Source organism: Eucalyptus grandis, chromosome 6 (assembly GCF_016545825.1).
Source record: "Eucalyptus grandis isolate ANBG69807.140 chromosome 6, ASM1654582v1, whole genome shotgun sequence".
Lineage (NCBI taxonomy): Eukaryota > Viridiplantae > Streptophyta > Magnoliopsida > Myrtales > Myrtaceae > Eucalyptus > Eucalyptus grandis.
In genome coordinates, this window is record NC_052617.1 from 6,476,590 (window position 1) to 6,602,697 (window position 126,108).

General features: G+C 39.5%; 4 protein-coding genes and 6 long non-coding RNA genes across 22 annotated transcripts; 3 read left to right on the forward strand and 7 right to left on the reverse strand.

Annotated features, from left to right (window-relative positions):
* Positions 1–28,122: 28,122 nt before the first annotated feature.
* LOC104419635 lies at positions 28,123–29,340 on the forward strand. The gene is made up of 3 exons (XR_005551834.1): positions 28,123–28,255; positions 28,745–28,843; positions 28,920–29,340. It is a non-coding gene; the product is annotated as an uncharacterized LOC104419635 (long non-coding RNA).
* A 12,602-nt stretch (positions 29,341–41,942) lies between these two features.
* Positions 41,943–43,226, forward strand: LOC120294266 (receptor-like protein 33). Its single transcript, XM_039314259.1, has one exon. It carries the CDS (start codon positions 41,943–41,945, stop codon positions 43,224–43,226), a length of 1,284 nt encoding a protein of 427 aa, XP_039170193.1.
* A 63-nt stretch (positions 43,227–43,289) lies between these two features.
* LOC104456662 lies at positions 43,290–50,746 on the forward strand. The gene is made up of 5 exons (XR_005551839.1): positions 43,290–43,941; positions 44,037–44,088; positions 44,649–44,812; positions 46,324–46,437; positions 50,274–50,746. It is a non-coding gene; the product is annotated as an uncharacterized LOC104456662 (long non-coding RNA).
* A 1,006-nt stretch (positions 50,747–51,752) lies between these two features.
* On the reverse strand, positions 51,753–98,679 carry LOC104416376. Of its 4 annotated transcripts, none has more exons than XM_039314863.1 (5): positions 69,495–69,857; positions 55,341–55,392; positions 54,624–54,782; positions 53,003–53,116; positions 51,753–52,931 (listed from the first exon to the last, which is right to left on the reverse strand). In XM_039314863.1, the coding sequence occupies exons 1-5, from the start codon at positions 69,602–69,604 to the stop codon at positions 52,890–52,892; spliced, it is 477 nt and encodes a 158-aa protein (XP_039170797.1). In that variant the 5' UTR covers positions 69,605–69,857; the 3' UTR covers positions 51,753–52,889. The 4 variants fall into 4 exon arrangements, with proteins under 4 accessions (XP_039170797.1, XP_039170796.1, XP_039170795.1 ...); XM_039314862.1 differs by having other exon boundaries at positions 54,624–54,787; XM_039314861.1 differs by having other exon boundaries at positions 54,624–54,787; positions 55,314–55,392.
* Positions 64,086–68,185, reverse strand: LOC120294601 (WAT1-related protein At3g28100-like). Of its 6 annotated transcripts, XR_005551832.1 has the most exons (7): positions 67,830–68,185; positions 67,603–67,668; positions 67,333–67,446; positions 65,094–65,207; positions 64,728–64,790; positions 64,510–64,641; positions 64,086–64,422 (listed from the first exon to the last, which is right to left on the reverse strand). XR_005551832.1 is itself a non-coding variant. In XM_039314870.1 (4 exons), exons 1-4 carry the CDS (start codon positions 67,967–67,969, stop codon positions 65,159–65,161), a joined length of 369 nt encoding a protein of 122 aa, XP_039170804.1. In that variant the 5' UTR covers positions 67,970–68,185; the 3' UTR covers positions 64,809–65,158. The 6 variants fall into 6 exon arrangements, 4 of the variants coding, with proteins under 4 accessions (XP_039170804.1, XP_039170801.1, XP_039170803.1 ...); XR_005551831.1 differs by lacking the exon at positions 64,728–64,790; XM_039314870.1 differs by lacking the exons at positions 64,086–64,422; positions 64,510–64,641; positions 64,728–64,790 and having other exon boundaries at positions 64,809–65,207.
* Positions 75,980–76,610, reverse strand: LOC108956764. Its single transcript, XR_005551843.1, has 3 exons — positions 76,557–76,610; positions 76,165–76,344; positions 75,980–76,059 (listed from the first exon to the last, which is right to left on the reverse strand). It is a non-coding gene; the product is annotated as an uncharacterized LOC108956764 (long non-coding RNA).
* LOC108958453 lies at positions 79,712–80,836 on the reverse strand. Its single transcript, XR_005551842.1, has 3 exons — positions 80,652–80,836; positions 80,147–80,324; positions 79,712–79,748 (listed from the first exon to the last, which is right to left on the reverse strand). It is a non-coding gene; the product is annotated as an uncharacterized LOC108958453 (long non-coding RNA).
* Positions 91,902–93,459, reverse strand: LOC104451276. The gene is made up of 3 exons (XR_005551841.1): positions 93,047–93,459; positions 92,900–92,951; positions 91,902–92,372 (listed from the first exon to the last, which is right to left on the reverse strand). It is a non-coding gene; the product is annotated as an uncharacterized LOC104451276 (long non-coding RNA).
* Positions 94,840–97,752, reverse strand: LOC104448116. Of its 2 annotated transcripts, none has more exons than XR_005551835.1 (3): positions 97,462–97,752; positions 95,918–96,031; positions 94,840–95,461 (listed from the first exon to the last, which is right to left on the reverse strand). It is a non-coding gene; the product is annotated as an uncharacterized LOC104448116 (long non-coding RNA). The 2 variants fall into 2 exon arrangements; XR_005551836.1 differs by lacking the exon at positions 94,840–95,461 and adding an exon at positions 95,471–95,754.
* Positions 98,680–104,812: 6,133 nt separating the features above from the next.
* Positions 104,813–121,108, reverse strand: LOC120294600. 4 transcript variants are annotated; one of them, XR_005551829.1, is made up of 4 exons: positions 120,639–121,108; positions 120,492–120,543; positions 105,553–105,881; positions 104,813–104,873 (listed from the first exon to the last, which is right to left on the reverse strand). XR_005551829.1 is itself a non-coding variant. In XM_039314865.1 (3 exons), exons 1-3 carry the CDS (start codon positions 120,648–120,650, stop codon positions 105,447–105,449), a joined length of 504 nt encoding a protein of 167 aa, XP_039170799.1. In that variant the 5' UTR covers positions 120,651–121,108; the 3' UTR covers positions 105,181–105,446. The 4 variants fall into 4 exon arrangements, 2 of the variants coding, with proteins under 2 accessions (XP_039170799.1, XP_039170800.1); XR_005551830.1 differs by lacking the exon at positions 120,639–121,108 and having other exon boundaries at positions 105,553–105,886; positions 120,492–120,632; XM_039314865.1 differs by lacking the exon at positions 104,813–104,873 and having other exon boundaries at positions 105,181–105,886.
* Positions 121,109–126,108: the final 5,000 nt, after the last annotated feature.

Here is a 126,108-nt window from a genome sequence, read left to right on the forward strand (position 1 = left end):
ATTTTTTCCCTACTATTTTTAATTATATTAATTAGTGCTCTGGCGGCATTTTTATTGTCGCGTGTCTAATATTATTGATGAGGGTTACTGGTAGCCGCCATGCCCCTATCTGTAAGCTTGTAGGCTTTGACTGGTAGGAGGCCCATTATCTCGGCACGAGGCGGCAGGTTGTTATAATCAATCGAGGGGGAGGAAACAAAAGTAAGTCAAACTGCGCCTAAACAGATCACACCTTGTCCCCCATCGCTGATCTGCGGACGGTAACATGTCTCTCTCCATCGATAGATAGAGGTGGGTCACCACTCAATCAAAGCTTTGCACTTTGATTTTTCTTTTTCTTTGAAGTTTCTGAACTCAATTAATCGAAAATAACAAAAATGAGTCGTGAACTCCAATTCCTACAGACGATGGACCCAAGAAAAGTACAGTTGCAGAAAATGTGGGTAATGGTCTGGACAAGTTGGTGAATGCAAATCCAAAACTAGCAACTGGGCTAGAGAGAATAGCTGGGCATACTCAAAAGGAGCTTACTAGAATTCGTATAGTAAGTGATGTAATAAGTTCTCATTAATGAAATGAACAGAGCGGCATCTTAAAGTCATTTTTCAGGTGTGAATTGAGAGATTGCCGCCAGTGCAATCAGATGCAAGAGTAGAAACATAAGGTCTCAGATCATCTTATTCACTCTGCCAATTCCTTTTAGTCGGAGTTTAGATTGCCAAGCATATATCATATTTCCGAGTTCTTTCACCGAAGGCGACATTCAAATGGGATTGGATGCCCATGTAAAATCGTTCTAGCTTTGTGAAGAGTTCAGAAAAATATGCAAATTTATTCAAGTTACAGGAGAAAATGCCAAAGTCCCATGCTCTAGAAATGTATTATCATACCGTCGTAAGCTAGATTTAACTCAGTCTAAGGATTTGCATATTTTTCATTATTGAAAGGATTTTGAAGTCTAAAACACCAGTGGAATCGCCTCTAAATTTATGAGTCATTCTTGCTTTCAAATGAATGACAGGATATGACGAGTTGATTCATTGTGGAGAGGTCAAATTTGGTTAATTTTTGTAAGTTCACAAGCGATGAGGCAATTGATCCCATTGTTATGCAGTTACTGAGATAGTGGGTTTTCAAATTCTCCAATTCATTAGTTGAATAAACTACTTTGCTAGTGATGCTTGTAGATGAGAGGGTTATGGATTTAGGAGAGTTGCTCCAATTAGAATTTAGAAAAGAAACGGTGATATTTTGGCAAGTGGAAATGTTGAGCAGAAGTTCCCCTTGTAAATCGCACATATGTACACTGAAAAACATTTGGGAGGATGATAAATTTGCGAAGGAACTAGGCAAAACAACAGACATATCTATCAGATCAAGTTTAGGTTCCCTCGATTCCGTCAAATTCTGAACAAGCATTTTCAAACCAGTATTTGCAATCTTATGACCATAGGTCACATGCACACTGTAGTTTAAAAAGAGTTCGAGTAAAACAAATTTAGAAAGGTAAGAAATTTCAGTAGGAACTAGCCAAGTCCAAGTTCCTTGATAATTTTCCTTTTCTTTCTAGTTTCAAATCAAAATTTTCCATTTCTAAATCTTTTAGTGAAACAGTCAGTCGAGGGAGAGGCTAAACCCGTTAACTGACGCTATACCGATGTCCCGACATGCGGACCTTGGACTTGGCCCCAAAAATTCTGTCATTGGATGAGTTACCCAAGGCGGCAGCAACGGTGGAGCAGACATTCGTGCTAGTTTATTCATGTTATACATTTCGTTTGAGTTCAAAGACCTGTCTTGCTCACGGATATGTTTATTCTTAAGGCAATGTCACTGAATCCTTCATGACGATTTGCATCAATTCACCAGTAAAAATCCATTCTTCCAAGCAGACCATTTACAAGCGCTCTCTACCCATGTACGAGGCAACTCTTGCAGCCTTCTGGTGGCTCAGTGCCGAGTTGACCGATACCCTGTTTTTCGAAACATTCGAAATGTTTTTCCAAAAGCTGACCATATTTTCTTAGTTGTTCCCCCAAGTTAAGGCCTTTTCTAGTCTTCTATCCCTGACCACACTTGAGAAGCAAGCATGCCGGTTATCGGATTATTCGCATTCCAATATAGGCTAATGGATGCTCCTAGATAAATTTATCACTGAAAATTTGCCCCTGAAGATTCAGATATCACAGCTTCCCTGCATTGTGGAAATAACTTTTAGTTGATTGATCTTCAAAACCCATCTTCTCATTCACTTATTGATCCTTCTCTACTGCATCTTACCATGTTCAAGAAGTAACGATACTACAATTGGCTTAGTTTTTCCAGTCATCTTCATGTTTACTGCTTGAATGTTTATCCAAGCGACGAAGCCTCCTGTTTTTGTCAAAAAGGATGCTGACTGGCGTGGCGACTCCGCATGTCCTCATTACGGTTCCCATTTCCTTCTAATGATTTTGGGGACCAGCCGAGTTACGTCCCTTACTCTGCGACATCTCCTCATTCTTGTCCGGCCGTTCAAATCTAACAGCACTAACCTTTCTGGCATTTCCTGCTAGAACCCATGGCAGAGATAGACATCAGAGAGATATTACTCCATAAGGCAGTAGATTACCAATATAAGCATGACCACTCCCCAAAGATTTGTACCTCAATTCTGTAAACTTGACACAGGCTCCTCCTAATCCTGGTGGTCACGTTTAGCTAGCTTAGATCCATCAACTTCTACCCTAACTTTGATACCTTGACCTGTTATAGGGATATGCTCGAAAGCCTCCCAAGCAAACATAGATACAGTCTCACATCGATGACCCTGTCACATAAGGCAGTTTTTGCGAGCACTAGGAGGAGCATGCTGTATTCGACAGGATAGTTTTACGTCAAGCAGAGAAAAGCGGCAAGGAAACCAAAGCTCAGGAGGCAGATATAAGCAATCAAAAAGCTCAATTACAAATCTTAGGACTGAAGCCACAATATACCTCTGGTATATAGATATTCAGCTCTTCTGAGAGCTCAATTAGCATCAACATCAAATATTCTCTCTGATCGCATTTATTATGTAGCTTGCTTTTTTCTCAACATACTCCCTCATACCAAGATATCACCGAAAATAAAATCTTGTGAAATTGCAAATTCAATGATGTATATGAAGAAATTTTCGAGAATCATGTCACATTTATTGGCTCAGGGAAATAACAATGCCGAGTTCAAATCTCATAATTGATTATTATACTGGCTTTTACATCACCCTTTTTGAGAAAAAAGTGCGGGAAGGAGTTCTATTTTAAATCAGAAAGAATCACAAAGCCTGTGGCAAATTCACCCCCTTCAAAATGTACCATTGCCAGAGAGCCATTTAACAAAATTGATATCTTGTAAATTAATCTATACCAAAACTGAAACGAAGCTAAAATGGCAGCTAACTGCTTTTTAGGATCAGATTTTCAAATTCTCTTAGTCCATGAGGTATTATTAGTTTTGTTCTCCATGAAGCCACATTTTTTATGTCTGCTAGTGAAACACGTTGCAACTAGAGGGAATACTTGAAGTGTCCTCAATTACCATGCCCACCATTAGAAGTTTGATAATCAGCTAAAGATGTAACTCAAAGTTTCAGGACTCGTCTAGTTCAGTACAAGTCCTTCTATTGGCGGTTCCACAGTGACATGCATAGAAGGCATTATTCACCAGAGCTGCCCTGGAACGAGTTCCTTATCAATTCATCTGTAATTTAAGGTCTAGAGAAGTGTCTCCAATCCTCTGTCATATTTCTGATCTCACCCAGATTGAATATAACTTTGCTTTAGCAAGCAACTTCGAGACTTTACTTCTTTTTCTTTTGCAATGTTTTAAAGGCCCTGACATTGCCTGAACTCATGGAGCTCAAGCAAAGCTAAGAAATCGGAACTGAAGTATGAACTTTGACTACTAGGAAAATCTAAACTCAGTAAATGCCAATGATAACATAAAGAGTCATAATGAACTTATTTTAGAATCATTAGCATCAAGGATTTCGCCAACACATTCCTCAATCACATCTTCCAAAGTCACTATCTGTTTCAACCATCCCAACACAACGTGTAAGGCAGAATATAGGAATCCTAATGCGATGTAATCACAGAAATATCAAACTGTATATTTTTGCAAAAAAAGCTATTTGAGACATAAACAAGAATTGAATACTAAGGAAAAAAAATTCCCAGGTATGCCTGTTGCTATGTTAGGCGACTTGTATCCCACTTGACACCAGAACATCGCCTCAGTCAGAAAGCTCTCCCCATGGCGGTGAAATAATTATGTCACCGCCAAATGACAAATTTTTCATGTATGACAATACCAGAAAACTTAGAAAATCATATTGCCCTGTTCATACATTTGTCTTGTCTAGAGTTGGCCATTTCAACTTCTGTCTTGTGCAACTATCCATTACTGGTTCTATAACACTTAAATCAGAAAGCTTATTTACACCAAAGTTGTTCTACGCACGGTCGCTTACAATACTCACATGCCACCGTGCCTCCGACAACGTCAGGTATTCATAATAGAGTGTAGTCACTATAATTAATTTTCACAAAAAGAATTTAACGTGAATTTTAGTTGCTTGCTAGGTTATTGAATTGAATCTGCAAGAATAGTCAAGTCATAGGAATGAAATTAAACTCCTACAAGGTGACAATCTGATTACATCACAAGCATCACAAGGTGATGTCAACTTGCAAATGAAATTTTACAGTCATTAGTCACATGATAGAAGAATGATAAATTGCACCAGAAAGAATATCAAAATTTGTCCGTACGCACGCCAATCCAGCACAAACAGTGCAATCAAACATTAATTTGTTGGAACCAAGACCGAAAAGAAAACCAGAATAGCAAAGACTCGTAAATTTACGAAAAACGACGAAATATTTAAGAATCGGAGGGTCGATCTATCGAAAATTTAAGTTCAAAGAGGTTAAATAGAGAAGCAAGAAAAGTTACTGCTGAAAGGAGCAGCAGCAATATGTCGAGTCTCAAAAGTTTCAACAAAGAAAATCACTGAAATCCACATTGACAGTAAAGCATGGTAGGAGGATCAATGAAACGTATAGACAACGGGCACATTAAGTCTTCTTAACTTAAAAACAGGAAGAAGTACATCTCAATTACCAAGACTTGGCATGAGGGGACATTTTGTGATATCCTGAAATTCCAGTTCTGTTTTCAATTGAATGAGTTGAGCTTTTCATTGATGCGTCTATAGTTCTATTCTCTGAACTGATCACTCATGAGATAACTAGATTATTAGGTGAAGTTGTTAAGGGATTTTAATGTAATAGACTTAAGAATTCGACTAGAAACCGACCGCTCGACCGTGCTAGTCTGTAAGGGTCCTTACGGTACAGTTAAAGATCGATTAGAAATTTGAGATATGTTGATCCGACTAAGATATGTGATTAAGTATGGGTGATTCCACCATATTGCAAAATATTCGTCAATCGGTATTAGACTGATTTTTCTGTAGTTTTGGTACCTGTATCTGCATTTGAAACCTTGGGATTTTCACGACAACCGAGAGTCGCCAATGTGTCGAAAATGTATAATGTGGCTCGAAAATAATCGACCACGGGTCAATTGTACTAATTTTTTTGAAAGTTACCCGGTAGGCTAGGTCATGCTAAAATCGCGTCATATTGAAATTAAGCGTGAATTTGAACCCGATTTCAGAAATTGAAAGTTCTGTCATGTCACGATTTATTTTAGGACTGTCGATTCATCCTCCAAAATTTTTTCTGCACATCGAGATTTTTGGCGAAAATTCAATTTAGGGCTGTTTTCGACCAGAAAATTCAGGGGATCGTTTTTTATCGCGTTTTTGGAATGCAAGTTGATTCTATTGGCAAGGAAAAATGTGAATTGAAGGGTGGGCATCTTAGTTAGATTTATGGGGGCCGAATTGAATTAATACAAGAGGGAATTAAAGTGGATTTGTGGGAAAATGCTTCAAAATTCGTAGTCCCTTGGTCCTCAACCTTTTGGACCATCTCAATGACTTCCTAAGGAAGCTAATGGTCTGCAAATGGTTGAGGATAGAGCTGAAGCCAAGAGGGACCTCTTCAAGGGGGCAAAGGGATAGAATGGAAGAGAAGTGGCCCCCTCCAAGCTTGAGCTGTCCCCTTTCTTCCTCATTCAGTTTGCTTTCTCCATTTTTAGACACTTTGAAGCTCTAAAAGTGTAGAGGAAATCGAGCAGCCCCTTCCCTGCTCGTCGCACGCTCGTTTGACCATCGCTAGACCCGCCGCTCGCCCGTTGTGTGCCGCGCCTGTCCCGCGTTCGTCCATGCGTCGTTCCGCTCCAGCCGTGACCCCAGGCCATCCCCCATGCTCGTCGAACTCAGCCGAAGCCCCATCGCCGCCTACCTTCGCCTAGGTCGCTGCAGCCTTTGTTGGTCCTTTCTTGCCGAACCAACCACTGGTTTCAGCTTGTTCGGCCAAGAACAGAAGCTGAAAGCTAGCAAGGACTTAGAAACTTCGGGGCCCACTTTGGACCGCTTTCAAGCCTCGTTGGGTGCCACCGTTTCGGAGTTTGTTGCCCGTCTCCGCCTTGCTGTCGCTGTGAACTCATCGGATTTTAAAACCGGTGAGTTTACTCACTAATCTCCGCTTAGGGAGTTAATTATTTTAGGCTAAGTAGGGTTTAGGTGGTTAGTTAGAACGGATTAGCAATTTAATTACTCGTTATTGCATGTTAGGTGGTTGGACTGACTTAATTAGCAAGTAGATAGATTGCCTTATTTATCTAGGTAGGTTCGGAAATTTTCTGGGCCTATTTCGGTATTTAATTAGGCTTTTCCAGCCTAAGTTTGCATTTATGGCATTTAAATGTATTTATTTAATTAATTTTGGTAATTATTTTTAGAAATTAGACCGGGATAGTTGGCGACTGGAATTTCATGCTGATTGCAATGGTATGCTTGGTTTATTTAATTGAATGCTAATTTGTGTTGTTTGAGTGAAAATTGTAATTTTGAGAATTTATCCCAAAATTAAGTAATTTAAGTATTTAATCGGGAAACACCGGGCGTCGGTTTATAACGCCAAAAATATCTTTGTGGACTATATTAAATGGTGGGATTTTTAGAAAGGAAAATATTGTACTTTGGCTTAGGCCGATCGTATACCCACACACGACTATTTTTATCGAGTATTATAAAATGGAATATCGCACGGCTTTGGTGACCGTTATAAGTATCGCACAGTTTTGGTGAGCAATATATATATATGGCAGCTTCGGTGAGCATTATTATATATCTATCAGCTTTGGTGAGTTATACCATTTATTATCAGCTTAGGGTGAGCAGTACTTGAATCAATTGAATTTTATGGATGGTATTGATGGTATGGAATTGAATGGATCGATTCGTTAGTGATTTGATTGAATTGAAGTGATTGGTGAGTATTGAACTGTACTGATTTGCTGGAAAGAATCGAGGCAAAGGTAACTCCTCTATCTTGTGTGTGACTAAATGGCCTTTAGGTGTATTTCATTCCTAGTCGGAGTTTAGGGGGTAGACTTGTTGAGACGTTATCTCACTCCATCTCGTGCTAACATTTTTAGGTCCTTAGATGGTTGTACCTCGAGCGTTGGCTAGGTCATTGAACAAATCTCTCAGATTCCCCTCCCTAGGAGCCATGGAGCCTGGGTCTACGAATTCGTGAGATCCATTGTCTGAGTTGATGCGGGTCTATCCCAGAAGGTACCCCATCAATTCATATCGTGGTATCGTTACAGGCGAGATGGATCTAGAGAAGGCCTCCTTCCAGAGTTTGAGATTCCTAGGTCGGTGCTGGAGATCGCTTTTGGCAAGGGTGCGACTGACTCTCCTGGTGGTTCAGTGGTAGACCCGAGTTCTCTAGAGCCAGAGACCCGGAGTATTCGGTTGAGAGTTCGAATGCTTAGAGGACCTGTAGCTCCTCTATCTTTTGTAGACCTCGTGAATAGACTAGTATTGTATATGACTTAGTCTGATGTGTATATAAAGCGTGTTGTGGTTTTCCAAAATTGTGGCCTTGCTTTTTAATTCTATCTTTATGTTGTCTGGAGTTATTTATTCGTTTCCGCATGCACATTAAAATGAATGGGTCGGTGACGCGCTCTGAGACGTTGCATTTTTAGTCAACCACCGAGGGATAGGCACGTGCTCGAGGATCGGGGTGTGACACATTGAAATGTCAAAAGTTAATAAAGTGACACTTATGTGCCATTTTTTTTTAAAAGTGAGATACTTAAGTACCATCTCCAGTAAACTTTGCCGGAAATACTATGTGGCAATTTTTTATTATTTTTCTCGTCAATGTGGCTCATTGGAAAGTTGACTTAGTAAAGAAATGCAAAAACGACGTTGTTTTGACGCGAAATTGAATTTTAATATAAAAATTAATTTAATTTAATTATAATAAATAAATAAATAAAATAAAAAAGAAAAAAGAAAAAGGAGGGAGGTGATGGTGGCGAGGGCTCAGCCCTCATTCGCGTGCCTCTTCCCTCCCCCCTTTTTTTTTTTTCAAATTTTAAATTTTAAATGTTTTAAATAAACTTAGTTTTAAATTAAATTAAATTAAATTAAATTAAATTTATATTAATTATTTACCATGTCAGAAGTAAAATGATGTTGTTTTTGTATTTGTCTAGTCACATCAACACGCAAAATAATGTCGTTTTGCACTTATTTCGCCAGGAAATCGCTACGTTAACATTTTGGTCAACTTTTCTCGCCGTTAACACTTAAATGATTCATTTTGTTTTGATTTTAATACTCAAGTGTCACTTTCCTAACTTTTAGCACTTAAATATCATTCCGTGCTAATTTTTGGCACTCCAAGTATCTGGCGCTCCTTAAAAACATGCCCGTATCGTCTCTTCCGCTAGCTTAGCATAACTGAAATAGAAATTATCTTCACTGAAAAGCTACATCATGACGAAGGCGGGAAAATGCTGCGTCCTCAGAGCAGTCGCAACTTTAGAAAATTACAGTGGAACATGGATAATTATTATTCTTAAGCCACAAAAAGAAGATCAAAACTTTCCCACTATAACTTTATAGTAGATTATTACCATTATCTAGATTTTACTGGTACAACGTTTATTTGTCAGTAACTTATATACTAAAGAAATAATCAACTTACCAGGTTGAAATAACTTACAGATTACGCACACCCGTTTGTTTTTACAAGTGAGCGGGTTTCTCTCTAGCAGACTACGAATTGCCTTCATACTTTATAACGATTAATGATTATCACTTACGAACAAAATAACTACTTCACTGCTGTAAATTCCTAGTAGATTAAGTTTTGATTTTGCTAGTAATGAGCACATTTTTCAGTTTGAAGAGTAGGAATTGCTTACATATTTAACTAGTAACTTAGGAACAAAATAATTATAATACCATTGATATTCCTAGTAGATTATTAATTTCACTATTAGACTATTGGGTTGATTCGGATTACATAGGGCTGTCAAATGGATGGTCGAATAAAAAATGACTCGACCCAAATTGACCAATTTATATACAATGCAAGTTTAGTTACTCATATCCATCCCATAACCATACCAGATTGATACACGACCATTACTGACCCACCCATATTACTTTAACATATCCATACTTAACCCAACCTATGAGAATTCATACCCACTCATTTAAAGCCCATATTTACGATGCATATATGTTTTCGGCTAAATATTTATTTATTTTCTTATATTTGCTTTACTCTTTCTAATTTTCAATGCATTCCGATAATTTTCTTCTTGACATCAGGAAAAAAATAAAGCTTTATAATCAATATTGTTGCTAATGAAGATGATTATTTTGAAAATAAAAATCCCATGAGTACCTCAATTATGCTCATACCATACGTAACACGGGCAATCTCAACCACGGATTCTCTCTTTTGGAACGTATAACTATAATTTCATGAAGCAATATATCATGAACATAGTTCGCAGGCTCAACTCTCACTCTCTCAAATCTTCTAATCCACCATTTCCATGAGAAAGCCCTGACTGGCATTGCTTCAAATAACTCGCTAGCAAACCGAAAGAATTACAAAAATTTCAATCTCGACACCTTCTGAACATTCAAATTCGAGCGCTGAAGAGTAATCAGCAAACAGGAAAGAAAAAAATTGCTTGACCATATACAACCCCTGAAAGCACCGAAAACAACGCAAACACGCTAAGAAATTGCGCAAATTGCAAAGAAACATAAAAAGCATAATATCGAGTAGGATAATAGAAGCAGCCGCAACAAGGACGACAGCATACTCAGCAAAAGAGTGAAATCGAACAAAATAGTGAAAACAAACGCCATCAGAATGAGCGAGACAACCTCGCAGCATCGGAACAACCAACATTTTATCAGCTTCCCATTGGATCTAACATGTTCGGCAAATTTTGGGACTCTGAAGCGAGTGGTTGAAGTAAAGGTTAGCCTCCAACCTAAAAAACGAAACCTTCGCTTGAGCTTCCTCTCTCTCTCTCTCTCTCTCTCTCTCAGCGCTGTAAAATTAGATACATGATTGAGAGAGTAGGTTTTTTGAGAGAATAGACGCAGATTGCAAGGAAGACTAATGAGAATGCGGAGTAAACACGGAGATTGGGTGGACCTCATGGAGTATGAAGAGAGAGTCACAGATCTAGGTTAAATTCAGGTAAATAAGGAATCAGTTTAACATCCGTATTTTTTAGGGCTTTGACATTCTAAATCCATTTATAATTCATTTACTGAATACTATTAACCTATAAAATGAATCAGCCCATCAAATATGGATTAAGAAATTGATTTATTACCTATTTTAACAGACAAAGCTAATCATAAGACCACAAATAAAATGCTCTTGAATAGATTTATTTTTATTTTCTTACTTACCAACAAGGGCAACGGAATGGATTATTAGCGGATCCAAGGATGTCTCATAAATTAGATTACTTGATTGGAATTTTTTTTTTCCTAGTTCGACCAAAAAAAAAAAAAAAATGGAAATCTTTAGGCCAATTTCTCGTGCTACCGAGTTTTGCTTTGTAACTCAATACACAAGAGACACTGGAGTTGTCTTCAAGACATCCATATAAAATGGGCATTGATAGAATGATCTAATAACTTGCATCTTACGAGGGATTTCTTCCATTATATGTTCCCACATAATACACGGTAAAGAAGTCTTCGGTGGCTGTTCTTGAATGTATATTAATCAAGTCTATGATAACACATTTTATACATGCGACTATCTAGTGGCAGAATCTGACCATTAATAAAGACACGCATGGCTATGGCCGTGACCATATGGTCAAATTACTTAGAATTTGGACAGTTAATTATTGGGGAGGGCACTCTCTTTTATTATTTTTAGGAGAGTTGTTATTTGGGATTTGAAGATACTTTCACCGAACATTTTTCTGTTCAACTTTGATCTATGTTCTCTATCAAAGAAAGTCTATAATAGCTTCCAGTCCACGATTTATACTAAACTGTAATTTCAATTTTAGAGTTGATTCTTCAGGACATATTTCCACAATAGATAATTTTATTAATATCTTTGGCTGAACAGGTTAAGGTTAGTCTTCACTTCTAATTCTTCAAGGACATATCAAGGCTACGCACACGGGAAGATGGGAAAGAAATCTGTAGAGGTTAATGGCATGTGCTTCAATTTTTTTTTTTTTTTAGCTTTTTGCTTGAAGCCATGTGCTTGACAAATCTCATTATCCATCATCTCAACCGATATACAATTGCACCAAGAAACAAGAAGAAAAGACATTAGAAACTAGCCTCCATACGGGTAATGACATTTCAAGCTTGTTTGTTGACATCATTATTCATTGAATCTACATTGTGCGATTTAAAGGGACAATTGAGACTCCACAGTTTCATTTTCCATGAAATTTGATGACCTTCTGCCTTTTCTTTTCAATTCATTTGGCTACTCTTCTCTCCAACATTCTCACACCTTGCACAAGCCATTTGGGCCTTATTATATCAAATGCAATGTAGGCTATGGAAACCCCAATTACGATTCCAAATGCATAACCAATCCACACTTTTTTCTGTTTGAACCAACTCACATGCCTTTCATGTCAAAACGTTGACGAATATATTGGTGAAGGAGGTGGAGTATTGCTGGGGCATGCTTTTGAAAGTGGAGTTCCACATAAATCTGGATTCCTACCAAATGAGTCATTTGAAAATGTGCTCAATTGCTTGTCTTGAGGAATTGGACCAGTTAGTTGGTTGTTCGAGAAGTTCAAGTATCCAAGGAATGCCAAATCTCCCGATACTCTAGGAATCCCCCCAGCAAGTTTATTCAAAGAAAGATCAAGCCATTCGAGATTAGTCAAGTTCTCTAAAGTTAAAGGGATGGAACCTATAAAGTGGTTGTGCGAAAGGTTGAGCCCTATGAGGGAGTGAAGATTTCCAAAGACTTCGGGAATTTCTCCTTGGAAAGAATTGTGTGACAAGTCAATGGTTGTAAAGATGGTCAAAATCTTCTCTAGCTTAGTCTGTAGCCCTTTTGTTGTCACAGTCATGGAATTTTCATATGACATTGATCCAACAGACTGTGTCATATATAATGATTTGTCTTGCCCATCTTCTCTATTTATCATGCCTTCAAGGTTCTTTATCCAGTTGGTTGGCAAAGGATCGCCAAAATTGTTTCTAGAGAGGTCCAAAATGCGTAACTTGGGAAATAGGAGAGCTCCCTTCAAAATATTGAAAAGACCCTTAAAATTGTTGGACCTCAAAATGAGAACTTTCAACTTTGGGAGTGTTCCCAACCATCTTGGGATTGTATATTCTATGTGATTGTCACTGAGATCCAGAACTTGCATATATTTACATTTGACAAGGGACTAAGGCAATGTGCCTTCAGATTGATTTCGAATCAAGTCAAGAGTTGTCAAGTTATTTTTTTAAGAAAATGATTGAGGAATTGTGCCCTCAATGTGATTCACTCGCAAGTTCAAAATTGACAGATCGGTGCTAAAATTTGTTAAGCACCGAGGCAAGCTACATGTTATGTAGTTGTTAGACAAGTCGATAAACTGGAGCTTGGTGGCATTGCACATCAAAGAAGGGATCTTTCCGGTTATATAATTACCTGCAATGTGATAATAATATGTGATAGGAGATGGGAATGGAATTGGCCCTCCAAACTTGTTGTTGGACAAATCTAACATAGTTAATGAGGTGTTTGAGAAAACCTGTGTGGGTCACTGTCCGGCGAAATTATTGTTGGAAATAAGTAAAGTATCAAGACTAGAGAAGGAGAATCCAAAAACAGTGAAGTTGATCCTCCCATGAAATTTATTGGATCACAAATAAAGGTTTTTCAGATTTAGTGCTTCTAGTCAATATGGGAAGATATTGTTGAACTCATTGTGATTGAGAATTGGTGAATATAATTTCGTGCATTTGATGAGAGAGCACGGTAAAGACCCTCGTAATTTGTTGTTGGCCAATTGTAGAAACTTGAGATTGGTCAAATTACCTAAGCATGGTGGTAAACTCCTGAAGAGACTATTGTTAGAGAAAACTAAAATTGAGAGTCAACTCAACTGGCAAATTGAAGAAGGGATCTCACCAATGAAACGATTGTTCTCAAGATGAAGGTATGACAATCTCTTCCATTGCAATTGATGTATACCTCCCTCGATAAGGTTATAAGAAAGATCTAATATTTCCAACGTATCATGGCTTATTGCCCAAAACCACTTTGGGATCTCCCCACTAATCCTATTGAAAGAGAGGTCTAAGTATGTTAAACTTTTTAATGAATTCAAGAAATAGGGGGACTTGGTCAAATTGCAATAGGACAACTGCAACTTTTCAAGTTTCGGAAGGAGGGAGCTATTGGAATGGAGATCGTAATGAAGCAATTGGCAAGTAAAATTGAGATTGACGACGTTACCAGTGACTTCATCACAAATGACACCGGCCCACATGCAACAATTGTCAGAGTCCCATGAGTATGTCTTTGGATGCTGGGTGATCCCATAATAAAAATCACAAGAGGATGACGCGTTGCTATCAAGCATGAAGAAATTCTTAAACTGGAGCAAGGCATTGTGTTTGTTGGCCACGAGGGCAAGGGCGCAAGGGGGGGGAAGTATTACAAAGTGTTGACACCTAATTTTTGCCCAAATTATTGCATATAGATTATCTAGGTATTTAAAATGGACGATGTTTTCCCTAAAAAAAAAAAAAAAAAAAATTAAAAAAAAAAAATTAAAATTAAAAAAAAGATAAAAGATAAAAAAAATTAAAAAAGATTAAAAATAAAAGAAAAGAAAAAAAGTTGGGGCCAATGATCTAAATATGACTAGCCAAGCCCAAGAGGTCAAATTGGAATTAAAATGGCAAATTGGGGCCAAAATGCAATTTCGAAAAGTTGAGGGACCAATTCGCAAATTTTGCAAAATTTCACTCGAGCCCTTAAATCATCATCTGGGCTCCCAATTGAGTTAAAATTGAAATTGGGTCAAGTCTAATTAATCGAATCGGGCAAAAAAGGACCTAATTGCATTGTATTTGGGATTCTCGGGCAAGAAAATGGCCAACTTTGAGGGACTTTCTTGCAAAATTGGGTGGAGACAATTGCGAAAAATGGTCAAGATATTAAACTAATATACATGAGATTTCTAATTGATCGAAAAACGCAGCCAAATTAGTGGATTAAAGCACTCAAATCAGCAGCCAAAACTCAGTCCACGAGTTGGTCTTAATCCGGAGTTGCTGAGTAAGCAATTTGGTGGCCCCACCATATCCTCCCTAGCCGTCCAACCGGCCTGATCTTTGCACGTGATGGAAGAAAGTAATGAGTAGTGCAAGTGGACGAAAATTCGCCAGGGATAAGCTGCTGACAACACCGGAAAATCGCAGCAAAACCTGCACACTCAACAGCTGCAGAATTGAAAAAAATTGGCTAGGTCAGAGAGTGGGTGAAGTAGCCCTGTTGACAGGCCTGGTAGGTGGACAAAAGGCTGACCAAAAATCCTCTAATTCGGGGGATAAGGTCACGGAAGCAAGGTATTTCGAGAGAGGAGAGATAGGAGACGAGAGAGAGAGAGGAGAGAGCTCGGAATCGTCCCCCAAAGAGGCCCTCAGAAGCAACTCCAGAAAAGCAAACCCAGAAATTCCAGATCAACCTTTTGAGAGAAAAGTGAGATTTTCACAACCATTCGGCAAAAATTAGCCAAAACCTTCAACTATAGAGTGAAACTCCACTCAAATATCTTTCTATCCATAAGTCGCACGTCTTAAATGGAGATCGGGAAGGCCTCCTAAAGCCCCCCGAAAGTACACCCTCCTGGCGGGCCAAGAAACACTGGAAATTTTTCTAAGTGTTGAGCCCGATTGGTCACGAGTGAGGGAAATCCAGTGTTTTTTGAGAAATTTGAAAGACAAATGAGGAAAATATTTACTTTTACCCCAAACTATAATAAATATAGTTTGGCTTGGTGTCAATTTTCCAACAAAAGACGTCTTGAAGTCTAATTTTAGAGGTCAACGAAAACCTTCGTTGTCAGTTCTTTTTTTCTGCAGATCTCATTTCCAGTTGAAGAAGCCAACTTCCACGTGCTTCCAGAGGACAATTTCTCGGTTTCCTTGGCCAAGAACCACTTGAAAAAGATACTATGAAGCAAGGTAAGTATCCTAGATGTATTTTTGTTCGAGTTTGAACATGTTTTAATAGTGAAAAATTAAGAGGAAAACTAGTCCAAGAAACTGATTTTGAGGCTGGAATTTTTCTAAGTGTTGAAATCTCTTCAAGAGTTTTGCATGTGTGCTTTTTGAAGAGGTTGTTTTGATGTGTCCGGTTGGTCATTTTCTATGATGTTTGTTGCATTTGAAAGCTCATGTTACCTACTTTCATTCGAATCAAGTAATATTTCCCTTAGATCTCGTATGTGATGGGTGTCGGGGCTTGAATATGGGCATGTAACCTGTTTGCTTGACTTTGGTTCAAATCCAGATTTGCAAAATCAGCTCAAACCCGTGCATTTGAGGACGATTTTAGCTTGGTTCTAGTGTGTTTTTAGCTATGATTTCTATCTAATCTTGTTCTTTGCATGTGGTAGTATAATCTTGATACTTTAGTTCCACATGAGATTGCTTATGAGTGGAGATTGAAGGCTGCAAACATGTCTCGAGGAGGCTATTGGGGCTAGTTTAATGCACACCAAGTGTTCGACAAAATGCCCAAACTAAGCTTCGATCTTGAAACGGTCGATTTGAGCTTGATTATTGTGATATTCATGTGCTGTGTTACTCCATGTTAGCATAGATCGGCTTAAAGAATTTATTATTTTTTTAAAAAATAATTAAAAAAAAAAAGAAAAATATGAAATTTTCAAAAATATCAAAAAATGTTAGATAGCATCAAATTAGGATAGAAATGACATATATGAAATTTTCCTAATTTTAAAAGGTTATTTTCCTAATTTAATGCTATTTTTGGTATTTTATAACCATTTTTGTAAATAATCCATTTTTGTGTAGATTAAAACTATTTAAAGTAATTTCATGCACATAGAGCAATTTTATGCATATTTGAATTCTCATTTTGCTCATGGGGGTCCTGTCCCGGGGCGTGATAACAAGGCCATGTAATATTATTTGCCCGACTTGTATCGGGTTTATATTTTCCGCGTTTATTTTCAAGTCATTTCAATTTCTTGGATGTTTACTTACGCGCTGCTTTTCATTAATTTGAGTGTAAATTTCTCTTCTAAATTATGTTAGGATTAGTCTAGACATTAAAAGAAAAAAAAAAAACTACAAAAACATTTGCATGGACACTTAGTGGTTTCATAAAGATTATAATTGGTAATCAAGATTGTGTGGCCATTTAGATAAACAACTTTCCAAGTTAGTGGTACCGCAAGGGCGTTAATAGAAACATTGGCGTAAACAAGTCCCCGTTCCTAGAAATCTCTGGTTGCGTAGGAATCAAGACAACACTCCCGTGTCTTGATTGGTTTCTAGCCGACCCCAATAGGCTAGTGGCGACTCCTAGAATTACATAGGTTGTTAAGAATTAAAATTCAAAACCAATGTTGCGCGAGGTATGGGCTTGGGAGAGCCCGCGCCTAATCTAGGGCCATCGGTCCGCCTCTTTAGGCAAATACCCCTAAACCCTCTTCCTTTTTTCCCGGACGGAAAAAAAGGAGGTCGTGACAGCTTGGCGACTCCGCTGGGGACTTGGTTGCAAACCTTAGAGGACTTAGGCCGTAATAACTTGGTTGGTTGTTCACTAACATGGTCTTCATTTGTTAGCGCGTGTCAAAGTCGCGTGGAAAACAAGGTTAGCCCGCTAACAATGTGTTAAATGTTTTTGTAGGTTTGGAGTAATAAGGGGTGGAGTGTTTGTTGACCCGTCTCTTTTGTAGGGAGGCGTAGGAATGTATGTCTATATGGATGAAATTGAAGTGTTGTTTGGATATCAATCGATGTGTGTGCATTTATACTTATCTTAGCACTACACATTTACACACACCACCCGCGATCTAAAACCCCGATCGCATTAGGAAGCCCATAGAAGGTGCCAAAAGATGGAACCCGTGCGGGGAATGACCCATGGTTATCCACTTTTGGTCCCGCTCATTTTGATTAATGATAAAGAGAACTGTCCGAGGTAAGCGCGGAGTGGGGAAAACTCTTTTGATCTAATCAAAATGGGGACCTTAAGCCTTTAGAATTCCACCTTTATGTGTCAAACCTCACAAGTTTACATCCGCATGTCTATGTGATTTAAAAAAAAAAAAGGGTCCCTTCACCCACTGTAAGTATGATTTCTCCACCTACTTGCTCACTTTGGATTGAAATTTTTATTTATTGGAGATTCGTGGAAATCAATGGAATGCCCTTGAAAATGTAGGCTCGCATTCACTCTTGATAAACAAACATTTCAAATGCATCTGATCTGGCCTAGATTAGAACATATGTTTTTGTTTAAATTTTCAATTACAAAATCAAAGTCACATTTTGTATAGAAATTCTTCCAAGTCAAGATTACATTTTGGGGCATAGAATTAAAATCAAAATTTCAATAAAATTCTTCCTTGGTCTCATTTCGAAAATAAAAATTCAAATCACATTTTGTGTATTGATTTCTCAAAATAAAAATCACCTCACCTTTGCATGAGTGAAATTACAAATTAATCTTTCAAAATCAATGCCCCATTTGTGTATGAAACTTTTCGAACAGAGTGGGCATTCAATTGATAGCCGCGGATCGATCTTTTAATGAAATCTCCTCTTACTAATAAAATCTTGATGAAATACCAAATTCTCGTAAGTGGATACTACGGAGAAGGTATCATCACCTCGATTTCATTGTAAGAGGCGGCTTTATTGAAAGATCAATTTTTCATTCATATACTAACATTATCTTCCTTTTGCAGGTCAGGCGTGACAACCATTCATTGAACTCCTCTTGCTTGACCATGCCAAAAGTGGACTTTAAAGCTAGGACGAGAATTGTGTTTATTATGCTCCTCTATGAAAGAGCTTCTTGTACTTTATCATTGTCATTATTCATATTAGGAACTGTGTTTTGCATTTTGGGTTTTGATTGTGGACCCAATCAAATGCTTTTGTAAATCATACAACTCACATTTTTGAATAATGAAGTTAGAGTTCATAAAAATCATATCCTTTAAACACTTCAAACGGACCATTTGGGCTTTTTATGCCTTAGCTTCAAATTGTTTGAAAATGAGTTTCAAGAAGAACTTGCAAAATATTTTATCTCTTCACTTAATCGCTTTCGCAGGTTGATCTGTAGAATGATGCTTTGAGGGGGTAAGCTTGTAATCGTTCCAATAGGAATTTCTTATTCAAAAACTAACTCGACCATCCATTTTTGTCAAATAGGTAAAATGACGGTTTTGTTCAAGACTGACAAAAGCGCGGGCCTTTCCGTAATAGACATATGAATTCAAATATTGTGATTATGTGTGAAAAGAACCATCAAAGTCTCGAAGATCACAAATCTACTGGTCTAATGAAGTTCCACATTCTGGACGACCTCATATTAATTTGACATTCTTCGTGGAAGAAGAATTTTGTAGACATTCTTTGGCATCAAACTACTTTGTTGGTTGCAAATAAGAAGCAATTGCAATCTCTACACTTCCAATGGTTTCTTGGCATCCAATCCTATATGAAGATAATTATTGGTGGTCTGCAAGACAACACTTCAAGATGTAGATGTACACAAACAAGAATCGGTCATCAAATGTTGCCTTCAAATAAAAGGTGGTAATCATTTCAAGTTAAATTCGATTTATTTTAGGAATGATTTGTCCTTGCACTTTGTGCAGATTTTAGTGAGGCAAATTACTGGCAAGCAACAAGATTACACAGGGAGGACAACCTGGTCCAGAATCACACGATCTCTAAAAGAAAAGGGTGTGTTCGTTCCACATCCTGGACGACCTCATATTAATTTGACATTCTTCGTGGAAGAAGAATTTTGTAGACATTCTTTGGCATCAAACTACTTTGTTGGTTGCAAATAAGAAGCAATTGCAATCTCTACACTTCCAATGGTTTCTTGGCATCCAATCCTATATGAAGATAATTATTGGTGGTCTGCAAGACAACACTTCAAGATGTAGATGTACACAAACAAGAATCGGTCATCAAATGTTGCCTTCAAATAAAAGGTGGTAATCGTTTCAAGTTAAATTCGATTTATTTTAGGAATGATTTGTCCTTGCACTTTGTGCAGATTTTAGTGAGGCAAATTACTGGCAAGCAACAAGATTACACAAAGGGAGGACAACCCGGTCCCGAATCACACGATCTCTAAAAGAAAAGGGTGTGTTCGTTCCAAAAATCAAAACAACTCATTGATAAACTGACATAGCCACCCATGCTTACAGATTGTGAAGTGGGTAATGCATTGACGCGGCAAAAATGGCGAAAAATCACCTAGCCTAAAAGGGGTATGCGGGAAATTGAGTAAAGCATGAAAGGTTCAAATGAAATAGAGATTCATCCATCCAACATGATGGAGCTGCATATGGACAAGTTATCTAACCCAGTGTGGCATGCATTTGACCATAAGGACAATGCCTTGCCTTCTTCCACAAAGCTACAATGAGATGCTGAATTGCTCGACTTTGAAAAAGGGTGTACTTCGTTCCTAAACCTAATGTACCTAAGAATAGAAATAATACATTGTTTCCATATGTGTAGGAAATTTTAATTGGGGTAGATGGCCACAAAATGGATCGGGGGCACGCAATGCCTGAGTCACCCGACTTCTAAAAGGGGAAAATTTCAAATGAAATAGACATTTGCCAAGTGAATTACTGTCAATCATGAAAGCAAATCCCTCTCCATAGCAAAGGAAACGAGATGGAACACAATCATCATATATGCCGTAAAAGGGAGTATCGTTTCTAAATTAGTCCAATTCAATTTTGGAATATAATTAACATGCCCTATCTCTTGTAGGAAAAGGTGCACTTTGACCGATGGAGCAACACCTTATACCAAGAAGGCATGCTAAGGCCCAACTATCCATTTTGGTGGAATAAATGGAGCAAAACATCCAAGGAGCAATGCCCTCATGTGTCGAAACAAGGAGTACCCCTTTCCTTTCATCTTTGACGCCCACCCAGAATGAGTGAATTCAATAACATCTAGATGGCTCATTTGAAAGCAAGATCTTCAAAAAAATGTTAACACCTGAGGAGCAAAAACACATGAAGAGGAAACACAAGACATTTAAAGTCAGTTGCAGGAGAAGGGTAATTCGGTATCGTTTCCAAAATGCCCCTCTCTAACTTCATTATTTGACGTAGTTCCCTTGTTTGACAGGAAGCGTCGGTATTCGAGGAACAAACTCGAGAAATTGATTTAAGCATAATCTATATCGACAAAGTAAGCATGTGGAGTTAACACATGACAAAGTCACCTAAGTTGGCTTAAAATATGTGTCGTTCTAGAGCCGGTTCAATTAAATAAAAAAAGAAGCGCCCCATAGACACTACCAGCACTTCGGCATGGTGGTATGGGAATGAATGAATGGGTCCGAGAGGTACGGGGTTCGATCCTCAGAAACGGCAACGAGGTTGCCATGTAAAAAAAAACTTTTGCATCTCTTATTTTTGCAAAAAGAAGAAAATGCTGAGATTCTCTTCAAGCCTTAAAACAGTACGTTCATTCCGTTGTTTGCCGCCAAATGGTGAAATTGACCAAGGGTAATGTTGTATCGTTTCTAGTTTTACGATCCTTGAGGATTCATGTACTAACACATTCCCTTTTGTTCTTCGTAGGGTCGCCTGACTACTAAAGCACAGGTAAGTACCCTTCTTCTTCTTCTCAAAATCAAATGGAAAAAAAATGGAGAATTTTCATTGCCAAAAAAGAAAAAAAAAAGAAAAAAGAACATTTAGTGTTTTTCTAGAAATAAGCAAAAAAAAAAAAAAAAATGGAAATTGACAAAACAAATTTTCCACAAAGTTTGCAAAAGTCTTCTTTACTTTCAAATTGTCCATCCACTCGGCGGATCGCTCATTTCAAATCAAAATTCTCTATGGAGGTTAATCCACCCACATGATCTCAACAAAAATTGAAAGGCGATGTTGCTTATGCCAAGCGAGAAACACTTAGGATGAGGAAAGGTAACCCATTTCCAAACATGTCCTTTAAGCACTCTGGGATTTGAGTGAAAAAGAAAACCCATGTCGTTTTAGGTCAATGAATTCATTTGCAAGCGGTACATAGATCAAGATGATAAGAGGCATTTCTTTCCTCTATCATACACACTACAGGTGACAATAGTTAGCCCATTTGAGCCTTTTAATGTGAAGAATCTTCTACAAAATACCCCTGTCAAGAACCACCCCATGATGGGGCAATTATGGAGGTTTGGGTTGACATTATTTGGAGAGGAAAGATGAGAAATGTTTCTTTACTCTCACTTGCATAAATCTTTTTTGTGGTAACTTCAGGTGAATTCTTATGGAAGCTCGAAGCATCCCAAGGTGAAGAAGAGCATTCTTTTCTCTACCCAAACACCGATACCCTTTGCTTAAACCATATTGAGCCTAACTATTCATTTCTAAAACCCGAGTGGTGATTATCCCCCCACATTAGGGCAGGGCACATGATTTACCCATTTCACTTGATTTACCAATGCAATTGGTGTTTATATGAGAATATGAAAAGCATCTTGAAAGTCCCAAGAGCTCAAAAATTTTGAAAGAACAAAAGTCAAGTGAAAATTAAGGGGCATGAAAAAGCAGTGTGTCTGGTAAAAGCAAGGCTAATGCCCATCACAAAAAAAAAAAAAAAAATTGCATCAAGAAGAATGTCTCCGTGAAAGCAAAAATGACAAAAAAAAAAAAAAAAAAAACAAAATGCTTATATCAAAAGGAGATCACTGCAAATGCAAAAGTCATGAGAGGAAAGAGCAAAGCTCTTATTTTGCAATGATTAGTCAAGGGACTTTCGAGACAAATTCGAGTGCTTTCAAAAAATGGATGATAGGGTAATGATGCCATGATAATCACCAACTCTCAAATCCCCCATTTGACAAAAAATTCTAAGCCTTTTGAACCTTTCCCCGAAACAACATTACAACCCATTTCCAAAGTCTCTTCAAATTGGGATGATTCAAAGTGGAAATAAGGACTTCCTAAAGAAGATGCCGCTCGAAGAAGTGAGAGTAAGGTTGTCTTATCTCATCTTAAGGTTTCTTGACTTGTAAACCTGGCGGAGATGTCGATCAGTGATTAATTTATTTCATAGCCAATGATGCTTATCCATTGCTAAAACCATGACCAAACCCGCACTACGGTCCTTCTAAAAGACCTCTTTGATTGGTCAATGTGTACTTATTGCGAATGATTCAAAGCCTTGCGCACTGAAAGAGTGAGGTTGAATGATCAGTTTATTTCCCACATGAACAGATGGGATCAAACAGCCATTTTCTTGAGGATATGCGAGAAGCCCTTTTTGACTAGGGATCCTTGCTTGGCATACTTAACAAACCTTTCTCATAAGTCAGGGTCATTTCGACAAGGACTTTTCTCCCAAGAGAATTTGACGATTAATGATATCATTCGAGCGCGATGACAGCTTTTGCGAGTTTGTCAAGTTGTCGGAATTAGTTTGATTTGTTTATGCAATCATTGCTTTCTCATTACCGATACACTTTTGATATTGTTTCTAATGACATATGTTGAAATTGACCTCATCTAGTATGCTTTCGCTACTAGAATACTTGTTATAATGAATACTATTTGATGTGTAGTATCCATTTCAGAATATTCTCGAATGACAGGTTCCTCCAGTGAAACCACATAATTCTAAAGGTTCATGGGTTAGCCTTAAACCATGCATTTTCAAAAGGTTCTTGGTTATCCTTAAACCTTACAATTTCAAAGGGTTTATGAGTTATCCTTAAACCATGCATTTTCAAAAGGTTCTTGGTTATCCTTAAACCATGCAATTCTAAAGGGTTCTTGGATTAGCCTTAAACCATGCATTTTCAAAAGGTTCTTGGTTATCCTTAAACCTGGCAATTTCAAAGGGTTTATGAGTTATCCTTAAACCATGCATTTTCAAGAGGTTCTTGGTTATCCTTAAACCATGCAATTCTAAAGGGGTCATGGGTTAGCTTTAAACCATGCTTTTTCAAAAGATTCTTGGTTACCTTTAAACCATGCAATTTTCAAGGGTTCATGGGTTAGCCTTAAACCATACATTTTCAAGAAGTTCTTGGTTACCCTTAAACCATGCAATTTCAAAGGGTTCATGGGCTAGCTTTAAACCATGCTTTTTCAAGAGTTCTTGGTTACCCTTAAACCAGGCAATTTCAAAGGGTTCATGGGTTAGCCTTAAACCATACATTTTCAAGAGGTTCTTGGTCATCCTAAAACCATACAATTTACGCGGTTAGTGGGACTACCTTAAACCACAAGGTTAGTGGGTCTGCCTTAAACCACAAGATTAGTGGGACTGCCTTAAACCACACGGTTAGTGGGTCTGCCTTAAACCACAAGGTTAGTGGATTGCCTTAAACCACAAGGTTAGTGGGACTTCCTTAAACCACAAGGTTAGTGGACTGCCTTAAACCACACGGTTAGTGGGACTGCCTTAAACCACACGGTTAGTGGGTTTGCCTTAAACCACACGGTTAGTGGGACTGCCTTAAACCACACGGTTAGTGGGACTGCCTTAAACCACACGGTTAGTGGATTTGCTTTAAACCACACGGTTAGTGGGATTGCCTTAAACCACAAGGTTAGTGGGTCTGCCTTAAACCACACGGTTAGTGGGACTACCTTAAACCACATGGTTAGTGGGACTGCCTTAAACCACAAGGTTAGTGGGTTTACCTTAAACCACACGGTTGGTGGGACTACCTTAAACCACACGGTTAGTGGAACTGCCTTAAACCACAAGGTTAGTGGGTTTACCTTAAATCACACGGTTGGTGGGACTATCTTAAATCACACGGTTAGTGGACTGCCTTAAACCACAAGGTTAGTGGGATTGCCTTAAACCACAAGGTTAGTGTGACTTCCTTAAACCACAAGGTTAGTGGACTGCCTTAAACCACACGGTTAGTGGGACTGCCTTAAACCACACGGTTAGTGGGTTTGCCTTAAACCACACGGTTAGTGGGACTGCCTTAAACCACAAAGGTTAGTGGGACTACCTTAAACTACACGGTTAGTGGGTTTGCCTTAAACCACACGGTTAGTGGGACTGTCTTAAACCACACGGTTAGTGGGACTGCCTTAAACCACAAGATTCGTGGGACTGCCTTAAACCACACGGTTAGTGGAACTGCCTTAAACCACAAGGTTCGTGGGTATATCCTTAAACCACACCTTTCAAATTGTTCACAAGTACATCCCTAGATCACGCTCTTTACATTAAGCTCACTTGCATTTTCATTTCGCTATTTTCAAAAAAAAAAAAAAAAAAAAAAAAAAAAAAACATTAGGTGTCACCTTATCTTTGAAAGAAATCTCTTTGAGTTTCCTTCCAAAGAGGGGCAGCTGTTGACACCTAATTTTTGCCCAAATTATTGCATATAGATTATCTAGGTATTTAAAATGGATGATGTTTTCCCTAAAAAAAAAAAAAAAAATTAAAAAAAAAAATTAAAATTAAAAAAAGAAAGATAAAAGATAAAAAAAATTAAAAAAAGATTAAAAATAAAAGAAAAGAAAAAAAGTTGGGGCCAATGATCTAAATATGACTAGCCAAGCCCAAGAGGTCAAATTGGAATTAAAATGGCAAATTGGGGCCAAAATGCAATTTCGAAAAGTTGAGGGACCAATTCGCAAATTTTGCAAAATTTCACTCGAGCCCTTAAATCATCATATGGGCTCCCAATTGAGTTAAAATTGAAATTGGGTCAAGTCTAATTAATCGAATCGGGCAAAAAGGACCTAATTGCATTGTATTTGGGATTCTCGGGCAAGAAAATGGCCAACTTTGAGGGACTTTCTTGCAAAATTGGGTGGAGACAATTGCGAAAAATGGTCAAGATATTAAACTAATATACATGATATTTCTAATTGATCGAAAAACGCAGCCAAATTAGTGGATTAAAGCACTCAAATCAGCAGCCAAAACTCAGTCCACGAGTTGGTCTTAATCCGGAGTTGCTTGAGTAAGCAATTTGGTGGCCCCACCATATCCTCCCTAGCCGTCCAACCGGCCTGATCTTTGCACGTGATGGAAGAAAGTAATGAGTAGTGCAAGTGGACGAAAATTCGCCAGGGATAAGCTGCTGACAACGAGAAAATATTGGGTACATCTTATGTAGACAGCGTGGCAAACAAGAAGGCGGTCGCAGCGCGACACGTGTCTCGTGGGACCCACGATTTCAGGAGCTCGCGTCTCTCCATCTTCTGCGCTTCTGTCTCTCTCCTCTCTCCGAAATAACTCTGGGCTGGTGGCTCGGCTCGGCTCGGCTGGCAGAAGAAAGGACGACTCCCGCTTAAAATTTCTCTCCTCACTTGAATATTTTGGGTTTCGTCTCTCTCTCTCCTCGTGAAGAGCGAGAGAACGAGCTGCACCTCCTCTCTGTTTCCTTTTCTCAGCGCATCCCACCCCCACCCCACGAGCGGCCCCGCCTCCGGAGGAGCAGCGCTCTGAGCCGTGCGGCCGGCGGAGGAGGCGGCGGCGTTGTGAGCGAGGACGGGAAGGCGGAGGAGGCCAAAGCGCGCGGCGGCCGTGGAATCTGAGGCCGAGGAGGGCGGTGAACCCTCCGCCGCCGTCGTTGAGGAACGGCGAGGCGTTTCACGACACCGCGGGCGGCACGCTCAGCGGGGACAAGGAGAATTACGCCGCGCAGCAGCAGCAGCGGTGCAGCCGCAGCCGAAATCCGTGTGGTTACGAGACTTCGTGGGGGAGGGCGAGAGGAAGGAGAAGAAGAGGCTTCTCTGCGCCCTCCCTCTTTCCGACCGGCAACCGACGAACCACCGCACCGGACCGGCGAGAGGACCGCGAGACCTAGCTCCCTCCCTCTTTCCGACCGGCGAACCACCGCACGGGACCGGCGAGAGGACCGCGACCTCCTTCCCTCTCTCTCTCTGCCCTCCCTCTGTCCGACCGACGAACCACCGCACGGGACCGGCGAGAGGACCGCGAGCAATCGACGAACCACTACACGGGACTGGCGAGAGGACCGCGACCTCCCTCTCTCTCTGCCCTCCCTCTTTCCGACCGGCGAACCACCGCGAGCAAATCAGATGTTTTTGTAGAGATCTCCCATCGTCGCCTTCATCTTCTTTTCCCCCTTTTTTTTTGTTTTGTTGGTTTTTTCCCTAGTGTTCGATGATGGATCTGGAGTTGCATATGCTCGACGGCTTCTTCGGCGACCTCCCTGAGGCCGGCGACGTCATCGGCGCTTGCTCCTCGACGAACGCGTTGTCATCGTCTCCAGACTCGGGGCTCTCGTGGTTCATCGAGAACATCCTGATGAAGGACAACGAGGACGGCGGAGTTGCCGGTGGCGGGATTAGGGCTGATTCGAGCCAGGAGTTCTGCGATAGGTTCCTCGCCGACGTGCTCGTTGACTCCCCGGAGATGGGTCCGCGGAGATAGCCGACGGGTCCGGCGACAAGGAGGAGCCTGGATCGTCATCCGACGGCTGGGTCGAGGCTGCGAAGGTTGATGGGGCTAACGTTGGTGGTGAAGCCTATGATCCTCGCTTCTAAGAAGCTCGGAGGTACGTTGATTAGGTTCTCTTGCACTTCTCGTGTGATTATTAAGCTTATTATATGATGCATTCTGATTGCTCGGTGGGTTCACTAAAACCTAAGAAGGCAATTTCTGATGCCATTTTACGACAAGCAAAAAGGCCTTGCAATTATTACTGTTGTGAAAGTTGGTATGATGGTACCGGCCTTGTGGTTGCTCGTAGGGAAGACGGCTCATGGTCTCCACCTTCTACAATTTCTTCATGTGGAATAGGGTGGGGAGCAAAGGTAGGCTCGTTTTATCGTATCCCTGGATTTTGATTTCATCAACCTTAAGGGCCAAGCGTCGAAACCAACAAGTGTTTTTGGCTTTCATGCAATCTGCAGATTAACCACGTGTATCAACGTGCTCAAAATGATTGTTTAGATAATAAACATCAATTTGATTTTTACTCCATCCGGAATGCTTGACGTATTGTCTGCTTCATTTCCATGGTCTCTGTGAGAATTTTCCTTTGTAAATGTCTGGTCTGTCATCCTTCTATTTCATGGAATGTGCCATTTGTTTCTCCTTTCGGAACTCTATCTAAGAACAGTATTTCTCAGGATGAGATTTGGACTTTTTGTTTGATTACCTTGTTGCCATTGAGTTTTCAAGTTCCTTTCTGCATCTCTGTTCCCTTTCTCTGAATTTGTGTTTTGCTTTATTGTGGAAGTGGGAGAAGTCCCTGGGCCAGAGATGTGTACCCCTTTCATATATGTGTTTAATGTCTCATGATGCATTGATTTTCTAGAGTTGTGGAATGATAATCAATGTTCCTTCCTAGAATATTGGAGAAATACAGTTACATTTTAAGTCCATTTGCATGTAGGTGAATGAGCTTAAGAAAGCTATGGGACCACTCTCTGGGGCGAAGTTTGAAGTATTGTGATGATGCATGCTTGAGGAGATACTTGGAAGCTTGAAACTGGAACATAGATAAAGCAAAGAGATGAGACACTGAAATGGAGATCAACTCTTAAGCCTGAGGAAATCAGCTGGGTAAGATGGCTAAGTGTCCTGGTGAATGAATACCTGCGCGAGTATTGTGATAGATAATTTATGCCGATGGCTGTTGCCTGTTAAACTTCAATAGACATCCGATCCTTGTTACCCTAACTATTGTGTTGACCTGATAATTAATTTTATTTTGTAGACTAAGTTCCTGGTATGGAAAAGAACTGATTTTCTGAATGAATGCGAATGCAGGATTGGTGTTAGTCAACAATAATTGAGTGGCTCTCAACTTTTGTGTCTTCTATGAGACTGCCATGATGCAGTGATATGAAGCATTAGGTGTTGGAGAGTTTATTGTTCAAGGGACACTAAGTGTCCCAATATATTTTTTCACTCATGCTGTTTCCAAAATCATCATTTAGACCGTTTTAGTTGACAATATGGCTAATGAGCAGGTTGTGTTAGACATGCAATAGTACTTATTGGGACGCTGAATAATGCTTCCATTTGACAATGTGATGCTTACTAAAACAGGAAGAAGTTGCTATTGAAGGTGAAACTGGAAAAGTATACAGAGCAAGTTTTCATGATCGTTATGGAAGGAGTGTTCTTATATTGAGACCTGGAATGCAGGTATTTATCCATCCTGTTGCTAATTTCTGTAGCTTTTATTTGCTCTTACCTATTAACTTGGCAATAAATCTTGCAGAATACTCATGTACTGTTTGATGAGGACTACAGCATGTACTGGTGGAGGTCGGAACTCATGGAATACGAAGATGGCGAACTCTCATGGTTCAATACCGGAGTGAGAGTTGGAGTTGGAATTGGAGACTCAATTATGGCGGTCTTAAGTGACCATTGCGACGGAGACGACCACCACCTTGGGGGTTGTTGTGGTGTTGGTGTTGCCCGCCATCGAGGAGGATGTCGCTGTTGTCCTAGAGCTTTTTAGAAGTAGGATCATTTGGTCCACATTTTCTTTCAAATTTGTGCAAGCCGAGAAGCTCAGAATCTTTAATTTTCCCTTGTTTTCGCTTTGTGCGTGGCCGGCCTTTGGGCCGTTGGTTGCGAAGCTCAATCCATATGATCTTAAGAGTGCTTACATGTGCCGTGTTGGAGAGGTTTCACTTTTGCTGGCTCCTTAGTTGATCAGGCTAAACTTGTCATTCCATGATCTCCAAGTACATGGCAATGTTTTTAGTTTCGAGCTGTGACTAGTGAGAGCATCAAACCAGCAGACACTTCCTGATATGGTTCGCCAGGTTGTTTATCACGACTTTGTTGCTGCTATGACAAACTGCTCTTGACCTACAAGTGCAGATTCCACACGAGGTGCTAGTTAATATGTTCCAGTCCTACGTTAGTCAGGCAGAAACATGTAGATGAAAAAGGCTTCTGGCCATTAACCATCTGAATAATCGGGCTCTCAATTCTAGATGGAAAATTTGCCGGAGCAAACCGTGTTCCCTCTCTCATTGCCATTGTCTTCAATGAGATGAATTTAACAAGCAACAAACCACAGGTTCTCCGCAACCTCATGCCTCCATTCTCGCTTTGGTTTCTCAGGTCAATCTTCGGTTATACGTTAGGTCAGGACATAAATTTTTGTAGGGTTCATTTCTTGGACGCCTAGTCTTGGTCTATTTATTGAGCCACTTCCTAATCCTTCTTCACATTACCACCTTCCTAATCACACTCGGTTCCCCCACCATTTGACGACTAACGAGAAATTGCATGGGAACATAGATCTAGCACAAGATAATTAACAAGAAATCGCAATGATCTGTATGCACTACTTCGAAATAGGGGGGAGGTGGACTTCCATTACACTGCATTGACTCGAGTCTAATGCGCGGTGCAGTACCGAACAAGATCCATAGAAGAGCTGTATATCAGGTCGTGACCACGCAACCTGTTTTTCTGGGTTCATCATGAACAATCACATAAAATTTCCTCCATCATCTAGGACATGCCCAAGCAATCTTCAAAGTAATTTGAAAAGAAGGGTGGTTTTTGCTTGTCTTCCCCAATACCCTGAGTAAACACCAAATATGAAATGTATAGCCATATGTACATTCCAAAGATTGATCCCAGCAATTATAACTATTTACATATTCCTATCCCGAAACCCCCCGGCGAAGAGAGGGAAGCAATGAGTTTGAACATGCTATACACTTGATAAGAATAGACAACTTTACAGTGGCAAGAATTGCAGTTAAGAACTTCCATAGGCAGTATCGGAGACAATTGGCCAAGCTGTACGGCACTAATATGGTGATGACCACTCCAGCTTCTGATACATGTCTGCGAGTGCGTTAAAAAGGATGGCAGCAGCTGGTGGCCTCGGCAATGAACCAAGTAGTATGTACAATGCATTTATAGACGGGCTGCCATAAAATTGGCAATTTTCTCTTGTCCGCGTTGTCACCACACTGCCTTGAAGGGAGCATCCAACAAAAGCACCTGCCAATTATTTTATGAAAAAGTTGAGAACAATTAAAGAACTTCAGAAAGCGGAACGAGCCCCCACAGACTGCTGGCAATGAAATGATAGGAAAATGAGAAATACAAATTCTAAACCTCTCCAACTTTTTACTATGAGCATCTCAATTTAAGTAGGATCTATGACGAATCAAGCTCGGTGTTCTCTCAAATGATTGCTTATTCAAAATATCCCTGCAGAAGCTTTCTCAACTAATGTCTCTCCTTTTCCCCTTTCTTTGGCACTAAGAAATGGGCAACAAGCAAGCTTCTCAAGAAATGCTCTTTGTAGAAACTTTTTCAAACAATGATCTAATGAAAACAGCTTCACATAGCTTGAAAAGGTAAAGAGTATCATCATTTTATTGAATATATAACTAGAAGAGTATTTTAAGTAATCGGAGAATAGTCTTTTACATGACTGCCTAAGGACAGATACCCATGCCATACAAGCTAGACTACATAGCTCACCTCAGCAACAGAGACAAATGAGGAAGAAAGAAAGAGAGTGAACAAGATCCTTTGCAAAATGAGCAGTTTTTCTATGTCCCGAGACTATTATTGCATCCACTTAGGACTTAATAAAAATAGAGAAATTACTATCACATTAAAACGGTTAATATCATAGGATACTATCAATGTTTTTTTGCATAGCAATGTATACATACCCCAAAAATCAGTCCAGAGGACAACTCCACAGTTTAAAAGGAAAAATAGCTATATAGATGAGTACCTTTACTGTAGCTGTACGTATAACAAGCAGCACAGCCACCATCCCCTGCTCATACATCAGCTTCAGCAGCCCTTCCAATGGGACCAACTGCTGCACTCAAACTAGCCCCAACTGAAAAATGAGCAGTACCACCAAATGTCTTCACAGCCTCAGTTGTTCTCAACACCATAACGAAGTCTGTCAATTCTCCTCCAGCCTGCAATCACCCTTGACTGGTTACTATTGACTGGAATAAGGATATCTCTACATAAAAATATAACACAAAATCAAACATTTCTTGCAAGGATAATCTTTTCATTTATGTATTTGATTTTTACTATTATTGTTGTTATCATTTCGGGAGGAAGGGGAATCGACTAAAGATTTCTTTAGTTGATTTTTATGTTTTATGCAAGACTTCTTTGCTTGAGCTTAAGCCACACAAGCAGAAGCTATTAATGTGATAGACATGTTAACAGAAAGGGAACGATTATAAGCAACACAAGGGCAATCTCTGGCTCAGGGACTTCTCCCACTTCCACAATAAAGCAAAACACAAATTCAGAGAAAGGGAACAGAGATGCAGAAAGGAACTTGAAAACTCAATGGCAACATGGTAATCAAACAAAAAGTCCAAATCTCATCCTGAGAAATACTGTTCTTAGATAGAGTTCCAGAAAGGAGAAACAAATGGCACATTCCATGAAATAGAAGGATGACAGACCAGACATTTACAAAGGAAAATTCTCACAGAGACCATGGAAATGAAGCAGACAATACGTCAAGCATTCCGGATGGAGTAAAAAATCAAATTGATGTTTATTATCTAAACAATCATTTTGAGCACGTTGATACACGTGGTTAATATGCAGATTGCATGAAAGCCAAAAACACTTGTTGGTTTTGACGCTTGGCCCTTAAGGTTGATGAAATCAAAATCCAGGGATACGATAAAACGAGCCTACCTTTGCTCCCCACCCTATTCCACATGAAGAAATTGTAGAAGGTGGAGACCATGAGCCGTCTTCCCTACGAGCAACCACAAGGCCGGTACCATCATACCAACTTTCACAACAGTAATAATTGCAAGGCCTTTTTGCTTGTCGTAAAATGGCATCAGAAATTGCCTTCTTAGGTTTTAGTGAACCCACCTGAGCAATCAGAATGCATCATATAATAAGCTTAATAATCACACGAGAAGTGCAAGAGAACCTAATCAACGTACCTCCTGAGCTTCTTAGAAGCAGGATCATAGGCTTCACCACCAACGTTAGCCCCATCAACCTTCGCAGCCTCGACCCAGCCGTCGGATGACGATCCAGCTCCTCCTTGTCGCCGACCCGTCGCCTATCTCCGCGGACCCATCTCCGGGGAGTCAACGAGCACGTCGGCCGAGGAACCTATCGCAGAACTCCCGGCTCGAATCAGCCCTAATCCCGCCACCGGCAACTCCGCCGTCCTCGTTGTCCTTCATCGGATGTTCTCGATGAACCACGAGAGCCCCGAGTCTGGAGACGATGACAACGCGTTCGTCGAGGAGCAAGCGCCGATGACGTCGCTGGCCTCGGGAGGTCGCCGAAGAAGCCGTTGAGCATATGCAACTCCCGCATCCACCATCGAACACTAGGGAAAAAACCAACAAAACAAAAAAAGGGGGGAAAAGAAGATGAAGGCGACGATGGGAGATCTCTACAAAAACATCTGATTTGCTCGCGGTGGTTCGCCGGTCGGAAAGAGGGAGGGCAGAGAGAGAGGGAGGTCGCGGTCCTCTCGCCAGTCCCGTGTAGTGGTTCGTCGATTGCTCGCGGTCCTCTCGCCGGTCCCGTGCGGTGGTTCGTCGGTCGGACAGAGGGAGGGCGAGAGAGAGAGAGGGAAGGAGGTCGCGGTCCTCTTGCCGGTCCCGTGCGGTGGTTCGCCGGTCGGAAAGAGGGAGGGAGCTAGGTCTCGCGGTCCTCTCGCCGGTCCGGTGCGGTGGTTCGTCGGTTGCCGGTCGGAAAGAGGGAGGGCGCAGAGAAGCCTCTTCTTCTCCTTCCTCTCGCCCTCCCCCACGAAGTCTCGTAACCACACGGATTTCGGCTGCGGCTGCAACTGCTGCTGCTGCGCGGCGTAATTCTCCTTGTCCCCGCTGAGCGTGCCGCCCGCGGTGTCGTGAAACGCCTCGCCGTTCCTCAACGACGGCGGAGGGTTCACCGCCCTCCTCGGCCTCGATTCCACGGCCGCCGCGCCGCTTTGGCCTCCTCCGCCTTCCCATCCTCGCTCACAACGCCGCCGCCTCCTCCGCCGGCCGCACGGCTCGAGCACTGCCTCCTCCGGAGGCGGGGGCCGCTCGTGGGGTGGGGGTGGGATGCGCTGAGAAAAGGAAACAGAGAGGAGGTGCAGCTCGTTCTCTGCTCTTCACGAGGAGAGAGAGAGACGAAACCCAAAATATTCAAGTGAGGAGAGAAATTTTAAGCGGGAGTCGTCCTTTCTTTTGCCAGCCGAGCCGAGCCGAGCCACCAGCCCAGAGTTATTTCGGAGAGAGGAGAGAGACAGAAGCGCAAAAGATGGAGAGACGCGAGCTCCTGAAATCGTGGGTCCCACGAGACACGTGTCGCGCTGCGACTGCCTTCTTGTTTGCCACGCTGTCTACATAAGACGTACCCAATATTTTCTCTGCTGACAACACCGGAAAATCGCAGCAAAACCTGCACACTCAACAGCTGTAGAATTGAAAAAAATTGGCTAGGTCAGAGAGTGGGTGAAGTAGCCCTGTTGACAGGCCTGGTAGGTGGACAAAAGGCTGACCAAAAATCCTCTAATTCGGGGGATAAGGTCACGGAAGCAAGGTATTTCGAGAGAGGAGAGATAGGAGACGAGAGAGAGAGGAGAGAGCTCGGAATCGTCCCCCAAAGAGGCCCTCAGAAGCAACTCCAGAAAAGCAAACCCAGAAATTCCAGATCAACCTTTTGAGAGAAAAGTGAGATTTTCACAACCCTTCGACAAAAATTAGCCAAAACCTTCAACTATAGAGTGAAACTCCACTCAAATATCTTTCCATCCATAGGTCGCACGTCTTAAATGGAGATCGGGAAGGCCTCCTAAAGCCCCCCGAAAGTACACCCTCCTGGCGGGCCAAGAAACACTGGAAATTTTTCTAAGTGTTGAGCCCGATTGGTCACAAGTGAGGGAAATCCAGTGTTTTTTGAGAAATTTGAGAGACAAATGAGGAAAATATTTACTTTTACCCCAAACTATAATAAATATAGTTTGGCTTGGTTTCAATTTTTCCAACAAAAGACGTCTTGAAGTCTAATTTTAGAGGTCAACGAAAACCTTCATTGTCAGTTCTTCTTTTCTGCAGATCTCATTTCCAGTTGAAGAAGCCAACTTCCACGTGCTTCCAGAGGACAATTTCTCGGTTTCCTTGGCCAAGAACCACTTGCAAAAGATACTATGAAGCAAGGTAAGTATCCTAGATGTATTTTTGTTCGAATTTGAACATGTTTTAATAGTGAAAAATTAAGAGGAAAACTAGTCCAAGAAACTGGTTTTGAGGCTGGAATTTTTCTAAGTGTTGAAATCTCTTCAAGAGTTTTGCATGTGTGCTTTTGAAGAGGTTGTTTTGATGTGTCCGGTTGGTCATTTTCTATGATGTTTGTTGCATTTGAAAGCTCATGTTACCTACTTTCATTCGGATCAAGTAATATTTCCCTTAGATCTCGTATGTGATGGGTGTCGGGGCTTGAATATGGGCATGTAACCTGTTTGCTTGACTTGGGTTCAAATCCAGATTTGCAAAATCAGCTCAAACCCGTGCATTTGAGGACGATTTTAGCTTGGTTCTAGTGTGTTTTTAGCTATGATTTCTATCTAATCTTGTTCTTTGCATGTGGTGGTATAATCTTGATACTTTAGTTCCACATGAGATTGCTTATGAGTGGAGATTGAAGGCTGCAAACATGTCTCGAGGAGGCTATTGGGGCTAGTTTAATGCACACCAAGTGTTCGACAAAATGCCCAAACTAAGCTTCGATCTTGAAACGGTCGATTTGAGCTTGATTATTGTGATATTCATGTGCTGTGTTACTCCATGTTAGCATAGATCGGCTTAAAGAATTTATTATTTTTTTTTTAAAAAAATAATTAAAAAAAAGAGAAAAATATGAAATTTTCAAAAATATCAAAAAATGTTAGATAGCATCAAATTAGGATAGAAATGACATATATGAAATTTTCCTAATTTTAAAAGGTCATTTTCCTAATTTAATGCTATTTTTGGTATTTTATAACCATTTTTGTAAATAATCCATTTTTCATAGATTAAAACTATTTAAAGTAATTTCATGCACATAGAGCAATTTTATGCATATTTGAATTCTCATTTTGCGCATGGGGGTCCTATCCCGGGCGTGATAACAAGGCCATGTAATATTATTTGCTTGACTTGTATCGGGTTTATATTTTCCGTTTTATTTTCAAGTCATTTCAATTTCTTGGATGTTTACTTACGCGCTGCTTTTCATTAATTTGAGTGTAAATTTCTCTTCTAAATTATGTTAGGATTAGTTTAGACATTAAAAGAAAAAAAAAACTACAAAAACATTTGCATGGACACTTAGTGGTTTCATAAAGATTATAATTGGTAATCAAGATTGTGTGGCCATTTAGATAAACAACTTTCCAAGTTAGTAGTACCGCAAGGGCGTTAATAGAAACATTGGCGTAAACAAGTCCCCGTTCCTAGAAATCTCTGGTTGCGTAGGAATCAAGACAACACTCCCGTGTCTTGATTGGTTTCTAGCCGACCCCAATAGGCTAGTGGCGACTCCTAGAATTACATAGGTTGTTAAGAATTAAAATTCAAAATCCAATGTTGCGCGAGGTATGGGCTTGGGAGAGCCCGCGCCTAATCTAGGGCCATCGGTTCGCCTAAACACTCTTCCTTTTCCCCCGGACGGAAAAAAAGGAGGTCGTGACACAAAGGGCGAAGCAAAGGGAAGGGGAGAAGTAGGAAAAGAGGAGACTGAAGATTTGATGCCACCCCATTTGGCAATTTAGCATGCAAGTGAGTTTATTGATGATGGAGAGTGCTTCAACTTATATAGCCCTTCTCAAGTGTGAAGTAATGGACACAAGTTTTCTCTAGAATTGTCGGTGGGCTCACATGTGTTACCCAATCTACAAGCTTAGATCGGATTATTGACTATTCCATTACCATGAATATGTTTTATATGGCCCTTCCAAAATGCGAAGGTACAAACACAAGTCTTCTCTTAAGGCTATGTTGGTAGCCAAATATATATTATGTTTCCGAGTGCTTTCATCGAAAGGCCACATCAAACGGGATTGGCTTCCCATGTAAAAGCGTTTCCGCTTTGTCAAAAGTAAATAAAGTTTACAGGAGCGAAGATAAAGCAGCAGGTAGTGGCTTCCAAATAACCAGAAAAGGACGTTAAGAAAGAATTGACCATCACATTTTCTTCTGTCTTTCGAGTGATTTTTACCCGCTAAAATTAGAATGAAAAACTTCTACAGAAAACCTTGCCATGAAATGGTCTTAATTAGATTTGACCATGTTTTTGGCTACTTCTTTTTTTCTTCATCAATGCTAAAGTCACGTTCACGGATGAGCCAAAAACAAATTAAATGAAATCATCCTTCAATTTCAGTTCAACAACTAATGTCTTTTTTGTCCATAATCGAAATGGAAAAGGCGTTTCTGTTCGAATCACCCAAATATATATTCCCTCTTTGACAAGAATTTATCTTAATTAAACCTGTCTTTTTGGTTGAAAATTCGAGACATAAATGTAGAAAATCGACACAATCTCTTGTTGGCATATGATTCCGGCAAATTCCAAACGAATTTCGATTGCACACGACTCCAACAATTTTTCATTAGAGTTCCCCACTTTTTTCTCATCCTATTTTGCTTTTATGAGGTTCATCTCCAAATTGATACACGTCACTAACAAAAAAAGTAATAAATTTTATGGAACTCCTGTACGCCTCTTGCTTATGATTTTGACTATGCATTTTGGGTTGATCAAGGCGCTTTCATGTGAAAACTCTATCTCTTTCATGTGAAAAATTTATCGGCAGTCTGAAAAGATTGGTTTACATTAGTGCGTCTAAAAGATATTCAATTGCCGCTGGTGCAGCAATCTGACGGGAGATGCACTTAAAAGGGGTGGCATCACTGCTTTTGTAATATCCCATCGAAGTGGGCGATGGAACAATTTTCAAACCAATCTTCAAGCCTTCATCTGGGTAGAACGAGATGGTACGGGAGCGATTTAAAATGTCACCCGTTTTAACATCCGATTCTTGTAGCTATCATGATAAAATCAGTGCAATTTCCATCTTTTAGGGTTGGCCATTTCGATCCGGTCGCAATATATTCACTCCTAAAGCACAACCGTCCCAGGTCTTGGTAGGTATCAGATATGCAATTTGAAATGTCTAATGTTCTTGTTCCGTGCGTACTCTTTTCTGAGTGTCAGGAAGAGAGTTTAACCTCCATTTTTTAATTTCTATCAGATGATTTGCAGTAATTAGCTCTGTTTACAACTCTACGATTTTGATAAAAATTAACAGGCATTGGAAAGGCAAGGGTGACTAAATAACGCTTGACCGAGTTGAGCACATGCTCAGAAAGAACTACTTGCGCCCGTGGACGAAATATTATTTAATACAAAGCCTGGACATGGGAGGAGATCGGCATTCGGCATAGCTATTCTCGTTTTACGCTAACACGTTGGTTAGTAGACACTGAGCGCAGGTTGACCCACGAAGAACCCTTTTGAGTTCCACTCCATCGCACCCTTTTGAGTTCCACTCCATCGCCCAAGACGTGGGAGGTTTTAATGCCTGTCTACTCGATGGTAGCCTATTGCAAAGAATAGAAGGGGGAGTCTACCTTCCCTCCGTCCCCCCTAATTCCTAGATATATATTTTTTCTTCCCTACCTAGGAGGAAATACCTCCGAAGTTTAACATCTCAGAGTCCAAATGAAGTAGTTTTAGGACATATTTAGGTCAATTCTTCCTCTTTTCATTGATGTTAAAGTTACGTTAAGGGATGAGCCGAAAATAATAGAAATGAAATCATCCTTCAATTTCAATTCAATAAGTGATGCCTTTTGTTATAATATAATGCAGAAACTAATATCGGATTTTGCAATATGAGTCGATGTGAAATCATTGAAGAAATAAATGAGAAATTTTAAATGACCTAAAAAATTTACGTGATTCAGCTCGAGTATCATTACCCACATTCATAGGGAAAATTGATAGTAGATAATCCATTTTAATCAATAAAGTAGAATTATAATTACACACATGCTTGAATATTTTTCAAATTTAAATTAATTCCAAGCCTACGGTATATATAAGTAAAAAAAATTCATTTAATGTAAATTCACGGCACAAAATCCATCGTGGTCAACACTCTTATGATTGAGAAATAGGGTGTCACCCAGTGCGACCCCTTTCTTACTTCGCTGTTCGTATTGTCGTGGAGTTCGCAACACGGCTTGAAATAATCTTCCGTGCGGCCAAGAAAAGGTACTCCACCCGACGTGATTAAAGTGTTCCCCTTTTTCTTGTTCTTTTATAGAAGTCAACAAATCCGTGTGGCCTTTTGACGTCCCCTCAAATAAGTAGCCCGAGTCGAAAATGATATGACCTATATCGATCCATTTTATGAAATACAATTTTGTTAATTTATACCCAACTTGACTCTGACTTAATTCATACCAAACTTAGCCCATATTTCCAAAATACATTCATACTTAATCCTAATTATGAAAAGAAATATTAACTCATTCAATCCACTTTAAGCTTTTCATGTTAATGTGTTGTTAGGATAAAATTTTATATCAAATTAAAAAAGTAAAATAACAAAATATGAAGATGCAAGTAAATAAAACAGAAAATGTAAAAAAATAATAATAAAATCAAAGAGACCCAAGGTGACTATGGTCATTTATTTTATTTTATTTTATTTTAAGAAACGACTTCTTGATTATTTTTTTTCTTTTTTTCCTTTTTCCTTCTTCTTCGCTTGTTACCAGCTATGTTGACAGGCCACAAATATATGTTTTCGTTGTGGTTTGTACATTTTCCCCCTTTACCATAAGTAATGTAGCTTGTGCTCATCGGATTGATTTGAAGAAATACAGAAAATTTTCCCAAGTAGTTTATGATGAAAGCTATTTTTATTCACCAATGATCAACATTGTAATGTGAATCTGTCCAATTCGATGTCATTGGTCATCCACGCGATGTCCAGTGCAAGCAAAGGACAGAGTTTCTTTCAAACATTTATACGAAGTCTCCGACGCCATTTCTTTTCCACGTTCCCATTGATCTAACATGGCTTTTCCCACAATCGGCGCATTGAATGATTGTGTTGCGAAAGTTCGTGGAAATAAAATAGCTCCATCAGATGTAAACTCGCGGCGCAAGAGCCACCCTGGTCAACATTGCTCCGTGCCATCGATAAAAAGAGTGTCACCCAGGGCGAACCCCTTTCTTACTTCGCTGTTCGTCATTTTTTTTGGGAAGTTCACGACACGGCTTGAAGGAATTCTTCTGCACGGCCAACGAAAGGCACTCCCAATCCAACAGGATTTTTGTGTCAACAAATCCACTTTGACCGGAACCCACCGGATATTTAAGTTCCTTCTTCTTGCGTGGCTTTTAAACTTAGACCGCGCGCCTCCTCGAAGATATTAGATAAGAGTTTTGCTAATATAACTATTTTTGCATAACTGCGAGAGTAACGGATGAGGAATGGATGTCTTAATAATTTCGAATTAATTGTTATTTTTTTTATGATCCATGACAGATTGTTTTCATCACAGTAAATTAAGAATAGTCATTTAATCAATTTTCATAAGATAAAGCTAATCAATTGAGAGACAAATCCGCAGTCAGAGCGAATATACTCTGTTCCCGCCTGACGAATACGAGCTTGAATCGGATTAATGGGCTCACCAGATTTGAACAAATCGAGATCATCCAAATAGTTTGGATTTCGTACGCGTGCTAAAACTGAAGATATAATATTACACTTTTTATTTACTATCACGAAATATATTTTGTTATTTCGAATGCAGCAATCTGCGTTGACATGCGCCCAAAAGAGATGGCATCAAGTTCTCTGTATTATCCCACCGAAGTGGGTAATCAAACAATAGTCAAGCCAATCTTCAATCTCTCATCAAATTTTACTTAGAATAACATTATGAGCTGTCGCAAAGACAACTCATCGTATCGGAAGACTTGGTGTTCGTCACTTCACACTTTATAAGTCGAAGCTCTTGTTTGCCTACTAAACTGCAAAATGGGGTGGCATCAGATCATCGACCTCCTTTGTTTTCTCTTTTTCTCTTATTTGCCCCATCTACATTCCTCCATATCCTCTCCCCACCCCATTGTGAGTCCCCCCTTTATGGTCCGTCCCATTACCCCGATCCTTTGCCCCCTTGACGAGAGCGATGCCTTGCTCCATTTTAAGAACTCTTTCACGCTTGATAGCATGGCATCGAACTCTTGTTATGACTCTTCTCCACGGACAAACTCATGGAACAAGGATATAGATTGTTGCTCGTGGGTTGGTGTCACTTGTGACTATGTTAATGGTAACGTCATTACTATTAATCTTGCTTGTAGTTGGCTTCGCGGTGCTCTCCACTCTAATAGCTCCCTCCTCCTCCTTCGCCATCTTCAATTGCTCGACCTTTCTGGTAATGACCTTGCTCAGTCCCACATTTTGCGTAATCTGAGTGCAATTCCAAAAATGACTTATTGGAATCTCTCTCATTCATCATTTTCTCTTCAATCGTTGCAGTTGACTTCTTGCAACTTGATTGAGTTCCCTTATTTCTTATATTCGTTAAAAACATTAACACACTTAGACCTATCTTGCAATAGGATTAGTGGGGAGATCCCAAAGTGGTTTTGGGAAATAAGTCATGATACACTGGACACATTAGTTCTTTCTCATAACTTTCTAGAGGGAGGTACACAACAAATGCATTGGAAGAGTTTGTCTTTTATTGACCTTCATAACAACTCATTCCAAGGACCACTCTTGATCCCTCCACCTTCTATACTTGGCTTTGATGCCTCAAACAATGGTTTCACTGGTGAGATCCCTCGTTCAATTTGCCAATTGAGTTCACTCCAGTCTTTAAATTTGTCTAATAATAATCTCTTTGGGAATATACCGGTATGTTTTGGTAATATAACTCATCTAAAAAGGCTAGATTTGGCAAGCAATAAATTACAAGGGCCACTACCGTGCTCCCTAGTCAAATGTGTGAACTTAGAAACACTACTTCTCAGTCACAATCAGTTTAGTGAGATCCCCTCACGATGGCTGGAAGCACCGCATCTGGAGTACCTTGATTTGCAATCCAACAAATTTCATGGTAAGATTAGCCTCACTACTTTTAGATTGTCCTTGCTTGCTCTTGAATCTTTACTTATCTCCAATAAAATTTTTACAGGACGGTGGCCCATAGAGGTTTTCTCAAACACCACATTGACTATGATAGATTTGTCCAACAACATGTTTGGAGGCCAAATCCCACTTCCATCACCTATCACATTCTATTATTCCATTGCAAGTAACAATATAACGGGAAAGATTCCTTCTTTGATGTGCAATGCCACCTGGCTCGGGTTCATCGACTTGTCCAACAACGGCTTAACAGGTAGCTTGCCTCAATGCATAACAAATTTTAGCACGTACCTGTCAATTTTGGACTTGCAAATGAATCACCTAGAAGGCACAATTCCTCAATCATTTTCTTCCAAAAATTGCTTGACGACTCTTGACTTGAGCCAAAATTGGTTTGAAGGCGTGTTGCCCCGATCCCTTGTCAATTGTACAAATTTGGAAATTTTGGATCTTAGTAGCAATCGGATAGAGGATACATTCCCAAGATGGTTGGGAAAACTTCCAGAACTAAAAGTTGTCATTTTGCGGTCCAACAATTTTAACGGTCTTTTGAACATTTCGAAGGGAGATCTCATCTTTTTGAAGTTACGCATTTTGGATCTGTCCGACAACAACTTTGGCGGTCCATTACCAGCCAACTTGATAATGAACCTTAGAGGCATGAAGAATACAACAATTGGGCAACATGAACCATTGTATATGACATGGTTTTCCATAGGGGCGTTTTATGAAAATACTGTCACCGTGATGATGAAAGGGCAAGAGACAAAGCTAGTGAAGATCTTAACCATCTTCACGACCATTGACTTGTCATACAACTCTTTCCAAGGAGACATTCCTGAAACTTTTGGCCATCTTCACTCTCTTGTAGGGCTCAACCTTTCGTACAACCACCTTACTGGTTCCATCCCTTTGACTTTAGGAAACTTGACTAATCTTGGATGGCTTGATTTATCTTCGAACATGCTTAGTGGGGGAATTCCTACAACATTGGGAGATTTGGCATCCCTTGGGTACTTAAACCTCTCGAATAACCGACTTATTGGTCAAATTCCTCAAGACAAGCAATTAAGCACATTTTCAAGCAACTCATTCGGTGGAAACCCAGGCTTATGTGGTACTCCATTGTCAAAGGCATGCCTTGGCGATGCTCAACCTCCTCCACCATCGTCCTCGTCAACTCTTGACCATGAAGGACATGGGAGTAGGTTCAAATGGAAAGTAGTGTGGATAGGTTATTCCTCTGGAATTATCATCGGGATTTCCATAGCATATATTGCGCTTGAAATGCGAAAGCCCAAATGGCTCATGCAAGGAGTGAGAATGCTGGAGGGAAGTGCAGCCGAGTGGATGGAGAAGCCAAAGCGGTAGGCCATCAAGTTTTATGGACAGCGAAATTGTTGAGGAGTTGTCTCTTTAAACCATGTAATGTAGGTTCAATGAATAAACATGTCACCTGATCATCTTCAAATGTCATTTCCCTTATGAAGGCTTGTTTCTAACTTCTTCTTCTTTTGTATCGTGGTGTAATCGTATATGAGTTGAATTGAAAATATGAGTAATGAAATTTGTCAAGCAATCAACTTAAAAAAAGGGAGCCAAGATACGGGAAAATGAAGCGAGAGCCGTTATCCACTACAGATATCTCTTCCGCCCTTTGGAAAGACCTCGCGTCCTCACCGTTGTCTGTTCCAGACGGTGTGGCCCCTTCGGCACACCGCGACGTCCATCACCGGCCGCGCGGGCTCAGATTCCCCAACCGCCCGCCATCGTACGATCCCCCGAGAAGATGACGGCAGCGACGCCTACTCCGACGTCCAGAAGAGCCTCAACCGGAGGAAGTGCGAGGCTCGGCCGCGACGTCCCCTGGGGCATGGAACTCGCTTCCTTTTCCCATCCCAGATCCAAGCGCTGGGGACAAAGAAATGCGTCTTGGAGGCGGCGCGATTCTGAGCTTTCACGGGCTTCGTGGATATAATGATGTTCGATAAAGTAGCACTGTAGAATTATCCTTTCTTTTAAAAGGGGAATTGGGGAGTGGCTTCTCTGGAGTCAAGCGGCGTTGGACGCTCAGATGCTTGCGAAGGTGATATTCCTGCAATGCGTGGCCTTTTCTCTTGAGGCTTTTGGTCTGAGTTGTCACTTGTTCATGCCGTTGCGATGTTTGTTGATTTGTCGCAGATACTGGGACCGGATGTTTGAGAAGGAAAGCGAAGGCAGTTCAATTTCATTGGTACTGTCAAGTTTTATTCATGTTTTTGTGAGTGTGGATGTGTGTGTTTGTGGGAGTCTTTTCACCTTTCTTGCCGGTTCACCTGGTATCTTCCTTGCTATGTTCGCTATTGCACGATGAGTTCTTGCCCAAAAGAATAATTCTTAAGATAAGAAGCTCTTTTTTAACTGCCCCCTTCCCCCTGTAGATTGTGTTCGAGTATGTCAGCTTGCACTATTGAAATGCTTGGATGGTAATTGCAGTATAGTTCCTTGAGCATACCTTGATGAATGATAAGTAAGTGCTCATGACGTGCTGGGGAGAGGCGTACATGAATGCTCAAGCCGTGCGAAAATTTTGAAATTTTGCTTGCTGAACGCCTTTTTTTCATTTCCAGACGGAACGCAAGTGTCTTTGGCTTTTTTTCTCTTCAGTTTTATTTATTTATTTTTGCTAAGACATTTTCTTTTTAGTTTTATTCTACAAAATATGCACAAGAGGTGTTGATTCAATGATTCATTCATGCCTCACGAATCCATAATATGCAGTGTAAACTTCACTTAATGAATTATGTTTGTTAGGGAAGTTGCTGTGAGAAGTTGAACCCGAGTTAATGGATGCTTAAATTGAGGCTACAAAAGATGGTGACCACAGTAGGCTGCGAGCTTTATCTGTATCCGAGGTGTGGTTTGGCAAAGATGATGATGAAGGAGAAGAAGATTTCTAGCAAGAACAAGAGGAGGAGGTACCTGGTTTTAACTTTGTCGCTAAAAAAAAAATCTGCATCGCCCACCGCTGCCACATAAAGTTTCATTTGCATCCTCTTAGAGGAAAACAGGTTCAACATGTATGGGATGTGTGAGGAGTCGACTTCCCAATCACCTAGAGAAGAAAGTTTTCCCTGTACTTACTTGATTCTTACTTGATTCGATACTTAGTGCCCTAACTTTTATCAAAAAATCTAAGCATAGACTAGAATCCCTGGCTTCGTATTTACTGAGAGGTGCTGATTCTACGGGTGTCTTAACCCATGGAAACATTATAGTGGGATTAGATACATTAGCCCATACAACATAATATGTGCGTGTGCGACAATTTTTCTATATCCTAGCAATAAAAGTGATGATTGCCGCATATAATTAATAGGTTAATGACATAACATTTAAATGATTTGAGTCTGCAGAAAAGCAGATACGCTACGCAGGGAATGTACATGGAGCGAGAAAGGAAATATTTTTTCTTCTGGAAAATACTATCATCACTTAGGATTACGCATTCATAGACATGCTTGAAATGAATAATTACTTTACTGTTTCAATATCATAGAGGATATGATAAATTTGAAACATTTAATGTGCCAAATGATCTGGTCTAGTTCATATAATACAAAAACTTACATAAAATTGTCTTAAAAAAAGTGTTTATCAGAAGACGCAATCTTTGTGGGAGCTCACCTTTGCCTTTCAATTCTTGTGTTCCTTTCTTTGAAACGGCATCACTTTCTTTGTCTTTTTCTGCATTTTCTTCTTGTTCTCCATTTTTCTTTAAAATGACACTGGATGTGAAAGCAGTATCAATCCATTTCCTCCTCCACCTTGCACGATGTTTGTCCTCCCTAATTGCCCCGTGCAACTTTGGTGAGCAGACTTCACATGAATCTTTCTGCAACAGAATCCATTTGCTCTGCCCTTTACTGGCCAAAAGGGTCTTGGATGAAACCCAAAATTCGAAATCAAAGTCTTACATGTATTGTGTAAATTAGTTACTTAGTAACCAAACTTGCTACTTTTAGTGGAAAAGAGAGACTTATGTTTAACTTTGCATAGAAAGTAGTGCGGAGTGGGAGCAGTTTTTCCTAAAAAAACTTTAACCTGTTAAGAACATTTAACCTGTTTTCTATAATAGAGCCATTAATATCTCATTTCCAATTTTGTCAAGGGCTATTCCTACCTTTTTAGAAGTGCACAGCAAGGTTGAATGTTGGCTGTATAGGTTACTGTCGATACCGCAGATTTAGATGATGATCAACTTTTTAAAATAATCCAAAGATATAATACATGATAAACTTTTTGTTAGGCAGAGATGGCATGAGATCTTTATCACCCATAAAATATGCCAAATCTTACATATATTGAGAAATTGATTCATTAGTGATGTGATCCATTGGTCATGCACGAAACTTTAGTTCTACACAATGTCCATCTTCCTTCTCTAGCATCTGTTCAGGTTTCTCAATTTTCGATTTTCAATTCCCAGGAGTGTCGTGGGTATTCAAGCATAGCAAGCAGGTGGTTTGATGGTTTAATCGGTAAAGACATTCAATTGGCCAATGAAGTTTTCTCCATTCATACCATTGATTTTGACTGGCAAGTAAGGGCGTGTTTGGTAACGATTCTGTTCCTAGGAGTAGATTTTGATCAGAACTGATTCTTTTTTATTCTCGTTCCCGAACTGATTTTAAGCATTTTAAGGGCGCGTTTGGTAACGATTACATTCCCGGAGCCGATTCCGATCGAAACCGATTCTTTTTGATTCTTCTCGGAACCGATTCCCGAGTAAAAAGCGCGTTTGGTAACCGTTCAAAATTTTTTATTCTCGAATAGAATTGCATTTAGTACCGTATTAATTGATTCTGTTCCAAATTAATTTCTTTTGATTTTTAAATAAATTTTAAATAATTTATTTTGATTTTTAAATAAATTTTAAATAATTTCTTTACTTTTTTACTTTTTTCTTTTATTTTTTTCCTTTTTTTTTTTTTTTTTTTTTTTTTCCCTTTTTCCTATTCTTCTTCTTCTTCATTTGGCCGGTCACTGACCGGCGACGCCAGACGAGGGTCGCGACGCTCACCGGAGCGCCGCCGCCCTCGCCGAGGTCGGCCTTCGCCGGCCGAGCCTCGGCAGCCGGGCGAGGCTCGCCCGGCCCGCCGAGGCTCGGCCTCGCCGTGGCCAGCCGGCTCGCCCGGCCTCGGCGAGGCCAGCCTGGCCACCGGCGGGCCGGGCGAGCTCGCCGATGGCCGGGCGAGCCTCGGCAGCGGGGCGAGGCTCGGCCTCGCCCGGATCTGTCCGAGGCCGAGCCTCGCCCGCCCACCGGCGAGGCTCGACCTCGCCGATCCGGGCGAGGCCGAGCCTCGCCTGGCCGGCGAGCTGCTGGCCACCGGCGAGGCCGGGCCTCGCCAGATCCGGGACGAGGCCGAGCCTCGCCGGTGGCTAGGCTTGCCTCCGGCGAGCTCGCCGACCCGCCCCGGCCTCGGCGAGCCTCCGCGACCTCGCCGACCGGGCGACCGGCGGCGTACCGCGACCGGCGGCGTACCGCGGCGGGCGGCGGGCGATGGCGAATGGCAACCGAGATGTTGAAAGAGAAGAACAAGGTTTTACCGTGTTGATTCTTTTTCGATTCTCGACGTAGAATCAATTTTTTTAGATTCTCAAATCTTGTCCAAAATTGTTCCCGGGACAAATTTGTTCCCTGGGAACAAAAATTTACCAAACGCGATTCTCGTCCCAAACGATTCTCGGGAACAAAAAATCAGAATTTGGCACTTGGGCAAGTTGCCAAACAGGCCCTAAGCCGTTTGGTAATGTCCAAAATTTCCGATTCGGAATAGAATCGCGTTTGGTACCGTGTTCATTAAGGGTGCGCATGATAAAATTTATGTTTTTCGATTTCTCTGTTTCTCTGTTCCCGGAATAGATTTGGAACAGAAATCCGTTTGGTAACGTAATTTGATTTCTCTATTTTTGAAACAGATTTCTATTTCAAAAATAGAAAAATTGAAGAAATCAGAAGCTGAAATTTTTAACTTCTCGCTTTACGAAATAGAAATCAGAAACTAAAATCAAACCATATAAAAGAACTTTGTGCTTTCTTGCTAACTTAATTCACTCATAACCACAACTTCACAAATTATTGCTAATTTTCTTTTTCTTATTTTGCTCGTGTTTTTTTTTTTTTTTTTTTTGCATTTTTTTTTATAACTTCCTCTTTAGGATGAAAGGCAATCGAATGGGTCCCCAATTTTAAAAAATGACCAAAATTCTTAAATGCTTACTTAAAAACAATGGGGCTCTTTCCTCCTAGAAAAGGCACGCGCATAGCTAGTTGAAGAAAAGTTCTTACATAATAGATGAATAAAAAAAGTGTCTAGAAATTTAACCTTATTTTTTACGGATTCAAAATTCTTGCAAAATCAAAATAATTAGATTGTTACACAACCTTGAATTTTAATTCGAAGGCAAGAGATTCAAGAGAATCTCTCTTTTGCTATGCAAGGGCCTTAAAGATTCATTGAGCAACAATAAAGAAATTAGGGATGAGCAACTGGACTGATTCAATTCGAGAATCAAAATAAATTGACCTTCCCCCAATTGGTTCCTAACCATAAATGTTACTTTAAGATAGAATTCTTATATATTCATTTACATCTTTAATTTTATTTTGTTGATAATCTTGTATAATACTAGTTTTTTATAAAATGACAAGGCTATATAGGCGCCATGGATGGCACCTATATTCATGCTTCCGCAATACTTGTTTGAACTTATGCATGATGAGCTTGCAAACAATACATTGACCGATGAGGGAAACCAAATAAATATGCTTAGGAAAATAACCGCTAATAAAATGGCAAGGGATAACAATATGCCGGAAATTCCATGATTTTTTTTTTTTTCAACTTTTGTAATGTATTAGTATTATTTCGACTATTATTTTGTATTTGAGGATTTCCTATGTTGTTTTAGTATTATTTCAACTATTATTTTGTATTTGAGGATTTCGTATATTATTATCTAATCAATTTCTATTCCTAGAAATAGAAATTTTGTTCTGTTATCAAACGGATTTCTGTTTTAAAAATAGAAATTTTGAGTCGTTATCAAACGGGTTTCTTTGCTCGAAACTTGTCCGGGAATAGAAATTAAGAAATTGATTTCGGCCGAAATCAATTTCCGTTTCAGAAATTTTGTCATGCGCAGCCTAATTTTGTTCCAAATCAATTTCTTTTAATTTTTAAATAATTTTTTAATTTTTCCTTTTTTCATTTTCCTTTTTTTTTTTTTCCTTTTTTCTTTTCTTTTCATAATCTTCTTCTTCTTCTTCTTCTTCGGCCGGCGACCTCACCGGAGCGTCGCCGGCCTTGGCGAGGCCAGCCTCGCCGGCCGAGCCTCGCCCGCCAACTCGGGCGAGGCTCGCTGGATCCGGTGAGGCCGAGCCCCGCCGGTGGCTAGGCCGGCCTCGTCGGGGTTGGGCGAGGCTCCGCTGTGCCATCGGCGGGCCGGGCGAGCCTCACTGCCACCGGTGGGCCGGGCATCGCGAGGCTTGCCCAGCCCCCGCCCAGCCCCGACGAGGCCTCGCCCGGCCCCGACGAGGCCTCGCCACGCCATCGGCGAGGCTCGGCCGCCAGATCCGGGGAGGCCGAGCCTCGCCGGTGGTCGGACTTGCCTCCGGCGAGCTTGCCAGACCGGCGGCGGACGGTGGCCGGCGGCGGTGGACGGCGGCGGCAGACGGCGGACGGTGGCGGGCGGTGGTGGACGGCGGTCGTGAGATTGGCCGAAGGGAAGAAGAAAATTTCTTAATTTTGATTCTCAAATTCGTTCCGGGAACAAGATTCAACTTTTTTGGTTCTTGATTCTATTCCCAATTTGTTTCCGGGAACAAAAATTTTACCAAATGCGATTCTAGACCGAAACTGATTCCGGGAACAAAGAATCATAATTTGGCCCTGTTTGGATGGTTACCAAACAGGGCCTAAGTTGACAGATATCTCTTACTGTTTGAGCATTTAGTTTTATATATTGGAGCATTCAAATCTCTTGCAGTCCATTTATAGCATCTTGAACAACTCCATGTCGGCCGTATAAAAAATATCCATGGGTTGCTGCTGAATCAACTACTTGTTTAACATTCAGCTCTTGACGCCATAGACCATTTGATGGTTTTCCACAGGCGGTAACGCATGGCATGTAGTTAACATTTGCACAACTCTATAGTTGGTCGGGCTAATTCATCGCTCCAACTGGTACGACAAACTTCACCATGTTTAGTTCGTTGTTCTGTGCACATGCAAACATTGCCCGTTGCTGAAGCTTGCAGATGCCAATTGCCAAGAGTTTGCATGGTTGACATCTCCTATTGTCACATTGTCAAAATAAAATTTTGGGTTCCATGTTTATGCTGAATATTTTTCTACCTCGTACTTCCTATAGGAGTTGTGAAAGCTTGTATGGAGAGTACAGTCGACTCAAGAAAAGCCAGTCAAAAATGAGAGAGAAGCTAGCATAGCGCTCCTAAGGGCGCAGAAGTCCTCTGCTTGTTTCCTCCGAAGCCATGCGAGGCAATTATGTTGTAGCAATACATGATTACCCAGCTGATACTCACCTCTTGTACTAATCTATTTTGCAACATTTACATTTTCTTTTTCCAGGGTCCGGTTGAATCGTTCTACGGTTCAGGATTGTATGAACCGCGTGCCAGGTGGATAATGGGGTGCTAATTTTAATTTGGTGCCGGGTTCAATCCTGCGCAATGGCTCAAAAGAGAATAGTTATGCCGCTAAACGTTATTTACTTGCCTTTACCTTTCCATTGCCTGCTAATTTCATCAATTCCGGAGAGTTATAAAAGGAGCAAAATAATGCAAATTGTCTGATAGAAAAAAGAAAAAAAGGGAGGTTAAGCTCTGTTCTTATAAATATTTACTTTGACGCTCGGTTTGTGCTTTTGCATTCGAATTTACCTGGATAATATTTATGCTGATGCCAGCCAGTACAGATGTAGTTGAATCCTATACAAGTACATATGCACTGAAGTTAACCCTTTTTCGCCTGGGAAGGTCGCGAGCGAATGCATTCTACCACATTAATACCAATCGGCACACGAGGTTATCAACAATGCCCTTGTTCTATCCCGTTTGCATCCCGTAAGCACAGAACAAGTGCACTAGACATTATATGTAAATAGACGCGTACACAAACACAAACACACAAAGATCTTGGACTGTTGTGTTTTGGACTGTTGTGTTAGGGGTGAATATATTAGGTTAGGGTCGACACCAGAATATTTATACAAAGGGAGTGATGAGGAAAATTATATAAAAAAAAAATCTTAAACCTATTGCATTCATGCAAATCTGATTTTAAGCCTTTCAATTTGGTTAATTTAGTCTTAAATCTTTTGACAATTTGCTGATGGAGTCTATTTGGTTGGAAATCATTAACGTATGTTAGTTGTTTTACAAGGCATGGTCGATTGTTGTTGTTAATGTGAACAATTTTCGCATATCTTTAAAAAAAAAAAAATTATTCTTTATTCTTTTTCCAATTGCCACTGGCGACTCTTGTCGGCTGTGAATGCCCTTGCTAGATTTGGGCGAGGCCCTCGCTTGCAACGAAGGCCTCCTGTGCCTAGCAAGGCCGCAAAGGCATTGGCGAGGCTGCGGGCGAGGGCCTCCTCGGCCCCACTGGTTGTGAGAGAGGCGGCTCTTGCCTAGTCTAGGAGAGGCTTTCACGGCTGGTGAGGATCACCATGACCCTCACCAGTCATAATGAGAAAAGAGAAAAAAAGTAAAATAAAAAAACAAAGAAAGAAATAAAGGAAAAAAAATAAAAAATAAAAAATTCAGAAAAAATTGTTAATGCTAGCATTGGTCTATCACTTAGAATGCCAGGCATCACGTTAGTGATTTTCTATCAAATTTGGCTGAAATGACATAATTAGCAAATTATCAAATGTTTAAAATTGAATTGGCTCAAGTGTAATAGATTTTAAACTTATTTGGTAATTTCCCAGGAGTGATGCCATCTCTTTTGGTGCATCTCTTCGTAGATTGTAGAACTACTTTCGTATGCATTAATGTGAAATAATTCTTAATGACTATACATTTCACATTGAAATGTATAGTCAAAAGCATTACGAAGAGACGTACGGGAATTCCATTTATCATGACCCTCAAAATTTTGGCCTCATCCGCATGTCCTTATTAGCAATGAGATCGAAGAAATTCACTTATCGTGGTTAAAGACATGTATCAATATGAACATGAACCTTATCAAAAGCAAAAAAGAAAAAGAAAGTGGGGAATTTGTATGAAAATCGTCAGAATCATAAGTAATCAAAACTCAAATACTAATAAGAGATTGTGTCGATTTTCTACATTTTTGTACCGTATTTTCAATCAAAATGAGAAGTTTGATTAAGATCTATTCTAGCCGAAAGAGAGTATTTTTTTTTATTTATTTGGGTGATTCAAATCGATAAGCATTTTCCTTCCGATTACGGACAAAAGACATTACCCATGGAACCGATATTAAATGATGATATCATTTCATTTCTTTTCGGCTCAGCCATGAACGTGACTCTAGCGTCAATGAAAAGAAAAAAGAAAAGTGCCCTGAAATATGGTCAAGTCTAATTAAGACAATTTCATGGCAAGTTATCTATTGAAGTTTCTTTGTCTAATTTTAGCGAGGGCAAAAATACTCATATGACAAAGAAAACGTGATATTCAATATAGTCTTTGGAAGGTCACTTCCTGCTACTTTATTTTTCGCTTTTCTAAACTTCGTTTACTTTGGACAAAGCTGGAACGCTTTTACATGGGAATCCAATCCCATTTGGTATAGCTTTCGGCGAAAGCACTAGGACGAAAATATATATTTGGTACCAGCCTTCCAACAGACCTTTGAGAGCAGACGTGTGGAGAGAACTTGGCTTATTAGAAGGGCTATATAAGTTGAATCCCTATCCCAACCACCAATAAACTCATTCGGATGCTAGTGTCACTTGTTGGTCGATTACGAACGAACAAACACCCATCGATATTTTTTATATGGCCGACATGGAGTTGTTCAAGATGCTATAAATGGACTGCAAGAGATTTGAATGCTCAGATATATAAAACTAAATGCTCAGACTGTAAGAGATATCTGTCAACTTACTTGCCGGTCAAAATCAATGGCGTGAATGGAGAAAACTTCAGTAGCCATTTGAATGTCTTTACTGATTAAACCGTCAAACCACCTGCTTGCTATGCTTGAATGCTCACGATACTCCTGGGAATTGAAAATTGAAAAGCAAGTCAACATTGAGAAACCTAAACAGATGCTAGAGAAGGAAGATGGACATTGTGTAGAACTAAAGTTTCATGCATGACCAATGGATGACATCACTAATGAACCACTTTCTCAATATATGTAAGATTTGGCATATTTTATGGGTGATAAAGATCTCACACCATCTCTGTCTACAATTTGTTTATCACGTATTATATCTTTGGATAATTAAAAAAAGTTGTTCATCGTCTAAATCTGCAGTATCGACAGTTACCCCTACAGCCAAGATTCAACCTTGCTGTGCACTTCTAAAAAGGTAGGAGTAACCCTTGACAAAATTGGAAATGGGATATTAATGGCTCTATTATAGATTACAGGATAAATATTTTTGCTGATGTTTTTCGTAGGAAAAACTGCTCCCGCTCTGCACTACTTTATATGCAAAGTTAAACATAAGTCTCTCCTCACTAAAAAGTAGCAAGTTTGGTTACTAAGTAACTAATTTACCCAATACATGTAAGAATTTGATTTCAAATTTTGGGTTTCATCCAAGACCCTTTTGGCCAATAAAGGGCAGAGCAAATGGATTCTGTTGCAGAAAGATTCATGTGAAGTCTACTGACCGAAGTTGCACGGGGCAATTAGGGAAGACAAACATCGTGCAAGGTGGAGGAGGAAATGGATTGATGCTGCTTTCACATCCAGCGTCATTTTAAAGAAAAACGGAGAACAAGAAGAAAATGCAGAAAAAGACAAAGAAAGTGATGCGGTTTCAAAGAAAGGGACATAAGAATTTAAAGGCAAAGGTGAGCTCCCACAAAGATTGCGTCTTCTGATAAACACTTTTTTTTTAGACAATTTCATGTAAGTTTTTGTATTATATGAACTAGACCAGATAATTTGGCACATTGAATGTTTCAAATTTATCATATCCTCTATGATATTGAGGAGGTAAAGTAATTATTCATTTCAAGCATGTCTATGAATGTGTAATCCTAAGTGATGATAGTATTTTACAGAAGAAAATATATTTCCTTTCTCCCTCCACGTACGTTCCCTGCGTAGCGTATCTGCTTTTTCTGCAGACTCAAATCATTTAAATGTTATTTTATTAACCTATTAATTATATGTGGCAATCATCACTTTTATTGCTAGGATATAGAAAAATTGTCATGCACACGTGTATGATGTTGTATGGGCTAATGTATCTAATCCTACGTATAAGGTTTCCATGGCTTAGGACACCAGTAGAAATCAGCACCTCTCAGTAAATACGAAGCCAGGGATTCTAGTCTATGCTTAGATTTTTTAATAAAAACTAGGGCACTAAGTATCAAATCAAGTAAGTAGAGGTAAAACTTTCTTCTCTAGGTGATTGGGAAGTCGACTCCTCACACATCCCAGACATGTTGAACTTGTTTTCCTCTAAGAGGATGCAAATGAAACTTTCTGTGGCAGAGGTAGGCAATGCAGATTTTTTTTCAGTGACAAAGTTAAAATCAGGTACCTCCTCCTCTTGTTCTTGCTCGAAATCTTCTTCTTCTTCATCGTCATCTTTGCCAAACCACACCTTGGATACAGATAAAGCTCGCAGCCTACTGTGGTTACCATCTTTTGTAGCCTCAATTAAAGCATCCATTAACTCGGGTTCAACTTCTCGCAGCAACTTCCCTAACAAATATGATTCATTAAGGAAATTTACATTGCATATTATGGATTCATGAGGCATGAATGAATCATTGAATCAACACCTCTTGTGCATATTTTGTAGAATAAACTAAATAAAAATGCCTTAGCAAAAATAAACAGATAAAACTGAAGAGAAAAAAGGCCAAAGACACCTGTGTTCCATCTGGAAATGAAAAAAAAAAACGTTCAGCAAGCAAAATTTCTGATTTTTCGCACAGCTTGAGCATTCATGTACGGCTCTCCCAACCACATCATTAGCAGTTACTTATCGTTCATCAACGTATGCTCAAGGAACTATACAGCAATTACCATCCAAGCATTTCAAAATTACAAGTTGACACACTCAAACATAATCTAAAGACGGGGAAGGGGGGCAGTTAAAAAAGAGCTTCTTATCTTAAGAACTATTGTTTCGGGCAACAACTCATCGTGCAATGGCCAAGCATAGCAAAGAAGATGCCAGGTGAAGCGGCAAGAAAGGGGAAAAGATTCTCACATAGGCACTCACAAAAACATGAATGAAAAGTGATAGTACCAATGAAATTGAAATGCCTTCGCTTTCGTTCTCGGACATCCGGTCCTGGTCTTTGCGGCAAATCAACAAAAATCTCAACGGCATGAACAAGTGACAGCTCAGACCACGCATTGTAGAAGCATCACCTTCGCGAGCATCTGAGCGTCCAACGCCGCTTGACTCCAGAGAAGCCGCTCTGCAATTCCCCTTTAATGAATCTACAGTGCTACGTTATTGAACATCATTATATCCACAAAGGCCGCGGAAGCTCAAAATCGCGCCGCCTCCAAGACACATTTTTTTCCCAGTAGTATCTGAGGAAGTGCTTGATTTGGGGATGGGAAAAAGAAGCGAGCTCCACGCCTTCCTCTGGTTGAGGCTCTTCTGGGCGTTGGAGTCGGAGTCGCTGCCGTCATCTTCTCGGGGGATCGTACGGTGGTGCCGTTGCGACCGGTGATGGACGTCGCGGTGTGCCGAAGGGACCACACCGTCAGGAGCAGACAATGGTGAGGCGACGTTGTTCCAAAGGGCGAAAGAGATATCTGGATAATGGCTCTTGCTTCATTTTCCTTTCTTTTTTTTGGCGCTTTTTTTTTTCCTAAGCTATGTGCTTGACAAATTTCATTATTCATCTTTTTAATTCAACTCATATGCCATTACACCAAGATACAAAAGGAGAAGACATGAGAAACAAGCATTCATAAGGGAAATGCATTTGATGCCCATTAGATGGCATCTTTATTTACTAAGACTACATTACATGATTTAAAGAGACAACTCCTCAATAATTTCACTGTCCATGAAACTTGATGGCCCTCCGCTTTGGCTTCTCCATCCACTGGACTGCACTTCTCTCTAGCATTCTCACGCTTTGCACGAGCCATTTGGGCCATCCCGTTTCAATTGCAATGTATGCTATGGAAATTCCAATGACAATTCCAGATGCATAACCCATCCACACTACTTTTTCTTTGAACCAACTCTCATGTCCTTCGCAGTCCAAAGTTGATGAGGACAATGGTGGAGGAGGTTGAGCATCGCCAAGGCATGCTTTTGACAATGGAGTTCCACATAAGCCTGGATTCCTACTAAACGAGTCATTTGAAAATGTGCTCAATTATCTGTCTTGAGGAATTCGACCAGTGAGTTGGTTCTTTGAGAGGTTTAAGTACCCAAGAGATGTCAAATCTTCCAATGCTCTAGGAATTCTCCCACTAAGCATGTTCGAAGATAGATCAAGCCATCCAAGATTAGTCAAGTTTCCTAAAGTCAAAGGGATGGAACTCATAAGGTGGTTGTGAGAAAGGTTGAGCCCTATGAGATAGCAAAGATGACCAAAATAATTTTTGAAATTAAAATTTTTAAAATTTTCTTATTTTTAAAATTTTTAAAATTTTTAAAATTAAAATTTTTAAATTTTTTTTTAATTTTTAATTTTTTAAAATTAAAATTTTTAAAATTTTCTTATTTTTTAATTTTTTAAAAATTTTTAAAATTAAATTTTTTAAAATTTTCTTTTTTTATTAAATTTTTAAAATTTTTTAAAATTAATATTTTTAATATTTTCTTATTTTTAAATTTTTTTAATTTTTAAAATTAAAATTTTTAAAATTTTCTTTTTTTAGAAAAATTTTTAAAATTTTTAAAATTAAATTTTTTTATTTTTTAAAATTAAAATTTTTAAAATTTTTTAATTTTTTTTTTTTTTTAATTTTTATCTTGATTTGGAGCTCAGAGTGAGTCACGTAGGCAAAAAATAATAATAAAATATTGCCACGTAGGATTTCAGGCAGGGTCGCCGGAGGTGGCACTTAAGTGTCTCTTCGAAAAAAAAGTAGCGGCTTCTTAAGTGTCTTTTTTGAAGTTATGGCGACTTAAGTGTCGGCGTCTTACAGAGATATGGCAGCTTGTGGTGGGCTCTCAAGATGGCCAAAAACTTCGAGAATGTCTCCTTGGAAACAGTTGTATGATAAGTCAATGGTTGTGAAGATGGTCAAGATCTTCACTAGCTTTTTCTCTTTCCCTTTCATTATCACAGTCACAGTATTTTCATATGACAGCCCAAAGGAAAGGGAAACTCGTGTCATGTACCATGGTTCGTGTCGCCCATCTTCTGTATTCTTCATGCCTTCAAGGTTCATTATCAAGTTGGTTGGTAAAGGACCGCAAAAGTTGTTGATCGAGAGATCCAAAATGTGCAACTCTGTAAAGCTGAGGTCTCCCTTCAGAATGTTCAAAGGACCCTTCAAATTGTTGGATCGCAAAATGAGAACTTTTAGCTTTGGAAGTTTTCCCAACCATGTCGGGAATGTATCCTCCATTTGATTGACACCGAGATCTAAAATTTCCAGATCTATACAATTGACAAGGGATTAGGGGGCAACATCCCTTCAAACCGATTTCAGCTCAAGTCAAGAGTCGTCAATCTATGCATCAAAGAAATTGTTTGTGGAATTGTGCCCTCAAAGTGATTCATTCCCAAGTTCAAAATAGAGAGAACAATGCTAAAATTTGTTAAGCACCAAGGCAAGCTACCAATTAAGTTGTTGTTAGACAAGTCAATCATCTCAAGGTTGGCAGCGTTGCATATCAAAGAAAGGATTTTTCCTGTTATAACATTACTTGCAATGGAATAATACATTGTCATGGGAGACGGAAGTGGAATTGGCCCTCCAAATTTGTTGTTAGATAAATCTATTACCTCTAATGAAGTGTTGGAGAAAACCTTTGTGGGCCACTGTCCAGTAAAATTATTGTTGGAAATAGATAAATATCTAAGAGTAGGGAAGGAGAGTTCAAAAGTAGTGAAGTTGATCCTACCATGAAACTTGTTGGATTGCAAATCAAGGTGATACAATTGCGAATAGGTTATATTACCAAACCATGAGGGCACAGCCCTCGAGAGACTATTGTTAGATAAATCTAATATCAAGAGTTCAGTTAAATTACCAAAACATTGGGGTATAGTCCCAGAGAGATTATTGTTAGATAAATCTAATTTCAAGAGTGAACTCGCTTGACAGATTGAAGAGGAGATCTCACCGGTAAAACCATTGCCATTGGCATAAAAGAAACAAGTAGAAGGTGAAAGGATTGGGAGTGGTCCTTGGAGTGAGTTTTGTTGAAGGCCAACATACAGCAATCGCTTCCAATGCAGTTGTTGTATACCTCCCTCCAGAAGGTTAGTAGAAAGATCTAAATGTTCCAATGTATGATGTCTTATTCCCCAAAACCACCTCGGGATCTCCCCACTAATCTTATTGGAAGAGAGGTATAAGTGTGTTAATGTTTTTAACGAATTCAAGAAATAGGGGAATTTGATCAATTCACAATAAGACATCTCCAACACTTGAAGCTTCGGTAGAAGGAGGGAACCATTGGAATAGAGAGTTTCATGAAACCGACTATAAGTAAGATCGAGATAGATGATGTCACCGGTGACACTGTCGCAAGTGACTCTTTTCCATGAGCGGCAATCTACGCTCTTGTTCCATGAGCTTTCGTTCCCAATGGCAATTGGAGTGGACCGGAGACCAACACTAAAAAACAATGGCATTTTCAGAATGAAGGAATATTTAAAATGGAGCAAGGCATCACACTAGTCAGGAGGGAAAAGGGGGGAGACAAAGGGAAGGGAGGAATGTAAGAAAAAGAGGAAATGGAGGAGGCCAAGGATCCAATGCCACCCCATTTTGCAATTCAGCATGCGAGTGAGTTTATTGGTGGTGGAGAGTGCTTCAACTTATATACCCCTTCTCAAGTGTGAAGTTAACAAAAGGTCCGTTGGTGGGCTCACAGCATGTGTAACCCGTTCTAAAAGCTCTGTTGATTAGCACACGAGTAATTTCTTATAAGACTTGGATAAAATGATTTCTCATTTTCTCATGGTTAAGGAAGATCAGATTTATTGTCAAAGTTAGTTTGGTCATAGGCCTCGCCACGTCCGCGAGGCCCAAGCCTCGCCAATCGGGCGAGACTTGAACTTGCTGGCGTCGGGCGAGGCTCCGCCTTGCCAGATCCGGTGAGAGGCGAGCTCGAGCTCATCGGCGTCGGCGAGCCGGGCGAGCTAGCTTGCCTATGGTTGGTTGTCGATTGTCGTCGTGGTCGCGTTCGGCCAAAGAAGAGGAAGAAAAAAAAGAAAAAAGAAAAGAGAAAAATAAAAATAAAATTATATTCTTAAAAAATAAAAATAAAAATAAAAGTAAAAAATAATTACAAATTTAATTTTAAAAATAATAAAAATAATTAAAATGATTTTTTTAAAAATAATTATTTGAAAAATTATAAAAATTATCCATTAAATTTGTATTGTATAAAACCATGTTAGTAATACCATTTTTAAAATATATATATAAGCTTTTTAGGTTTCGTTAAATGGATCGGATATGGGTTGCGTATGGGTCAAAAAATTTGCACTACAATAAATGAGTCATAAACGGGTTAAATGGGTTGATTTGGATTGGACCATTTATGAGCCGACTCAAACCCGACCCGACCTGACCCACTCATTTAACGGGTCTAGGTGTGGATGATTTAGTTTCAAGAGTAGTTTCGTCTCCCACGCCTTGTAAGGAGGTAGGACAAAAGTCAAACATAATAGCAAGTAAAAACTTGAAAAAGTTATTTGACATTTTGCTCCAAAGACAATTCATATGGATATATGATCACATCTAAACATGTATAATACAAAATTACTTATAGATTAATATTTCTCATCAAAATTTCTAAAAAAATAAATTATTATGGAATTTAAGATAAGCGATAATATATCTTTTTAAGTTTAGTGAAGTGTGTGTCTAATAGGTTACACTACAATTGTGCAAAAAGAAAAAGAATGGTGGAATATTATGATTTTTTGTCGAACACAATGGCTGTGGGACAGCGATGCACTTAATTATAAATGCTAAGAAGTCAAAGTCTTCTTGAAATGACATTATTGTGATCACAAATTTGGTTTTCTTGATTGTCTTGTGGGGTTCCTCAGGTGCGGAAAATTCTTAGTTACTTGGCTCATATATATGATGTGAAAATCTTCTCCCCTTTTCTTGAAAAACATATTACTCAAGGTTATGGTGGCATTTTTCAATCATGAATATGCGTTACTCTATTTTCACCATTCAATAGATAAATTTGGATACTCTATAGGGGAAAGGGCGGTCTTTCATGATTTTTTTCAGTAGTACAACTTTAAATTTACAAATACTTTTGGATCTCTAATATCTTTAAATTTGATGAAGTGCTTATCAAATATTTTATGGTTACAATAACTTACAACAACTTTTAGAAAAACTGTCGCTCACAACTTTAAGATGTTGTAATTTTAACATATGTATTACTCTAACGCCTAGCTCTCAGGGTAAGATATAACAGATTTTTGTGATGATTTCATAAATCATGACGTATATTTGATAAAAGTCAGACCAAAAACCAAGCTGCCCCGAGGGGCGGCGGTCTCTATCCCGGTCAACCCAAGCATACAATAGGATTAGCAGTTATGGAATTGCCTCACATTACTACCTGGGAACTTGTATCGTCATTTCCGGGAGCTTTCTTTTGTTTTCCACCGCAGATTCTAATCTGGCTTAAATTTTAAAGCAAAAACCAAAATGTCTCGAACTGGCCACACAACTTATTTAAACCTGGATAAAGTCCATTTTGCACTTTAGGCGAGAAAGTTATTGGTGGTTGGGATTGGGATTCAACTTATGTAAACGTTGGGAGAACAAGTTAGAAGCTTTTCTACACAAGGTATATAAATGATTTCATTACGTGGGCGCTGATATGGACGCTGTCAGAGAGGCTGACTTTATTTGTGATGCTTCCAGAAAGCATATGAAAACACTGCACTGCTTTCTATTCCAAAACAAGTCAGATCCACAGTTACGTACAATTAGTTTGAGCATAAAGTCCTCGTGTAAAGGCCTGCGAAATTGCTTGAGAGGATGAGAATTTGATGCCACCCCATTTTGCACTTCCGTACGTGAGTGAGTTTATTGGTGATGGGGATAAGAGATTCATCATCGACCTTAGACAGATTTTGAACACAGGTCTTCTGTGAAAGGTCTGCTGGTGGGTTTGCATGGACTCCCAACTTCTTCCCCCATCGTCTCCCGTAAAGACGATTTCAACTTGCCTTCCGGGTTGGGAGTTAAAATATCTTTAAGTTTGATTAAGTGCTTGTCAAATATATTACACGTTCGGAGACGAAGTTGGAAGTTTTGTGGACAAGGTATATAAATGAGATATCCACTATTACCAACTTTGCTCCTTCGCATTGGCAAAACTTAAGGAGATTTTGCAAGAATTGTGGGGGTGAATTATTTGGAGATTGGTTGCGAGCCAAAACATCTGATTTTGGCAGAATTGGAAGGAATCTGTGGCAATTGAATTGGTATCCTAATTTAGTTATTTTGATTAATGATTATCATGTGAACTCAATTGTGATGGTCTTGGTGGAATGTGAAAAGGAAGAATTGGATCATCATCACATTTCCAATATGAACCCACTCTTGACGACCCTCGCTCTCACATTCCAAGTCGGAGAGTATTTTTACACGACAAAAGTATCGTCCCACACACTTCATTCTATCGAGCGACAATCTAATCCAGCGGGAAAGAAAGTGACTTTAGAAAGAGTGTGAGGGCCCTAAATATAGTCATTGTGGTGGTTGTTGTTCTGCTTTTTGTTTCAGCCATCCAAGCGCAAGTCAAGTCTCCCTGCATACTTTGAGCCAAAAAAAAAGTCTCCATGCATACGTCGTTCTTCATGGTTGTTCGGCGTTGCACGGTGGATAAGTTCCATTGCGATCAACAGAGAAGCATTCTTATTTATTTAGACTTCATTTATTTTACGAAAAATAAATGATTTCAAAAATATTTTCTTAAAAATGATAGATTATATCGCTTAATATAACTAGCCAAGAAAAAATATTTTCATTATGAATAATAAGTTATGTCCCAATATTTTTGTGAGTGATATAATTGATAAATTTTAGAAAAATATTTTCCAAATTATTTATTTTTCCAGAAATAAATGGAGTCTTGGTGTTGTTTTTCCTTTGGATGCTAATTGGACTTACAAAATCCTTCAAGCACTCAATTAATTATAATTTGCATTAAGCACGATAATCCTCTCATTCCATACAGATGTTTCTACATGCATCAAATTATTATTGCTTTTCTATATAGATTAGTATGCTCATAACAATTACCTCACTTAATTAAATAACTCTTTCTCAAGTTAGGTTCTCTCTTTCTTATCCTCCAATTTTCTGACCGGTCATTTTTCATTTCATTATATCAGGGCAAACATGAGCAGCATGTGAAAGTTAATCGTATGTAAGTGATGGTTTATACATTAAGATAATCAATATCATTTGTGGATTAGCATGTCTACAATCCTCACATCATTGATTATTTTTGTTTCGTGTAGTCCAGATAAACATTTTTGTCTTTCGCTTTGGCTTGAAGTTTTGAAAATCTTTCCATGCATGTTATTCCGAATAAAAATGTTTGGCAAGGTTACTTTATAAAGTCTTTAATCGTCTTGGGATGTATTGCATTTGTGTTTGTGCGAGTGAGAGCTTCACTCTGTTCACTCATTGTGATGGGAGAGTGGCTTTTTATTTTTATTTTTTCTATATGGGTATATGTTAGTCCCTTGATGATATAAAAACATGTTTCGAATTATCCACTAAATAATAAGGATCATAATTTTTTGGTTGAAAAATTGGTCATGCTTTTTCATTTGTAACTTTGAATGTAGTTCAAAATCATAATTTCGTCTCTTCGTCATGATTTTGTGTATACTCATTAAAAATTATTTCACCAGAAGTAGTGCTGTAATCTGCAAAGGGATGCGCCCAAAAGAGATGGCATCACTCCGGCAAAATTACCAAATAAGTCTAAAACTTATTGCACTTTGTGCTAATTTAATCTTAAACTTTTTGACAATTTGTCAATTATGAACAATTTTTTTTCTGAATTTTTATTTTTATTTTCATTTTTTCCTTTATTCCTTTCTTAGTTTTTTTTTTTTTTTCTCATTATGACCGGTGAGGGTCATGGTGATCCTCGCCTGTGGCCTCGCCAATTCCTTCGTGGCCTCGCCAATGCCTTCGTGGCCTTACTAGGCATAGACGAGGCCTTCATTGCAAGCAAGGGCCGCGCCCAAATTTGGTGAAGGCCTTCGTCGTTTGCGAGGGTCGTTGGTGACCCTCGTTGGACACAAAATAAGAACAAATTTTTTAAAGAATTGCAACAATTGTTCTCAGTAGCAATAGTAGCCGATCATGTCATGTAGAACGACTAACATCTACATCAATGATGTCCAGCCAAAAGGATTCCGTTGGCAAATTATTAAAAGATTTAAAACTAAATTGATCAAATTGAAATGCTTAAAATCAAATTTGCACAAATGCAATAAGTTTATGATTTTTTTTTTCGATAATTTTTCCCGTCACTCCCTTTGTACAAATATTTTGGGGTCGCCATCTCGACCATACCCTTCTATATTCACAATTAGCACACGACAGTCCTAGATCTTTGTGTCTCTGTTTGTGTACGCATCTATTTACATATAATGTCTGGTGTAATTGTTCCGTGTTTACGGGATCCAATTGGGATAGACCCAGGGCATATCTACGATAGTTGATTACCGCGTGTGCCGATTGGTATTAATTTTGTAGGCTGCATTTGCTCGCGAGCTTCCCAGGTGAAACAGGGTTATCTTTAGTGCATATGTGCTTGTATATGATTCAACCACATCCGTACTGGCTGGCACCAGCATGTACATTACCCAGATAGAACCGAATACAAAAGCATAATCCGAGTGTCAAATAAACACTTATAAGAACAGAGCCTAACCGCCCTTTCTTTCTTTTTTCTATCAGAATTATCTCGCCTCTTTTATAACTGCGGAATTGACGAAACTAGCAGGCAATGGAAAGGTAAAGACAAGTAAATAACGTTTAGCGGCATAACTATTCTCTTTTGAGCCATTGCACAGGACTGAACCCGGCACCGAATTAAAATTAGCACCCCATCATCCACCTGGTACTCGGTTCAAAAATCACCCTGCATTGTAGAACGATTCAACCGGATCCTGGAAAAAGAAAATGTAAATGTTGCAAAATAGGTTAGTACAAGAGGTGAGTATCAACTGTGTAATCATGTATTGCTACAACATAACTGCCTTGCAGGGTTTTGGCGGAAATGAGTAGAGGACTTCTCCGCCCTTAGGAGCGCCATGCTAGCTTCTCTCTTGTTTTTGGTTCGCTGTTCTTGAGTCGACTGTACACTCCATACAAGCTTTCGCAGCTCCCTTAGGAAGTACGAGGTAGAAAACTATTCAGCATAAACATGGAACCCAAAAATTATTTTGACAATGTGACAATAGGAGATGCCAACCGTGCAAACTCTTGGCAATTGGCAAATGCAAGTTTCAGCAACGGGCAATGTTCTGCATGTGCACTGAAGAACGATCTAAACATGGTGAAGTTTGTCATACCAGTTGGAGCAATGAATTAGCATGACCAACTATAGAGTTGTGCAAATGTTAACTACATGCCATGCATTACTGCGTGTGCTCGTGGAAAAACCATCAAATGGTCTATAATGTCAAGAGCTGATGTTAAACGAGTAGTTGATTCAGCAGCAACCCATGGATATTTTTTATATGGCCGACATGGAGTTGTTCAAGATGCTATAAATGGACTGCATGCTCCGATATATAAAACTAAATGCTCAGACTGTAAGAGATATCTGTCAACTTACTTGCCGGTCAAAATCAATGGTGTGAATGGAGAAAACTTCATTGGCCATTTGAATGTCTTTACTGATTAAACCGTCAAACCACCAGCTTGGTATGCTTGAATGCTCACGATACTCCTGGGAATTGAAAATTGAAAAGCAAGTCAACATTGAGAAACCTGAACAGATGCTAGAGAAGGAAGATGGACATTGAGTAGAACTAAAGTTTCATGCATGACCAAAGGATCACATCACTAATGAACCACTTTCTCAATATATGTAAGATTTGGCATATTTTATGGGTGATAAAGATCTCATACCATCTCTGTCTACACAAAAAGTTGTTTATCACGTATTATATCTTTGGATAATTAAAAAAAGTTGTTCATCATCTAAATCTGCAGTATCGATGGTAACCCATACAGCCGAGATTCAACCGTGCTGTGCACTTCTAAAAAGAGTAACGCTTGACAAAATTGGAAATGAGATATTAATGGCTCTATGATAGAATACAGGTTAAAATCTTCTTGCTGAAGTTTTTCGTAGGAAAGCTGCTCCCGCTCCACACTACTTTCTATGCAAAATTAAACATAAGTCTCTCTTTTCCACTAAAAAGTAGCAAGTTTGGTTACTAAGTAACTACTTTACCCAATATATGTAAGACCTTGATTTCAAATTTTGGGTTTCATCCAAGACCCTTTTGGCCAGTAAAAGGGCAGAGCAAATGGATTTTTGTTGCAGAAAGATTCAAGTGAAATCTGCTGACCAAAGTTGCACGGGGCAATTAGGGAAGACAAACATCGTGCAAGGTGGAGGAGGAAATGGATTGATGCTGCTTTCACATCCAGCGTCATTCTAAAGAAATACGGAGAACAAGATGAAAATGCAGAAAAAGACAAAGAAAGTGATGCGGATTCAAAGAAAGGGACGTATGAATTTAAAGGCAAAGGTGAGTTCCCACAAAGATTGCGCTTTCTGATAAACACTTTTTTTTAGACAATTTTACGTAAGTTTTCGTATTATATGAACTAGACCAGAATATTTGGCACATTAAATGTTTCAAATTTATTGTATCCTCTACAATATTGAAAAGGTAAAGTAATTATTCATTTCAAGCATGTCTATGAATGCGTAATCCTAAGTGATGATAGTATTTTACAGAAGAAAATATATTTCCTTTCTCCCTCCACGTACGTTCCCTACGTAGCATATCTGCTTTTCCGCAAACTCAAATCATTTAAATGTTTTGTCCTTAACCTATTAAGTATATGTGGCAATCATCACTTTTATTGCTAGGATATAGAAAAATTGCTGTGCACGTACGTATCATGTTGTATGGGCTAATGTAGGGGTGTGCATGGTCCGGGCGGGCGGTTCCCAACCTAGAACCGGGAACCGCCCGCTAAGGACCGGTTCCGAAAAATCGGAACCGGGATCCACTCGTTTATTGCATGGATCCACCCGGGAACCGGACCGCCGGTCCGGTCCGGTTCCAGGTGGATCCATGGAACCATTTTGATGCCAAAAATTCTGGTTTCGCGAGGAGAAACCCACCGAGAACCCAATTCAATTGTCGTGAGAGAAGAGAGACAAGGTGACGGGGATAGACAAAGAAGGCAGCGAAGGCGAGCGGAGAACTGTTGGACCCTTGTACACAGTGATTACTAATGCACCAAGAATTGATGCAACGGTTCCCACAAGCTTAGCTTGGCTACTCGAGCTTTTCCAATTCACCTTCTCCATCCTAGATTTTGAATCCATGAACAAATTCAACAGTAAGATAAGTTTATCTTGTTTCATTGTCTGACAGACATGTTGTGCATTACTGTGTTTTGCAGTTTCATTTGAATGCGCAGCCTCCACTTGCCGAAGCACTGGACTTTCTTGATTTTTTGTCCCATTTCAGGGATTTATTCATTGGCAGAGCAACACCTATCTCAGAAATTTTAGGGACCCAGCATCATCAGAAATAAAAGTTATAGAACTGTTCATAATCTCTGAGATTAGAAGGACGGATACACTGAAAATGAGAAGTGAATTAAGTCGTAGCGAAGTGAATTATTCCGGTCCTGCTTGAAACAGGAAGTATGGATTTGCTTTGGTCAGACTCGATTAAAAGCATTCTCAACTTTAAGCAGAACCTATGTGAAATCAAACCTCCATCATCATCCAATTAACACATCATCATCTGCTTCTCTCATTTTTCTTCAAATGGAGGTTATTTAAGTGCACTGCAAATAACGAGAAGAAAGAGAGAACGAACCTTGAAATGACGGCGAGAATGAAAGTGAAAGCTGGGATGAGGTTCATCATGGCCGTGCCCAGCACAGGGGAGCTGTAATCGATCCCGGCATACCCGCATATCTGCGATGCGGATCTGCATCAACCAAATCACTAAAAAAAATTCACCACGTTTTCCCGTACCAAACTCTCAGCAGTAGATCAAGACGTTTCGCTTCGAAAGAATTCCAAGAAAAGCAAAATCCACCAAGTCCACAAATTAATGCGAAACGAGGACACTTCACTCACTCACCCGACCAGAGCGAGCAAGAAGATTTTGCGAAGCACGCAGAAAGTCAGAGGAGGGCGCGACCCTGACCTGCCAAATAGAGCAAACAAACAAGTCAAGAACTTAAAACCCTTCTCCCCCCTTTCGCCTGCCATCAATGGAGCTAGCGAGTGACAGGCATGAGCAGAGCACGAACTTGCGAGAGATGATGAAGGGGCAAGGAAGGAGGACGAGAGAGGAGAGGGCATTACAGTAGAAGGCCAAGGTGTACTTGTTGAGCCCGTCGGACATTGGCCATTTTTGCCACCACCATGCTGCTCGCTTGAACCAGAACCACCATTATCATCCCCACGAACGGCAGCGAACCCCCGGCCCTCCCCTCCATCTCCATCTCTCTCTCTAGCTCTCTAGCTCTCTTCTCAGTTCGTGGGTGAAATAATTGGAGGACCCCGAGAAGCTTTCCTCCGTTTTACGGGACCGCCATCGATTGGATGATTTTGTTTGCCTTTAAAACTGACGGAAGACAAAGATCTCTCCCTCCAACGGAAGACAGTGGCGGAGGAGGAGCAGCGGCGGCGTGGATACTCGGGGATGAATCGAAGACGAAGAGAAGAAACAGAGAATCGAAGGCTAAGGAAGAAACAGAGAGAAGAGACGCGAATTAGGGTTTCGCGAATTAGGGCTCCGCGAGTCGCGACTTTTGTTTTGTTTAGTATTTTTTTTTAATTATAAATAGGTACCGGTCCGGTCCGAGTGGGCGGGCAGGCGGATCCGCCCACGGAACCGGGAACCGGACCGGTTCTCTCAAGAACCGCCGGTTCCGGGCGGTTCCGGTCCAGTTCCGGGCGGTCCGGGCGGTTCCCGGGTATTTTGCACACCCCTAGGCTAATGTATCTAATCCCACGTATAAGGTTTCCGTGGCTTAGGACACCCGTAGAAATCAGCACCTCTCAGTAAATACGAAGCCAGGGATTCTAGTCTATGCTTAGATTTGTTAATAAAAACTAGGGCACTAAGTATCAAATCAAGTAAGTACAGGCAAATCTTTCTTCTCTAGGTGATTGGGAAGTCGACTCCTCACACATCCCAGACATGTTGAACTTGTTTTCCTCTAAGAGGATGCAAATGAAACTTTATGTGGCAGCGGTAGGCAATGCAGATTTTTTTCAGTGACAAAGTTAAAACCAGGTACCTCCTCCTCTTGTTCTTGCTCGAAATCTTCTTCTCCTTCATCATCATCTTCGCCAAGCCACACCTCGGATACAGACAAAGCTCGCAGCCTACTGTGGTCACCATCTTTTGTAGCCTCAATTAAAGCATCCATTAACTCAGGTTCAACTTCTCGCAGCAACTTCCCTAACAAATATGATTCATTAAGGAAGTTTACATTGTATATTATGGATTCATGAGGCATCAATGAATCTTTGAATCAACACCTCTTGTGCATATTTTTTTCACAGCTTGAGCATTCATGTACGGCTCTCCCAACCACATCATTAGCAGTTACTTATCGTTCATCAACGTACGCTCAAGGAACTATACTGCAATTACCATCCAAGCATTTCAAAATTACAAGTTGACACACTCAAACACAATCTAAAGGGGGAAGGGGGCAGTTAAAAAGAGCTTCTTATCTTAAGAACTATTTTTGGGCAAGAACTCATCGTGCAATGGCCAAGCATAGCAAAGAAGATGCCAGGTGAAGCGGCAAGAGAGGGGAAAAGATTCTCACATAGACACTCACAAAAACATGAACGAAACGTGATAGTACCAATGAAATTGAAATGCCTTCGCTTTCGTTCTCCGACATGCGGTCCTGGTCTCTGCGGTATCAACAAAAATCTCAACGGCATGAACAACTGACAGCTCAGACCAAAAGCCTCAAGAGAAACAGCCACGCATTGCAGAAGCATCACCTTCGCGAGCATCTGAGCGTCCAACGCCGCTTGACTCCAGAGAAGCCACTCTGCAATTCCCCTTTTAAAAGAAAGGATAATGAATCTACAGTGCAACGATTGAACATCATTATATCCACAAAGGCCGTGAAAGCTCAAAATCGCGCTGCCTCCAAGACACATCTTTTTTTCCAAGTAGTATCTGAGGATGCCCTTGATTTGGGGATGGGAAAAAGAAGCGAGCTCCACGCCTTCCTCTGGTTGAGGCTCTTCTGGGCGTCGGAGTCGGAGTCGCTGCCGTCATCTTCTCGGGGGATCGTGCGGTGGCGGGAGGTTGGGGAATCAGAGCCCTCGCGGCTGGTGATGGACGTCGCGGTGCGCCGAAGGGACCACACCGTCAGGAACAGAACGGTGAGGCGACGTTGTTCCAAAGGGCGAAAGAGATATCTGTAGTGGATGATGGCTCTGGCTTCATTTTCCTTTTTTTTTTTTTGGCTCTTTTTTTTTTCTAAGCTATGTGCTTGACAAATTTCATTATTCATCTTTTCAATTCAACTCATACACCATTACACCAAGATACAAAAGGAGAAGACATTAGAAACAAGCCTTGATAAGGGAAATGACATTTGATGCTGATTAGATGACATCTTTATTTACTAAGACTACACTACATGATTTAAAGAGACAACTCCTCAATAATTTCACTGTCCATAAAACTTGATGGCCCTCCGCTTGGTTTCTCCATCCACTGGACTACACTTCTCTCCAGGATTCTCACGCGTCGTGCGAGCCATTTGGGCCATCTTGTTTCAATTGCAATGTTTGCTATGGAAATCCCAATGACAATTCCAGATGCATAACCCATCCACACTACTTTATGTTTGAACCAACTCTCATGCCCTTCACGGTCCAGAGTCGATGAGGTCGATGGTGGAGGAGGTTGAGCATTGCCAAGGCATGCTTTTGACAATGGAGTTCCACATAAGCCTAGATTCCCACTAAACGTGTCATTTAAAAATGTGCTTAATTGTTTGTCTTGAGGAATTCGACCAGTGAGTTGGTTCTTCGAGAGGTTTAAGTACCCAAGATATGTTAAATCTCCCAATGCTCTAGGAATTCTCCCACTAAGCATGTTTGAAGATAGATCAAGCCATTCAAGATTAGTCAAGTTTCCTAAAGTCAAAGGGATGGAACTCGTAAGGTGGTTGTGAGAAAGGTTGAGCCCTATGAGATAGCGAAGATGGCCAAAAGCTTCGGGAATGTCTCCTTGGAAAAAGTTGTGTGATAAGTCAATGGTTGTGAAGATGGTCAAGATCTTCACTAGCTTTGTCTCTCTCCCTTTCATCATCACAGTCACGGTATTTTCATATGACGGCCCAAAGGAAAGGGAATTATGTGTCATGTACAATGGTCCGTATTGCCCATCTTCTGTATTCTTCATGCCTTCAAGGTTCATTATCAAGTTGGCTAGTAAAGGACCGCAAAATTTGTTATTCGAGAGATCCAAAATGCGCAATTTCTGTAAAGATGAGATCTCCCTTCGGAATGTTCAAAGGACCCTTCAAATTGTTGGACCTCAAAATGAGAACTTTCAGTTCTGGAAGTTTTCCCAACCATGTCGGGAATGTATCCTTCATCCGATTGATACCGAGATCCAAAATTTCCAGATTTGTGCAATTGACAAGGGACCGGGGCAACGTCCCTTCAAATCGATTTCGGCTCAAGTCAAGAGTCGTCAATCTACGTATCAAAGAAATTGTTTGTGGAATTGTGCCCTCCAAGTGATTCATTCTCAAGTTCAAAACCGAGAGAACAGTGCTAAAATTTGTTAAGCACCAAGGCAAGTTACCAATTAAGTTGTTGTTAGACAAGTCAATCATCTCGAGATTGGTGGCGTTGCATATCAAAGAAGGGATCCTTCCTGTTATAACATTATTTGCAATGGAGTAATACATTGTGATGGGAGACGGAAGTGGAATTGGCCCTCCAAATTTGTTGTTGGACAAATCTATTACTCGTAATGAGGTGTTGGAGAAAACCTTCATGGGGCACCATCCAACAAAATTGTTGTTGGAAATAACTAAATATCTAAGAGCAGGAAAGGAGAGTTCAAAGGCAGTGAGGTTGATCCTACCATGAAATTTGTTGGATTGCAAATCAAGGTCGTGCAATTGCGGTGCTTTCAGCCAATGTGGGGATATATCATTAAACCCGTTGTGACTGAGATCTAGTGTTGATAAGTTCGCCCATTTGACTAGGGAGCGTGGTAATGACCCTTGTAATTTATTGTTGCTCAAGTATAGAACCTCAAGATTGGTTATATTGCCAAAACATGGGGGTATAGTTCCTAAGAGACTATTGTTAGACAAACCTAAATTCAAGAGTGAACTCAACTGACAAATCGAAGAGGGGATCTCACCGGTGAAACCATTGCTCGTGGCATAAAAGTAACGAGTAGAAGGTGAAGGGATTGGGAGTGGTCCTTGTAATTTATTTCTACTCAAGAGTAGATCGTCAAGATTGGTTATATTACCAAAACATGGGGGCACAGTCCCTGAGAGATTATTGTTAGACAAATGTAAACTCAAGAGTGAACTCAAGATTCAAATCGAAGAGGGGATCTCACCGGTGAAATTATTGCTTGTGGCATAAAAGTAACGAGTAGAAGGTGAAGGGATCGGGAGTAGTCCTTGTAATTTATTTCTACGCAAGTCTAGAAGGTCAAGATTGGTTATATTACCAAAACATGGGGGCACAGTCCCCGAGAGATTATTGTAACATAATCCTAGTTCTAGTAGTGAACTTAACTGACAAATCGAAGAGGGGATCTCACCGGTGAAACCATTGTACATGGCATAAAAGTAAAGAGTAGAAGGTGAAGGGATCGGAAGGGGTCCTTCGAGTGAGTTTTCTTGAAGGTTAATATACAACAACCGCTTCCAATGTAGTTGGTGTATACCTCCCTCCAGAAGGTTATTAGAAATATCTAAATGTGTCAATGTATGTTGGCTTATTCCCCAAAACCATCTCGGAATCTCTTCACTAATCTTATTGTAAGAGAGGTTTAAGTATGTTAAACTTTCTAATGAATTCAAGAAATAGGGCAACTTGGTCAAATTGCACCTTGACATGTCCAACACTTGAAGCTTCGGGAGATGGAGGGAATTATTGGAATAAAGAGTGCCACGAATCTGATAGGAAGAAAGATGGAGACCAATGACGTTACCGGTGACATTGTCGCAAGTGACCTCATCCCATGAGCAGCAATCTACACTCTTGTTCCATGTTATGCCCCTTTTGAATGAGCAAGGGACCTGTGAATAAATGGTACAGGCCGAATCAAAATGGTCTGACGCATTTTTATCAAGGAGGAAGGAATTCTTAAAATTGAGCAAGGCATCACGCTGGTCAGGAGGGCAAAGGGGGGAGGTGAAGGGAAGATGGGAATGTAAGAAAAAGAGGAAACAAAGGAGGCCAAAGAACCGATGCCACCCCATTTTGCAATTTAGCACCCGAGCAGTGAGTTTACTGGAGGTGGAGAGCGCTTCCACTTATATAGCCTCTATCAAGTGTGAAGTCATTGAAGCAGGTCTTCTCCAAGGTTCCATTGGTGGGCTCACAACATGTGTCACCCGTTTTGAAAGCTCTATTACTCGGCATACCAGTAAATTTCATGTATGGTACACAGGTGTGTAAAATAAATATCCAGGTTAAAAGAATTTTTCTTTCTAGATACATACACTTTAGATTGTCCATTATTTTATATCAATCATGACAACGATGGATAGAAAGAAACATTTATTTGAATTAGGCCTTGGGGCCTTGACCCTTGGGGTCTACACTACATCCTGAAGATAAACACAACAATGACTTAACAATGAACATAATAAGGCATAGAAAGAAGAGTACTTATTTATTAATTTTTTAGGAGGCGAAATGATTGTTTTATTAGTTATAGTTGAGTAATTTTACCAAAGTGACATTAACTTTTCCGGTAATCTAATAAGTAGCGGTCATAGACCATAGTCGGGTAACTGGGTTATAAATTCTCCATATTTGAGCTTTAAATTGTAGAAACGTCCCTCCTATTTACGACATTCCTTAATCAGTCCCACTTCGGGGCCTCAAAAACAGGTACCGCACTTGTTTGTGGATGTTAACTTGGAAGGGTTTTCTTCCCAGCATCAATCGGCGCTGCATTTTCTCGATCTCAATATTCCATGAAATGAATAAAATTGCTTTAAATTATTGAAACGTCTATAGGAGACCTAACAATCCTTTATAACTAAATTGCTGTAATTATCACTACTAGAAAAACTACCTAAGGCGACAAAAAGTTTTACGACAAAAATAATTTGGTCGCCTTAGGGGCACCAAAGGAGACGAAATTCGATTTGTTGCCGTAGGTATGCCAAAGGCGACAAAAACTGGTTTCTATCAACTTAGGTTAAGTTAGGTGACGGTAGACTAAAACGAAAAAGAACCTTTATCGCCTTATTTTCAAGTTGCTAACTCAACCTTTCAGATTTTTTAAATATAATTTTCAAATCAGAATTACAAGATTTAACGAGTCACAAAAAGAAATAGAATTTAAATTGAGTTGCTCTACTTAAGAAGAAAGGCTTATTAATTGACAACAGGAAAGCCTCCAGTAATACCGTCAGACATAAGAACAAATAAAAGTCTAGAAAATTATTTGATGCTTCTTTCCAAAGACAATTCCTATGTATATTCGGATTGCGTCTAAACATGTATGATACAAGAGTACTTTTTTTTAGAGATTAAAATTTCTCATCAATATTTCTAAAAGTTAAATTATTGTGGAATTTAATATAAAGTGATAAAATATCTTTAACTTTACTAATGTGCCTTTCAAATAGTTTACAGCTACAATTGCATAGAAAGAAAAAGAAACATAGAGTCCGGTAGAATATTGTATTTTTGGTCAAGTACAATGTCTGTGGGACAACGATTCGCTTAATTATAAATGCTAAGAAGTTAAAGTCTTCTTGAAATGATATTATTGTGATCATAAATTTGTATTTCTGGAATGTTATTGTTTGAATATTTAAATAATAAATCACTTTTTTCATTTAACAACTTAAGCTTTTAGATCAGTCAGTAGTTGGCCCATAAAATCTCATATGGTATTAAGGCTGGAGATCTTGAGTTCAAATTTTTCTAGGCCTCATAAATATTTTACGCTTAGTACTAGGCAACAAAAAAACAGACTAAGCTTGAGGAAGAGTATTCTAATATTTAAACCGCGCATTCATCGAACAATCTTGGTGGGGTTCCTTGGGTGTAGAAAATTCTTAGTTACTTGGCTTTACATATACATGATGTGGAAATTTTATCCACTTATCTTGAAAGACATATTACTTGAGTCTATGGCGGCATTTTTGAATTCATTGATATGCATTGCTCTATCATCACCGTTCAATAGATAAATGTGGATAATCTATTAGGAAGAGGGCATTCATTTATGAATTCTTTCTAGTAATACACTTTAAATTTACAAATACTTTGAATCGTTGAATTTCAATATCTTTAAGTTTGATAAAGTGCTCATCAAATATTTTACGGCTACTATAGCTTATGACAACTTTTAAAAGAACTGCGTCAGGCAACTTTTAAGATGTTATAACTTTAAAATATGTATTACTCTAGTACCTAGCTCTAAGGGTAAGATATAATAATTTTATATGAATTTCATAAATCATGACATATATTTTATAATAATAAGCACAAAAATCTGTATCCTCATTTCTGGGAGCTTTTTCCTTTTTTTTTCCCCCGCCACAAAGTCTGATTCGGCTTCAATTATAAGGCAAATTCAAAACGTCTCGAATTGGCCTGCGTAATTGCTTGGGAGGCTGAAGAACTGATGCCGCCCAATACTGCAATTTAGCAAATGAGTAAGCTATTGGTGGTTGGGATGGGGATTCAAATTATATAAAAATTTGAAGAAGTTGGAAGTTTTTTTGGCGCATGGTATATGAATGAGACGTTCACTAGTACACCATCCCCTTTGCAGTGGCACACGTAAAGGAGACTTTGCAAGAATCGCATGTTTGTATCATCTGCATATTGCTTGCAAGCTGCCATGATCCCCCGAGACTGAGGACAACAAACATGTTGTCATGTGAACTCAATTGTGCTGGACTTGGTAGAATATGAAAATCAAGAATCATATCATAATCATATTCTCAACTTGAAAAACGGGTGAGGTTTTGGTTTGAGACCAAGCCACTAATGCTCTCGAATCATGCTCAGGAAAAGAAAAATCGTGATATTTCTATGGTTCGATATTGTAAGAATCATCTCTCGATTATGTTAGAGTTTTCTCTCGCGTGATGCTCGAGTTTCTCACCATGTCTTCATCTTCCTCAGCTCTTTGTCGAATCTCCGCCTTTCACTTGAACCACCGATGTTCCTCGCAAAATCCTCCCTAACTGCTTCTCTTTCTATCCCGTCCTCTCGCATGCTCAATTTCTTCCATCCCCTTTCATTATCTCCTTCCCGGTTCCACTGTTTTCTTCTATCTCTCTCAATTACCAGCATTCCTAGTTTGCATGTTCCCGATCTGTAACATGCAACCCTTACAAATCTCAGTTTCAGCCATCTGTTCTTCAAATTATTCATCCTAGAGTACTTCAGTAACCTTAACAATGGATGAAAGTGAAAATACCTCCAGAATTGCTTCCTTGTGCCATCGGCTGGGGCGATTATGCTCAGAACAAGAGTTGGAGGTTTGGGATGACATCCCTGCGTCGGCTAAACTGAAGGATTGTCGCCTTATTCTGGTGGGTAATATCTTTACCAATCCTACTGTGAATTTATCCGCCTTTCAAGTTGCGATGAAGAAAGCCTGGAGAGTTAATCATTTAGAGATTACTTCGGCAGATACAGGGCTGTATATAATCAAATTTAGAACTGAAATGGAAAAACGTCGCGTTCTGGATGGTAGCCCTTGGTTATTTTCAGGTCAATTGGTTAACCTACGACCCTGGCAACCTAATACTCCCCTACAACACTATGATTTCGGAAAATGTCTCTTTTGGGTTCATGCTATAGGCTTACCTTTGGAATGGACTTCTCCTCCCATCCTGCGTAGAGCTGTATCCCAGATAGGAAAAGTTCGGAAGTCAAAACGGACATCTCTGCAAGAATAAGAATTGAATTAGATTTGAAAGAACCTTTGAAAACTGGCAAACTTATCAGTATCGAAGGCAAAACCCTCTGGCTTGATTTTCGGTATGAGAGACTTTCCCCATTACTGCTACTCCTGTGGAAGGCTTGGACATTATGCAGCTTCATGTCCAGAGTACCCTTATGATGAATCACAATTTGAGGGCCGGGACACGATGATCTTTGGACCTTGGCTCGAAAGAGAGAGATTAAAAGTTCGTCCTTATTGGGAAGCATTTTATAACCCTAAAGTACCGCTTGAGTCAATGGAAGAGACGGTACACGAAACTCCACCTCACATACAGCTCGCCCTTCCACTCTTCCACCCGTGCACCGAAACAGAGGCTGCTCCTTCGTCCTGTCATACCTTCGGGGTCATCCAAGTATCTCGAAACTCCGCAACTTTAACTTGCTATCACTATGGATTTAGTTCCTGCAGGTAAAAAGATGAAAAACACTCAGCCATACCAAAGGACAAGCAACAGCAGAAGAGACCTAAGATTCCTCGCCCAATGCCACTTGGGGGTTCCAATAAAAAAACAAAACACTATTCACCCTATGATGTTAAACCTCCATCATCTGCAGCTTTGGATGAGTCCCTCCTTCTGGATACTCCGGTTATGGAGGCACCTACTCCCGATCTTTGGGCTTTGGCAGCTGGCCCTAAACAGCCACCGGGTCCCCAATGAAGATCCTTAGTTGGAATTGTCAGGGGTTGGGCAATCCCTTGACAATTCAAGCATTAAAGGCGATGTTAGCCTGTGATAAGCCCGATTTTGTGTTTTTAATGGAAACCAAGCATGATCAACATTTTCTGAATAGGTTGCAACGTAAGTTTAAATATACTCACTCCTTTGTGAAGGACCCAGTTGGCGTCAAGGGTGGTCTTGCTCTGTTTTGGAATGACACCTTTCAAGTCACTGTTGTAAATACGGATGCTCAGATTATTGATTTCCTTGCTCTTGATCCTAAGACAACAGCCTCCATGCATATCACCCGTTTGCATGCACCTCCAACATATCAGCTCCGTCAGGATTTCTAGGATACCATCAGAACCATACATGCTGCAAATCATTTACCTTGGCTATGTATTGGTGATTTCAATGATTTCCTCTCTCCCTGGGAGAAAATGGGCTCGCGACCTGCAATCACTTCGCGAATGACATCCTTTCGCAATGTTATTAATGATTGTGCCTTACTTGAATTACAAACTAAAGGTTGCGAATTCACCTGGTCAAATAACCGAGAAGGGGATGCTCTGGTCAAGGAGAAGCTTGATCGTGTGTTTTGTTCACTTGATTGGCTGATGTCTTATCCTTCTGCAGAAGTTTTAGCCCTACCACCTGTTGGCTCGGATCATTGTCCTATATTGATGCAAGCTCATCCACCATCTCCAAGCATGCAAAGATTTTTCATTATGAAGCTTTCTGGAATCAAGATGAAGAGTGTCACAATATGGTTCAACAGGCATGGGAAAACAGTAGTACCTCGTTGATCTCCAAATTACAGGCAGTTGCTAATCGACTAACTCGGTGGAGCAGAGCACGTTTTGGCAACTGTCATCACTGCATATCTTACCTGCAATCTCAACTACAGACAATTATAAATCGAACAACCTATCAGGAAGGGGATAAAGAGCAAGCCCATGCTATCAGATGTGAAATCCAGCAACTATGGACTCAAGATGAACAATTCTGGGCTATACGCTCGCGCATTCAATGGTTGAAATGGGGAGATCACAATTTAAAGTATTTTCATGCCTACACTATGCAAAGAAGACAACGTAATAGGATAACAATGCTCCTGGAGATCTCACACAAGGATTTTTCTCTCAGCTGTATCGATCTGTTGGTAACCGGGATTTTCGTCCCTTCCTCGAGCAATGTCCATCAGTGGTTACACCTGAAATGAATGACCATTTAATGAGTAAGGTGACAGAGGAGGAAATTTATCAAGCTACTTTCCAGTTGGGAGCTTCGAAGGCTCCTGGCCCTGATGGTCTTCTTGGCCTCTTCTATCGACATCACTGGAAGGTCATCAAAGCCACAGTTATTCAAACAGTTCAAGAGTTCTTCACCACAGGATGTATGCCTACTCAACTAAATAGAACGATCATTGCCTTAGTACCTAAAGTGCAGCATCCAGAAAGCATTGAACAGTATCGACCGATAAGTCTTTGCAATTATGCTTACAAGATTATTTCCAAAATTATGGCCAGTACTAAAACCTTGGCTATCTACTTTGATTTCCAACGAGCAAGCAGCTTTTATTAGTGACCGAAGCCCGATACAGACAACATTATGGTGGTTCAAGAAGTCATGCATCAATTTAAAGTGCGAGCATGTAAGAAACGATTCAACCTTATTCTCAAACAGACATGCAAAAGCCTATGATAGGGTTGAATGGGACTTCCCGGAAGCTTATTTGAAGCATTTGGGTTTTCATGACGGTTGGGTTACTCGGGTTATGGCCTTGTTACTACGGTCTCTTTCAGCATTCGTTTTAATGGCGACCAACTCCCTTACTTTAAGCCTACTAGAGGCCTGCGCCAAGGTGATCCCCTATCTCCATATCTCTTTATTTTACTCGCCAACGCTCTCTCCACTACAATCACTCAAGCTGTGGAAATGGGTCATATAAAGGGGATCCAATTCAATCGAGACTGTCCTAAGTTATCTCACCTCTTCTTTGCTGATGATTCAGTCTTTTTCCTTAAAGCAACACTGTCTGAATGTCAAAACCTTGCCAATCTACTCAACCAGTATTGTTTTGCTACAGGCCAGCTCATTAATAGAAACAAATCAGATGTGTTCTTTAGCAAATACTGTCCTATTTCTTTACAACAGAATCTAGCACAAGAACTCGTAGTACCTATTCTCGGTAAGTATGGAAAGTACAGGTATCCCTCGGATTGGGGCCGATCCAAAAGGGAGATGTTCTCCGGATCCTGGCAAGAGTTAATGCTAAGTTAGCAGGTTGGCAAGAACAGTTTTTATCGAAAAGTGGAAAGGAAATTTTATCAAATCGCTTATTCGTGCCTTACCACAAGTATGCCATGTCTATCTTCAAGCTTCCGTTGTCTCTCTCGCAGATTGATAAAAAGAAGATCTCGGCATTCGGTGGAGTAAACATAACAGCCAATTTGGAATTCATTGGAAAAATTGGGCAGAATTAAAGCTTTCAAAGGTTTCGGGGGATGGGCTTTAGAGATTTAATTAATTTTAACAAAGCCATGCTTGGAAAGCAAGCGTGGCGTCTTTTATAGCAACCTCAAGCTATCTGGAGCCAGCTTTTTAAAGGCTTATATTTTAGAAACTCATCCTTTCAAACTGCTCCCTCAGGACATCGTCCTTCTTGGGGATGGCGAGTTTATTAAAAGGTCGTGCAGCAATTTCTCCTAAACTACGCTGGTTAGTAAGCGATGGATCACGAGACACATCGAGAAGCTAATTGGTTAGCAACAGGTCCGATAGGAGGCGTACCAGTGGAAGGGGAACCTGAACTAGTTGCTGATCTCATTGATTCCACGCACTCTGAATGGAAGTCATCCCTTGTTACTGCATTCTTCGATGTCTAGGTCAGTACAACAATCCTCAATACTCCCATCAATGCGTCCCTCCTTCATGATCAACTTATTTGGACAGAGACACCTTCGGGTACCTACACAGTTAAAAGTTGTTATCATTTTCTGTCAACAAACTCTCGAACCAATAAATAAACCCTCCTCCTCTTACACTAACCCGCCCCGGTTGTGGAGGAAAATTTGGCACATGCGTACGGCTCCGAAGCTTAAGGTTTTCTCTGGTTAGCATGCAAAAATGCACTTGCTACAAAATCAAACCTCTATCAACGCCATATCATTTCGAATCCCTACTGTTCTCTCTGCAATAATTCTGTTCCAGAATCCATAGAGCACCTATTTTTCTTCTGCCCTTGGACCAATGATATTTGGAATCATGAAGAAATTCGAATCAGGATATCACCTACCTCAATTAGCAGATTTGATGCCTAGGTTGTTGACAGAGCTTCCCTCCCACAAGCGGCTCCAGATTTTGAAGTGATCGCTCACGTTCTGTGGGAAATCTGGCGCCATCGAAATAATGCTGTCTTCCGTCAGATTCCACTGGATCCGCTTCAAGTCGTCAATGATGCTCTTACCTAAAGCACCATCTTCAAGAATTTACAGCCCTCGCCACGAACACCCAAAACACTGGGTCGGTCTCGATAATGTATGGAAACCACCTGCTGAAGGCTATATAAAGTGCAATATTGATGGGGCTTTTCGACAAGAATCAGAGCAAGGATCCATCGCTTGTATTTACCGGGATAGTCAAGGCATATTACAGGATGTGCTTACCAGATCCGTGCCTGCCCAGTCCGCATTCCAAGCCGAGATCTATGCCCTCATATTTGCTCTTCAACGGATGATCCGAAGGGACTCCGGCTTCATCGTTTGGTGATCGAATCTGATTGCCTTAAGTTGGTGGAGATCATTCGTACGAAACAGCAGCCGCCATGGAAGGACCAACACCTCTTCGCGATCCTCAGTGATCTTCTGCTACAATGCCCTAATCTCTCGATACAGCATATCCGGCGTCAGGCTAACCTAGCAGCCGACTGGGCTGCTAAAGCCCACAGAGATCAAGGCCCACCCATCAACTGGCTTCTTTTCCCTCCTGCTATTTTCCTATCTATTCTATCTTCTGATGCTTCGGATCTAGCTTGTAATGTTCCTTAATATAATATAAGTTCTCTTTCGACCAAAAAAAAAACTTGAAAAACGGGTACCGCACTTGTTTGTGGATGTTAACTTGGAAGGGTTTTCTTCCCAGCATCAATCGGCGCTGCATTTTCTCGATCTCAATATTTCATGAAATAAATAAAAATTGCTTTAAATTATTGAAACGTCTATAGGCGACCTAACAATCCTCTATAACTAAATTGCTGTAATCATCACTACTAGAAAAACTACCTAAGGCGACAAAAAGTTTTAGGACAAAAATAATTTGGTCACCTTAGGGGCACCAAAGGAGACGAAATTCAATTTTGTTGCCGTAGGTATGCCAAAGGCGACAAAAACTGGTTTCTATCGATTTAGGTTGAGTTAGGCGACGGTTGACTGCGATGAAAAAGAACCTTTGTTGCCTTATTTCCGAGTTGCTAACTCAACCTTTCAGATTTTTTAAATATAATTTTCAAATCAGAATTACAAGATTTAACGAGTCACAAAAAGAAACAGAATTTAAACCGAGTTGTTCTACTTAAGAAGAAAGGCTTATTAATTGACAACCCATAACAACGGGAAAGCCTCCAGTACTACCGTCAGACATAAGAACAAATAAAAGTCTAAAAAATTATTCGATGCTTCTTTCCAAAGACAATTCCTATGTATATTCGGATCGCGTTAAATAAGTCCTAATTAATTGATGTTACCAAGAGACTTTGAAATATAGTGGCGTAGTCCACTTCACATCGGTGGGCTGATATTGGTAGAATTCAATGTTTTTCGGTCGAGGACAATGGCTCTAGGACAGCGGTGCACTTAAATTCTAATGTAAAGAAGTCAAAGTCTCCTTGAGATGACATTACTAGGGTCACAAATTTGATTCTCTTGATGAATTTACTTGGGTGTGGAAAATTCTTACTTGCTTGGCTCTGTATATACAAGATGTGAAAGTCTTCTCTGCATTTCTTGAAAAGTTTATTAGTCAATTGTGTGATGGCATTTTTTATTTCAAAAGATATGTATGACACTTGTCATCACTATCTAGTAAATAAATTTAGAAAATTCATTATAAAGAGGGTAGTCATTTATGAATTTTTTCCTTTAAGATAACTTTGAATTTTTAGATATTTTGAATCTCCATTATCCTTTCTTGTTTCATATTGTGCTTGTTAAACAATTAAGGGCTACAATAATAACTTTCAACTTTTAGAGAATTGCCTCACAACTTTAAGATGCCGTGACCTTAAAATATACATTACCAAATACACAAATCACAACACTTTATATCATTACTGCAACTATATCAAATATATTTTGCTTTTTATTAGTTTGATTCAAAGTTAAAGTGATCATTGCGTACTGCTAAATATAGACAACATAAATTCACTTGATTAAAAAAAGAAAATTCACTTGATTACTAAGTTACCACTCTGCAAGACTATCTAGTCAAATCTTCTTATATATCCATTTTGTCATTGGCAAATGAATGTTAAAAATCAAATCCGTAATGATGAAAGAAGAAGAATGTAGAAACATAGCTCAGGAGAGGCAACATAAAGTAAGCTCCAGTAACTAGTTATGAGGGTGAGATATTAAAATGTCCTACGATGATTTCATAAAACGATACGTATTTGATAAAATTCGGACAAAAAAGCAAGCAGCTCTAAAGGGCAGTAGTCCCTGTCCTCCTACCATAGAGTCATGGAATCGCCCCAAGTTATAACGTGGGAATCTTTACCGTCATTTCTGGGAACTTTCTTCCTCCTACCATAGAGTCTAGTCTTAGCTTCAATTTCGGGGCGGAATCAAAAGACCTGCATAAAGTCCTTGTGGAAAGGTCTGCATAATTGCTCGGTTGGATAAGGATTTGACGCCACCCCACCTTCCACGGCAGAAGGATGCATGATCGAAGGGGATTTTGCAAGAATTGCAGGTTTGGGATATCTCTGCATCTGGCAAGCCGCCCATCAGCCGCAGAGACTAGAAGACGACCAACGTCTAGTTAAATGAAAATAGGGAAGCCCCAAATATCTGATTTTGGCATAATTGAAGGCATGTTTGGCAATTTAATTGGCATCCTACTTTTCTTTTTTAATTAATGTTTGCCGTGCGAAATCAATTTTGTTGGACTCGGTGGAACGTGAAAAACAAGAATCAAATCATCATCGATTTTCTCATGCGAATTGACTCTTGATGACCCACGCTTTCATATTCTAAGTTAGAAAGTCTGTCTTTATAAGGTAAAAGTATCGTAAATCACACTTCATTCTATGGAACAATGTCCGAATTACGGGGAATAGAAAGTGGCTTCACAAAAGATGAGAATGCGCTCAGGTCGTCCACGTACTGCTTTTTATTTAATCCATCTAAGTTGCAAAGTCAAGTCTCCTCCGTTTTTCATAAGCCAAAAGTCGGGGCAAGCCTCCATGCATTGTTCTTCACGGTTGTCGTATGTCTTTCGTTGTGTAACTTCCATTGTCATCTGCAGAGAAACATTGTCATTTATTTAGTGTTGTCTTTTCTCCCAACAATTTTCGGACCGACGGCATCCTTTAATCACTCAATTAATTATAATTCACGATAATACCCACATCCTAATAGTTGCTTTTCTACATTGATCAATATGCTTATCATCAACGTCAATGTTACCGTCGACGATATAATCGAGCATAGAATATATATGGCCTTGTTATAGAGCATTCGGATAGGAACCCTCATGAGCTATGCACTAAACATGAACATGCATTTATTCTAGAGCTCAACGCAAAATCCTTGTCTGGACACTAATTATACATAACAAAAATAAATAACTATATTATGTCAAATATTGTTTCTTTAGTGCGATTGGTCCCTAAAGAAATATACCATTTTTTTTTTTTTGTGTTTATCATTTTTTACTTTTTTTCTTAAAAAAAAAATGCACAAGAGTACCTTTTTTTAGAGACTAAAACTTCTCATCAAAATTTCTAAAAGTTAAATTATTGTGGAATTTTATATAAAGTGATAAAATATCTTTAACTTTACTAAGGTGCCTTTCAAATAGTTTACAGCTACAATTGCGTAGAAAGAAAAAGAAACATAGAATCTGGTAGAATATTGTATTTTTGGTCGAGCACAATGTATGTGGGACAACGATTTGCTTAATTATAAATGCTAAGAAGTTAAAGTCTTCTTGAAATGATATTATTGTGATCACAAATTTATATTTCTTGAATGTTTTTGTTCGAATATTTGAATAATAAACCACTTTTTCATTTAACGACTTAAGCTTTTAGATCAGTCGGTAGTTGGCCCATAAAATCTCACATGGTATTGGGGCTGGAGATCTTGAGTTTGAATTTTTCTAGGCCTCACAAATATTTTATGCTTAGTACTAGGCAACAAAAAACACAGACTAAGCTTGAGGAAGAGTGTTATAATATTTAAATTAATAAACCACGCATTCATCTAACAATCTTGGTGGGGTTCCTTGGGTGTGGAAAATTCTTAGTTACTTGGCTTTACATATATATGATGTGGAAATTTTATCCACTTAACTTGAAAGACATATTACTTGAGTCTATGGTGGCATTTTTCAATTCATTGATATGCATTACTCTATCATCACCGTCTAGTAGATAATCTATTAGGAAGAGGGCATTCATTTATGAATTCTTTCTAGTAATACACTTGGATTTTACAGATACTTTGAATCTTTGAATCTCTAATATCTTTAAGTCTGATAAAATGCTCATCAAATATTTTATGGCTACTATAGCTTATGACAACTTTTAAAAGAACTGCCTTAGGCAACTTTAAGATGTTATAACTTTAAAATATGTATTACTCTAGTACCTAGCTCTAAGGGTAAGATATAATAATTTTATATGATAATTTCATAAATCATGACATATATTTTATAATAATAAGCACAAAAATATGTATCCTCGTTTCTGGGAGCTTTTTCCTTTTTTTTCCCCGGCCACAAAGTCTGATTCGGCTTCAATTATAAAGCAAATTCAAAACGTCTCGAATTGGCCACGCAACTTATCAAAACTTGCACAAAGACCCTGTGGAAAGGCCTGCGTAATTGCTTGGGAGGCTGAAGAACTGATGCCGCCCAATACTGCAATTTAACAAATGAGTAAGCTTTTGGTGGTTGGGATGGGGATTCAAATTATGTAAACGTTGGGAGAAGAAGTTGGAAGTTTTTTTGGCGCACGGTATATGAATGAGGCATCAACTAGTACATCATCCCCTTTGCAGTGGCACACGTAAAGGAGATTTTGCAAGAATCGCATGTTTGGATCATCTGCATATTGCTTGCAAGCTGCCATGATCCCCAGAGACTAAGGACAACAAACATGTTGTCATGTGAACTCAATTGTGCTGGACTTGGTAGAATATGAAAATCAAGAATCATATCATAATCACATTCTCAACATGAACCAACTCTTGATGGCCCACTTTCATAGTCCAAGTCAGGAAGTCTGTTTTCCAAGGAAAAAGTATTCTCCGACACACTTTATTCTATCGTACGAAAATCAAATATGGGGAAAAGGAAGTGGCTTTAGTAAGGATGAGTTGCATTATTCTAGGGACTCTTGTGGTCGTTGTTCTGCTTTTTATTTCAAGTCAAGTCTCATCCATTATTGCTTAAGATCATAATCACATTCTCAACATGAATCGACTCTTGATGACCCTGCTCTTGTATTCCAAGTCGGGAAGTTTTTTCCACGGGAAAAGTATTCTCCGACACACTTTATTCTATCATACAAAAATCAAATATGTGGAAAAGGAAGTGGCTTTAGTAAGGATGAGTTGCATTATTCTAGGCACTCTCGTGGTCATTATTTTGCTTTTTATTTCAAGTCAAGTCTCCTCCATTATTGCTTTAGATCATAGCCACATTCTCAACATGAATCGACTCTGGATGACCCTACTCTCATATTCCAAGTCGGGAAGTTTTTTCCACGGCAAAAGTATTCTTTGGCACACATTATTCTATCGTATGAAAACCAAATATGGGGAAAATGAAGTGGCTTTAGTAAGGATGAGTTGCATTATTCTAGGCACTCTCGTGGTTGTTGTTTTGCTTTTTATTTCAAGTCAAGTCTCCTCTCTTATTGCTTACCAATAATGAATCGCTTTTCTTATGCTCATAGCATTTATCCACTTAGGGTCCGTTCGTTTCGTGGAAAATATCATGTTTCTGGAAAACATTTTCCTAAAAGTCATTTTCCAAGAAAATAACTCCATTTTCCAAAGATTCACGTAACCTAAAATTTAAGTGGGAAATATTTTTTACCATTCGTTAGCTCATTTAATTGCTTGGGAAAAATTATCAAAAATTGAATTTTAATATTTTTAAAAATTAATTTTTTTATATATTTTTTAAAATGAATTTTTAATATTTATATTTTTAAAAATTGAATTTTTTATTATTTTTTATTATTTTCTTTCTTTTTCTTTTTCTTTTTCTTTTCCTTCCTCCTTCCTCCTCCTTCTTCCTCCTCCTTCCTCCGCCGCCGCCTCCTTCCTCCTCCTTCCGTTCTTTGCCGCCTCCTTCTTGCCTAATGGTGGCGGTTGCCCTACGGCCGACCAAGACCCGGTGGCTAGATCGGCAAGCTCGAGGCTCGGCCAATCTCGCTTTGAGCTCGCCACGAGCTTCGCGGGCTCTAGCGAGCTGCGAGCTCGCCGGATCTAGGCGGAGCTCGGGCTCGCCTAGATCGGAGCCCGAGCCCCGCCGCCGGATCCGGCAAGCTCGTACCTCGCCGAGCCCGGCGAAGCTCGCGATGAGCTCGGGTGAGGCCCGAGCCCCTCCCGGCTTGCCGGATCTGGCAAGCCACGAGCTCCGCCCTAGGCCGGCGAGCTCCGCCTCGCCCGATCAAGGCCCGATCTCGCCCCGAGATCGGGCTAGGCGGAGCCTCGCCGCCCGGGGCGAGGCCGGTGAGGTTGCCGGCGGCGGTCGCCGGACGCCGTGGCTGGTCGCCGACCACCGCCAAAGAAGAAGATGAAAAGGAAAAAAAAAAAAAAGAAAAGAAAAGAAATTAAAAACTCGATTTAAAAATAAAGAAAAAGAAAAAGAAAGCATAAAAATAAAACAAAATGTATTGATAAAAAGAAGTAAGAGGAAAGAAGTCATGGAAAAAGTGGAAAACGTTTTCCTCACTTTAAAAGTTGTTTTTTCCAATGATGGAAAACATTTTCCTTGACTAGTTCATTTTCCGTGAAACGAACATCGGAAAATCCTAAAAACATTTTCTTAAAAGTCATTTTCCACAAAACGAACGGACCCTTAATTAATTTGGTTAAGTTTTTAACAAATTACTGACATATTTTACTTTCATCATTAATCATTGATCGTCATAGTGAGTAGAGGAGTGCATAAATCCCATTGATCTCTCTTTGTCTCAGTTATAATTCTTTTCATTTATCAAGGTAAATATAAGCAGCATATGAAAGTTAATCTTATATGCACGAACGATTATAAGATCATGAAAATCAATTGAGGATTAGCATATGTATAGAATCCACATGTGATCAATTATTTCGGTTTTGTTTAGTCCAGATAAACATTTTTGTTTTTGGCTTTGATGTGACATTTTTAAATCTTCTTGTATATGTTATTTTGGGGACAAAGACACTAGAAGTGCCAAAAATTGTGTATGACGCTCACTTTAGTGCCAAAAAAAAATTTCTGAATAATTTAAGTACCACTTTTTTTTTAAATGGTAATTTAAGTGTCAATTCGATCTGAATCATCGGAAATCCAACATGACAATTTTATTAATTTCTCAATCTTATGTAGCTCGTCGACATGCCCAGTCAGCATGTAATCTCTAAACGACGTTGTGTAGCTAGTTAAAAAGTGTTAATTTCAAGGTTAGTTGTGGTAAAAAAAAAAAATGATTACTTCAATGCCAATCATTGTTAAAAAGTGTTCATTTCATGCCAATCTTAATGAAAAAGTAATTACTTCATTGCCAAAAAATGCCACATCAAATAAAATTTGTAATTATAAAAGTCATGTAATTTCTTTAGCTGAAATTTCGTTAAGAAGAAATAGTTTTAGGACATACTTAGGTCCATTCTTCCTCTTTTCATCGACGTTAGAGTTATGTTGGGGATGAGCCGAAAAGAATAGAAATGAAATCATCTTTATAGTTTCAATTCAATAAATAATGCATTTTGTTGTAATATAATGCATAAATTAATATTGAATCTTGCAATTTGAGTCAATGATTTACGTGATTCAATTCGAGTGTCGATATCTATATTCATGGGAAAATTAATAGCAGATAATCCATTTTAATTGAAAAATCAGAATTATAATCATTCACACACCAAAATATTTTTCACACTTAAATTACATTCAAAGCTATGGAATTTATAAATAAAATAACTCGATTTGATGTAAATTTACGCCACAAAATCCACTGGGGTCAACGCTCCCCCGTACGATCGAGAAAAAGTGTCACCCCATGCGACCCCCTACTTCACGGTCTGTGTGGCCATGAAAAGGTGCTCCATTTCTTTGTTCAAAAAAAAAAAAAAAAAAGTGTTCCCCTTTTTCTTTTTCTTTGATAGAAATCAACTAATCCACTTTTGACTGAGACCCGTCGACTTTGCAGCCCCTTATTTTAGCTGTCCACTGTGTACCTGTAAGGCATGTGAAGTAAGTATGTCGGGTCAAAAATAATCTTATACATATTAATTCAATTTCATGAAATATAATTTCGATAATCTATATCCAACCCAATCTCGATTCCACTCATACCTAATGTGACCCATATTACTAAAGCATATTAATACTTAACCCTAACTATGAAAATAAATACCAACTTAGTTAATCCATTTTAAGCTCTTTATGTTAATGTGTTTTTTGAATAAAATTTTATATCAAATAAAAAAAGTAGAATAACAAAATATGAAGACGTAAGTAAATAAAACAAAGAATGTAAAAAAAAAAAAAAAAACAATGAAATCAAAGAAACCCAAGGTGAGTACAGTCTTTTATTTTATTTTATTTAAAAAATATTTCTTAGTTTTCTTTTTTTACTTTTCTTTTCCCTTATTTTGCCGGCTACGGCGATTGACCACATGTGAGCTCAAGCTCAAGCCTTACTATAGTATTATATATGTTTTTGTTGCGCTTTGTACTTTTCCCCCTTTCTCATAAGTAATGTACCTTGTACTCGTCAGCTTGATTTGAAGAAATTCATGAAATTTTCACAAGCAATTTATGATAAAAGCTATTTTTATTCATCAACGATTAACATTGTGATGTGAATCTGTCCAATTCGATGTAATTGGTCATCCACGTGATTTCCAGTGCAAGCAAAGGACAGAGTTTCTTTCAAACATTTATACAAAGTCTCCAACGCAATTTCTTTTCCACGTTCCTATTGATCTCACGTAGCTTTTCCCACAATCAATACATTGGACGATTGTGTCGCGAAAGTTCGTGGAAATAAAATAGCCCCATCAGATGTAGACTCGCAGCGCAAGATCCACCGTGGTCAACACTGCTCCGTGCGATCGAGAAAAAGACTGTCACCCAGGGCGACCCCCTTTATAGAAGTCAAGCTCCTTTTTCTTGCGTGGTTTTTAGACGTCCGCCGCATGCCTTCTCGAAGATATTAGATGAGAGTTTTGCTAATATAACTGTTTTTTAATAACTGTTAAAGTACCGGATGAGGAGCGGATCTCTTAATAATTTCGAATTATTTATTATCTATTATTTTATGATTCAGAGCATATTGTTTTTATCTTGGTGAATTAACGACAATTACTTAATCATTTTTCGTAAGATAAAGCCAATCAATTGAGAGACAAACCCACATTTAGAGCAAATATAGTATGCTCCCACCTAATAAAATTCAAACTTGAATCGGATTAATGGGCTCACCGGATCTGAACAAATCGAGATCCTCCAAACAATTTGGATTTCGTACATGTGCTAAAACATGAGACATAATATTACACTTTTTGTTTGCTATCAAAAAAGATATTAGTTGCAAGTGTAGCAATCTATGTTGACGTGCGCCCAAAAGAGATGGCATCACTCCCTTCTATATTATGCCACCGAAGAGGGTAGTCAAACAATATTCAAGCAAATCTCCAATCCATCATCAAATTTTACTTAGAGTAGCATTATGAGCTACCGCTGAGACAACTCAAGGTTAGATAATGAAAGAGAAAGGGCAGATGAGAAATGTCACATATTTTTTAAAACTTGATTATCGTATCTTTTTATCATGATAAAATCAATGCCAATTGCAAAATTAAACTCCACATTTTGGAGTTGGCCATCTCGATCTCATCCTAATATATTCATCACCAACAGACAATGGTCATAGATCTTTGTCTGTGTGTAGAACGTTTAGTGTAGTTGTTCTATGCTAAGGTGATGTAATCAGAATGGATGCAATGCTGATGGTACGAGAGAGAATACAGTATGGACATATTTCATGTAGTTGATTACGGTGTATGTAGATTGGCATTCATTTTAAACGCCCTATTACTTCACGACCTTCCCAAGGGGAAAAAATGTGTTGGTTTAATTTCATCACAGGTGTATTTGCATCAAAGTCAAGTACAACTGTTCTAGCAAGAGCATGAATATAAATCAGGTGGATTCAAACGCGAAAGATATATCGAGTTTTGCATATACCTACAAATGAGTGTCAAAATAAACACTCATGAGAAGAGAGGTTAACCTCCCATTTTTTAATCAAATGATTTGCAGTATTTCACTCTTCATCAACCCCCTAGATTTGATAAAATTAGCAGGCATTGGAAAGGCAAAGGCATGTCTAGTTTCGCTCATATTATAACCATTCTCCTTTCAGCTACGAGGGACTTCCTAAATCTAGCATCCCATCATCTACAGGGTATTCGGTTCATATATTGCCCACAATTACGAAATGATTTAACCGGAACCCAAAAAAGAAAACGTAATGTTACAATGTAAATTACCAAGACAGGCAAGTATCAATTGGGTGATCATATATTGCTGCTAGGTAATTGCCTCGCAAGGTTACCCAGGAAAATGTTGCGCACATTATAGAGGAATGAATTAGCCCGACCAGCTATAGGCTTGTGCAAATGTTACCTTCATGCCCATGAGAAACCATCAATTTGGTTTACGTTGTCGATAGCAAAATGTCAAATGAGAAATTACTTTTTATATTCAGTACATAAAACTGTCGACACTTGATATTGAGTACCTAAATTCTTAGTGCTTATTTTTTTAGTCTTACCAAACGGGCTTTTAGGCTTTGAATATGTGGGCCTAGTTAAGCGCCCAAGATCACCCATAAAAGAGAGCATGTGATGCAGGTGCGGGGTGGGTGAGTGTTGTTTTGAGTGAAATAACGGATGGAATCATAGTGGGGAGAATGAATGTCGATGGGCAAATGCAAAAATCTCATAGCGTGCTGTGAGGTCTAATGTATCTAATTCGATGAATCAGGATTCCATGGTTCAGATCACTTGTAGAAATCAGCAGCTCTCAGTAAATATGAAGCCAGGATTTTAGTGTATGCTTAAAAGATTTGTAACCAGCAAAGAGTGTTTTCAATGATTTTCTTACAGCAACCAAGTATCGAATCAATGACGTGCTGGTGAAACTTTCTTCTCTAGGTAATTGGGAAGTGGACTCCTCACACAGCCCGTACATGCTGAACTCGTTTTCCTCTAAGAGGATGCAAATGAAACTTTGAGTAGCAGCGGGAGGCAATGCAGATTGTTTTTCCAGCAACAAAGTTAAAAACCAGGTATCTCCTCCTCTGATTGTTTTTTCAGCACCAAGGTTTATAACCAGGTATTCCCTCCTCTTTCCCGTGTTCATGTTCGAAATCTTCTTTCTCCTTCCTCATTATCTTTGCCAACCCAGGCCTCCGATACCAATAAAGCTCACAGCCTGCTCTGGTCACCATCTTCTGTGTCCTCAATTGAAGCATCCATTAACTCAGGTTCCACTTCTCACAGCAACTTCCCTAACAAATGTGATTCATTAAGGAAGTTACATTGCACAACAAATCAATGATACCTTTTGTGCGTATTTTGTAGAATACAACTAAATAAAACTGCTTTAGCAAAAAGAAAAAGAAAAAAAAAAAAAGACAAACTTATTTTTCGACTGGAAATGAAAATAAAAAAATTCTTCAGCAAGCAAAACTTCACATTTTTCACACGGCTTGAGCATTCATCTACGACTTTCCCGAGCAAATCATTAGCAGTTACTGATTACTCATCAATATATGCTCGAGGAACTATACTGCAAGTGCCATCCAAACATTTTAAAAGTACAAGCCGACACGTTCAAACTCAACCCAAGTGGGAAAAAAGCGGCAGTTGGGAAAGAGCTGCTTACTCCAAGAACTATTTTGCCCAAAAAGAACTCATCGTGCAATAGCCAAGCGTAGCAAAGCAGATACCAGGTGAAGCGGCAACAAAGGCGAAAAGATTCTCACAAACACACACGTACACACTAGCAAAAATATGAATAAAAATGTGATAGTACCAATGTAATTGAACTGCCATCGCTTTCCTTCTTGAACATACGGTTTCAGTCTCTGCAACAAATCCACAAACATGTCAACGGCATTAACAAGCAAGAACTCAGACCAAAAGCCTCACGAGAAACAGCCACACGTTGCATAAGCATCACCTTCGCAAGAATCCAAGCGTCCAAGGCCGCTTGCTCCAGAGAAGCCACTCTGCAATTCCCCTTTGAAAAAGAAAGCGATAATGAATCCACAGTGCTGCATTATTGGACATCATTATATCCACGAAGCCCGTGAAAGCTCAAAATGGCGCCGCCTCCAAAACACATCTTTTTTTCCCAGTAGTATCTGAGGAAGCGCTTGGATCTGGAGATGGGAAAAGGAAGCGAGTTCCATGCCCCAGGGGACGTCGCGGCCGAGCCTCGCGCTTCTTCCGGTTGAGGCTCTTCTGGGCGTCGGAGTCGGAGTCGCTGCCGTCATCTTCTCGGGGGATCGTACGGCGGCGGGCAGTCGGGGAATCTGAGCCCGCGCGGCCGTTGATGCGGCCGGTGATGGACGTTGTTCCAAAGAGCGAAAGAGATATCCGGATAATGGCTCTCGATTCATTTTCCTGTTTTTTGGCTCTCTTCTTTTAAGCTTGAGTGCTTGACAAATTTCATTGTTCATCTTTTCAATTCAACTCATATACAATTACACCAAGATACAAAAGGAGAAGACATTAAAACAAGCCTTCATAAGGGAAATGTCATTTGAAGCCGGTTAGGTGACATCTTTATTCACTGAACATACATTACATGGTTTAAAGAGACGACTCCTCAACAATTTTACTGGCCATGAAATTTGATGGCCTTCCACTTTGGCTTCTCCATCTACTAGGCCGCAATTCTCTCCAGCATTCTCACACCTTGTGAGAGCCATTTGGGTCTTCCCATTTCAAATGTAATGTATGCTACGAAAATCCCAATGACAATTCTAAAAGCATAATCTATCCACATTACTTTATGTTTGAACCAACTCTTGTGTCCTTCGCAGTCCTGAGTTGACGAGGACGATGGTGGAGGAAGTTGAGCATCGCTGAGGCATGCTTTCAGCAATGGAGTTCCACGTAAGCTTGGATTCTCATTGAACAAGCCGATTGAACAAGCCGCTTGAAAAGGCATTCACAATTTTTTTCTAAATTTTTTATTTTTTATTTTCATTTTTTTCTTTTACTTCTTTCTTTGCTTTTTTTTCTTTTCTCATTATGATCAGCAAGGGTCATGGCGAACCTTGCTAGCCATGAAAGCCTCTCCTAGACTAGGCGAGAGCCGGCTCTCTCACAACTAGTGGGGCCAAGGAGCACCTCGCCCGCAGCCTCGCCAATGTCTTTGTGACCTCGCTAGGCACAGGAGGCTTTCGTTGCAAGCGAGGGCCTTGCCCAAATCTAGCAAAGGCATTCGCAGCCGGTGAGAGTTGCCGGTGGCCCTTGTTGACCACAATGGAAAAAAAGAAAGAAAAGAAACATAAGAATATAATTTTTATAGAATTGCGAAAATTGTTCACATTAGCAACAACAATTGGCCATGTCATGTAGAACAACGAGCACCTACGTCAACAATTTCTAGCCAAATAGACTTCATCGACAAATTGTCAAAAGATTTAAGACTAAATTGATCTAATTCAAAGGCTTAAAATCAATTTTGCACGAGTACAATAGATTTACGATTTTATTTTATTTTAAATTTTTCTCGTCACTCCCTTTGTACAAATATTCTGGTGTCGACCCTACCCTAATATATTCACCCCTAACACAACCGTCCTAGATCTGTGTGTGTTTGTGTTCGTGTACGCGTCTATTTACATATAATATCTAGTGCACTTGTTCCGATGCAATCGGGATAGACCAAGGGCATTGTTGATTACCTCTTGTGCCGATTGGTATTAATGTGGTAGGCTGCATTCGCTCGCGACCTTCCCAGGCGAAAAAGGGTTTACTTCAGTGCATATGTACTTGTATAGGATTCAACTACATCTGTACTGGCTGGCACCAGCATGAATATTATCCAGGTAGATTCGAATGCAAAAGCACAAACCGAGCGTCAAAATAAATATTTACAAGAACAGAGCTTAACCTCCCTTTCTTTCTTTTTTTTCTATCAGACAATTTGCATTATTTTGCTCCTCTTATAACTCTTTGGAATTGATGAAATTAGCAGGCAATGGAAAGGTAAAGGCAAGTAAATAACGTTTAGCGGCATAACTATTCTCTTTTGAGCCATTGCGCAGGACTGAACCCGGCACTGAATTAAAATTAGCACCCCATCATCCACCTGGTACTCGGTTCATACATAATCCTGAACCGTAGAACGATTCAACCGGACCCTGGAAAAAGAAAATGTAAATGTTGCAAAATAGATTAGTACAAGAGGTGAGTATCAGCTGCGTAATCATGCATTGCTACAACATAATTGCCTCGTAAGGTTTCAGAGGAAACAAGTAGAGGACTTCTGCGCCCATAGGAGCGCTATGCTAGCTTCTCTCTCGTTTTTGGTTGGCTGTTCTTGAGTCGACTGTACTCTCCACACAAGCTTTTGCAACTCCTATAGGAAGTACGAGGTAGAAAAATATTCAGCATAAACATGGAACCCAAAATTTATTTTGACAATGTGAAAATAGGAGATGTCAACCATGCAAACTCTTGGCAATTGACAAATGCGAGTTTCAGCAACAAGCAATGTTTGCATGTGCACTGAAGAACGATTTAAACATGAAGTTTGTTGTACCAGTTGGAGCGATGAATCAGCCCAACCAACTATAGAGTTGTGCAAATGTTACCTACATGCCATGCATTACTATGTGTGGAAAACCATCAAATGGTCTATGGCGTCAAGAGCTGAATGTTAAACAAGTAGTTGATTCAGCAGCAACCCATGGATATTTTTTATACAGCTGACATGGAGTTGTTCAAGATGCTATAAATGGACTGCAGAGATTTGAATGCTCCAATATATAAAACTACATGCTCAAACGGTAAGAGATATCATCTGTCAACTTACTTGCCGGTCAAAATCAATGGTGTGAATGGAGAAAACTTCATTGGCCATTTGAATGTCCTTACTGATTAAACCGTCAAACCACCTGCTTGCTATGCTTGAATACTCACGACACTCCTGGGAATTGAAAATTGAAAAGCAAGTCAACATTGAGAAACCTGAACAGATGCTAGAGAAGGAAGATGGACATTGTGTAGAACTAAAGTTCCATGCATGACCAATGGATCACATCACTAATGAACCACTTTCTCAATATACGTAAGATTTGGCATATTTTATGGGTGATAAAGATCTCATACCATCTCTGCCTAACAAAAAGTTGTTTATCACATATTATATCTTTGGGTAATTAAAAAAAGTTGTTCATTGTCTAAATCTGTGGTATCGACAGTAACCTATACAGCCAAGATTCAACCTTGCTGTGCACATCTAAAATGGTAGGAGTAACCCTTGACAAAATTGGAAATGAGATATTAATGGCTCTATTATAGAATACAGGCTAAATGTTCTTGCTGAAGTTTTTTGTAGGAAAAACTGCTCCGCACTACTTTCTATGCAAAGTTAAACCAAAGTCTCTTTTCCACTAAAAAGTAGCAAGTTTGGTTACTAAGTAACTAATTTACACGATACATGTAAGACTTTCATTTCGAATTTTGGGCTTCCTCCAAGACCCTTTTGGCCAGTATAGGGCAGAGCAAATGGATTCTGTTGCAGAAAGATTCATGTGAAGTCTGCTGACCAAAGTTGCACGGGGCAATTAGGGAAGACAAACATCGTGCAAGGTGGAGGAGGAAATGGATTGATACTGCTTTCACATCCAGTGTCATTTAAAAGAAAAACGGAGAACAAGATGAAAATGCAGAAAAAGACAAAGAAAGTGATGCCATTTCAAAGAAAGGGACACATGAATTTAAAGGCAAAGGTGAGCTCCCACAAAGATTGCGTCTTCTGATAAACACTTTTTTTTCAGACAATTTTATGTAAGTTTTTGTATATATGAACTAGACCAGATTATTTGGCACGTTAAACGTTTCAAATTTATAGTATCCTCTACAATATTGAAGAAAAGATATTTCCTTTCTCCCTCCATGTACGTTCCCCGCGTAGCATATCTGCTTTTCTGCAGACTCAAATCATTTAAATGTTATGTCATTAACCTATTAATTATATGTGGCAATCATCACTTTTATTGCTAGGATATAGAAAAATTGTACTGCACGCACGTATTATGTTGTATGGGCTAATGTATCTAATCCCTGTATAAGGTTTCCGCGGCTTAGGACGCCTGTAGAAATCAGCACCCCTCAGTAAATACGAAGCCAGGGATTCTAGTCTATGCTTAGATTTGTTAATAAAAACTAGGGCACTTAGTATCAAATCAAGTAAGTACAGGTAAAACTTTCTTCTCTAGGTGATTGGGAAGTCGACTCCTCACACATCCCAGACATGTTGAACTTGTTTTCCTCTAAGAGGATGCAAATGAAACTTTATGTGGCAGCGGTAGGCAATGCAGATTTTTTTTCAGTGACAAAGTTAAAACCAGGTACCTCCTCCTCTTGTTCTTGCTCGAAATGTTCTTCTCCTTCATCATCATCTTTGCCAAACCACACCTCAGATACAGATAAAGCTCGCAGCCTACTGTACTGTGGTCACCATCTTTTGTAGCCTCAATTCAAGCATCCATTCATTTGGGTTCAACTTCTCGCAGCAACTTCCCTAACAAATATGATTCATTAAGGAAGTTTACATTGCATATTATGGATTCATGAGGCATCAATGAATCATTGAATCAACACCTCTTGTGCATATTTTATAGAATAAAACTATATAAAAATGCCTTAGCAAAAATAAATAAATAAATAAAACTGAAGAGAAAAAAAAAAAAAAAAAAAAAGCCAAAGACACTTGTGTTCCATCTGGAAATGAAAAAAAGAAGTTCAGCAAGCAAAATTTCAAAATTTTCGCACAGCTTGAGCATTCATGTACGCCTCTCCCGAGCACATCATAAGCAGTTACTTATCATTCATCAAGGCATGCTCAAGGAACTATACTGCAATTAGTACAAGCTGACATACTCAAACACAATCTAAAGGTGGGGGAGGAAGGGGGCAGTTAAAAAAGAGCTTCTTATCTTAAGAACTATTCTTTTAGGCCAGAACTCATCGTGCAATAGCCAAGCATAGCAAAGAAGATACCAGGTGGACCGGATGTTCGCTTTCCCTCTCGAACATCCGGTCCCAGTCTCTGCAACAAATCGACAAACATCTCAACGGCATTAACAAGTAACAACTCAGACCAAAGCCTTACGAGAACCAGCCACGCATTGCAGAAGCATCGCCTTCGCTAGCATCTGAGCGCCCAAGGCCGCTTGACTCCAGAGAAGCCACTCTGCAATTCCCCTTTTAAAGGAAAGGATAATGAATCTACAGTGCTGCATTATTGGACATCATTATATCCACGAAGTCCGTGAAAACTCAAAATCACGCCGCCTCCAAGACACATCTTTTTTTGCCCAGAAGTATCTGAGGATGCCCTTGATTTGGGAATGGGAAAAGGAAGCAAGCTCCATGGCCCAGGGGACGTCGCGGCCGAGCCTCGCGCTACCTCTGGTTGAGGCTCTTCTCGGCGTCGGAGTCGGAGTCGGAGTCGCTGCCGTCATCTTCTCGGGGGATCGTACGGCGGCGGGCGATCGGGGAATCTGAGCCCGTGCGTCCCGTGATGGACGTCGCGGAGTGCCTAAGGGACCACACCGTCTGGAACAGACAACGGCGAGCACGCGACGTTTTCCCAAAGGGCGAAAGAGATATCTATAGTGGATAATGGCTCTCGCTTCATTTTCGTGTTTTTTGGCTCCCTTTTTTTTATAGCTGTGTGCTTGACAAATTTCATTATTCATCTTTTCAATTCAACTCATACACCGTTACACCAAGATACAAAAGGAGAAGGCATTAGAAACAAGCCTTAATAAGGAAAATGACATTGGATGCCGATTAGATAACATCTTTATTCACTAAGCCTACATTACACTGTTTTTAAGAGGCAACTCCTCAACAATTTCACTATCCATAAAACTTGATGACCCTCCGCTTTGGCTTCTCCATCCATTGGACTGCACTTCTCTCCATCATTCTCACGCCTCGCGCAAGCCATTTGGGCCATCCTGTTTCAATTGCAATGTATGCTACGCAAATCCCAATGACAATTCCAAATGCATAACCTATCCACATTATTTTTTGTTTGAACCAACTCTCATGCCCTTCGCGGTCTAGAGCCGATGAAGACGATGGTGGAGGAGGTTGAGCATTGCTAAGGCATGCTTTTGACAATGGAGTTCCACATAAGCCTAGATTCTCACTAAACGAGTCGTTTGAAAATGTGCTCAATTGTTTGTCTTGAATAATTCGATCAGTGAGTTGATTCTTCGAGAGGTTTAAGTACCCAAGAGATGTCAAATCTCCCAATGCTCTAGGAATTCTCCCACTAAGCATGTTCGAAGATAGATCAAGCCATCCAAGATTAGTCAACTTTCCTAAAGTCAAAGGGATAGAACTCGTAAGGTGGTTGTGAGAAAGGTTGAGCCTTATGAAATAGCGAAGATGGCCAAAAACTTCAGGAATGTCTCCTTGGAAAAAGTTGTGTGATAAGTCAATGGTTGTGAAGATGGTCAAGATCTTCACTAGCTTTGTCTCTTTCCTTTTCATTATCACGGTCACGGTATTTTCATATGACGGCCTAAAGGAAGGGGAATACTGTGTCATGTACGATGGTCCATATCACCATCTTCTATATTCTTCATGCCTTCAAGGTTCATTATCAAGTTGGCTGATAAAGGACCGCAAAAGTTGTTGTTCAAGAGATCCAAAATATGCAATTTTGTAAAGATGAGATTTCCCTTCGAAATGTTCAAAGGACCTTTCAAATTGTTGGACCTCAAAATGAGAACTTTTAGTTCTTGAAGTTTTCCCAACCATGTCGGCAATGTAGCCTCCATCTAATTGATACTGAGATCTAAAGTTTCCAGATTTGTACAATTGACAAGGGCTCGGGGCAATGTCCCTTCAAAACCAATTTCGGCTCAAGTCAAGAGTCGTCAATCTATGTATCAAAGAAATTGTTTGTGGAATTGTGCCCTCAAGGCGATTCATTCCCAAGTTCAAAATCAAGAGAACAGTGCTAAAATTTGTTAAGCACCAAGGGAAGCTACCAATTAAGCTGTTGTTAGACAAGTCGATCATCTCAAAATTGGTGGCGTTGCATATCAAAGAAGAGATATTTCCTGTTATAACATTATTTGCAATGGAGTAATACACTGTGAAGGGAGACAGAGGGACTTGGCCCTCCAAATTTGTTGTTGGACAAATCTATTACGTGTAATGAGGTGTTGGAGAAAACCTTTGTGGGGCACCGTCCATTAAAATTGTTGTTGGAAATAAATAAATATCTAAGAGCGGGGAAAAAGAATTCGAAGGCAGTGAGGTTGATCCTACCATGAAATTTGTTGGATCACAAATCAAGGCGATACAGTTGCGGTGCTTTTAGCCAATGTGGGAATATATCATTAAACTCGTTGTGACTGAGAACTAGTGTTAATAAGTTCACCCATTTGACTAGGAAGCGCAGTAATGGCCCTTGTAATTTATTGCTGGTCAAGTCCAAACTCTCGAGATTGGTTATATTACCAAAACTAAGGGGGTATATTTCATGGGTTGAATCCAAAATGCTAAGAAGCCGAAGTCTTCTTGAAATGACATTATCATGATCACAAATTTGGTTTTCTTGATTTTTTTGGTGGGACTCCTTTGGTTGCGGAAAATTCTTAGTTACTTCACTCTACACACATACGACATGGAAGTCCTCTCTGCTTTTCTTGAAAGGCGTATTACTCAACTTTATAGTGGCATTTTTAATTTCATAGATATGCATTGCTCTGTCATCATCATCCGATAGATGAATTTAGATAATCTATCAAGAAGTGTACAATCATTTATGAATTTTTTCCAATAATACAACTTTGAATTTATAGACCGACCAAAAAAAAAAAAAAAAAACTTTGAATTCACAGATACTTTGAATCTCTAAAATCTATTAGTTTGATAAAGTGCTTATCAAAAAGGGAGAGTGGACTAGGGTTGGGAATGTGCTTGGGAAGTTGTTTGCACGCCAAAAAAGGAGGGTGGACTCGGATTGCTCGATCTAAAATTATGGAACAAAGTTTTTTTAGGCAATAGGCTTTGGATCTTCATATAACCGCCTTGCAGACCATTTAACGAGAAGAGATTCGACTTAACAAGAAGAGATTCTTAGCCATTATTTAGAGGCTTATTATAATTTGATCCATCCACTAGAAAAAGCAATTAGATCCAACCCATTTTTGGCTTCAACATGCAAGTAAAAGTTCTTCCAGTTATACAGCCTTTAAAAAAGTGTAAATTGATCCACGCAAGTCTTCTCTAGAAGGTCTGTTGGTGAGCTCCCCAAATGAGTTAGCCATTCTAAAAGCTCTATCGGTGGGATTGTTGACTATGCGTTTACTGTAATGATGTTTCAATAGTTGGGCTAGGATGGAATATTATTGGTGTTGACATAACCGTCTTCTAAGGGTCCCAAAAAGCTGTCAAATTGGGGAGAAGTTATTTCATGGGTTGAATCCAAATTTCTATCCTTTAGATACTCTCAATGGCGACTTGTCTTGGGACCAACATAATATATTCATGATGAATTGAGGTTGCCATTAGTAAGCTGATTTGAAGAATTCTGATTCCAAGGTCGACCAGGTTTCATGTCCTTTTGTTTTGGGCAAGAAACTTGTTCCTTATTCATGGGTTGAACCCAAATTTCTATCTTTAAGATACTCTCAATGGCGACTCATCGTGGGACCAACATAACATATTCATAATGAATTGAGGTTGTCGTTAGTCAGCCGATTTGAAGAATTTCTGATTCCAAGGTTGACCAGGTTTCATGTCCTTTTCGTTTTGGGCAAGAAACTTGTTCCTCGTTTGTCAAACTGAAGATGGACTTCTTCAACGTGCGTAATGGGGTAGATTAGCCTCTCATCGCCAAATAATTCTCAATGTGTCAAAATAAAAATAATCAAAGATTTAATCCATCCAGATACATAGAGATTAGTAATTACATCGTGGTGGAAAGGGAGATGAACAAACAATGGCCGCAGTCGACTGGCGGTAGAGAAAATTTGATCAACCCCATCACGCACGTTAATGAAGTCCATCTTCAATTTGACAAATAAGGAACAAGTTTCTTGGCCAAAACAAAAGGACATGAAACCCCTTCAACCTAGGAATCAGAATTCTTCATATTGGCTGCCTAATGACAACCTCAATTCATCGTGAATATGTTAGGTTGGTCCCATGATGAGTCGTCATTAAGAGTATCTAAAGGATGGAAATTTGGGTTCAACCCATGAAGATGGGCTGGATGGACAACGTGACGGACAGTGAAATCGAGTATTATAATCAAGCCTTTCATAAGTCTTTCATCTTTTAATTAAATAATTTAATCAGGCCTTTCATAAGTCTTTCTTTTAAAATATGAAAGACTTGTGGAATACTAAGATGCAATATTATTGATAGTGACATAGCGACTCAGCCTATGCAACCCTTCTGACAAGCCAAGCGATCAACTCCAAAGTCTTCTCTCTAAAGGTCTGTCGGGTGTGCTCATGCCAAACAACATATTATTATATTCCCCAGTGCTTTCACCGAAAGGCCACATCAAATGGAATTGGATTTCCATGTAAAAAGCGTTCTAGCTTTGTCAAAAGTAAACAAAGTTTAGAAAAGGAGGCTGGGACAGAATTTATTATCATATTCCCTGTCTTTGGAATAATTTTTTACCTCCTAAAATAAGAAAGACAAACTTCAATAGAAAACCTTGTCATGAATTACCCTTAATCAGACCGGACCGTGTTTCTTGGTATTTTTCTCTTCCTCTTTGCATCGATCGTAAAGTTACGTTCAGAGATGACCCGAAAAGTATAGAAATGAAATCATCCATCAGTTTAACTAGTAATCCCTTTTGATATAATATAACGCGGAAATTAATATTGGATCGTACAATTTAAATCAATGCGAAATCACTAAAGAAATAAACGAGAGACAATAAAGGATGTCAAAAATTTTCATGCTCAATCTAAGTATTGGTACTCACATCTATGGGGAAAGCAATAACAAATAATCCACTATAATCAGATAATCAAAATTACAATCACCCACGTACTCGAGTATTTTTTACACCTAAAGTATGCTTAAGCAGGTAGTGTTTATTAATAAAATAACTCAATTGGACAGAAATTCACAGCACAAAATTCACCGTGGTCAACACTCCTCCGTGCGATCGAAAAAAAGAGTGTCACCGTGCGGCGACCCCTTTCTTACTTCGCCGTTCGTCTTTTTCTCTGGAGTTCACTAAACGGCTTGAAGGAATTCTGCGCGGCCAAAGACAGGTACTCCACAATACAGGATTTATGCATGCCCCTTTTTATTTTTCCTTTTCTCGTGCCGTTTTTAGACGTCCACCGTACGGCTTGTCAAGGAATTAATTACAGCCAATCAACAAAGAAAACAAACCTGCGATCAAAGCAAATATATTCAATCCTCAATTATCTATATCTAACAAAACCACCCGCCCAACAAAATCCAAACTTGAATCGGATTAATGGGCCCACCGAATTTGAACAAATTAAGATCCTCCAAACAGCTCGGATTTCATACATGGGCTAAACTGCGAGATATAATGTAATACCTTTTGTTTGCAATCAAAAAATATATTTTGTTGTTGCCAGTGCAACAATATGCGGTGGCATGCGCCCAAAGGAAATATGGCATCACTCCCTTTGTATTATCCCAACAAAGTGGGTGGTCAAACAATATTCAAGCAAATCTTCAAGCCATCAACAAATTTACTTAGAATGATATGATGAGCTGATGCAGAGGTGGATAATAGAAGAAAAAGAACAGATGACATGGTCACATAATTTTTAACATCTGATTATCTTATCTTTCTATCATGATAAAATTAGTCCTAACTCCATATTTTGGAGTAGGCCATCTTGACCTCGTTGTAATATATTCACCACCAACACACTACAGTTCTAAATCTTTGTCTATGTGTAGAACGTCTAGCATACTTGTTTCGTGCTTAGGTGATGTAATCACAATAGACGCGACATTGAGAATATGAGAGACGATACAGTAAGGGCATATTTCAATGTAGTTGATTACTGTATGCATATTGGTATTTATGTTGTACGCCATATTATTTCACGACCTTCCCAGGGGAAAAAAATGTGTTGGTTTAATTTCAGTGCAGGTGTATTTGCACCAGATTCAAGCACATATGTTCTGGCAAGAGCATGAATATTACTCAGGTGGATTCGAATGCAAAGGATAAACTGAGTTTTGCATATAACTACAAATGAGCGTCAAAATAAACACTCATAAGAAGAGAGCTTAATCTCCCAATCTTTTTTCATCAGATAATTTGCAGTATATCACTCTTCTTATAACTCCCCAGAATTCATAAAATTAGCAGGCATTGGAGAGGCAAAGGCATTGTTAATTTCTCTCTTCTTATAACCATTCGCCCTTTAGCTATTGCCTAGGATTGAAAATGGGACTTCCTGAATTTAGCACCCCCGTCATCCACAGGTATTCCTTTTTTATACTACCCAGAATCATGAAACGATTTAACCGGAACCCAGGAAAGAAAATGTAATGTTACAAAGTAGATTACCACAAGAGGTGTGTGTCGATTGTGTGATCATATATTGCTATTAGGTAATTGACTCGCAAGTTTATGCAGGAAATGGGTAAGAGACAAACCATGCTAACCTCTCTCGTTTTCATTAGCAACGACTGGGTGTTCTTGAATAGACTGCACTCCTCATAAGCTTTCGCAGCTCCTATTGGAAGTACAATGTCACCATTACCATGTGAACCTGAAGATAATGTTGACAATGCGACATAGGAGATGTCAACCGCACTAACTACCGGCAATTGGCAAATGACATTGCACACTGAAGAACGATCTAAACATGGTGATGTTTGTGCATGGCAAGGGCAGGTACATGCAAAATGTTGACATGGCAAGGGCAGGCACATGCAAAATGTTGTGCAAGTAATAGAGGAATGAATTAGCCCGACTAACTGAAGGCTTGTGCAAATGTTACCCACATGCCGATGAAAAACCATCAATTTGGTTTACTTTGTCACTAGCAGAATGTGGAATGAGAAATTACTTTCTATCTTTAGCACATAAAACTGTCCACACTTGATATTACGTACTTAAATTCTCAGTACTTATTTTTCTAGACAGATCAAACGAGCTTTTAGGCTTCGAATATGCTGGCCTAGTTAAGTACCCAAGATCACCCATAAAAGAGAGCATGTGATGCGGGTGCGGGGTGGGCGAGTGTTGTTTTGAGTGATAATAAATGGAATCAGAGTATGTGGGAATGGATGTCAATGGGTAAATGCAACACGCCCATATCGTGCTGTGAGGTCTACTTTATCTAATTCGATGAATAAGGATTACATGATTTAGAACACTTGTAGAAATCAGCAGCTCTCGGTAAGTATGAAGCTAGGATTTTAAGTGTATGCTTGAAAGATTTGTACCCAGCAAAGTCTGTTTCCAATGATAGGGAAGTGGACTCCTCACGCAGCCCGTACAAGCTGAACTCCTTTTCCTCTAAGAGGATGCAAATGAAACTTTGAGTAGCAGCGGTAGGCAATGCAGATTTTTCTCTTCTTTTTTTCAGCAACAAATAAAAACCAGGCACCCCCTCCTCTTCCCCGTGATCATGTTCGAAATCTTCTCCTCCTTTGTCATTATCTTCGCCAAACCAGGCCTCTAATACAGATAAAGCTCGCAGCCTGCTCTCGTCACCATCTTTTGTGGCCTCAATCGAAGCATCCATTAACTCAGGTTCAACTTCTCGCAGCGACTTCCCTATCAAATGTGATTCATTAAGGAAGTTACACTGCACAACGAATCATTGATACCTCTCGCACATATTACGTAGAATACAACTAAATTAAACTGCTTTAGCAAAAAGAGAAAAAAAAGACACTTATGTTCCATCTGGAAAAAAAAAAAAAGTGTTCAGCAAGCAAAAATTTCAAATATTTCGCACGGCTTGAGCCCTATGAGATAGCGAAGATGGCCAAAAACTTCGGGAATGTCTCCTTGGAAAAAGTTGTGTGATAAGTCAATAGTTGTGAAGATGGTCAAGATCTTCACTAGCTTTGTCTCTCTCCCTTTCATCATCACGGTTACAGTATTTTCATAAGACGACTGAAAGGAAAGGTAATATCGTGTCATGTACAATGGTCCATATCGCCCATCTTCTGTATTCTTCATGCCTTCAAGGTTCATTATCAAGTTGGCTGGTAAAGGACCATAAAAGTTGTTGTTCGAGAGATCCAAAATGTGCAATTTTGTAAAGATGAGATCTCCCTTCGGAATGTTCAAAGGACCCTTCAAATTGTTGGACCTCAAAATTAGAATTTTCAGCTCTGGAAGTTTTCCCAACCGTGTCGGGAATGTATCCTCCATCTAATTGACATTGAGATCTAAAATTTCTAGATTTGTACAATTGACAAGGGATCGGCGCAATGTCCCTTCAAACTGATTTCAGCTCAAGTCAAGAGTCATCAATCTATGTATCAAAGAAATTGTTTGTGGAATTGTGCCCTCAAAGTGATTCATTCCCAAGTTCAAAACCGAGAGAACAGTGCTAAAATTTGTTAAGCATCAAGGCAAGCTACCAATTAAGTTGTTGTTAGACAAGTCGATCATCTCAAGATTGGTGGCATTGCATATCAAAGAAGGGATCCCTCCTATTATAACATTATTTGCAATGGAGTAATACATTGTGACAGGAGACGGAAGTGGAATTGGCCCTCCAAATTTGTTATTGGACAAGTCTATTACTTGTAATGAGGTGTTGGAGAAAACCTTCATGGATCCAATAAAATTGTTGTTGGAAATAATTAAATATGCAAGAGCAGGGAACGAGAGTACAAAGGTAGTGAGGTTGATCCTACCATGAAATTTGTTGGATTGCAAATCAAGGTTATGCAGTTGTGGTGCTTTCAGCCAATGGGGAATATATCATTAAACCCGTTGTGACCGAGAAATAGTGTTGATAAGTTTGCCCATTTGACTAGGGAACGCGGTAATGGCCCTTGGAATTTATTGCTAGTCAAGTACAGACGCTCAATATTGGTTATATTACCAAAACATGGGGGCACAATCCTCGAGAGATTATTGTCTTATAATATTAGTTCTAGGAGTGAACTCAACTGACAAATCGAATAGGGGATCTCACCGATGAAACCATTGATCCAGGCATAAAAGTAACGAGTAGAAGGTGAAGGGATCGGGAGTGATCCTTGTAATTTATTGCCACTCAAGTCCAGAAGCTCAAGATTGGTTATATTACCAAAACATGGGGGCACAATCCCCGAGAGATTATTTTAAGATAATCTTAGACGTAGGAGTGAACTCAACTGACAAATCGAAGAGGGGATCTCACCGATGAAATTATTGCTCGTGGCATAAAAAGTAACGAGTAGAAGGTGAAGGGATCGAGAGTGGCCCTTGTAATTTATTAAAGATCAAGGACAGATAGTCAAGATTGGTTATATTACCAAAACATGGGGGCACAGTCCCCGAGAGATTATTGTCAAATAATGCTAGTACTTGGAGTGAACTCAACCGACAAATCGAATAGGGATCTCACCCGTGAAACCATTGTTCATGGCAAGAAAGTAACAAATAAAAGGTGAAGGGATCGGGAGTGGTCATTGTAATTTATTTCTACACAATACTAGATGGAAAATATTGCTTATATTACCAAAAATGGGGGCACAATCCCCGAGAGATTATTGTTAGATAATGCTAGTAACTTGGAGTGAACTCAACTGACAAATTGAATAGAGGATCTCACTGATGAAACTATTGTTCGAGGCATCAAAGTAACAAGTAGAAGGTGAAGGGATCGAGAGTGGTCCTTGTAATTTATTGCTACTCAAGTCTAGATAGTCAAGATTGGTTATATTACCAAAACATGGGGGCACAGTCCCCAAGAAATTATTGTCAGATAATCCTAGATCTAGGAGTGAACTCAACTGACAAATCGAATGGGGGATCTCACCGATGAAACCATTGTTCATGGCATGAAAGTAATGAGTAGAAGGTGAAGGGATCGGGAGTGGTCCTTGTAATTTATTGCCACTCAAGTCTAGATAGTCAAGATTGGTCATATTTCCAAAACATGGGGGCACAGTCCCCAAGAGATTATTCCAAGATAATTGTAGTTCTAGGAGTGAACTCAACTGACAAATCGAAGAGGGGATCTCACCGGTGAAATTATTGCTCGTGGCATAAAAGTAACAAGTTGAAGGTAAAGGGATTGGAAGGGGTCCTTGGAGTGAGTTTTCTTGAAGGTTAATATACAACAACCGCTTCCAATGTAGTTGGTGTACACCTCCCTCCAAAAGGTTATTAGAAAGATCTAAATGGTTCTATGTATGTTGGCTTATTCTTCAAAACCATCTCGGAATCTCTCCACTAATGTTATTGTAAGAGAGGTTTAAGTATGTTAAACTTTCTAATGAATTCAAGAAATAGGGCAACTTGGTCAAATTGCACGTTGACATGTCCAACACTTGAAGCTTTGGGAGATGGAGGGAATTATTGGAATAGAGAGTGCCATGAATCTGATGGTAAGCAAGATAGAGACCGATGACGTTACTGGTGACATTGTCGCAAGTGACCTCGTCTCATGAGCAGCAATCTACACTCTTGTTCCATGATATGCCCCTTTTGAATGAGCAGGGGTCCCGTGAATAAATGGTACAGGGCGAAACAAAATGGTCCAACGCAATTTTATCAAGGAGGAAGGAGTTCTTAAAATTGAGCAAGGCATCACGCTGGTCAGGAGGGCAAAGGGGGAAGGTGAAGGGAAGATGGGAATGTAAGAAAAAGAGGAAACAGAGGAGGTCAAAGAACCGATGCCACCCCATTTTGCAATTTAGCATGCGAGTAGTGAGTTTACCGGAGGTGGAGAGCGCTTCCACTTATATAGCCTTTGTCAAGTGTGAAGTCACTGAAATAAGTCTTCTCTAAGGTTCCATTGGTGGGCTCACATGTGTCACCCGTTTTGAAAGCTCTGTTACTCGGCATACGAGTAAATTTCATGTAAGATTTACTTAGAATGATATCTCATTTCTCATGGTTAAGGAAGATCAGATTTCCTATCTAAGTTAGTTTAGTCATAGGTACACAAGTGTGTAAAATAAATATCCAGGTTAAAAGAAATTTTCTTTCTAGACACATACACTTTAGATTGTTCGTTATTTTATATCAATCGTGACAATGATGGATAGAAAAAAAAAACATTTATTTGAATTAGCCGCCCCCCCCAACGGCAGATTTGGGATATCTCTACATCTGGCAAGCCGCCCATCAGCCGCAGAGTCTAGAAGACGACAAACGTCTAGTTAAATGAAAATAGGGAAGCCCCAAATATCTGATTTTCGCATAATTGAAGGCATGTTTGGCAATTTAATTGGCATCCTACTTTTCTTTTTTAATTAATGTTTGCCGTGCGAAATCAATTTTGTTGGACTCAGGGAACGTGAAAACCAAGAATCAAATCATCATCAATTTTCTTATGCGAATTGACTGTTGATGACCCACGCTTTCATATTCTAAGTCAGAAAATCTGTCTTTACATGGCAAAAGTATCGTAAAACACACTTCATTCTATGAGACAACATCCTAAGGAGAATAGAAAGTGGCTTCACAAAAAATGAGAATGCACTCAGGTTGTCCACGTACTGCTTTTTATTTCATCCATCAAAGTTGCAAAGTCGAGAATCCTTCGTTTTTCATAAGCCAAAAGTCGGGGCAAGCCTCCATGCATTGTTCCTCACGGTTGTCATGTCTTTCGTTGTGTAACTTCCATTATCATCTGTAGAGAAACATGTCATTTATTTAATGTTGTCTTTTCTTCCAATAATTTTTGGACTGATGGCATCCTTTAATCACTCAATTAATTATAATTCATGATAATACCCACATCCTAATAGTTGCTTTTCTACATGGATCAATATGCTTATCATCAATGCCAATGTTACCGTCGACAATATAATCGAGCATAGAATATATATGGCCTTGTTATAGAGCATTCGGATAGGAACCCTCAAGAGCTATGCACTAAACATGAACATGCATTTATTCTAGAACTCAAATCAAATTCCTTGTCTAGACACTAATTATACATAACAGAACTAAATAACTATATTATGTCAAATATTGTTTCTATAGTGCGATTGGTCCCTAAAGAAATATAACAATTTTTTTTTTTTTGTGTTTATCATTTTTTACTTTTTCTTTAAAAAATACACAAGAGTACTTTTTTTTAGAGACTAAAATTTCTCATCAATATTTCTAAAAGTTAAATTATTGTGGAATTTAATATAAAGTGATAAAATATCTTTAACTTTACTAATGTGCCTTTCAAATAGTTTACAGCTACAATTGTGTAGAAAGAAAAAGAAACAGAGTCCGGTAGAATATTGTATTTTTGGTCGAGCACAATGTCTGTGGGACAGACAACGATTCGCTTAATTATAAATGCTAAGAAGTTAAAGTCTTCTTGAAATGATATTACTGTGATCACAAACTTATATTTCTTGAATGTTTTTTTCTTTTGAATCTTTAATTAATAAACCACTTTTTCATTTAATGACCTAAGCTTTTAGATTAGTCCGTAGTTGGCCCATAAAATCTCACATGGCATTAGGGCTGGAGATCTTGAGTTCGAATTTTTCTAGGCCTCACAAATATTTTACGCTTAGTATTAGGCAACAAAAAAACAGACTAAGCTTGAGGGAGAGTGTTATAATATTTAAATTAATAAACCACACATTCATCTAACAATTTTGGTGGGGTTCCTTGGGTGCAGAAAATTCTTAGTTACTTGGCTTTACATATACATGATGTGGAAATTTTATCTGCTTATCTTGAAAGACATATTACTTGAGTCTATGGCGGCATTTTTCAATTCATTGATATGCATTGCTCTATCATCACCGTCCAGTAGATAAATGTGGATAATCTATTAGGAAGAGGGTAGTTATTTATGAATTCTTTCTAGTAATACACTTTGAATTTATAGATACTTTGAATCTTTGAATCTCTAATATATTTTAGTTTGATAAAGTGCTCATCAAACATTTTATGGCTACTAAAGCTTATGACAACTTTTTAAAAAACTGCCTCAGGCAACTTTAAGATGTTATAACTTTAAAATATGTATTACTCTAGTACCTAGCTCTAAGGGTAAGATATAATAATTTTATATGATAATGTCATAAATCATGACATATATTTTATAATAATAAGCACAAAAATCTGTATCCTCGTTTCTGGGAGCTTTTTCCCTTTTTGCCCCGGCCACAAAGTCTGACTCGGCTTCAATTATAAGGCCAATTCAAAAAGTCTCGAATTGGCCACGCAACTTATCAAAACTTGCACAAAGACCCTGTGGAAAGGCCTGCGTAATTGCTTGGGAGGCTGAAGAACTGATGCCGCCCAATACTGCAATTTAGCAAATGAGTAAGCTATTGGTGGTTGGGATGGGGATTCAAATTATGTAAACGTTGGGAGAAGAAGTTGGAAGTTTTTTTGGCGCATGGTATATGAATGAGACATCCACTAGTACACCATCCCCTTTGCATTGGCACACGTAAAGGAGATTTTGCAAGAATCGCATGTTTGGATCATCTACATATTGCTTGCAAGCTGCCATGATCCCCAGAGACTAAGGACAACAAACATCTTGTCATGTAAGCTCAATTGTGCTGGACTTGGTAGAATATGAAAATCAAGAATCATATCATAATCACATTCTCAACATGAACCAACTCTTGATAGCCCAGTTTCACATTCCAAGTCAGGAAATCTGTTTTCCAACGGAAAAAGTATTCTCCGACGCACTTTATTTTATCGTACAAAACCAAATATGGGGAAAATGAAGTGGCTTTAGTAAAAGTGAGTTACATTATTCTAGGCACTCTCGTGGTCGTTGTTCTGCTTTTTATTTCAAGTCAAGTCTCCTCCATTATTGCTTCAGATCATAATCACATTCTCAACATGAATCGACTCTTGATGACCCTGCTCTCGTATTCCAAGTCGGGAAGTTTTTTCCACGGGAAAAGTATTCTCCGACACACTTTATTCTATCGTACGAAAACCAAATATGAGAAAAAGGAAGTGGCTTTAGTAAGGATGAGTTGCATTATTCTAGGCACTCTCGTGGTTGTTGTTTTGCTTTTTATTTCAAGTCAAGTCTCCTCCATTATTGCTTACCAATAATGAATCGCTTTTCTTATGCTCATAACATTTATCCACTTAATTAATTTTGTTAAGTTTCTTAACAAATTACCGACATATTTTACTTTCATCATTAATCATTGATCGTCATAGTGAGTAGAGGAGTCCATAAATCCCATCTCTCTCTCTCTCTCTCTCTCTCTCTCTCTCTCTCTCTCTCTCTCTCTCTCTCTCTCTCTCTCTCTCTCTCTCTCTTAGTTCTAATTATTTTCATTTATCAAGGTAAACATAAGCAGCATATGAAAGTTAATCTCATGTGCATGATCGATTATAAGATCATGAAAATCAATTGAGGATTAGCATGTATAGAATCCACATGCGATCGATTATTTCGGTTTTGTTTAGTCCAGATAAACAGTTTTGATTTTGGCTTTGACACGACATTGTCAAATCTTTCAGTATATGTTAGTTTGGGAGGAAGACACTAGAAGTGCCAAAATTTGTGTACGACGCTCACTTAGTGCCAAAAATAATTTCTGGATAATTTAAGTACCACTTTGAAAAAAAAATTGTCATTTAAGTGTCAATTCCAATCTGAATCGTCAGAAATCCAACGTGACCATTTTATTAATTTCTCGATCTTATGTAGCTTGTCGGCGTGCTCAGTTAGCATGTAACCCCTAAACGATGTTGTGTAGCTTGTTAAAAAGTGTTAACTTCAAGGTTAGTTGTGTAAAAAAAAAAATGATCACTTCAATGCCAATCATTGTTAAAAAGTGATCATTTCATGCCTATCTTAATGAAAAAGTAATTACTTCAATGCCAAAAAATGCCACATCAGATAAAAATTTTAATTATAAAAGCCATGTAATTTCTTTAGCTGGAATTTCTATCGCGGTGGGTACGCCAAGGCGACCAAAACCTTAGGTTGAGTTAAGGCAACGGTTGACTGCGACAAAAAGAATCATTGTTGCCTTACTTCCAAGTTGCTAACTCAACCTTTCAGATATTTTTAAATCTAACTTTCAATTTTAGAATTACAAGATTTAAGAGTCACAAAAGAAAATAGAATTTAAACTGAGTTGTTCTACTTATGAAGAAACCAAGAAAAGCTAACTGATTGGCAACCCATAACAACGGGAAAGTCTCCAGTAATTCTGTCAGACATAAGAGCAAATAAAAGCCGAGAAAAGTTATTTGACACTTCACTGCAAAGACAATTCATATGTATTTTTGGATCGTGTCTACACATGTATAATACAAGAGTACTAGAGATTAATATTTATCATCAATATTTCTAAAAGTTAAACTATTGTAGGATTTAAGATAAAGTGGTGTCAGATAGTTTACAAGCAACAATTGCGCGGAAAGAAAAAAGAACGGTAATATATTATGTCTTTTGGTCGAGCACAATGTCTATGGAACAGCGATGCACTTAATTATGGATGCCAATAAGTCAAAGTCTTCTTGAAATGACATTATTGTGATCACAAATTTGGTTTTGCACTTAATTATAAATGCTAAGAAGCCGAAGTCTTCTTGAAATGACATTATCATGATCACAAATTTGGTTTTCTTGATTGTTTTGGTGGGACTCCTTAGGTTCGGAAAATTCTTAGTTACTTGGCTCTACATACATACGACATGGAAGTCCTCTCCACTTTTCTTGAAAGGCGTAAAAAACTTTATAGCGGCATTTTTAATTTCATAGATATGCATTGCTCTGTCATCACCATCCGGTAGATGAATTTAGATAATCTATCAAGAAGTGTACAATTATTTATGAATTTTTTCCAATAATACAACTTTGAATTTACAGATACTTTGAATCTCTAAAATCTATTAGTTTGATAAAGTGCTTATCAAAAAGGAAGAGTGGACTAGGGTTGGGAATGTGCTTGGGAAGTTGTTTGCACGCCAAAAAGGGAGGGTGGACTCGGATTGCTCGATCTAAAGTTATGGAACAAATTTTTGTTAGGCAGTAGGCTTTGGATCTTCATATAACCGCCTTGCAGACCATTTAACGAGAAGAGATTCGACTTAACAAGAAGAGATTCTTAGCCATTATTTAGAGGCTTATAATAATCTGATCCATCCACTAGAAAAAGCAATTAGATCCAACCCTTTTTTGGCTTCAGCACGCGAGTAAAAGTTCTTCCAGTTATACAGCCTTTGTAAAGTGTAAATTGATCCACGCAAGTCTTCTCTAGGTCTGTTGGTGAGCTCCCCAAGTGGGTTAGCCGTTCTAAAAGCTCTATCGGTGGGATTGTTGACTATGCGTTTACTATAATGATGTTTCAATAGCTGGGCTAGGATGGAATATTATTGGTGGTGACACACCCGTCTTCTAAGGATCCGAAAAAGTTGTCAAACTAGGGAGAAGTTATTTCATGGGTTGAATCCAAATTTCTGTCCTTTAGATACTCTCAATGGCGACTCATCGTGGGATGAACATAACATATTCATGATGAATTGAGGTTGTCATTAGTCAGCTGATTTGAAGAATTCTGATTCCAAAGTTGACCAAGTTGACCAAGTTTCATGTGCTTTTGTTTTGGTCAAGAAACTTGTTCCTTATTCATGGGTTGAACCCAAATTTCTGTCCTTCAGATACTCTCAATGGTAACTCATCGTGGGACCAACATAACATGTTCATGATGGATTGAGGTTGTCGTTAGTCGGCCGATTTGAAGAATTTAAGATTCCAAGGTTGACTAGGTTTCATGTCCTTTTCGTTTTGGGCAAGAAACTTGTTCCTCGTTTGTCAAACCGAAGATGGACTTCTTCAACGTGCGTAATGGGGTCGGTCGAGTTTTCTTTGCCTCTCATCGCCAAATAATTCTCAATGTGTTAAAATAAGAATAACCAAAGATTTAATCCATCCAAATACATAGAGATTACCAATTACATCATTGTGGAAAGGGAGATGAACAAACGATGGCCACAGTCAACTAGCGGTACAGAAAATTTGATCGACCCCATCACGCACGTTGAAGAAGCCCATCTTCAGTTTGACAAATAAGGAACAAGTTTCTTGCCCAAAACAAAAGGATGTGAAACCTATTCAACTTAAGAATTAGAATTCTTCATATCAGCTACCTAACGGCAATCTCAATTCATCGTGAATATGTTATGTTGGTCCCACGATGAGTCACCATTGAGAGTATCTGAAGGATGGAAATTTGGGTTCAGCCCATGAAGATGGGTTGGACGGGCAACATGACGGACAATGAAATCCAGTATTTTAATCAAGCCTTTTATAAGTCTTTGATCTTTTAATCAAGTACTTTAATCAAGCCTTTCATAAATCTTTCTTTTAAAAGATGAAAGACTTATGGAATACTAAGATGGAATATTATTGGTGGTGACATAGCGACTCAGCCTATGCAACCCTTCTAACAAGCCAAGTGATCAACACCAAAGTCTTCTCTCAAAAGGTCTGTCAGGTGGGCTCATGCCAAACAACATATTATTATATTTCCCAGTGCTTTCACCGAAAGGCTACATCAAATGAAATTGGATTCCGTGTAAAAAGCGTTCTAACTTTGTCGAAAGTAAACAAAGTTTAGAAAAGGAGGTTAGGACAGAATTTATTATCATATTTTATCTGTCTTCGGAATAATTTTTTACCTCCTAAACAATAAGAAAAAAAACTTTAATTGAAAACCTTGCCATGAATTATCCTTAATCAGACTGGACCATGTTTCTCGGTAATTTTTTCTTCCTCTTTTCATCAATCCTAAAGTTAGGATCGGGGATGACTTGAAAAGAATAGAAATGAAATCATCCATTAGTTAAACTAGTAACGCCTTTTGATGCAATATAATGCGGAAACTAATATTGGATCTTGCAATTTAAGTCAACACGAAATCATTGAAGAAATAAACGGGGACAATTAAGGACGTCAAAAATTTACATGGTTCGATCTAAGTGTTGGTACTTACATCCACGGGAAAAACAATAACAAATAATCCACTATAATCAGATAATCAGAATTACCATTACTCACATGCTCGAGTATTTTTTTACACCTAAACTAAGCTCAAGCACACAGTATTTATTAATCAAATAACTCAATTGGATGGAAATTCACAGCACAAAGTTCACTGTGGTCAACAATCCTCCGTGCGATCGAGAAAAAGAGCGTCACCGTGCGATCCCTTCGCCGTTCGTCTTTTTTTGGGAGTTCACTACACGGCTTGAAGGAATTCTGCGCGCCAAAGATAGGTAATCCACCCTACAGGATTTATGCGCGTGCCCCTTTTCTCTTTCCTTTTCTCGTGTGGCTTTTAGACGTCCACTGTACGCCTTCTCAAGGAATTAGATACAGCCAATCAACAAAGAAACGAACCTGCGATCAAAGCAAATATACTCAATCCTCAATTATCTATATCTAACAAAACCACCCGCCCAACAAAATCCAAACTTGAATCCGATTAATGGGCACACCAAATTTGAACAAATTAAGATCCTCCAAATGGCTCAGATTTCGTACATGGGCTAAACCGCGAGATATAATGTAATACCTTTTGTTTGCAATCAAAAAAGATATTTTGTTGTTGCTAGTGCAACAATATGCGGTGGCATTCGCCCAAAGGAAATGGCGTCACTCCCTTTGTATTATCCAAACAAAGTGGATGGTCAAACAATATTCAAGCAAATCTTCAAGCCATCGTCAAATTTACTTAGAATGACATGATGAGCTGATGCAGTGGTGCATAATAGAAGAAAAGGAACAGACAACGAGGGTCATATAATTTATAACATTTGATTATCTTATCTTTGAGAGAATTACCAAAAAAGTCATAAACCTATTGCAATTGTGCCAATTCAGTCATAAACTTTTTTTTTCGGCCAATTTGGTCCTAAACCTTTTATAATGGTGTCAATTCAGTCCATCTGGCCAAAATTGGCCGGTCGGCGCAGAACATGGACGCCGGCGGGGGACAGCCGGCCGGCGGCGAGGCAATTTTTTAATATATTTTTGAATTTTTTGAATTTTTTAATATTTTTAATTCTTTTTCTTTCTTTTTCTCACGTTCTTCTTCCTCTAGCTAGCTGATGGAGAGGCTCGCCCCGTCGCCTGGAGGCGAGGGTCGGAGAGGGTGAGGTCAGCCTCGCCGGCCATTGGCGAAGCGAGCCCCACTAGATCCGGCAAGCTCGGCCCTCGCCAAGGCTAGGCAAGGCTACCGTCACCAAGGGCTGCAGCGGATGTGGGGAGGGAGAGGATGAGGAGGAGGAGGAGGAGGAGGCAGCGGAGCGGTTGCGGAGATGGGGGTGTTGCTCTTGCACCAGAGAAACCCGACATCCCCATCGTTGTTGTCACCGTCGCCATTGTCCCCACACTTGTACATAGATCTCCGCCCCACCTCGGTCTCCCTGCGGCCGCCACCGCCGCCACCGCCGCCACCGCAACCACTCCACACCTCCTCCTCCTCATCCTCTCCCTCCCCGCCTCCACCGTAGCCCTTGGCAATCGCAACCTCGCCTAGCCTTGGCGAGGGCCAAGCTAGCCAAATCTAGCGGGGCCTCGCCCTCAGCGAGCCGAGGAAGAAGGTGAGAAAAAAAAAGAAAAAAATTTAAAAAAAGTTTTAAAAAAATCGAAAAAAAATATTTAAAATATTTAAAAATTGCCTGTTCGGCTAGATGTCTCCAATCGGCATTCATGTCAGGCGCTGTTGGCCAATTTTGGCCAAATGGACTGAACTGGCACAATTATAAAAGGTTTAGGACTAAATTGACCAAAAAAAAAAAGTTTATGACTAAATTTGCACAATTGCAATAGGTTTAGGACTTTTTTTGATAAAATTAGTGCCAACTCCATATTTTTGGAGTAGGCCATCTTGACCTTGTCCTAATATATTCACCACCAATAGACAACAATCCAAGATGTTTGTCTATGTGTAGAATGTCTAGCATACTTGTTTCGTGCTTAGGTGATGTAATCATAATATAGGCGAGACTGAGAATATGAAAGAAAATACGGTAAGAGCATATTTCAATGTAGTTGATTACAATGTATGCATATTAGTATTTATGTTGTACGCCAAATCGCTCAAGGCCTTCCCAGGGGAAAAAATGTGTTGGTTTAATTTCAGCGCAGGTGTATTTGCACCAGATTCAAGCACATATGTTCCGGCAAGGGCATGAATATTACTCAGGTGGATTCGAATGCAAAGGATAAACCTAGTTTTGTATGTTCCTACAAATGAGTGTCAAAATAAACACTCATAAGAAGAGAGCTTAATTTCCCAATCTTTTTTCATCGGATAATTTGCAGTATATCGCTCTTCTTATAACTCCCCAGATTTGATCAAATTGGTAGGCATTGGAGAGGCAAAGGCATTGTTAATTTCTCTCTTCTTTTAGCCATTCTCCTTTTAGCTATTGCCTAGGATCGAAAACGGGACTTCCTGAATTTAGCAACCCCATCATCCACCAGGTATTCCTTTCATATACTACCCAGAATTACGAAACGATTTAACTGGAACATAGGAAAGAAACCGTAATGTTACAAAGTAGATTACCACAAGAGTTGAGTGTCAATTGTGTGATGATATATTGCTATTAGGTAATTGACTCGCAAGGTTACGCAGGAAACGGGTAAGAGACAAACCATGCTAACTTCTCTCGTTTTCATTAGCAACGGCAGGGTGCTCTTGAATAGACTGTACACTTATAAGCTTTCGTAGCTCCTATTGGAAATACAATGTAGGAAAATATTCACCATTACCAAGTGAACCTGAAGATGATCTTGATAATGCAACATAGGAGATTTGACCACGCTAACTACTGGCAATTGGCAAATGCAAATCTCAGCGACAGGCAATGTTTGCATTGCGCACTGAAGAACGATCTAACATAGTTATAGAGGAATCAATCAGCCTGACCAACTATAGGCTTGTGCAAATATTACCTACATGCCGATGAAAAACCATCAATTTGGTTTACTTTGTCACTAGCAGAATGTGGAATGAGAAATTACTTTCTATCTTTAGCACATAAAACTGTCCACACTTGATATTACGTACTTAAATTCTCAGTACTTATTTTTCTAGACTAATCAAACGAACTTTTAGGCTTCGAATATGCTGGCCTAATTAAGCACCCAAGATCACTCATAAGAGAGAGCATGTGATGCGGGTGCGGGGTGAGCGAGTGTTGTTTTGAGTGATAATAAATGGAATCAGAGTGTGCGGGAATGGATGTCAATGGGTAAATGCAACACGCCCATATTGTGCTGTGAGGTCTACTTTATCTTATTCGATAAATAAGGATTCCATGATTTAGAGCACCTGTAGAAATCAGCAGCTCTCGGAAAGTACGAAGCCAGGATTTTAAGTGTATGCTTAAAAGATTTGTAACCAGCAAAGTCTGTTTCCAATGATAGGGAAGTGGACTCCTCCCGCAGCCCGTAAAAGCTGAACTCGTTTTCCTCTAAGAGGATGCAAATGAAACTGAGTAGCAGCGGAAGGCAATGCAGATGTTTTTTTTTTCAGCAACAAATGAAAACCAGGTACCCCCTCTTCTTCCCCGTGTTCACGTTCGAAATCTTCTCCTCCTTTGTCATTATCTTCGCCAACCCAGGCCTCTGATACAGATAAAGCTCGCAGCCTGCTCTCGTCACCTCTTCTGTGGCCTCAATTGAAGCATCCATCAACTTAGGTTCAACTTCTTGCAGCGACTTCCCTAACAAATGTGATTCATCAGGGAAGTTACATTGCACAACGAATCATTGACACCTCCCGTGCATATTATGTAGAATACAACTAAATTAAACTGCTTTAGCAAAAAGAGGGGGAAAAAAGACAGAGACACTTATTTTCCATCTGGAAATGAAAAACAGTGTTCAGCAAGCAAAAATTTCAGATATTTCGCATGGCTTGAGCATTCATGTACTCCTCTTTCGAGCACAACATCAGAAGTTACTCATCTTTATTGATATATGCTCGACAAACTATGCTGCAAGTACCATCAAAGCAATTTAAAAGTACAAGCTGACACACTCAAACTCAATCTAAGTGGGGAAAAAGCTGCAGTTAGGAAAGAGCTGCTTATTCGAAGAACCATTTTGCCCGGAAAGAACTCACCGTGCAATAGCCAAGCATAGCAAAGCAGATAGCAGGTGAACCGGCAAGAAAGGCAAAAAGATTCTCACGGACACACACGGACACACACTCAAAAAAACATGAATAAAACGTGATAGTACCAATGAAATCGAACTGCCTTCGCTTTCCTTCTCGAACATCCAGTCCCAGTCTCTGCGACAAATCAACAAACACGTCAACGGCATCAACAAGTAACAACTCATACCAAAAGCCTCACGAGAAACAGCCACGCATAGTAGAAGCATCACCTTCGCAAGCATCCGAGCGTCCAACGCCGGTTGCTCCAGAGAAGCGATAATGAATCTTATTGGACATCATTATATCCACGAAGCCCATGAGAGCTCAAAATCGCGCCGCCTTCAAGACACGTCTCTTTTTCCCAGCAGTATCTGAGGATACCCTTGATTTGGGGATGGGAGAAGGAAGCGAGCTCCATGTCGCCGTTGAGCCTCGCGCTACTTCAGGTTGAGGCTCTTCTGGGCGTCGGAGTCGGAGTCGGAGTCGCTGCCGTCATCTTCTGGGGGGATCGTACGGTGGCGGGGCGGTTGGGGAATCTAAGCCAGCGCGGCCGGTGATGGACGTCGCGGTGTGCCGAAGGGACCACACCGTCTGGAACAGACAACGGTGAGGAGGCGACGTTGTTCCAAAGGGCGAAAGAGATATCTGTAGTGGATAATGGCTCTTGCTTCATTGTCCTTCTTTTTGGCTCTTTTTTTTTTTTTTTCTCTAAGCTATGTGCTTGACAAATTTCATTATTCATCTTTTCAATGCAACTCATACACCATTATACCAAGATACAAAAGGAGAAGACATTAGAAACAAGCCTTGATAAGGGAAATGACATTTGATGCCGATTAGATGGCATATTTATTTACTAAGACTACACTACATGGTTTAAAGAGACAACTCCTCAACAATTTTACCGTCCATGAAACTTGATGGCCCTCCGCTTTGGCTTCTCCATCCATTGGACTGCACTTCTCTCCAACATTCTCACGCCTCGCGCGAGCCATTTGGGCCATCTTGTTTGAATTGCAATGTACGCTATGGAAATCCCAATGACAATTCCAGATGCATAACCTATCAACACTACTTTCTGTTTGAACCTACTCTCATGCCCTTCGTGGTCTAGAGTCGATGAGGACGATGGTGGAGGAGGTTGAGCATCATCAAGGCATGCTTTTGACAGCGGAGTTCCACATAAGCCTGGATTCCCACTAAACGAGTTGTTTAAAAATGTGCTCAATTGCTTGTCTTGAGGAATTTGACCAGAGAGTTGGTTCTTCGAGAGGTTTAAGTACCCAAGAAATGTCAAATCTCCCAATGCTCTAGGAATTCTCCCACTAAGCATGTTCGAAGATAGATCAAGCCATTCAAGATTAGTCAAGTTTCCTAGAGTCAAAGGGATGGAACTTGTAAGGTGGTTGTGAGAAAGGTTGAGCCCTATGAGATAGCGAAGATGGCCAAAAACTTCGGGAATGTCTCCTTGCAAAAAGTTTTGTGATAAGTCAATGGTTGTGAAGATAGTCAAGATCTTCACTAGCTTTGTCTCTCTCCCTTTCATCATCACGGTCACGGTATTTTCATATGACGGCCCAAAGGAAAGGTAATATCGTGTCATGTACGATGGTCCGTATCGCCCATCTTCTGTATTCTTCATGCCTTCAAGGTTCATTATCAAGTTGGCTGGTAAAGGACCGCAAAAGTTGTTGTTTGAGAGATCCAAAATGCGCAATTTTGTAAAGATGAGATCTCCATTCGGAATGGTCAAAGGACCCTTTAAATTGTTGGACCTCAAAATGAGAACTTTCAGTTCTAGAAGTTTTCCCAACCATGACGGGAATGTATCCTCCATCGATTGACACCGAGATCTAAAATTTCTAGATTTGTACAATTGACAAGGGACCGGGGCAACGTCCCTTCAAACCGATTTCGGCTCAAGTCAAGAGTCGTCAATCTATGTATCAAAGAAATTGTTTGTGGAATTGTGCCCTCAAAGTGATTCATTCCCAAGTTCAAAACCGAGAGAACAGTGCTAAAATTTGTTAAGCACCAAGGCAAGCTACCAATTAAGCTGTTGTTAGACAAGTCGATCATATAGAGATTGGTGGCATTGCATATCAAAGAAGGGGTCCTTCCTGTCATAACATTATTTGCAATGGAGTAATACATTGTGACGGGAGATGGAAGTGGAATTGGCCCTCCAAATTTGTTGTTGGACAAATCTATTACATGTAATGAGGTGTTGGAGAAAACCTTCGTGGGCCACCATCCAATAAAACTGTTGTTGGAAATCGATAAATATCCAAGAGCAGGGAAGGAGAGTTCAAAGGTAGTGAGGTTGATCCTACCATGAAATTTGTTGGATTGCAAATCAAGGTAACGCAGTCGCGGTGCTTTCAGCCAATATGGGAATGTATCATTAAACCCGTTGTGACCAAGAAATAGTGTTGATAAGTTCGGCAATTTGACTAGGGAACGCGGTAATGGCCCTTGTAATTTATTGCTGCTCAAGTATAGATCCTCAAGATTGGTTATATTGCCAAAACATGGGAGTATATTTCCTAAGAGACTATTGTTAGACAAATCTAGTTCTAAAAGTAAACTCAACTGACAAATCGAAGAGGGATCTCAGTGAAACCATTGCTCATGGCATAAAAGTAACGAGTAGAAGGTGAAGGGATCGGGAGTGGTCCTTGTAATTTATTGGCACTCAAGGATAGATAGTTAAGATTGGTTAAATTACCAAAACATGGGGGCACAATCCCCGAGAGATTATTCTTAAGCAAACCTAAACTCAAGAGTGAACTCAACTGACAAATCGAAGAGGGATCTCACCGGTGAAACCATTGCTCCCGGCATAAAAGTAACGAGTAGAAGGTGAAGGGATCAGGAGTGGTCCTTGTAATTTATTGCTACCCAAATCTAGATAGTCAAGATTGGTTATATTACCAAAACATAGGGGCACAGTCCCCGAGAGATTATTGTTAAATAAACCTAAACTCAAGAGTGAACTCAACTGACAAATCGAAGAGGGGATCTCACCGGTGAAACCATTGCTCCCGGCATAAAAGTAACGAGTAGAAGGTGAAGGGATCGGGAGTGGTCCTTGTAATTTATTGCTACTCAAATCTAGATAGTCAAGATTGGTTATATTACCAAAACACGGGGCACAAACATCCAGAGATTATTGTTAAACAAACCTAAACTCAAGAGTGAACTCAACTGACAAATCGAAGAGGGGATCTCACCGGTGAAACCATTGTGCATGGCGTAAAAGTGACGAGTAGAAGGTGAAGGGATCGAAAGGGGTCCTTGGAGTGAGTTTTTTTGAAGGTTAATATACAACAACCGCTTCCAATGTAGTTGGTGTATACCTCCCTCCAGAAGGTTATAAGAAAGATCCAAATGTTTCAATGTATGTTGGCTTATTCCCCAAAACCATCTTGGAATCTCTCCACTAATCTTATTGTGAGAGAGGTTTAAGTATGTTAAACTTTCTAATGAATTCAAGAAATAGGGCAACTTGGTCAAATTGCACATTGACATGTCCAGCACTTGAAGCTTTGGGAGATGGAGGGAATTATTGGAATAGAGAGTGCCATGAATCGGATGGTAAGCAAGATAGAGACCGATGACGTTACCGGTGACATTGTCGCAAGTGACCTCGTCCCATGAGCAGCAATCTACACTCTTGTTCCATGATATGCCATTTTTGAATGAGCAGGGGTCCCGTGAATAAATGGTACAGGGAGAATCAAAATGGTCTGGCACAATTTTATCAAGGAGGAAGGAATTCTTAAAATTGAGCAAGGCATCACGCTGGTCAGGAGGGCAAAGCGAGGAGGTGAAGGGAAGATGGGAATGTAAGAAAAAGAGGAAATAGAGGAGGCCAAAGAACCGATGCCACCCCATTTTGCAATTTAGCACGCGAGCAATGAGTTTACTGGAGGTGGAGAGCTCTTCCACTTATATAGCCTTTGTCAAGAGTGTGAAGTCACTAAAACAGGTCTTCTCTAAGGTTCCATTGGTGGGCTCACAACATGTGTCCCCCGTTTTGAAAGCTCTGTTACTCGGCATACGAGGAAATTTCATGTAAGATTTAGTTAGAATGATATCTCATTTCTCATAAGTACACAAGTGTGTAAAATAAATATCCAGGTTAAAAGAATTTTTCTTTCTAGACACATACACTTTAGATTGTCCGTTATTTTATATCTATCGTGACAACGATGGATAGAAAGAAACATTTATCAGAATTAGGCCTTGGGACCCTGACCCTTGGGGTCTACACTACATCCTGAAGATAAACACAACAACGACTTAACAACGAACATAATAAGGCGTAGAAAGAAGAGTACTTATTTATTAATTTTTTAAGAGGCCAAGTGATTGTTTTATTAGTCATAGTTTAGTAATTTTACCAAAGTGACATTAACTTTTCCGGTAATCTAATAAGTAGCGGTCATAGACCATGGTCAGGTAACTGGGTTATAAATTATCCATATTTGAGCTTTACATTGTAGAAACGTCCCTTCTATTTACGACATTCCTTAATCAGTCCCACTTCAGGGCCTCAAAAACGGGTACCGCACTTGTTTGTGGATGTTAACATGGAAGGGTTTTCTTCCCAGCATCAATCAGCGCTGCATTTTCTCGATCTCAATATTCCATGAAATGAATATAAATTGCTTTAAATTATTGAAATGTCTATAGGCGACCTAACAATCCTCTATAACTAAATTGCTGTAATTATCACTACTAGAAAAACTGCCTAAGGCGACAAAAAGTTTTGCGACAAAAATAATTTGGTCACCTTAGGGGCACCAAAGGAGACGAAATTCGATTTTGTTGCCGTAGGTATGCCAAAGGCAACAAAAACTGGTTTCTATCGACTTAGGTTGAGTTAGGTGACGGTCGACTGCAACGAAAAAGAACCTTTGTCGCCTTATTTCCGAGTTGCTAACTCAACCTTTCAGATTTTTTAAATATAATTTTCAAATCAGAATTACAAGATTTAATGAGTCACAAAAATAAACAGAATTTAAACTGAGTTGTTCTACTTAAGAAGAAAGGCTTATTAATTGACAACCCATAACAACGGGAAAGCCTCCAGTAATACCGTCAGACATAAGAGGGTATGTATGACTCTTGTCATCACTATCTGATAAATAAATTTAGAAAATTCATTATAAAGAGGGTAGTCATTTATGAATTTTTTTTTCCTTTAAGATAACTTTATAACTTTGAATTTTTAGATATTTTGAATCTCCAATATCCTTTCTCTTTTCATGTTGTGCTTGTTAAACAATTAAGGGCTACAATAATAACTTTCAACTTTTGGAAAATTGCCTCACAACTTAAGATGCCGTGACCATTACCAAATACACAAATCGCAACACTTTACATCATTACTGCAACTATATCAAATATATTTTGCTTTTTATTAGTTTGATTCAAAATTAAAATGATCATTGCATACTGCTGAATATAGACAACATAAATTCACTTGATTAAAAAAAGAAAATTCACTTGATTACTAAGTTACCACTCTGCATGACTGTCTAGTCAAATCTCCTAATATATTCACTTCATAATTGACAAATGAATGTTAAAAATCAAATTTGTAACGATGAAAGAAGAAGAATGCAGAAACATAGCTTAGGAGAGGCGACATAAAGTAAGCTCCAGTAACTAGTTATGAAGGTGAGATATTAA

What these genes read in the sequence shown, in the direction of transcription:
- LOC104416376 (XM_039314861.1), bottom strand. Translation starts at nt 69,656, where the DNA reads ATGTGTCTTGGAGGCAGCGCGATTTTGAGCTTTCACGGCCTTTGTGGA. An exon ending in ACGCTCAGATGCTCGCGAAG is followed by an intron (nt 55,393 to 69,494) that starts GTGATGCTTCTG and finishes GATTTGCCGCAA; the next exon opens with AGACCAGGACCGGATGTCCG. An exon ending in AGCAAGAACAAGAGGAGGAG is followed by an intron (nt 53,117 to 54,623) that starts GTACCTGATTTT and finishes TTCAATTCCCAG; the next exon opens with GAGTATCGTGAGCATTCAAG.
- LOC120294600 (XM_039314865.1), bottom strand. An exon ending in AAGGCAGTTCGATTTCATTG is followed by an intron (nt 105,887 to 120,491) that starts GTACTATCACGT and finishes CACATTTGATAG; the next exon opens with GGAAGTCGCTGCGAGAAGTT.
- LOC120294601 (XM_039314867.1), bottom strand. Translation starts at nt 67,969, where the DNA reads ATGGAGATGGAGGGGAGGGCCGGGGGTTCGCTGCCGTTCGTGGGGATG. An exon ending in GTACACCTTGGCCTTCTACT is followed by an intron (nt 67,669 to 67,829) that starts GTAATGCCCTCT and finishes TCTATTTGGCAG; the next exon opens with GTCAGGGTCGCGCCCTCCTC. An exon ending in TTCTTGCTCGCTCTGGTCGG is followed by an intron (nt 67,447 to 67,602) that starts GTGAGTGAGTGA and finishes TGGTTGATGCAG; the next exon opens with ATCCGCATCGCAGATATGCG.
- LOC120294266 (XM_039314259.1), top strand. Translation starts at nt 41,943, where the DNA reads ATGATAGATTTGTCCAACAACATGTTTGGAGGCCAAATCCCACTTCCA.